A 144,179-nucleotide genomic window follows, 5' to 3' on the forward strand; every position below is an offset into this window, starting at 1 on the left:
ACTTGTAAAATACAGAAAAAATTAAAACGACAAGTAATTAATAAAAATCGATTTTTTAACACAAACCGATTAAAACTAAATAGATGATTTAAATATATTGATAGTTACTCTTGATCCTTATCAAGAACAAGCTGTCTATTTAAATTTGGTTGAAGTTTTTAAATTAACAAAACTTCTGCAGATAATAAATCATAGTAAGAATTTCACATTTTAATGATTTCAAAATAAAAATAAATGTTGTTACAACTAGTATAAAATGCACAATTTTTGATTTTTTTAAATACCACAATATTAGTTGCAGTCACATGTTTTTTAATTCTTACGAAAAATTGTATTTCAGTATGTATTGGTTGTTCAGATTACCTGGACACGTAAATTTGAAGACTAAGCAACTTTGATACAAACGACTTATTGTGCTCTTTAAGAAGAAATATTTCACTACATATATATTTACTGTATTATATGCAATACGTACTTTTAGTCCGATGTCTTGGAACATAGCTTTTACGTTATAGAAGAATTTCTTTGATAGGGAGTTTGTGAATTCTAAAAGCGCTTAAATTCTTAATACAAGTTGTAATGAAAAAATTCTTATGTCTTGCAATAAAATGGTATTCAAATACTTTTATAGGTCTGTCTATATTTGAAGCGTTCTGTATCCGTAAACTAATAATATTTTTATTTTATAACACTTTATTAGCTCAAAATGTTTAATAAAAATCGAGCACGCAAAAAACTTAAGGTCTTAAAAAAAATTATTTTAATTTCGCTACTTCCTAATGTTCTTGAACAGAACAAATGAAATAATACACACGATTTATTTACTGAAGGGAATAATGCATATATACAAAACTGATTTTATAATTTTTTACTCAAGTAATCATATAAAACTAAGAAATTTATTAGATATAACTAAAACATTAAAAAAAAAACTTAATATTGAGCTCTCGAATTAAACATAGGTAGTATTTAGTTCCAAACTAGCTTTGGATCCAAAGTAATAAAACTTTTTGGTTAACCTAATTAAATATCATTTCTAATTTTTAAATGTGAAAACAATATATTTTGTTACAATTTTTATGCTTCTATAATTCTTTTGTATAAAGATAAACTTTAAATTTGAACGAATGCTAATGTTAAAACTAAAAAAAAATAGTAGTGATAATATCAGATATTTATGATGAATAAAACTCATTTAGAAGATCATTCGTATTTTTTAGGAATATTTCGTTATTAAAAGTTGTATTAGATTAAGTTATTATAAATCTACTATTATAATTGTATCAGTTATTTAAAAAATAAAGTCTTATGTTGTTAAGGGTAGCCAAAACTTTTTATAAATTTCTTCCAGGTTTTCAAAAACGAGTTTTGCGGTCATTTTTAGTATAAAACTAAACATAAGTTCAAAAAGAATAACAGAGTACGGTAAAGTTACATTAAAGAAGCTTTTAATGAAAAAAAATTATAATGTAACTTTTCATCTTTAAAATAATTTTTTTGTATAAAATCGAAATTGCGTTACTTACCACGTCAAAGAACTTTTTTAAAACTATAAGTTTTTTCAACCCTGACACTTATAAGATAATAAAACTTTGAAAACTTTAGAGTTTTAAGATTCTTTAATAAATTTATATTTTTTGACTTTTATATGTACATAAATCAAGATATCGATAGTCGTTGATATAATAATTACATTTTAATGTGATTAATTTTGAAGTAATGTCTTACAAACACTAAAACAAAAGTTCTAAAATTTATTCAATATATAATTTAATTGCAAACATAAAAAAGAAAAGAAAATCAAATAATAAAGAAAATAAAACATCTGCAATAAGTATTCCAAAGAACAAATTTTATATATTTTGAACATTACCTATTTATTTCATTGACTGTTTATTTCAGCCGTTTTTAACCTTTTTTTCGAGTTTTAACCTTTTTGGAAAGTAATTACCAAATTTACAAAGCAGTTTTTAAATTTAAGGTACAAAAAACTATATTTTTTTAACTTTAAGCTTATTAAATACAAAAAATCGTAAAATTTAAAGAGTTTATTATATTCATAAAAAAAAAGTTAGATACTAAATTAAAAATCAAAAAGCATTAAAATAAACATTAAATTGCATAACTTGTATGAAGAAATTTTACCCCCTAGAACAGGAGTTCTTAACCTTTTTTTTATCTTTTCCCCTTTTTGGAAAGTTATTACTAAATGTAGTCTTCCAGGTTCCAGAACTTGGCGTTGGACTTCAGGGTGGTCGTCAACACGAGCAACATCATGATTCGCATCAGCCTCTCGTACAAGTGACCCGACGCCAGCGAAAAAAGTTTATGACGTCACATCTCGTCGTTTAGTCCATGAGACCTTTGTGTCCCTTCGTGTAGCCGTGTCCGCCGTCGAGAGCTAATTTCAACGAATCATAAATCCCTTAGTCCTCCTTATAACATTAAATAATTAAAATAATAAATACCATTTTAAAAGATTATTAAATTTCATTAGTAAATAAATAGTTTAACCACAACAACCAAAACTTAAGAACACTAAAACAATTTAAACAAGCATATTAGAAATCTAATATTTTGAATAGAAAATTCATTAAAAAACAAACTTTCTGGTGGGGCTTTTTGTAAGGCTTGTCAACCGAGAGCTCCTTGTTCCGCATTGCCAGTTTCTTGATGACGCAGGCGTCGATGTTCTGTGGGACCGAAACGATTTCTGCTGGACATTTCCTCTTGAGAAGCCTTGTCCGTCCACAAACCTCAAGTAGTACTGCCCTCTCTCAGCTTCAGGTGCCACGCGACTGAACCGCCATTAAGCTGGAAGTTGCCGAAGCTGGACATGACGATGGTTTCGCGCTCCACCTGTAATGAAATTAAATGTAGAGTGTCACAAAATTGGCCAACCAGAATGAGCTTGTAAGAGCAGTGAAAACATAACAAAACGATATTCTATTAGGATAATCTAGAACTGTTATTGCTAGAATTTTATGTTTACATGTAAGAGTTTTTATATAAACAATACTTAGTTATTTAAGAGTTCTTTCAATATTTACTCGTTTACATTAATTGCAGTTTTAAAGTGATTATCCCTTAAACTTAAAATGATATCAAGTTTTATTTATTACAATTTATTCATAAAAGTAACTTTTTAGATTAAGTATTTATAATAGTGTTTTGTGGCTCCTTTTTTATAATAGATACGTTGGTTATCTGCAGAAACGTATACAGTTTTGCAAATAAAAGCGCTTTTGTTTCAATTCTTTAGCTTAAAAAACCTGATTTTTAACCTTATAGTGTTTTTTATACTTAGTTTTGTCATCCTGCTAGATAATTTTGAAATATAAAGACTTTATAGCACTTGTAGTGTCTAAACATAGAACAAAAAACTAAACACATTTAAACCGTATACATATAACTCACCTCAGATTCTCCTTATCAAAAATCAATATATTGAAAAAAAAATTTTTTAAGCTTAAGATATTTAGCTGTGAAATAATATGGAGTTAAAAATCATGATCTTAAGTTGTTAAAATTCACTACAACAAAAAAACAATAAAATAGGTAGTGACAACTCGAGCAAGAGCAACTCAAGTAGGGGCAACTCGAGCAAGAGCAACTTAAGCAAGGACAATTCGAGCAGGATTAAGCCGAGCAAGAGCAACTCAAGCAAAGACAATTCGAGCAGGGTTAACTCGAGCAAGAGAAACTCAAGCAAGGACAACTTAAGCAGGAGCAACAAGGACAACTTGAACAGATACTTTGATTTTATGAGAAAATAGATATTTTGTTACACTGACAAATTGACTTAGTTGTAAAGTAAAAAAGTCTTAAACTTGTTTAAAATAAAAGTTTAAAGTTTGGGAATTTTTTAAACTCTCTGCAACTCCTAACAAAAATACCACGCGATGCTGCTGGTTTGTAACAACATAGACTGCTTTGTATACAGTTATTTATCATGCATCATAATTTCATTTATGTTTGAAGTCATAACCGCTTACTTTAATATAAAAAACAATAACACTAGAGGTAGTTGAATTGCCCTGTTACGTCATCATGCATCGTCTCTGTTGTTTTTGTATTTTACAGATTTCTAACATTTTCGAGCTAGCTACGTCCGTGCTGCGTTGTCTGATTTATACAAAGTAAACTAAAACAAGGCATTATTTAAGTAAGACTAGTAACAAACTAAACAATTTATTTTTACACACCTCGTTACTGCGGCGTAACTGGAGGCCTCCCTGTGGTGGTACTGTCCTTCTAAGAGGAGGTGTTCGAATTCGTACCCGGCAACTACTTTACCCTTCGCGTCTGAAAAATCCTGTGTGAAAATGATGGGGTTTGAAAAATTTTGTTTGTAGGTTGGAGATGTTTTTTTGATTTTTAAAAATATTTTCAGGCTTTTTAAATACTACTAAAATGAACAACAAGTTTTTGAAGCTACTTGCTTCGTTTTTTATTAGAAAACTTCAAAAGGTTCTATAAACATAAAACAATAACTTTATGTTGCTATTTTTATACTACTACTTTCATCAACTTACTTAACAAAATTTAATTCAAAAACATTTCAAACTTATCTAAGTAGTTAAAACAATGCTCTTAACTTCATTACTTCAAACAAAAGTTGACAAGCAACTTCTATAAAACTAAAAGACTAATTCACCTTACAAAAAACGAATATTATTAATAAATACCTGGTATTTTCGAGGTGGTATACGGGTTCAACTATTCAAACCCATTGAAGCGTCATGAGCGTGCATCTGTAAGGTCAACCGGCATTTCGATGGCAGACTGTTAAGTGTGGCGACGTTTCCACTTCTCGATCTGTCAATTTTGAACGAGGGTTCGTTTGATAGCACGTAACTTTAATAAACATTATAATTATTAAATGTTGGAACATAAGTGACCAGTAGTTATACAATAATATATACAAGAAACACAGTTTCTGTAAAACTAAATATACTTCGAGCGATTTTCATCAGTAGAGTACAAAGCTAACAAGTAATTAGATTTTACAGACTTATATAGTAATCAAGTAATCATAAAGTAATCAAGAGATTAATAATACAAAAGCAACTAGTAACAGTTAAAATCATTTAAGTTTACTTACGTTATAATTGATCTACAGTAAAACTAAACATAAACAAAATGAAAACAATCCTTATAAATTATTACGAAAATAAAGAAACAGTAAAGTCAAAATCTTTTTGCTTACAATAAACAGGTTTCCTTAACAAAATACAAATGGCTTCTAATTTAATCAAATCGAAAACATTACTACAAGTTTTAATAATTTTAAATCTATTCAGATTATAACTGTTTACACAAGTTGAATTATTAACCAAATATTTTTCAATAGATAAACGCTTAGATGCATTTGAAACATTGACCGGTATATTATATTTTTTATCTGAAAAGCGAAAATTCTCTTCACTCTTTTGTACATGCTCTTTTATTCTTTTCCTTAGATGTATTATTGTTAATCAAATTAGCTTGCTTTAAAACAGCAGCTGTATTAGTAGATTACCATACTTATATTTAAGTTTGATATTGTATCCTTACCACCTGGTCTTAATACTGAATTGAAGGTGAAGAAAATTCTAGGGTTTGCTGCATAATTATCTTATTAAGTGCCTGTTTTTCTTTTCTAACATTTCTGAGCTTTTATTAATGAATGGAACTTTTAAAGTAACTACACATTTTTCCGGTCCTATTGTCTTTATTCTATCCAAACTTTTCAAATGTAAATGAATTGTTTTCTTAACTAACTCTTGTGGGTAACCGTTTTATACTTAATATGCAGCAAACCCTAGAATTGTCTTCACCTCTAAACAATTATTAACATTTGTAATAAGCCATTTGTATTTTATTAAGGAAACCTGTTTTATGTAAGCAAAAAGATTTTGACTTTACTGTTTCTTTATTTTCGTAATACTTTATGAGGATTGTTTTCATTTTATTTATGTTTAGTTTTACTGTAGATCACTTATAATGTAAGTAAACTTTAATGATTTTAACTGTTACTAATTACTTTTGTATTATTAATCTCTTGATTACTTTATGATTACTTGGTTACTATATAAGTTTATAAAATCTTATTACTTGTTAGCTTACTGATGAGAGCTGCTCGAAATACATTTAGTTTTACTGAAATTGTGTGTCTTGTTTATCTTATTGTATAATTATATAATGTATTCAATAAAGTATTCAATAAGCATGAATACCGTGTTATCTATTTATATTTTTTTATAAAACATGGATAGCATGCTAATGTTCTTATTAAAGGCGTCGTCAGCTTAGTGAATATTGAGTCAAACCTACCTACTTCTAGTAAAATGGTTCAAAAAAATGTTCATGTTTAAAAAATAAATATGAGTATTCAATGTATTATATTAAATAAAACTGATTGATATAATGAACAAAAAAACAATTACCTGTAAAATCTGGAAACTTTTCTTTTCAGTTCTTGTAAATAAAGATGTTGGCGTCCAAAACTATTTTTTAGTAACCAGGGTGCTATCAGCTGAGCATTGTCGTCGCTGGCCAGGTCGACGACAGCTATTTTTTCAAACTGCGATGGTTTTTCCGACTCATGCACCAATGCTGAGTGCATTTTCCCGAGACCTGATTTTATCATAATTGTAGTTACTTATTGCTAAGGATTTTAGCTTTTTACTACCTAAATTTTTAAGTAGGCAGCTAATTTGCATTAAAAACACCAGTTTTAGATTTACTTGAACAAAAAAAGCTACTTTATTAAGATAAAGGTTTTATATTTTTTTTTAATAAAAATTATCATTTGAAAACATAATAATAATTTTAGCAACTATAAAAGATCACCATAAACTGTTAGTGCAAAAGAGATTTTAAAAATCATAAAACAGAACTTAACACACAATCTTAAAAATTATATATGATTAATAAGTAAGTAAAAGCTTACTAAAACTATTATAAAAAATAAGCAATCAAACGGACCGTTTAGGGGCTGCATTCTTTGGTGCTACTCAATAGAATGCTTGCTCAAATGAGTTGGCATCATCACCATTAAATTCCCGTTTTCAACCTTTTCTAAGTAATTTTCAATCTTCCCGCTCGACTTTAATGTGATGAACTCGACCAACTAGAAACCATCAATTTCCAGCTGTTTCGCGAAAGGCCCGTACACTTTTCCCTTGACAATTAAAGAAGACTGTCCTGCATGTTTGTATTGTTGCTTTTAAATAATTTTAAAAAACTGAGTTAAACTCAAGTTTTTTGTAATGGTTTTTTTAATTTTTTTTTCAATATTTAAATTTTTAATTAAAATACAACTACCTATACTATTACCTATTACGACGCATAATCTTACAATTTTACCATGTTTACTGTTTTACACAAATATGTTCAGTTATCTACATGAACTTTTGACAAGCGTAGATTGAAAAATTTTAACTTCACAAAAATTAAAATTGTAAAATGAATTTCTGTCTCCAATTTTTATTTAAAGTTAGTACCGAAAAGAAGTTATTTTTAATTGCTTTTTTATTTTGTAAATTTGTTATTAGTAAACAAAAAAGTAAAAATGGGAAGAAATATTTTACTAATGTAATCTAAGTATGGATGAAGAAAAACTAAGGTTGGTTTAAAAATAAATGCTTACAAAATGACAATTTTATTAACAAAAGAAAACAAAAAAATTACTTTCAGCCCGGGTACTTTTTTATACCAATTTTATTGCGAGGTCACATGATCCACCTCCGGATAATAAAGCTATGTCCAAGCATCCCTGTCGAACCGCGTTGCTACTCAGCAGCTCTTCCAAGAAACCTCCTCAAATACCTTCTTCGAGTCGGGCTCCCCATGCAGACTGGCGAACAGGCTCGGGGTGGTTCAGCACAACCGCTTTAACCACACTCTCCAAAAGGGAATTTATCTTCTCCGGGTTGTGAATAATAACCAACCAGGACTTATCTTTGCTGACCAGCTTTTTGGCCCTTCTGATTGATCACATCAAACCAGCCACATCATTACGCTTCGCTGCTTCCCACGGTTGGCCATTTTTTGGCGCTCAAACCGTTTTCAAGCAACACAGTCTGCTGGGCAAGGGTTGAGCGCGGAGAACTTACGGGGGTTTTGGTACAAGTCTGGATATTTGATGACAGCGGTGAGATCGAGAGTCTGGTGGTTTCCAAACAAAATCATCATTTTCAACCTGGATAATGAAATTTTTTTTATAAGAACAATAAAAATATTTATTTTTTCTAAAATAATTTTAGCAACTATAAAAAATACATTACTTTTAGCTGGTCTGTAAATTGTATTTAAGATAATCATACATTTTATATAATTTTTTTAGGCCAAAACTTTTTTTATACAATGCTAATATAATAACTTACAATAATAAAAATCATAGAAAAATTCATAAAATTTAGCACTTTTGCTGGGAATTAGTTGTAACCCTTACATCTTATGTACATTTTTAGTAAAAATTACTTGCAGCACTATTTGGTACAATTTTTCACCTTTTAATAACGAAAATGTTGTAAAATTAAATCAATTACTAAAAAAACAATGAAATTGTTTTTTTGTTAAACAGTATAGCAAAAATATTCTTAGTAAAATGTTAATTTCACAAATTTAACCTATTCTGGTTTATTAAATTTTTCATGGCTTAAGGAATTTTCTTTTCACAAGGGACCTGACCCAAATGGGGAAGTTTTGGCTTATATCTTGAAGCTTTTGTGCTAGTACTCTTTTTGAGCGGCCAATGTACAGCTGGCAGCTGCTTTGGTAGATCAAGTCTTGAAGTTGCCACACTTTTAAACAATTGGTATAAAAAATATTTAGTTTTAATATCACAGTTTACTGTTTATTGATCTTTTTTGATAAGAGAAGTTTAAAAACTTTTAGTAATTACATTTCAGCAAAAATTGTAAATGTACTTTCTTTTTAGACTACAAACAGAATGACAGACTTGAGCAGTAGCTTTGTCATAAAACCTTAATTGTTAAAACTTATAAAACAAAAAATATTTTATTCATAATAATTTTTTTACTTAAAAAATAGCACAAACTTGACTTTTTTAGTTAATTTTTGTATTAAAAACATGGGTAAACTTAGACCTAATTCCGTTCATTAGTTTTTTTAAGATAGTATAATTAATCTAAAAATTGGTGCAACTATAATTTTAATAATAAAAACAATGCAAGATTAAAAATTAAATCATTTATTTGTTTCATATATAACACTAACTTTCAATGGCTTCATTTCATCCATATTGTCAAGCTCTTCTCTGCATAAAGCTCAGACAAAACTTTGAAGTCAAATCCACTGACTACAACATCTTCTGAGCTTTATGCTGAATTTTCACTTCCTTCATCTTTCACTTTGGGATTATGTTCTGCTTTGTAATCAGTGCTTTTAATAGCTAACTCAACTCCATACCTAGACAAATTAACTTTTTTGTCTGACTTTTTTAATAAATAATGTTTTAACAAAATACTTTTTTAATAATGTCTGAGTACGTAGTAGAGACCTTGTGAAAATCTTTTGAGGTCATGTACTTGTACACTACAATTTTCTTATCTGAGTTACATAGTTCCGGGTAAATGTAGTCTTAAAAAAATACTTTAGAACTGGTAACAAACTACTCAAACATTATTAGTCTTATTATATACAGGGTTGCCACTCGTTTTTTCCAAATTTCTTCTAGGTTTTTATAAGTACACATTTTTGGGTCTATTTTTAGTTTAAAGTTAAGTTCAAGATAAGAAACTGTGTTAAATAGTATAATAACACTGAAAAGATACTGTAAAGCTACTTAAAATATTTTTAAAAGTTTTTAAAAAGTTTGAGGATAACAATTTTTTTTTATGATAGATTTTTTGAGTCAAATCAAAATTTTACTACTGAACATGTGAAAATTGTTTAAATTCCAGGTTTTTTAGTGATATTTGTTTAAATTCCAGAATTTTTTCGAAATTTTCAAAATTCCAGGCTTTTTCAGGTTAAGCCTCAAACTTGTTTATAGATACATAATAACTTTCTGAGTGTTTCTACTTATAAATTGTTTGTATATATTTTTTTTTTAAATCAGTTTTTTTATAAAAATCAGAAAATACTTAATTCAAGCATTTACAAGATTAAGTAAGTAAAAATAAATTAACTTAAAAATGACACCAGTTCAAAATGGTTAAATAGTTATAGGTAGTTTTAATAAAATTTTTAATTGTAAAAAAAATACTTAAGGGCATATGGGGGTCCACCTTGATTTTAACAAGTTGATTTTATTTTATAGATTTTTATCTGAGCTGTTAGACATTTTAAATGCTTAAAAAAAATTCATAGTAATAATTAAAATATAAGCGACAAAAGAGGTGATCTCAAAATATTCTGAATGGAAGGCACTAACTTCAAACTAAAAACCAAAAAAAATAATTTCATTAAAAATCTATCATCTCCTTCATTTTAAAGCCTTCTTATTCAAATTTTTACATAAAGAATATTATTAAATTTTAAAATGATAAGCAGAAGTTTTTTATATAAAAAAAAAATTTTTTTTAAACAACTTATTTTTTAATTTGAAATTTTTTTTTAGTAATATTTTTAAAATCGCAAAATTCAAAGTCTTTCAAGTTATAAAAGAAATGTTTGCTGAAAGATTGAGGTCTCTAGCTCAAAAAATGAAGGAGAAGATATATTTTTAGTTATTTTTAAATTTTATATAAAATTGACTGTCCTAACGTTTGTATAGGAAACTTTTAATAAAAATTACAATATCGCAAAAGTTGAGTAAGGTTTTTTCTATTCAACAAAAACTGCCTTGTAGTTTGCATATCAAGCTTTCATTTAAGATCCAATGTTATTTTAAGTGAAAAAAATGTTGGACCCACTATGCCCTTCTTAATAAACATAAAATAGTGAAACTTACTTTTTTTGTTTTATTTTATTTTAGACTTCCACAACTTTAATTACTCTTAAACTTTTATTTCAATTTTTTTATTACACTAGTGTTCTATAACTGTGCTCAGTAGTGAGAACAGAAATATTGCATATTGCTAGTAGAACTCATTATTAAATTTATTTTCTGTTATTTTAGAGAAAAATTCAACAAACTGTTTAACAACAGAGAAATTTTAATTAAATCAGGGGCTATTTTTATAGACAATTCTATAATTAATTATATAACAATTTATTTAAATTATTTATAATATAGACTTATATAAATTTTTAGAACTAAGTTGTTTATATTCGAACAACAAAAAGGTATAATATTGGAATTACTTAAACAAAGGCAAAGTAAAAAATTGACTAAACTATAAACAAAAATTGCAACAGTAAACAAGTTTTTAACTACTTTTTGCACCACAAACAGAAATTAACAATGGCAGCTTTAATGGTTGCTGTGCAGTGTAAGAATGCTTTTATCTTATCTCAAACATAAGATTACAATACAATTAGAAGAACATATTTTAAGCACAGAAAAAAAAAATTCTAAGAAACTGTTAAACAAATCGAACACAAATTTAATTATCAACTCAGTGATAAATTCTAAGTTAGAACATAATTTAGCGCTTCAATTTTAAAACATGATACCTAATATAACAACTAATGATAGCGTCAGCAAATCTTTGAGTTTCTTTAGGGATTTCATCTTAACTGTTTTGTTCATCTTTTTCCAAATCATTCCAAATTAGGTGCTCTTGAACTTTTTCAAGCTTGATCTTTAGTAAGCTCTGATTTTCAACAATCCATGAAGTGGAAGATTCTTCAGACTTTTTGACTTTGTGCTTAAGATTGCAATCAACAACTTTTACTTTTGGGAGGCATTCATCTTCATCGTTAAATTCTACTAACAAGTGATTTGTAGTAATCACGACAGCAACTTGCTCAGCTTTTTTAATGTATGGAGGTAACTTAATAGAAATGTGTACAAAATAATTATTCTCAGTCCAAAATAGTTTTCCTTTTTTTACAGCTGTCAGACTATTGAATGTAAAATCATCTGTGAACACTGGAAAGCTATTATAGAAAATAGGAAATTCAATATTTTTAGAATAATGAACTTTAACAAAACTAAAATTGTTTAGCGCTGAAAAATACAATATTTTATTTTTGCTACCTTGTTTAGCGCTAAACAAGCTACTAAACAAATCCAGAAGAGAGTATGACCCTACCAATTTTTCTTTCTCATCTTCTATTGGTTTAAGATTTGAAGATTTGTTTTCATCTCCTTCTGAACTCTATTTTAGATATTTTTTATCATTGTTTTTGGTCTTGGATTTGGAGATTTCTTTGCAGCTCCTTTTGAATTTAGATTTGGAGATTTCTTTGCAGCTCCTTTTGAATTTAGATTTGGAGACTTCTTTGCAGGTTCTGTTGAATTTGGATTTAGAGAATTGTTTGCAGCTCCTTTCTGATTCGTAGATTTTTGCTTCTGTGCTGCAAATACACTAGATGCTGCTATGTTGAATTTAAATAGCTTGTCCATTTTTTAACTGACAAACTAAATATTTAACTCTATTATAATATTTTTATAAACTTATTTAAAATATACTTATTTAAAACAGTTTTATAGTATTTTTTATAAATTTAGTTATTGATTTAATTAAATTTAAATTTTCAAACTTATCATTTCAATAAATTAGAATTGCATTTTCCTGAAAAATTTTATATATATATATATATATAAAATTTTTATTATATATATTTTACCTTTTTATTATATATATGTATATATATAAAATTTTTATTATATATATTTTACCTTTTTATTATATATATATATAATTAAATAAATAAATATATATATATATATATATATAATAAAAAGGTTTATTTAAAGATGCAAAACTCAAAGGACTCCAGTTTTGTGACTATTCACTCATCAGCTTCAAAACAAGTTTAAAATAAAGCACAAATCAAAATCACTAATGAAAGTAAAAAATTTTTTGCATAAATAGATTATGACGTAATTTTGATAGTTTCAATTACTAAAACTATTTCAAGTGCACAAGTTTTTATTTAATAACAAAAATAAGAGCAGCATATTTTTTTAAACTTAATTAATGTACAAAAATGTTCAACATTATTACTAGGTCACTGTATTTTTAAAAATTGTATACTCTTAATTTCTCTTAAACACGTCTAATAAACTTAATCTTTTTTTAGGATTATGTGACATAGTTCTACCTCACAAATGAAAAAAATTAAAAAAACTGTGTTTAAATGTATTATCAAATATTTAGCTCCAATTTTATTTGTCAAACACTATTGATTAAAACTTAAAAAAGATTAAACAAATAAATATATACATTAGGGTGCTTATATTTTTGCCACTTTTGATTTCCAAGGTAAAAAAAAATTGTATTTAAAAAACATCAATAAAACACTTTGTGCAAAACTTTAGATAATTTAATTAAATTTTCACCTGTGATAAATCAATTTAAAAAAAATAACCCCAATGCAAAACTTATAGGATCCAAAAAATGCAACCTTGGAGTTTTAAGTTAAAACTTTTTTTACATGTGGCTAATTATCACACAAATACATTGTGAACAACTTATAACAGTATAAAGATTTCTTGATTTCATGTTATTTTTATCATTTTTGTTAGCTTTCTTGAATTTCTAGTTTTTTTTTCAAAAAACATGAGTGTTACCATAAAACTTTAATAACAATTATTTAAATTTAATATCCAAATAAATATTAGTCTGACTTTTACAAAATTAAAGTCCAATGAACTTTAAAAAATAAACTTTTCACATGGATAAAGTCCGAGTTATTTTAAAGTTTAAACTGGTTTAACCTAGACTAGACTAGTTGTAGTGACAAGCTTTCCAGTGCTTATAAAAAAACCTACACACTAGATCAAGGTTTTCTAAAATGGGCTGTATGGCCTTCAGGGTGCATTTCAGAAATATAGGGAGCCATAAGCTGCAAAGTGGCCATGAGTCCATAATTTGAAAGTTACACTATATATTTTGGAGTTGTAATAAAAAGCAAAAAAAAGGTCTTGGACATATTTAACAAGCATGCTGTCAAATTTCTACTAGCATATAAAATTGCAGAGAGCACAAATTTGCACAAAGATACTTTTGCACAAGCAGACAACTTTGCACTGAGACAAACTTGCATGCGTTGATTTTTTTTTACTATTTCTGTTACCCCTAACCCTTATCCTTGGTCCGTATCATTTTTTTACTTTTTTTATTATTTTTTTTAATATCACCCTAACCATTACCCTCGGTTGGTAGCTGTCGGAAAGATTTTTAAAGATTATAAAAAGTTATTAAAAAAACACAAACAAAAAACGTTTTTTTTTTGTTTTTTTGTTATAAAACTTTACTCTTTTTAATTTTTTTAAATTTAGTTCCAACACAATTTTCTAAATACTCCATGGAACATTTCCTGAAAGTTTGAGGTATTTATCTCAAAAAAACCTAGGAGAAGATAGATTTTTAGTGATTTCTAGTTATTTGCTGTTTTAGTTTGCGCCTCTCATAAAGATCCTGTTGTAGGCTCCATCTCAAAAACTATTTTGAAAGTTTAAATAGTTCTTTAAAAAGCATCTTGTAGCTTAGTTAAAACTCAATAAAATATCAAATTGTAAAAAAGTGTAACTAATAGTAAATGTACTTACCTAATCATAGATTTTAAGTACACTTTAATAGAATCCTGTTTACTTATTAAATTTTTTCTTTGATAATTACAATATTTAATTAGTTAAGAGCATAAGGGCCTATAAAGCATTTTTTTTACATATTGATATTATTATTGATTTTATCTTAACTAACAGCTGCTTTTTACTTTATTACAATATAAATTACTTTTTGAGATATGAGGACAAAGGAGTCCAATAGAATTTTATAACAAACTTAATTTTATATATTACTGTACAAGAATATCTAAAATTCAAAGGTTTTCCACGCCTTATAATATTTTTTATTCCAAGTCTAAGTTTTTTGGTAGTCCTGATTAGGTTTAAAAAAATTCTGTATATTACTTATTGTATTATTCATTTAATTTAATTTTACTTTAGTCTATTGATTAGTTTCAGGTCATAAAATAAATATTATTGTACATTATTATCAATTAAGTAAATTTTATTATAAATAATAGTTTTTTTTAGTAGGTCAAGCAATTTGCAAAAGTAGGTAAAATCATGGACTATAGGACTTGAAAGTATTTTTACTTACGTCACTAACATAAACCTTCTTAAAAAATTTTTATTAGTATCAATAACATAAGCCTACTTAAATATTTAACAATCATAGAGTTATTGAATCACTGAGTCAACAGTGCAGCTATGTAATAGTTTGCCACATACTTAATGTAAACTAAACAGTTTTCTGAAGAATGAAGTGAAAGTATATTAAAACTTTTATGAAAAACACTAGACTGATATTTATATAAGTAAAATAAATTTTTCAATCAAACAAACTTCCAATTTTTTTTTTCATTTTAAAGATTTAATAATTCATAATGATTTATTTTTTAAACTAAAAAACAAGTATAAAGCAGTGTTTTAAACGGCCAAACAAACTGAATTTCTGGATGCAGCTGTATACATTTCATTTTATAGGTTGAAATCTTTAATTAAATTCTGCTTAAGTTGTATAAATTAGTTTTTCATAATTTTATTCTGATGCTTCAGTCATTCTGGAAGTGATCTTATTTTGATTAACAATTTGAAAAAGTGCTTTGTTTAATTTCCCCCAAAATAAAACACGAGCATAAAGTTAATTTTATAGACAAATTTATAAATTTTTCAAAAAACATAAAACTTTAATGTCAATTATTTTCCTTATCTTAAAAGCTATCTAAATTTTTTTTTTTTATCTTAGAGAACGCACCTTTGTCTTTAATTTAAGAAAAAAAAAATTTGGTTTAGGGTTTGAATTATTTCATGGGGTCCCTCCAAAAATAAAGGGTTTTTTTTCTTTTTTTCATTCAAATTGCATTATAACCAAAAATAAATTTTTTTTTTAAATATTTTTTTTTTGATTTCCCTTAGTTTGCATGTTATTTAAACTCTTAAATAGTTATTTTATAAATAATGTTAATATCTTTTACGATTTGGCCCCAAAACAAAATGATGTATATTACACTATAATTTGCCTTGGCCGTTTCCAAGATAAAAAATTGATAAAAGGATAAAAACAATTAATAAGAATGTGAATTACAACAAATTTAATTAAATTATTATAGTTTATTTAAATTTGTTGTAATTTACATTCTTATTAATCGTTTTTTTCCTTTTATCAATTTTTTATCTAGGAAACGGCCAAGGCAAATGATAGTGTAATATACATCATTTTGTTTTGGGGCCAAATCGTAAAAGATATTAACATTATTTATAAAATAACTATTTGAGAGTTTAAATAACATGCAAACTAAGGGAAATCAAAAAAAAAATATTTAAAAAAAAAATTATTTTTGGTTATAATGCAATTTGAATGAAAAAAAGAAAAAAAAAACCTTTATTTTTGGAGGGACCCCAAGAAATAATTCAAACCCTAAACCAATTTTTTTTTTTTTAAATCAAAGACAAAGGTGCGTTCTCTAAGATAAAAAAAAAATTTTAGATAGCTTTTAAGATAAGGAAAATAATTGACATTAAAGTTTTATGTTTTTTGAAAAATTTATAAATTTGTCTATAAAATTAACTTTATGCTCGTAAATAAAACACTAAATAGTTATAAAACAATTGTCAAAAAAGTCATATCTGATAGATCTTTCAGCTGCAAGTCTGAGGTGTTTCTGATTGACTAATATTGCACTTAATTAAATAGCTAAAATTTTTTGTTTGTGTCTTATATTTTTTGGTATGGTGGGTGAGTTGTAAGGGTATATAGCAAAGATTAAAAACTTTTGGCAAACTTGGTTAGGGATAGGGGCTTAAATTTCCCCAGCAAACGTTTATCGTTAAAAGGGATGGTAGACTGTAGAATTTGAGACTGATCTTTTCTTACCATTAAAAAAATATTGTTAACGTGATAGATTGAATAATGCTTAACGTAAATGTAAAATTACTTAACGTCATTTGCATAATGTTATTTTAAAAAACCTCAAACTGCAGCCAACTCCTGACAAAACTTTTTTTTTGCAATTTTTTAAAATTTCACAATAAAGTTTAAGCTTTTATTTTTTTGTTTGATTATGCCTTTTAAGAACTTACTTTTATTTATAAATTCAAAATGCTTTAAAAAAACCAAGCCACTAAAAAATATTTGAGGAAGTGCTAAAATAGTTCCAGAAATAAAAAGCTTTGGATGCCGAATTACTGTTTGTTTGTCTAAACTTAAATACCATCCAAGTAAATTTTTGACTATTATTAATAAAAATCTGACAAGTATCCTTTACTGAATTTTTGACAGTAAATTTTTAAAGGGCGATTGGTCTTTTAAAATATAAATTGTTTTACATAATAACTTTCAATTATTATTCTCGTGAAGTTGGAAGCTATCTCTATATTTTTTGAGAAACCAGAACTGTGTAAACAGAAGGAATTTGATTACAAAGTGTCTTTATTTAGTTAAATTGTCAATTTTTTATCCGTTAGTAGTATTTGAGTTTAATTGTTTATTACTTTACACCAGGGTTTCCCAAAGTGGGCGATATCGCCCCCCTGGGGGCGATTTTAGTATTTTGGGGGGCGATAATTAGTAAGGGGGCGAAAGGGTGGGCGATAACTAGTAAGGGGGCGAAAAGGGGGCGATTTTAAAATTTTTGGTTGTCATAAGATTTTTACTTTTTTTCTTGCTATTTTACTATTTGTAGCTTGCTATTATTTATTTGACCTTAAAAAACTTAAACAAAAAAGTTTATTTTATTTATGAAAAAAAAAGAAAAAAAATCTAGTGCTTATGACTTCTACTTTCAAGTAAATACTATATTTTCATTTATATATTTCCATATTTAACAATTACATATATCATAGACGATTGGAATCCCTCTCACTATTTTATAACCTTACATATATGTTATTTGGGGTTATAAATGGTTTGTAAAAATCTATGTTATTTATTACTATCTATCACTTCATGATATTTTCAGTTGCTTTTTGAAAAGTCACTAAGTTAGACTAAGAAATAAAACTATACAGGGTTGCTAATTTACCTAGAAACCTTGAAAAACCTAGAATTAGACAATTTAAGCAAAAATAACCTGGAAAAAATCTGGAATTTTTAACAATTTTAACATACTAAGTAGTAAAATTTAGATTTGACACAAAAAAGCTATCATATAGATAAAAGTATGGATCCCTTCGAGGCAAATACTTTTGAAGTAAACGATTTACAGGAAACCTTTTCAGACTTACAAACTGACCTTGAACTTTAAGTAAATTCTTCGAAACAACGATATGAAAGCTTTTGGAATCAACAAAAACTAAGGCAAAAGTATCCAATTATTTTAGAGGAATTTAGATTGTTGTTTATAGCTTTTCATTCTAGCTATGTTGTTGAGAAAGCTTTTAGTTCAGTTATCAACATCTTAAGCAAAAGGTCTAATCTAGATATTTATAAAGGAGGTGACTTAAGGCTCTATTTTACTAATTAAGAATCAGATTAGAAAAACTTGCAAGCAGTCATATTCCTCATCCTCCACATTATATTAGACTTCAGTAGCAGACGTTATTTTATGAAAGTTTTTTAATTTTATTTGATCTTTTGAAGTATTTCTTATTTTACCTGGTTTTTATTGTATTTAAGTAGTTTTTTTATAATAACAACTTTATTAAGCTATTAATTCTACAACAGGTTTGCATAATGCCTAATAAATATTATTTACGGTAGATTTCCTCTTGAGTTCGCACTTTTTACCCAAAAAAAAATGCAAATTTATTTTTATTAAATTTAATTAAAGTAAAGTCTATTACTAACTAAATATTTATAAAACAAAATATATATAAAATATAATAGCTTATATACATCTTTTTTTTTATGAAAGTTTGTTTTATGTTTTAGTGGATTTCATGTTTATTCATAACATCATTGCATATAACATATTGAAATTTGTAATTTTTAAAAAAAAAAATATGGTAATTATTTTTTTAGTTTGCACTTTTTGATTTTTTTCAAAGTGCGAACTCAAGCGGAAGTCTACTATATTTATTAAATGGTTTATGTTTTAAAGAATTTCATAATTTTATTTTGACCTGGTTAATTTTGTAGTTGATATTCGTTGTTTTACATTACACTAAAAGTTTTTATAGCATAGTGATTAATTTATTTGTTTGAAAGACCTTTATTTGACAGGTTTTTGTTATTACTAGTTTAATATGTATACAACTTATATCACTATAAAACTATTATCTGATTGTAATATTTTGACAACCATTAAAGTTTTTATTTCTAAAAATATTTTTTTTGGTTTTAAAAGAGTATAAATTTGAGGTTTCTATTTGAAATGACTTCTACTTTTTCATTTAAAAGTTTCTTAAACACAATTTTATTTTCTAACTTGATTTATTATTGTTCAAAAGTTTATTATAATATAAGGAGTTTTAAACTATTTATACAACTGTTTTTTGTTTTATCTTAATTCAATATATATTAGCAATTAGAATATACTTAGTTTATTTTAATACTTCAACACTAGCTTTTAGTTTTTCACTATTTTCCTCTGTTAAATTATTGTAGGCTAATAGCTAGAAAAAAAAAACTTTTTAAACAGAATTAAATAAGCCATCAAAAAGACTGCTACAATTACAAAACAAAATTTAAACCTAGTTAAAAGTTTTTTTCAATTGATTACTTTCTGTTCACAGAATTAACTGTAAAACATTGGATTTTTTTTGAATTTAAATAAAGAAAAAAAATTGTTAGAATTAAGGTTTAGTTCCCTAAAGATTATTCCAAGTCAAATGCTATTTCATCGTATTCTACTACGAAACAAATAGTTTAAAAAGTTAAAAATTAATTTTTTAACTTTACAACTAACTTGCTTACAATATATCTTAGCATTGAAATTAGTAAATTTACTGCATTAACTGAAACTGTTGATGAAACCACTTTTCATGTGAGATAATCAACCAGTCGGTCAAACTTCCTTTAACTAGATCAGAAATAATGTTTTAATATTTATGTCATTTAGTGTAAAATAAACTGTTAATTCTTTTATAGTTTATTAATCTCTGGTATAGATATTTAACAAAAGCCTATTTATAAAGTAATTTAAGTATTTTGTGCGGCTTAAATAAGTTACTTAGTATTAACTTCTAAATGTCCGAAATTTGTTATATGAGATATTATTAAAATGTCAGGTTTAAGTTAAGATTTCAGGTGGGTAACGTACGGCTCAGATCCAGTCGCAGATCCAGTCGAATTTAGACTCGCTAAGTAAATTGAAAACTACCTGTGCAAAATAAATAAAATTTAGTTTTTTGATATACGCTTTCATTTCGTTTTCAGTTCACAAAAGTATTTCCTAGATCAAAATAATACTAAATCATTTTATAAAAATTTTGCTTGAGTTTTTTAATTTTCTTATTTGTAATTTTTCTAAATCATGCAGCCCGCAATTACATTTTCTAAAGAGTTGAAAATAGAAAATATTTTTTAGTAAATATGAATTGCTGACTACAAAAGTTGTCCACCACTGACCTTAAAGTTTCAAAACAGATCATATCTAAACAGGATTGATTACAGATTACTCAAGGCTTTTTAATAATTAAGTATTTTAATACACTTTACTGGGCTTCTAAGAAAATAACTGTAAATTATTTTCTCAAGCCCTGTAAACTACTTTGAACAACAAGTACGTGCATAAGAAGTACAAGACTAAATTTTGAACACAACTTTTTTTAGCAATTAGAATATTTTTTGTACTCAAAAGAGAAACTACTTTGTAAAATCGTGGGGGCGATTTTTTTTTCAAGTTACTGAAAAGGGGGCGATTTAGTAAATGAGTTTGGGAAACCTTGCTTTACACTGATTATTTATTGTGCTTATTACTTTGTTAGTTTTAACTTTTTGTGTTTTTGTTTAAAAACTTTTCATAATTTTAAATTTGTTTTACTGTAAGTTCTGACGAAAAGTAGTGTAATACGTATAAACTATCACAGAAAAAAACTTGAGAAAGTGCTTTATTTATTTGTTTTGCATTAAATATGAATTAGCTAATAATGTTTGAAACTTTCAATTAGTTTTAAACTATTTCATCTTTGTACTATCATTAAATAATAAGATTTTAAAACCAAGTCTCATTTAAACTATAAATATTATTTATGCTAAAACTTTTTAGTTTAACATACTAAAGTTTATTTATACAAAAATCATAATTGTTGTAGCTAAATTATAAGAAAAAAAGTTATTGTTTAAGTTTTAAAAATTTTAAGGCAATCACATATTTACGAAATAATATATATGGATATTTGTTTATTAAAGTCTATCAGCTAAAGTTTACAAATTTTGGTTAAATCTCGTCACAATATAGTTTTTAAAAATTTTAGAAGCTAAAAAATTGGTTCTAAATTATTTTTCACCAATGTTTTAATAGTATTTTATTAAAATTTTAGAATAAAACATAACTATACAATAACATAGCTGTACAGTACACCGCATAGAAGTTTACAGTGAAAAGATCAATTTATTGAGTGTTTATAAACGTAGTTTATTGTACTCTTTTTATTCAATGACAAACTACAATAAAGGTAGTGTTTAAATAAAAGCTAAGAACTTAATATTATTGTTAGCATTTTTTTTACAATATAGTAAATATAAATTATAAAACTTTTAAAACCAAAAGCTAAATAAGTACTACTATAAAAAAATTAATGAAAAATATTTTATTGAGAATGTTTACTGTTTGACTAAACTTGTTTATGCAAGAAAAAACAATGTTCTTACAACTGGAATCTTGTACTATTGTATATTTTATATAGTTGAACTTTTTAAAATCTAAAAAAAAATATTTTTAGCTACTTTTATTTATTAAAATTAGAAGTTGACAAAAATGTAAGTCTTAACCTTTTATTATTTTTGTTAGCTTTTTTTTTTGTTTTTGTAAGTTTTTTTTTGTTGTGTTTGCTTTATTTGTTATCATAGTTTATTGAACAACAAAAAAAACGCTTAAAATATTTGGTCCTAGGACCTGGTGCACCAAAAACCTTTTGGTTATCGATACCACGGATACTGTTTAACGTCTTGTCCAGGTCATTTTTACTTTGACGTTCATTATTCTGTTATTAACAATTTAAGACCACAATACTCAAAGTTTTACAACTGGTAAAACTTAGACAGTTCTGTTATCAACACCCCTGGTTTAGAAAAATTCAGTTGAGCGATACGCATATAGTCACAAAAAACTATGCTCCACGGAAGAGTTGCCATAATTGTCATAGATATGAACTTTTATTAATGTGTAAACTTTTGATTTATTTAACTTAAAACGTCATGTTAGAGAGTTTAAACGGCACATTTTTCTTAAAATGTTTGGCAACTATGCTGTTGATTATAGTTTACATTGTTGCATTATACAAACAATATTATTTTAATCATAAAAACAATCTAAAGAACTTCAAAATTAATTAAGCATTCAAAGTTGCACTTTAGGAACAACCAAGTTTTAGAAATTTAGTTTTAGACTATAGAGAACATTTTTGAATGAACAACCAAAAATAAGCATTAATAAAGCTAAAACACCATACAGTGGTTTATAGAGGGGTAAAATAATAAAGTACATTTTTGTAAATGATGCATTTTTCATATATAAGAGTTTTTCTATTGTATGTAAATTTGTACTTTTATTACTTTTTATAAGTTAAAATATTGATTTGTTTAAAGTAGTATTTAAGTTTACTAAAGTATTAAGTGAAATATTTATTTAGTATAGTAAAAAAAAATGTTAGTGTGGATAAGTTAAGTTTATTTTTTATATTTTTTGTACTCTAAATAGTTTTTCCTATGTATTTAAATTTTATGTTTTATTTTTTTTTCACAACCGTTTACTACATTAATAATGTCAAAAAAATAATGAAAGCTTGGTGAGTAAATTAAATAGTTAGGTTAGTATTTCATTAGACTGTTTATTTCTGAGCTATATAGTTTTTCTGTGAAAGGGTCAAAATCAAAAATGCACGAGGATACTAAATTGCACAAGGGGACTAAATTGTACGAGGGCACAAAGATGCTCGAAGATACTTTTGCACGAGGAGAAAAAATTCCACGAAGACAATTTAGCACTAAGGGTCAATTTTGCACTAAATAAAAAAATAAAATATATTCATGAAAAAATAAAAAACTAAAAGATAAATTAATAAATAACCACTAAGAAAAAAATACTGAGTAAGGATTAGGGAAATTAGTGATGTAAAATAAAAAATATTAAAACTATATTAATTTAAAAAAAATATAAATCTAATAAAAAAATTAAAAAATTATCAAAAAATTTTACCCAAGCAAAAATGTCTCCGTGCAGAATTGTCTGCTTGTGCAAAATTTTCCCTCGTGAAATAGTGTCTTTGTGGAATTTTATCCACGTGGAATTAAGTCCCCTCCTGCAATTTTGTAAGCTCGTGCAAATCTGACAGCTAGCCAGTTTTTCTAAATACAATACAATAAAATAAATATCAGATTTTTTTTTATTAAGAATATTTCATCGATCTATGCAATTCAATTTTGAATTAACCAATTAAAACATAAAAATATTTATATAAAACTTGTATTTTATGTAATTATTTCTAGGATTAATAAAAAGTAGTTAAACAAGAAAAATTATCAGTTTAAATATAAATTATAATTTTGACATTGCTTAAGTGCTAAAAGTAAAGAAAGAATATAATTTACGGTTTTTTTAACAAATTTTGATATATTTGGCAAACCTGTATGAACTATTTGAAGAATTGAGCTTTTTATTATTATTTTTTTAAATTAATTTATGAACATTCTTTATTTATATATAAATATAAAGAATGTTCATAAGTCAATATATGAAATTAATTCAAATACATATGAAACTTTTCCAAGGCAAATAAATTGATTTCTGAACAACTAAATTACTCAAAATAACACTATTAGTTTATTTTGTACAATACAGTTTAAGTAAAGCAAAGCTTGCCCTACTGTAAGTGTTCTTATTAAAATATCTGTTTTTGAGTCACTTTTCTTAAAACAAAATCTTAATTTAAACTACTTAAAACTTTTACAATGTTTACTAAACGAAAAATGGCACTTAGTGCATTTAATGAAAATCTTAATATAAAACCTGTTTGCTTGTTAAAATGTGAAATTAATGAAAGGAATTGTATTTAATAAAACAACTTTTGTAAAAAAAAAATAATACTTATATCTAAAAATAATTGATGTTTTTTATTTATTTATCTAGCTTTTTTCAGAGTAGTAAAAAAACCTGGAATCCTGTAAAAACCTGTAGTTTGACAATATAGGCTAAAAAAACCTAAAAACCTGTAATTTAATAAATTTAGAAAAAAACCTAGAATTTTGTACAGAATTTATTAAAAATCCTTCAAAAAAATGGAATTTTAAACAACTTTTACATGTTAAGTAGTAAAGTTTCGATTTGACACAAAAATTTAACAAGTGTGAATTTAGCTTGGTAACATTTTCAAGAATTTTTAAAAATGTCCAAACTTTAGACACAATTATTTTCCTTATCTTGATAGCTAAATAAAAACTTTTTTTTTATTTTAGAGAACGGTTCTTTGTCTAAAACAAAATTCATTGGATTGACTTTAAGTGTGGAGCCCCTTAAAAAATAAAAAGGGTTTTGTTATAATTTTTTACTAAGCTCGAATTCGTTAAAAAAAAAATTTAACATTTATATTTATTTGTGAATAAATTTTATACAAGAGTTTTTTTTCCAACTGTTAATATTTTGCACTATTTTGTTATCTTTCGCACGAAGGTTGTGGTTGGTCTGATGGACCAGGTTGGCTACGGCGCGAAGAGTGTGGGTCAACACCCCTTTTGTTGATTCCTCTGTCAATGTTACGCTGGCTACAGCGAGTTTCGGGGTTGTTGACCTTGTCTAAAGTATGATGTATGTTCTCTTTAGAGAACATACTATCCTTTTTGGTGGGCTTGGCTCTATTACTCATTATGCTATACCCACTATATACTATATAATAGTTAGGTATGGCCCACTAGTTATTTAATTAAATTTAGATATTTTAGATATTTAGATATTTTAGATATTTAGATATTTTAGATATTTAGATTAATCAAATTTGGTTTGTAAATTTCAGAGATTATTAAGAGCACCAAAAAGCAGCTTGCTTCTTAACTAATTATCCACAACAAAGCTTATTTATTCAATTTTATATAACCAATTTACAGATAATTTCAATATAATGATCTATTAACACCAAAGTTTAGTTATTTAAATTTATGCAAAATCAAAAGTACAATTAACTACAATTTTATTTTATCAACAGCAGAGTTTATTCAAATTTATGCAAACCACAGTAAAATTAACTTCAATTTAACTAATTTAGAAATTTCAATTTAAGAGACAGAACTAGAAAATAATAGATTAATGACAAACTCACAATTTAGCACCAAGAAGTTCAGCTTGAGCTTTTTCAAATCTAAATAATTTAAAACTAAAGGCGGCAAAGTTAACAAATTAATAAAAAACCCCTAATTAGAGAAAACTCTTTTGCTAAATTTAATTTTTAGCCAGAGGCGTTACATTTTCCCCTCTTATTAAACATTTTTAGAATTTTAACTTAGGTTTTTTTAGATAAACATTAGTTTTAAGGTGTTAAACGTTTGTTAAACTGAAAAAAACTTTAAATATAGTCAAGGTTAAAACCATTATACACTAGAGCACTCAACTTAGAGATATATAAGCATGCAACATAAGTTTATAACTTTCTTTTTGTAATTTACATGTAATAATCAGACATAATATTTTAAGAGATACTTATGATCATCAACTTTATGTGCTAAAAGGTACTTGCATATAACAACATTTTTGAGCTAATTCAAAATCTGGATTTAAACACTCTACTAGCTGTTTTTAAAGTAAAATTAAAACTATAATTATTTAAATGTAGTAAATGCTTAAGACACTTTTTAAGTGTGGTAAAAATGCTTTTTTTAACAAAATAAAAAATAAATTCTAAAGAAATTGTAAAGAAAAGACTCTTTTTGAATATAAATTTACAAATTCCTAATTACAATCATGAGTCAAAAGTTTGTTTAAAAGTCAATGTTTACCGTTCATGATGATGGTTCCTTACTCTTACACTGGAGGTTGAGGCTCGGCCTCTTCTTACTCGCCTTCTCCTCCTCTTCTCTGGTTGCTCCAGCCGCGGCCGCTCTTCTTGTAGTGGTTCTCCCGGAACTCTGGCGGGAAGTTTGGCTCCGCTGGCGACCTGGCGTTGTTCACCATCGTCATCAACGCCAACGGATTCGAGGGTCTGCTTGACATCATCAGCAGACGGGTTGGCATTGCCCCCCATGGCATCCGAAGGTGTGCTGCCATGTATGCATTTCCAGACGAATCGACATCGTCACTACAATTCTGCTGTACGTAGTGGCAGCTTGTTCGTATTAGAATGGTTCATTCTGAGGTCTCTGGGGTGTGGCAGTTCGACTTACCCCACCAAACTAGATGAGTGAAAGTTATTGAGCCATGATTTTTACAATTTGCTTGGCAAGCTTTCCCAGTGCTAAACAGGAGACAACCAAAACTCAATGCAATATAGAAAATTTTAGATTTTTATATAAAATATCACACAGTACCTATTTTAGCTAAGATAATTACAAAAAAAATACATGTCTATAAGATACCAATTTTTAATGGTTGTACAAAAAAATATAAAATCAAAAACCCCATCAATTTTCAAATTAGAAAATTAAAAAGTTAAGTCATTTAACAATAATATAAAAAATGCAAGCAGCTTCTAGGTGTTGTACAAAATAATCAGTGAAAATCAAATGTTGCTTATTTGAATAAGCTCTTAAGTAGTATTCATCTAAAAAGTACCAAATATTTTTCTATGCTTGTACAAAAAAACACCAGGTCTCCTGGCTTTGACCATGGCAGGCTTGTAATTATCCAATATTATCTCGAGCTCGTAGTTGTGTTTTGGCTTTGCGTGGTAGGTTGGCTTCCTGGTAATTTCAGGGAAGTCCATTAATAGTCTTTTGCATTTTTCTTCTAACGGAGTCGTATTCTTACCACCCAGATTGATGTGGTTGACTGAAGCGACTATAGGGGTGGGCAACTCAGCAGGTGCGAACAGTCTAGCTGATTCGTTTGACCCCATCTTGCATAGTTGAGAGGTAGATGGCAGGATCGCTAGTTCGTTCTTTCTTAACAGGTCCATGCCAATAATGCCAAAGTGGCGTGATTCTTGAATAACCCAGAACGAGTGGTTGATGGGTTCTAAATTCCCCAATTGAAGTTCGACATCCGCGCTACCAATAGGGTGTGTTGTTTTGTTACCAAACCCTTGGATGGTTCTACTTTGTTTAGGAAAATATTTGTCTATACCGTTAGTCAATTCCTTCGGCAGGATTGAAATTTCGGATCCGCTGTCAACCAAAAAGATAACATTTGTGTTTGAATCCGCTAAAAATAGGAGGCCCTGAGGGAGGTTCTTCGGTTTGGGTGCAGGGAATTTATTCAGTTGAAATGTCCATTTTTCTACACTTTTATCTTTGTTGTGATTGGTAGTGTCGAGAGATTTTTGTTGTGGTTCTGGCTGCGGTTGCGCTGACCGTTGGGACTGCCCGTTGTGGTGCTGGCTAAGGTAGCTCGGATCGTTGGCTCTCGTCGTGGGGGTGCTGGCTTCGGTGGCGCTGACCGCTGGCCCTGGTGATGCTGGCTGTGTTTGCGCAGACCGTTGGGACTGCCCATTGTGGTGCTGGCTAAGGTAGCTCGGATCGTTGGCGCTTGTCGTGGAGGTGCTGGCTTCGGCGGCGCTGACCGTTGACGCTGGCCCTGGTGATGCTGGCTGTGTTTGCGCTGACCGTTGGGACTGCCCGTTGTGGTGCTGGCTAAGGTAGCTCGGATCGTTGGCGCTTGTCGTGGAGGTGCTGGCTAAGGTGGCGCTGACCGTTGACGCTGGCCCTGGTGATGCTGGCTGTCTTTGCGCTGACCGTTGGGACTGCCCGTTGTGGTGCTGGCTAAGGTAGCTCGGATCGTTGGCGCTTGTCGTGGAGGTGCTGGCTTCGGCGGCGCTGACCGTTGACGCTGGCCCTGGTGATGCTGGCTGTGTTTGCGCAGACCGTTGGGACTGACCATTGTGGTGCTGGCTAAGGTAGCTCGGATCGTTGGCGCTTGTCGTGGAGGTGCTGGCTAAGGTGGCGCTGACCGTTGACGCTGGCCCTGGTGATGCTGGCTGTGTTTGCTCAGAACTTTGGTTCTCATCGGGTGTTTCTGCTGCACTACGTGAGGCTGTTTGCTTTATATGAAAAGTCATCTTTGGTTTGTTTGAAGGTGTGGACACTTCATTTCCTGGATGACTTATAGTGCAGTTTGAGGCATTTCTGGTTGATCTCGGTTGAGATGGGGGTTGCTGTCGAGGGGCGGTTTTATTTACAAACTGGACAGCTTGGGTGTGAGATAGTGTAGCCCCAATCACTCTCCCTCTCACTGCGGAGAGTTTGGGAGCTCGTTTTTTGCATGAGGCGGAGATATCACCTGGCTCCTTGGTAGGTCTTGAGCCTTTGAGGTGTGTGAAACCTGGTGGGGAACCTGGATTTGAGGATCCATGTATGTATTCTGTCTAACCTGAGTTGAGATGTCGTGATTTGTCCTTGTGGATGGATTTAGACTTCTCAATTCATGTAATTCTTCTTGTAATTTTCGAAATTCCTCTAGAAGTTTAGCCCGTCGAATTTGTTCCTTCAAATCTTTGATCCCCTGTACTAACTCCTCGGCACCCAGTTCTTGAGGTGGCACTTGAATAGGGGGTCTCCTGTTGTTTTGGAGGGAATAGTTCATGTTTAAGTGGTTAGGTTGGAGTTGTTGTTGGAGTGTCAAGGGTGAGGTTCTTGCTGGAGGAATGGAGCTGTTGCTAGGTGGTCCTGTCACCCTTGGTGGAGGCCCATAGTTGCTAGGTGTAGAATTTTGTTGGGGTGGGTAGCTTTGTCTTGGCAGACCACTTGGATTAGGCTGGTCTCTAGGTTGTTGATAACTGCCCATTGCTGCCTGGGGTTCTTCCTCCTTTTGGTTATTTCCTGACTGACCACCCCCTATGTTCATGTCAATCTCGGCACTGATTTCTAAACTCTGTGTATCAATTAAAGCGTGTTCACTCACGTCGTGGTCACCATATCTTTCGCACGAAGGTTGTGGTTGGTCTGATGGACCAGGTTGGCTACGGCGCGAAGAGTGTGGGTCAACACCCCTTTTGTTGATTCCTCTGTCAATGTTACGCTGGCTACAGCGAGTTTCGGGGTTGTTGACCTTGTCTAAAGTATGATGTATGTTCTCTTTAGAGAACATACTATCCTTTTTGGTGGGCTTGGCTCTATTACTCATTATGCTATACCCACTATATACTATATAATAGTTAGGTATGGCCCACTAGTTATTTAATTAAATTTAGATATTTTAGATATTTAGATATTTTAGATATTTAGATATTTTAGATATTTAGATTAATCAAATTTGGTTTGTAAATTTCAGAGATTATTAAGAGCACCAAAAAGCAGCTTGCTTCTTAACTAATTATCCACAACAAAGCTTATTTATTCAATTTTATATAACCAATTTACAGATAATTTCAATATAATGATCTATTAACACCAAAGTTTAGTTATTTAAATTTATGCAAAATCAAAAGTACAATTAACTACAATTTTATTTTATCAACAGCAGAGTTTATTCAAATTTATGCAAACCACAGTAAAATTAACTTCAATTTAACTAATTTAGAAATTTCAATTTAAGAGACAGAACTAGAAAATAATAGATTAATGACAAACTCACAATTTAGCACCAAGAAGTTCAGCTTGAGCTTTTTCAAATCTAAATAATTTAAAACTAAAGGCGGCAAAGTTAACAAATTAATAAAAAACCCCTAATTAGAGAAAACTCTTTTGCTAAATTTAATTTTTAGCCAGAGGCGTTACATTGTAAATAAAACGAAATATTAACAATTTGAAAAAAAATTCTGCATGGTATTTATTCACACATATATATAAAAATTAAATATTTTTTTTTTATTTGAGCTAAATAAAAATTAATAACAAAACTCATATTTTGTACTATTTGGCCTTATTGCGGAATTAAGAATTCTAGAATTAGGCCAAATAGTACAAAATATTAACAGTTGAAAAAAAAAATCTTGTATAGCATTTATTCACAATTAAATATAAATAATGAAAAACATAAAAATTTTGGTTTTTTCTTTATTTTTGAAATTAAATTCGAGCTTAGTAAAGATTGAAAACAAAACTCTTTTTTTTCTAAGGGGCCCCTCACTAAAAGTCAAAACCCAATCAAAGGATCTTATTTTTTTTAATTCATAGACCATAACCGTTCTCTAGAATTAAAAAAAAAGTTTTTATTTAGTATTAAGATAAGGAAAATAATTGAGATTAAAGCTTGGACATTTTTAAAAAATTCTTGAAAATCGTTACCAAGCTAACTTCACACTCGTAAAAATTTATCGTATAGATCAGGGTTTTCCAACCATGGATGCAAGATTACTTTTCATTATTGTTTGAAAAATAAGGAGATGTTTTCTAACTTGAGCGACTGTAAGCCTTAAGTTATTTTACTAAAAAAAACATAACTTTAGATTTTTAATGCTAACAAGCAATTCAAATCTCATAAAAAATTTAAAGATTTAAAAATTTTTATTAATATTTATTAATATATATCAATATTTTTGAAATTTAATGAGCTCAAAACTTACTTGCTTGACCTTCATAAAACGTTTATCATTGCAGAGGAGAGGGTGAGTTCTGATGTTCTATACCTAAGAAAATATAAAAATAAATAAAACTTGATTGAACAAGGTTTGTTGTACTTTTTACATTCCATATATTTAGTTTTTGTTAGTATAGTACATTATCAAGAAAAATTGATTTACAAGTGCTCATCGATCTATTTTAAATCATTAAAAAAATCATTGCATGTACTGCAAGGTGTGCGTGAACAAATTAAAATATTTCATGGGTGCGGGGCATCAAAAAGGTTGGGAACCACTGGTATAGATGATTTTTTTTTTAATAAAAACAAGTTTAAAGTAGCTTTATAGTACTTTTTCAATGTTGTTATACTAATAAACCCAGTTTTTTATCTTAAACTTAGTTTTAAACTAGAAATAGATTTTAAAAACTGTAAATTAAAAAACCTGGAAAAAATTCAGAAAACCTGGAGAAAGTTTTCCAAAACATTTGGCAACGCGTATTTTTTGATTAAAATTTTTGTTAACTGGTACACACAAAGAATGATAAAAAGAGCGTTTATAATTATTGTAAAATAAAGTAAAAATCTGCAATTAATATTCACACATTCATTAGATATTTGCAATTGAGTTAGAATTGCAAACTGCCAGGTTTATCCTTGTACTGTATTTTTTGAACTTATAATTGTATTTAGGTATTCAAAACACATACTTTTTAAATTAGATTCAAGTTATAAATTCAACAATAAATAAGTTACTTATATCCCTAACTTATTAAAAACATATATTTTTTATTTAGATGAAAAACGATAGATTTTTAAAAAAGCTTTTAACGAATTTCTTTTAGATTGTTAATTGTATATATATCGTCATTGAACGATAAAAAATCGCTCAGAAAAATTGGTCTGAACTCTAAAGACCAGGTATACGAAAAAACCTTTCGGTTATATATATGTACACCACATACTTTAACAATTTCATACAAGCTAAAAAATTATTTTTTAATCTGAAATTTCATATCTTAAGAAATAAAACAATCAATAAAATGAAAAAGCAAAAGTAACGAAAATTAACTTAATTGTGTGTTTATGTAAGAAAGTTTTCTTCATAATGTACTCAAAAAACTTGTCTATTAAGATAAAAATGAAAATACAGTCTAAGCTTAAAACTCAAAAGAATAAACATAGAAGTAAATAACATTACTAAACTTAAAAAAATAACTAAAACTTAATTTATAAAACAGTAAAAACAATACTAATAACATAAATGAAAATATTTGATAAATAGGTCACAACATTTTAAATAAAGTACAATTGTAAAAAGCTGAAATACTTTTACGTTGAACTTTTATCAGTATTTCATGCGAAAAGCTTGACCTTTTTTTTCAATTGATTGAAATACTTAAGGAAGTAAATATTTATAAAAAAAATTGCAAAGTATTAATGATTTTATAAAAAAGTTAATTTGACAATTAACTCAATTTGACTTGTACTAATAATGATAAAGAAAACAAGTAGTGTAACACTTATACACTATGCATTTAAATAGAAAAAAAAAGAAATTAACAAGTTTAAATTAAACAACTAGTAAATAGAATAGTGAAGAAGGTAATTAACATTTAAATCAGTTTTTGAAATAAAGCTATTTCAAACACTTATTTAAAAATAATACTTTTTAATAAAAAATTAGAACATAAAAATTTAGTTCTTTATACAAATTAAGTGCTTTACCTGATCCAGAAAGTGGATCTAAACTATACAGGTATATATTTCTATATAGATCTTGGAAAGTTATTTAGATCAGCCAGCTAGATCAGAAGTTTTATACTGGTATAACACTAAACAAAGGTTAAAAGTATTTTTTTGTTTGTAGAAAATGCTAAACTTAATTATTACTAAAGTTAATGGATTACTAAAAGCAAACTCCGAAAGAAAAGACTTCAAACCTGGCCGATTAGTTAAAAACACATTTAAAAGGTTTATAACACATGCAGCAAATAATGCCAGTTCACTAATTTGGAGAAACATAACCGATGTATACAATAGATATAACTTTGATGAAACTTTGACCCAGTACAGCTTTAAACAAGGCAAACTCGGAAACTGCGGCATGATTGCCTCAACGGCCTCACTGCTCTTCAATGATAAATTGTACTACAAAGTAGTGCCGCAAGGGCAGCGTTTTAAAACTTTTTTGAACTACTATATATATGGTGGTCCATCAACGTTTAAATTTAATCTTTACAAGTTCGGAAAACCTTACCAAGTTGTAGTTAATGAAAAGCTTCCCTTTTATAAAAACAACTTGTTTTACTGTCGCAGTTTAAACAGCTCTTTTGTTGGGCCTTTGTTAGAAAAAGCTCTTGTTGCACTAAATTTTGGAGGAAATTATGACTTAGCATCCGACATTGAAAGCGAACAAATTTTTTCAAGTCTAACAAATAACTTTTTTGAAGTGTTTAGCTATAATTGTTCAAAAAAATACTTGAGTCAAGTAATAAGCCACGGTTTAGAAACAAACTCATTAATGACAGTAACTTTTAAAAATGACATAACATACCAAGATTTTGACCTGAAAAAAGAACATGCTTACAGTATTATTGATATCGAAAAAAACAAAGTATGGATTTATAATCCTCACGGAAGAACTTTAGTGATGCCTAAAAAAGTATTCTATGAACAATTACTCAGCGTGTGCATATCTTATTTTGAGAACAATATATATGATATTCCAGAAATAAAAACTAGAAAAGAGTTTGCTGAAACTTGGCCTAAATACAAAGAAAATAGCATTCGATACATTTATTATGATTTAATAATAGAAGAAGACTCAACAGATTTGCTGTTAAACCTACTTGAAATGAAAAGTGAGATTGAGACCTCAAAAAGATCTATTTTGATCGTACCAGTAAATAATGAAAGCGAAAATGCAAATGAAAACATTTTGTGTTCTTGTATACCAGTTGAAGAAGATTTCGCGAGCGAAATTTCTTTGAGGGGAAGCTTGAAGAAGGGAAAATACAGAATAGTAATTTCGGGACATGTGTATTCTTATACAAGCTACTTGGAAATTTTCGGCGATGAAATTCTTTTACGGGTTGCCGCTTCGAAAAAGTGCAGCGTGAAGAGACCTGTTGAAAGCGAAAATGAAGAGCTCGAAAACGCACTGGAATTTTATTTTGATGAATTTTTTAATAATTAGTTATATACAGGGGCGTCGCGTGAAGAGGAGCACATGTTTCACCATTAAAGTATAAAAAAGCTTATTATAAAATTGTAAAACTTAAAAAAAAATTTTTATATAAAATTAAATTTGTTTACAAATGTATTTTTGTAACTGCATTATTTTTAACTTACTTAGTTAAAGTTTAAAGTTATAAAATTAAGGGATTAAAAAAAAAATCTTTAAATTTTCTGAACCTCTTAACAAAAATACCATGCGTCGCCATTTGTTATATAACTAGTATAGTCGGCCTAAAGTGATAGAAAAATAAATAAGTTTTTATAGACATGATAAACTGGTATTTAACCTTAATTATTACCTATCAAAATAAAATTTAGTTATATACAATTAAAAGTTGCCTAAATTCATCTAAAACCTGAAAGTTATTCTAAGATTTTATTTTTCATTTATAAATAGCTGGATTCCATATTTAGAGTTTCTAATAGAACTTTGTTTTTAAAAATTAACTTTTACATTTTAATATTACTAACTTCAACACCTACAGATTTAGAAGCTTTATACAAAAGCAAAGGTTAATATTAAAGATAAACTTTTTATAATGGAATTACTTTAAAAGCTGTTTAACTTTAAAGAATTAACTAGAAACAGTTTTAATTTAGTTAAGAGATACTTCTAGCAAAAAATTTCTTTAGTAAACAAGTTTTAGTTCTGGTTCCAACTTTTTTTCAAATTAAACTAGTAAATTTTGAATAATAATTACAAGACTTGCTGTTAATTTTTTTTGGATAAGTAAGTTATTTAGCTTTTTTTTTTGTTAAACTTTATATTTTAAAAGACATTTTTTAAACTGGTTTGTATGGTATTTATCGATCTTATATTTAAAAACTGAGTTTTAAATCAAAAGCTCGATCTATTTTAAAAACATTAAGATCTTAAAAATCAAATATATATTTAAACTCTTTTCGAAACACACAGTGATTAGTAATTACTAGGTTTTGTTATTTTTTTACCACTGTAGACTAAGTTAAAGCACTAAATCCAGAGTTAGCAAACTACAGTCTGCAAGCCAATTTTGGCCTACAAGTTAAAACATTTTGGTGAGAAACCCTCTACTTAGCTAAAAGAAGCAAGTAAAACCTTATGTGTACTACAGGTTATAAAACATTACTTTTTTAACTTCTTAGTTAGTTTTTTTGATTTTTTCTATTAACTATACAAACGGTTTTAGTATTATTTCTGTTTATTGAACGACAAAAAAAGCGCTCAATTTATTTGGTCGTTAAACCTGGTGCACGAAAAACCTTTCGGTGATCTAGTCGTACACCTTTTAGATACCTTTTAACGTTTTGTCCAGGATATTTCTTTCTAAATAAAATAAGCACCAATTCAATCAACTTTATAAATGATCTAAAAAGAATTTTTTTCTTTTGGTGTTGTTTGCAAAAAACTTTTTTCAGTCAATTTGGTTCATTTCTGTCAAAAGGCTTCAAAAACATGCAGTAAAGTCTAAATCATAAACTACAATTTAATCCTCTAAAACGTAGGAAGTCTAAATTATTTTGTCTCCAAGATTGCATAAAGTCTATTTAAATAAGAGTAAAGGGTTAATTTTTTTTTAGAACATGCATTATTAAAAAAAAAAAACTGCCTTATTTTTCAACTTATAGTATGTTATATAATGCTAACTGTCAAATTTGCATGAGCGTACAAAATTGCACGAGTGTCAAAGTTGCACGAAAACACTTTTGCACGAGGGGATAAAATTGCACGATGACACTTTTGCACGAGCAGACAATTTCACACGAAAAACATTTTTGCACGGGTAAAACTTTTTTAATTTTATTTTTTTATCTTTTTATTTTTACTATCTCTGTTACTCCTTACCCTCGGTCAGTAATTTTTTTCTTTATTTTTTTACTAATTATTTTTTACTTGTTTTTTTTTGTTTTTATTTTAATAGTTTTCTGTATTTTCACTCTCGTGCAAAAAAGTAACTCGTTGAAAATTGACCCTGGTGCAAAATCGTCCTCGTGCAATTTTGTTCCTTTGTGTAATTTTGTTCCCTTGTGAAAATTTAACTTCGTGCAATTTTTTGCTCATGCAATTTAGTCCTCTCGTGAAATTTATTAACCTCGTGAAATTTAGTCTTTGTGCAATTTAAACCCGTTCCCGTTATAAAAATGTATATAAATATTGAGACAAACTAAAAATTTAAAACATGCTGACGATAGTTTATAAAACAAGTGGGAACAATTCAATTTACACGAAGACACTTTTTCCGAAGGGTCAAATATGCACGAAGAGACACTTTTACACGAAGACACTTTTGCACTAAAGTAAAAAAAAAAGAAAAAAAGAAAAAAAGTCTTAAAAAAAATAAGATTAAAAAAAAGTTACCGACCGAGGGTAAAGGTTAGAAGTAACAGTAATGAAAAAAACCTAATGAAAATTATTTAAAAAGAAAAATAAAAAAACTAACAAAATTATAAAATTAATTATGAAAAATCGAAAAAAAATAAGAAAAAAATTACCGAACGAGGGTAAAGCTTAGGGATTATAGTTATAGCAAAAAAAAAATTATAAAATATTTTAGTAAAAAAAAACTAAAATTTTTTAATCCGTGCAAAAGTGCCTTCGTGCAAATCTGTCCCTTGTGAATATTAGACTTCTACCCGAATAAGTATATGTTTGGAAAAACTTAGTACTCAGTAGGCCAAAGCGATTTAATTTTACTTTATTACAAAAACTATTCAATTTATTTCGACAAGATACTTGTTCAGAGTCGGCAAACTAGGACCGGATCAGGCCGCGGGCAATATGTTGCCCGCTTTTAAACTATAACATTATTTAAAGCTAAATATAAGTTATTATTAGTTTTAAGCATAACATTTTTATTTTGGAATCCTTTATAATTCATATTTTTTAACTTCTTAAAAAAGAGTACTTTGTAGAATTCTTCCTTCTGCATAGATAAACATTTTAGGTTCAGTAAACTACATTATTTGTTAGTCTACCTGTAACTTTCACAAATAACATTTAGTTAATCAAAATCAAACATATTTTTTCTCTTTTTTTACTTTTGATGTTTTAGATGCATTGTAACTTTCCCTTTTAATTTCGGTTCTGGTCTTAAATTTTGCTTTCTCTTTTTTAAAAGCTTGTTAAAGCTGGCTGAATGTTAGCAGGCACAATTGTGACAACGAAGTCTGAAGGTTAGCTTTCGTAATATTAATCGATAAAAAAATCTTGAAATGACCAATAAAGTGGAAAACGTCATTGACTAAATCTAAATGGAATCTGTTTTTTTTTCTGCACTATTGGTATTTTATGTTTGTATCCAAGTTTCATCAATATGGTTCCCGCTCAAGTTACACATTTTTTCCGGCTTCGATAGAAGTTTAAGCTAAACTTAAGATTTATGTTCTATAAAGTTACAATTTTCATATTGAAATATCATATATAAATTTGTTAACACATTAAAATATTTTAAATTGTATTTCAACAGTTTATTCTTTTCTGTTATCTAAAACTTATTTAGATTTTATGACTTGTTTTTAAATTTTTAAATAAAACATAAAACTATAGGTAGTTTTGTACAGCTTATATTTTACATAAGAAAATAAAACTTTGAATAACTTGCAATATAAAAAAATATATAAAAAAGCTTAACATGTAAGTGAATTTCAAAAAAAAAAGTACCTGCATGCGTTATTAGTATATTGAATTAAGACTCAATTAAAAAATTGAAAAAAATATTTAAGTTGTGCGTTTGCTCAAAATACGCCATTTAATACTACTACGTATATATTTTTTGATTTTGATTATTTTAAACCCTTGGCGGTCTAATGACTCTTATCAAAGTAGCCCGAGCTCGATTCTCAGTATGATTATACTTTAAATTTCATTAACGAAAACCAATTTGTTCTGAAACAAAACTTTACGAAGATGTTTATGTTATTTTAGTAATACATGTACTTGACAACAAAATGACGACGAGTTTGGTTACAGTTGTCATAACCTTTGACCAATCAGCAAGCTTTCCTATAAAACCAACTATTAGACCTTCAACGATAAATTTTAAAAAATTCACAAGGGCTTTTTAGTTACCACTCAGAAAGAGAGATTCCCCTCCACTGTTGGTAACAGTGAAACAATCATTACAACATTCAGCCAGCTGAATTTTTTTTCCTGCTCAATAAACCACTCCACAATTCATCATCGTGAGAGGTTAACCGTCATTGTTGAATAACGTTCTTGAGACACACACTTTAGAAACGATCTCTGAAAGTTAACTTGTTTTCAAAATGTTTTTTACCCATTTTATTTTTTTTAAGTTACAGTTTGCAGGTGGTAAGTTCTTTGCGAACCCGCAAGAGAGCTCTATCGATATGCCACCACAAAAAGGAAACAGATATGAGAGAATAACGTATTGTCACAGTTGAATAATATTACATTTCTTTTACAAAAAATAATGTGTGGCTTAAGTTTTAACTTATAATAACGTTATTGTTAGTAATAATTGTATTACTAACAACTTTAGATTTTATATTAACTTTCTTTTTCATTAAATAATATTTAATTGTTTTATATAGTTATCACTGGATCCGGTCGTATCTTACTTTTAAAAAGAATCATGTTCAGTTTAATTTGAAAGAGCTTGAGTCTTTTTATGCAACTTTTTATAAGTAAAGAGAAAATTACTAAGAAAAATTTGCTCGTAGTCAGCACCATATAGTAAAAAGTCTTCCGCGGGCCTGACAATATTCAATATAAATTCAAAAAAAAACTTTGGGGAACTGTGTTATAGTTAAATACAGAGAAACATACGTTAGTTCAATAAACTAAATACTTTGTACATTGTTGTTATTTTAAAAGTTCGTGTGTAAACTATCGAACTATTTATCAAAAAATAATATCAAAGTTAAAGTTTTTAGTGCTAAATAAGTTTTGCCATTTTTTAAAGATAATTCAAGTAATGTATAAGTAAATAAATTTCACATAAGTAAATCAAACCAAGTTTTGACAATAAAGTTTAATTTTTTACGCAGCTACCCATTATATAACTGCACTCTGTAGTTATATTAGCTAGGAACAGATAAGTTTATTAATGTAAAGGTATAAAATTAGAAAACTAAAGATTTTTTGATGCTTTCTTAAAATGGTATACTATCAAAACCCACCCGATTTTTTTTTATTTGTTGATTAATTTATTATATATACTTTTTGAATTTTTTAAATTTTATTTATTTTTAACTATCACTGTTACCCCTAACCCTCGAACGGTAAGCGATTCTCGAACTTGACTGGTTGGATTTTGAATGCAGGTTGATTTTGATCGCGGGTGGATTTTGAACGTGTCCCCTTAAAATATCTGATTAGTACTTTATAAAATATGATCAAAATCTATAAAATGTTATTTGTTTAATGTTTTTATTTTTTAAACTGGATACAGCATTTTTTAAACTAACTTTTTTTAATGAAAAAACTTTATATCTATAAACACTGGTTTTAGTTACTTTGTATGATGATTAAATTTAACACTTGATGATTTACTTCCTGTATTTTTCGTCTTATAAATAAGAGTTTTCAAGAGTTTTTCTTTATTGAACAATCTTTATTATTCCTGCAATTGCAAAGATTGCAGCTATGGTTATTTATTAATTCGTTGTTGATTTTTTGCATCTTAAAATAAAAACCTTACATTTGGTATACAACTGTAGAATGATTTAACGCACGTCAAGTTATACCGATGGTGTGGGAACTCTTAAAAATAATCTATTTAAAACGGAATCATAAGTAATAAATGTTTTATAATTTTAGGGTGTTGGAATATTTTGTAAAAATAATGCATTTTGATAAGCTTTCCCACAATAAAATTATTTATTTGAGAGAATAATGCGTTTTTTAATGCATATATAAACAGTTTCGGCAGAGCATTCGGCGGTTATTGGTGTGCTTTAAGTTAAGATGCATTTCAAACATGTTAAACTCAAGATTCTTTCTCGATTAAGTTAAAAGATACTTATTATAATTGTATTATCATTTGTGTTTAAATGTAGTTCTAGTATAGAGTGATGTAATTGTATCTTTATGTTGTTTAGTTTATGTAAATAAAATATAAGTGTTGTTTTGATTGTTGTACTAATCTACTTTACTAATCCCTATTACACTAATAACAACTGTGTAACGGGATAATGAAAATACTATGTTATACAGTATTAATTTATACTAGCATCTTATGAAATTTTAACTTTTTAGTTAATGTAGAACTCATTTAACTTAATTTTATTTTCATAAATTATAAATAAAGGTAAAAATTTAGTTTGTTGTAAACTTTATAACTTATATCATACATTTTAAATGACTACTGATCCATCCAAATTTTGAGTTACTGCATACCTAAATCATAAAAAAAATCTTCTTTATTTTCCACAGTTTATTATCAGTTTTTGTGCGGAACTTTTATACATCAATTTTTACATGTTTTAAATAAAATACTGAAAACGTTCACAACCGAGAATTGATTACTGAATTACTTGACGTATTTAAAATTGTTTATTTAATTTTTTTATCATAAAAATTTCAAGTGAGCTACAAAAAAAAAACACCTAGTGCTTACTTCTATCATCAAAAAACCAACTAGTCATTTTTTCATTATCTTCTATTGATAGATTTGACGGGAAAGATTCAACATTTTATATTAAGCTTTTAAATAAATATATATAAATTTAAAAATAAATTTGTGATAAAAATATACTATTGATCAGTTTTTATTATACCTTTTATTAAGAACATTTTGACAATTATTTTGATCAAAAACACGTCTTTCAGCTTTTATATGAGTTAAATAAGTATGAAAATGTGCAGCTTCATACTATTGTACTAATATTACCTCAGCAAAATTAACTATTTTGTACAAATAATTCTTCTTTGCGTAGCTTTTATACTTTAAGTTACATAATCTGTTGAAATAATCATATCTAAATGATTAAATGTGTAGGTTTTTTGTGAAGAAGAATAAAACTTCTAAAACAACGCCTACCTTTAAAAGTTTTAGTGTTTTTGAAAACTGATACTAGAAAACATTTTTTTTGACTATGCTTGTTTGCATTTCATAACAAATGTAGTTTTTATTAATGTAGTTATATATAATGTTTACGCTCTTAAACTCAAAATAACATTACTAATATTATTTACTTAATCTAAAACGTTATTTTGAGTTAAGGTAGGAGCTAATATAAGCAAGCATTTTATTTTTAAGATACACCATATGAAACCATAATTTCAAACTCTGCTTTGTTTTTAGCTGTCGTGAGAAAGAACAAACTTAAACAGTTTGTTGATGAAATCTATTTTAATTAAAAAACAGCGTACATAAGTCAATTTTAATTACAAGCTTAAAAATAATCTTTTCTCACAAAGTTATATTTTTTTTGTATTTTTGAGGTAAACTCTGAATTACCTTGCCAAAAAATGTAAAATAAAAAGGTTAAGAACCACTTAAGGTTACGAAACTGTTGTGATATATTTGCTTATCAATGTTTATAAAAAAAAGGTTAAAATAACTGCTTAAACTACTTTTGAACAATTAGACTTTTCAGTTTATTATTATGCTATAGCTTTTTATTTTTATCAACAAAAGCTTACTATGTGATCCACTTCATGCTGCTACTACTTGTGTGTTCTATATAATACTAATCACACATAAGGGGACATGTGAATTCAAATTGTTAAAAAAGACCTTAAAATCTCAAATGGTCAATTGAAATTTAAAAAAATTCCAAAACTCTATGTTAATTTATAATTTTAGAGTCTAAATAAATTAGACTCTAAAAATTATAATCTAAAATTTAGACGGTTGAAAAAATATATATACCTAATAAAAGAGCTCATTCGTAACAACCTGAAATGTCATAATTTGAATCTTTGTGAATCCCGTTATTAATATTATTTTATCGGCTCAAAACATTTAATAAAAATCGAGCATGCAAAAAATATTTAAGGCATCAAAACCATTTATCTCAATTTCAAGTGTTCCTAATGTTCTTGAACAAAACAAATGTAAAAAAACACAGGAGTTATTTTTTCTTTAAGAAAAAAACATATACACAATCAATTTTCTACTGTTTAGCTTAAAAAATCATATAGATTAACAAAATTTTCAGGCAATTTAAAAAACACAACATTAAGCTCTTGAATTAAACATATTTGTCCTTGAGTTCCAAAATAGCAAAGATCCAAAAAAAAACTTTTTGATTAACCTTAAAAAATTCAAAAGTTAGTAGGAATCTTTTATAAAACATTAGTTATAATCAATCATGTGATATATAGTATAATTTTTTATTTATTTCATGTAAAAAATGATAATACTTCATTTAAATTCGGAAAAAATATATGTTTCTATAATTTATTTGTATGAAGACGTAATTTTTAAGAATATTTAACTTATAAAAGTTGTATCAAATTTGGTTTCAATAAATTTACTATTATAATTGTATCAACTATTTAAAAAATAAACTCTTATATATTTTTTAAGGTTGCCTAAAAATTTTGTAAACTTCTTACTAGTTTTCTGAATATCTTCCAGATTAAAAAAAAAACAAGTTTTTAAGTCCATTTTTAGTATAAAACTTAACTTAAGTTAAAAAAACTGTCGTAAATAGTATAACAACATTTAAAAGATACTATAAAGTTACTTAATGTCCTTATTAATGAAAATAAAGTAATGACGCAAAGTTTATTTTTATCTTTATGATAAATTTTTCGTCTCTAATCAAAGTTTTCTTACTTTACATGTAAGTTAAAAGTATTTTTTAATTACAGGTTTTTTAGCAACTTCTGTTCGAAATTCAAAGTTTTTCCAGGATTACAAGTTTTTTGGCAACCCTGATTTTTAAAAAATAAAAAAACTTTGAAAACATAAGAGTTTTAAGTTTCCTACTTAAACTTATAATTTTAGACTTTTGTGTGTATATAATTTAAGATGTCGATAGTTGATATAATAATTATGTTTTAATGTAATTAATTTCGAAGTAATGTCTTTCAAACATTTAAACAAAAGCTCTAAAATTTATTCAATATATATTTTAATTGCAAACATAAAAAAACTGTATAAAAATCCAGTTTATTTGACTAAGAGTATAGCATCAAATTAGTACTATAAATAAATCTAGTTAGAAAGGCTTTTCTTCAGATAATCTCATAACTTGGTTAGATCCTGTGAAAATTATTAGTTTTCGTTAAAATGATACTTGAAATCTGCGTAAATGAAAAAACAATGTGATGTAATAATCTTATTTATATTAACATTACAAAGCTAACAATATTTAATTGCTAAAAATTAGTACAAATTACGGATTTAAAAAATATTTTCTTTAAGTTTTAACACTAGTTCAAATAAAGTAAAGTTATTAACCATATATAAAAACAACTAAAATACACAACTAAAAAAACATTAATGTTTTCTATTAATACATAGCTTCTTGAGTTGTTTTTAACACCAATAGAAGCTATTATGTACTTCATGTAATTAAATATAAAGCAATAAGTACTACACTTTAATTCTTGATAAAACACTTATGAACAAACAAACATGGAAAAGTATTACTTATTAAAAATATTTAAACAATTAAGTATAAAGTAGGCATTTTCTGCTTCACTACGATCAAAACTTGTTTAATAAAATGATATAAAATTAACAATTAAAAACAATTTAAAATCTTACATTAAGACGCATTGATCTGAGATGATTGATTTGAAACTGAAGATCGAAGCAGCTCTCGTAAGAAGAAAATGATTGCTTTGCTATCCGCATCCACAACTCATCTTCTATTTGTACCTGTTTATTAAAATATTAGTTTAGAATTACAAACATATCATGTACAAATTTATTTAAGTCTTAGATAAAATATAAAAGTTATTAAAATTTATAAATAACTTTAAAAATTATTCAGCAGTTTAACAAAAAGTTTAGTTATAAAATGTAAAAAAATTTTGTAAAATATTTTTTAGTTACATGAACAATACTTGTAAAAAAGATCATTAACCTTTTTGCAATTTTCAGCTTCTTTTTGAAGACAGGTTGTTTTATTATTGATCTCCTCACCTAAACTGTGTAATCTCGTTGTAAAATTCTTGAATTCATCTAAAACTACCTGAATTGTATATTTTTTAATTGTTAGTTTTATACAAAAAAAAACATTTTGCTAACTAAAAAATACACTTATTTAATGAGGTTTTATTAAGCATCATGCATACATCACTAAAAAGAACCAGATTTTTAAATAAGCTAGATATAATTGTTTATTATCTTGTTTTACTATAACACAACCTTGTTAGTATTGTTTAAATTTTTCTTTTTCCTTTTCTTCCTTTGCATAACAGTTTTTATGGATTTAACTTTGTCTTTCAAACTTTCAATGATTAGAACGCAACTGCTGAAGACTTCAGACACAAGTGCTAACCTGGTAAACATGCATACTAAGTAAGGACTACTGATTAGATTAAAAGCACATTTGTAAATGTTTTTTAGGTAAAGCTTAAATTCTCTTGTTTTTGCACAAGTTTTTTTCAAAATAAAACAGTTTAACAGGCTGTAGTTTGTGCGTACTTATGGTATAGAACTTACAAAAATCTTATAAACAAAATATAACAAACCTTTCGACAACTTGGCAGTTTACTTTTTGCAAAACAGCGGGTAGCGCAGATACGAGCGAATATTTTTCTTCCGCATCTTTCATTGACTCTACCAAGCTCCATTCGTGAGATTCCATATATTCTGTTTGAAAATATTATAACTTATAATTATGCTATAAAACGTTTCAATAAAAACAGCAATATTCGTTGACGAAAATAACCTTTTAAACTGGTGCAAATTTTGTCGGCGATTTCTTTCAAGTTGATAACGAGTTGCGATTTTTCGGCTTCTTCTACTGAAACTTCAACGTCTTCCAATTGTAGAGTCATAATCAAATCGACATAACTAAAAATAAATAGGAAAGTTAAGTAACAGATTAGTAACAAGTGTAGTTTTTTAAATATATCTAGTTCATTAAAATAAAAATTTAGCCAATAAAAAATAAACCAACCTAGCAGCATGTAAAATGTTTTTCAAATAGGATATTTCCTGACTCGATTTCGCTCTACTGGCGAACGGTGCTGCGAAATTTTTCCAATGATGCTCATTTTCTTCAAACAACGTGAAGTTTTTTAGTTTTTCTAAGAGCTCATCAACTTGCGCTTAATTTTTATTTTACTTTAGTAAAAGGCTGACCTCAATATAAAACAACACATTTATAGCTTTCATATATTATTCAGAAAATCTTTTAATGAAACATAAAAACTTATAAGAAGTTTAAATCGTTTTTTTGCTAACGTGTTTAAAGTCACGTAGTTTTTGTAAGAATCATTAACATTTTGAGCAAAGCATGTTTCTAAAACAACAACATTTCAAAAATTTTTATTATATAATGGAAACTAAAACATCAACTTGTTTATGCTATAGTAAAATAAGATTACTACATGTTAGTATTGGCTTAAAAAACTTATATAAACAAAAACTTGTTTAGAGTTCATTTAAATGAAGACGATTACAACTAGTAAAGCTTAAAAATTTTAGAAAAGCTTTGACACAACTAGTTTAAATTAATCTAGAAGGTTGCTTTTAGAATGTGAAACAATAAGTATTGCAAAAATTAGATTTAATGTCAATTCATTCAAATAATGAAGTATTAAAGTGTCAGAAAAAAATTATTACATAAACTCTATAACCAATTACAGTAAACTAGCAGAAATATTTAGCAAGTTCTTTTTAAGTATAAATACATTAAAAATTAATCTAAATAATTTAGGGAGTGTTTTATTATATACTTTTTTTATTTGAGTTTAAAAGTAAGAAAATGTTTGATTTATGATAAAGGTAAAAAAGTATTAAGTAAGGTAACTGTTAAATAAATATTTTTTATAAAAAATATATACAATTTTTACAAAACTATTGTCAAGTACAATTTTAAATGGAAAATAGACAATAAATAAGTTTAATTAACAAGGAAGTATATGTGACCAAAACACCTTTTGATTTAAGATATTTTCTAAAAAAAAAACACTCCCTAAAACATTCATTTAAAATAAGTACTTTGCAAGTATACTTAAAAATATTTTTTCAAATTTGTAGAACTATAAAATAGTTTTTTTTCAATATACAGTAAAAAATAAATTACTAAAGCTTGCTAGCTACTCTAGTATTAACAGTAACAAAATCCTTGGTAAAAATTATTTGAATTATAAACTGGCATAGTTATAAACTCTTATTTAAATTCTTTTAATATTTGAACTTAATTTTTTTACATATATCAAATAAGTATTTACTTTTAATTCATGCAACATAAACTGCTTTTTCGGGGCTTAAGAGACTTTTTCTGGCACAAAAACAAAGAAAAAAAAGACAAACTTGAGTCGTAGTCGGACTTTCTCACTGCAGCGAACAGCTCCAATTGCAACTTTCTAAACTCGAGCCAACTGAGCTGCGATTTGAAGTTTTCCTTCTGCGCGTCCGCATGAACTCGATTGCCAGCCGAGTTCAAGTCGACGAGGACCTTGTAGTCCCTGTTGTCTTCGATGGAGCCAAAGTTCAAAGATTTCGTATCGAGTTCCACTGCATCGAGTCTGTCGCTGTTTAGATAGCAAATATATGTTGGCTGATGGTAAACATATATATAAAAAAATATTAATAAATAAGATAAGTTTTATCGAGCACAAAAAAACTAAAGCAGGAAAATAGAAATATATGAATTTTTTAAACTTTGCTTAACTTACCTTTAAAATGTAATATTTAAATATGTTTTTTTTTTGAAAAGTAGTTTGAAAACTATATGTTTGATCGATATCTTATTTACTACCAAAAAAAAAGTTAAAAATAACCGAACTCACTAATAAATGCATTCTATAACTTTGCCTTCGATTTTAGTGAACCAATTCTGATAAGAGTTGTCCATACAGTTTCGATACTCCAAAAAATCAATAACCTGAAAAAAAAGTATGAATAAGTTTGTGTTTTTCTAGTAAACTGCGATTTATCTAATGTTTAAACTTTAAACAAGTAAAAAATCAATTTTATCAAGTTAGTTTTAATCTGAAGGAAAAAAAAACTAACGCTTTTAAGTAATTTAAATTGATTGAAAAGAAGTTTTTGAATTAGATTCGTGAAAAAAACCAAATCCCTTGCCGAAAAACCTCGCTAACTTAAAACTTTATAAAAACTTTAAACAAATGTTTTTATTAAACTGTATTTTTACAAATAAATGTTTTGTTCTTGAGAAAAATTTAACAAATTGTAGTTTTATAAAAAAAATAAAATTTATAAATTCTATCCAACTATTATGATATTAAGCGGTTCTCAATTTGTTTTTGTGTATTAATACTTTAAATGAAAAATATAATTTTAAAAAACTAATCAGGATTGGATATTCTAAAAAAGCTAAAAAAATTATGGTTTAATCAATAATACTTTGTAAAAGTAGGTACACAGATTTCTTTTATAAAACATAGAATACTTATCATGAATTATAAGCATTAACTTGTTTAATAGGTACTTCTTAAAATTTATTAAACTTGAAATAAAAATTAAGTTGTATTTAGTCAAAACTTTCCTTTTTACTTAAATCAAGATAAGCAGTTAAAAAAATATTGTTCTGACAAATAAAATACAAAATTCTAAAAGTACTAAAAAAATTTATTTAGTTTAAATAATAATATATTACGAAAAATTGTGAACTAAAATTTATTACAGCAACGTTTAAATTAATTTAGTTACATTCAATAAAAAAACTTTGAAAACACCAAAGAATATGAACATATCACATGCATCAATTTAAAAGTTCATCAAATTATAACCTAATTTAAATGTAAGGTTACACTTTTAATTAGAGCGTGCAAGAAGAACTTTAAAAATATCCAGAGAAGAACGAATGTATGAATTTACTTAACTTAATGTGCATATTTGTCTAAGTACAATTTTTACTGTAATTTCTATATCTCTATATAACAGAGAATATTGTTTTGCATTAGTTTTGACAGCTTAAAATTTAATTGATTTACTATTCTAATTCGAGCTTTAAAATTTCAACATTGTAGTAATTTTTACAAATAAAACAATTTTTTTGTGAAATTAAACGTATAACTAATTTTAGTTTTTCATCAGAAATATACCATAAACTAGCACATTTAAATTTAGCTGATATTTTAGGAGTTTTCTTTTATTGTAAATATGAAAATATAAAGAAAACACAACATATATTTACGTTATAAACACACGTCACGACGATATTCCACAAATAAAAGAAAAATTTCGAAAGCAGGAACAAACATAGTTTATTTGTTTTTTAGTTAAATTTTAATCAAGCACTTTTGTTTTTTATTTGCCAAGCTTATGCAAGTTGTTATGTTGAATAACTTCGCCCACTGAAATTTGCGTGACTACTTTCGTGCAGCAGAAAACAGTGTGGAAAAGTAATTGCGATTTTTTAATTTTTAACGAAGCGTTTGCAGAAGGACTGAAATTTTAAACCATAAATGTAATCAATATTTCTGTGCTTAATTTCTATTTATAATCAAACATGAGTATTAAGCTGAAAAAACTGCAACATATTGTGAAATTAAAATTATTTTTGATTATTTTCAGATGTATTATATATTATTATCTTATTTAGGTAAAAAATCATAAGAATTTTTTTTATATGTTTTCAGTACTTTACAACAATAATACACCTAATTAAAACCTAAATGCAACATATAAACATTCAATAAATAATTCGTTTACAATAACTGTAAAGGATTTTAGAGTAAAATAACAGTTGTATTGCTTATTGAATTGCACCTTTTGTAAACTTATTAAAATTGAATAATCTAATTTAAACTGTATCAAAATTTTCAAACTTCTTTTAAATTTGATGTGAGAAAAATATTTTATTTATTTTATGTTTTATTTTACAACTTAAAAACTTATGTATTTCATTAGTATATACTAAAAGGTATAATGTATTTTTTAGAATTATTACTTAATTTTATACTACTTTCAGAAAACAGCTTTAACAAAAGAGCAAACATTACAATTTTATGAACCTTAAAAAAAACTAATTTAAGAACTTGACTTTAGTCTGATCAAGCACTTAAGCTATCAAGTGCTTAAACTTCATTTTTAGAAAATAGGTTTGATGTGCATAATAAAAAACTGCACTTCAATTTTCAATGTTTTCATAAAGCAACTACGGGTGCGCTGAGACAAAAGTTTAATCATTTTAAATGCTACTTGAAGTGATTTATATAGCAATTAAATAAGAAATTAGTCAGCAAGTAATGAACAACAATCCAAAAAAGCTACTAAACATTATTTTTGTAGTATGAAAAAAAAGTAAACAAATAGCTAGATTTTTCATATAAAACGGTAATTGAATTTTGAGTTAAACAATGAATAAAAGGAGTTAAATTATTAATAGGAGAAACAAACCATTCTGAAGTTGCCAGATCGATAGCAAGTGATTAAACTTTCAGTGATGTCTTTACGCTGTATCTTGTAGTACCTCTGCTGAATCTTGCAAAGCTCCCCACCCGTCTTGAAGCTTCCCTGTGAAGTCATTATCTCGGTCAAAAGATACCTGTTGAGATTTTATTTTGTGAGAAAAAATATTTATGATTGAAACTTTTTTTTTTAATTCAATTTGACTAATTTATTTTTTTCTAGTCACAAAATGCTTGTACATAAAGTTCAGAAAATTAAAACTAAGAAAATAATGAAAAATCTGACATTCAAAACATCAAAGCGTACCCGAGCGTGTCGTGCTGCACGTACTTGATGTCCAAACTTTCGTAGAGCTGGGTGCACGGCGTGAACGCGTTCAGCTTGCTGTAGATTCTCATCAGCAGAAGCTTGCTGCAGCTGTCAGCGGTGCAGTGGGTGATGCACGTCTCCAGCAGGTAAACGCAATGCCACAGCAGCTCACTGTCACCTAAAGGATCATAAGTGGGTTTTCGATTAATTCATTTGACCATAACACAGTGGTGTTAACGGCGCGCACAGAAATAGCTTAACTTTGTGCTGAATACTGTATAAGGTAAAAGAAATTATATATAAATGACGTTTGTTGACTTTTTATAGTACAAAGAGCTATTATATCACAAATTACTAGTTCTTAACACGTTGACTACGCATTAAGCCACTCAAAACTTAAAATTAAAGCTGTGTTTAGTAAAAATTTAAATTTTTAAAGTTTAGTGTGTACAGAACTTGTTTATAGTAATTAAGTTTGTCTAGTTTATGAAAAGATTAAAGACCACTGGCCTAGTTAACTTTGTATTGAAATCTTTAATTTAAACCTACATACATTTTAAGACTGTTATTATTTATAAACTTTATTTTGAGTAAAAGAAATATTGCCAAAATCTATTAATACAACAAACACCAACCTTTTTTGAACATTGAAAAAATAAAACTTTTAATAACTAAAATTTTATTAATTTTATGAAAAAAAAAATTAAAAAACTACAACTTGAGTAAAAACACTTAATTTTAAAGTTAAACGTAAAATTTATTGACTTACTTGTATTATGATATACGTCAAGTAAGTACATTACAGCAATTGTGTTATAATAATCCGTGAAAATCATTTCCGATTTCGATTCTTTACCTGTATTGATTTAATCACTTTAAAAAAAATTATATACATTTAAAACCAAGTATTTTTTACTTGTATAACCATAACAGCTATTTCAATAAATGTCATATAACTTGGCTATATAAATAAATTAGACGAAGTTCTTTTTTTTGATGTTGGTCATTATAAGTTTGTTTCAACAATTTATACTATTAATATTTAATTTAAGTTTATAAAAAGTTTGGTTTGAGGAAAAATTCTTCCTGAAAACCGTTGAAAAATATCATAAGAGCTTTTATAGGCGTTTTTAAACACATTTAAAAACTAAACTATTCTTTAAGTTAATTAAATAAACTTGCACAAAAATTTTAGGATAAGATATATTTGCTATAGTAACATTTCTTTTATAATTTTAGTTTGCTCAATTCAGAAAAATCAACAGTTAAAAAATTGTGTAAAATATAATAAGTAGTCTAAAGTAGTCGGTAGCTAAGATGATAAAACTTAAAGAAATATTGTAAACACCAAGTTATCTCTCTCTATAGCCAGAAAGTGCTGGCTATAAAATGATAAAATTTAGTATTAATTAAACTAAATTTTATTAAGTTTTTATTACTCATGAAATATCAAAACAAAAACTTAAGATAAATATTAAGGCTTAAAATTTTTAACACCAAGTTTTTTTTTACTTTAAAATTTATTTATGCAAAAAAAGCACCATTAGTTAGCAAGACTGAAGTAACAAATTAATAGTTTTAGATTTGGGATTTTTAAGATCTTAAAGACTAGAAAACCTTTTATTTTGTGTGCCTTTTAAAAAATAAATCTAGTTGATTTTTAATATATTTAAGTTTAGATGACTCCTTTTATTCCAAATAATAAAACGCATGGTTTCTCTTCAAAAAAATACTAAACATGTTGAATTCAGTTTGTTAAAAAATATATGTAAAAAAAAATCTATAAGTATTTTATATTTATATTAAAAGTAATATTTTGTAAAACTTAATATTCAAAGAAATAGGTGCAGCCTTACAAAGATGTTGTACACATTATGCACTTATATTTAGTTTACTTAATACAAAAAACAAGTCAGCTGACTTGATTTGCGTAAACTACTCGCTTACTTTTATAGAGAACATGTGTTATATAAAGTAATTTTTATTAGTTGTACAGATGTTTTACATAAAACAAGCTAGCTTTAGTGTTAGTAGTTTCTATTACTATGTTATTTAGAATATATATAAAATATATTACTTATAATTTTTTTTGTTAAATTGTTATGTACTTTTTTAGAGTTGAGTTAGATAAACTAAATAGTTTTTAACATTGAAGGCAAACTATAAATAAAATTGAAGTATTTATTTTTATATTAATAGATACCTCTGTGCATTTTGTATAAATCAAAGTACTGTTTTGCTTTAAGTAATTTTTCATTATTTGGCAGTTCATCATATATTCCAAGGTACCTTTAAATAAAATATTTATATATTTAAATCAAATACAATTAATCATAGCTTAAACTCTAATAAAATTTAGTGAACTTTTAAGACTTATGCTAGGTGATGAAAAATTTGTACTGAAAAAATTATCAATGTTCATAATTATGAATTAAATTTATTTTATAAAGTATTAATAGTTTATTTAATTGTTTAAAAAATAACAAAAAACTATAATTTTTGATAGTATAAATATATAAATGAATAGTATATTAACATTATATCCTTATAAACATACTTTTATAACAAAACGAGGATTAAAGATTAAGTATATTATTTAAAATACTTTAAATTGTTTACATAAATATATATATAGAAAAACATTTTTTTTAAGTCTAAAATTAAAATTATAGTGTGAGTAAATAAAATTTTGTTAAATAAAATATAATTTGAAATTTGAGAACTCGAAATACAAAACTTTATGTTATAATCAAAAACCTTTCAAATTTTAATATGTTTATTTCCCTAGCACAATCGTAGTTCTGTTTTTCTTCATCAAACTTGTTCTGGCGAATTTCATTCAAACGCGCAATAAAACTCTGTCAATGTTTTCATGTTATAACATTTAATAAAAAACAGTACGTTTATAGCTAAAAATGAAATGTTGTAAGAAAAAAGGATAATGTATGTTTATACATAAAACGTATAAGTTATAACATGTAGCATTTTAAAACTGTGAGAGATTTATTATGCAGATAATGAAAACAGTTTTTATTGCTATTATTTTCATACTATTAAATATTTTTCAATATAACTTAAATTTGAATAAAATTTTAGACATTTTTTTTTATTCAATTTATAAATATCCTCTTTAAAATGCGTGAGAAAGATACTAGTTAAAAAAGAGAGTTAAAAAGAAAGGGAAAAGCGAGAGATATAAGTAAACAAATTTGTTTTGCTAGTTTCCTATAGGAAACGCCTCTAACAAGTGCAGCACTTTGTGTTTTTTTTTTGTTTTTTAACGAATTTATTTTGTTTTAGTCTACAAGAACGTGAGAATTTTACCATTATATCTTTTTATAAAACATACATAAGCTATAAAATTAATTGAACCACGGAGAGCATAGTGTTATGTATTAAAAGTATTAATTTTGTTTGAATTGTTTGTAAAAATACCTGGCATGTTTCTTTGTCATTGTTCAGGAAAGACAAATAGATTTTCAAGTCATCAAAGCAGCAGGGTTTGTGTAGGTAGAAAGAACAGTAATCAGTCAAAAGTTCAATCGGTTGCTTTAATCCGGCTTCGTATGCTGGAACAAATTAAATCTAGTCTCACACTTAATTTGTTTCAATCAGTAGAAAATAAAACTTCAGAGATATAAAAGAATAATTTGTGTTTATTTTAAGCTTATATTTTGTTAAAATATTTTTATTAAACTAAGTATTATTAGCTTTGTAATACCTTTATTAAAATATGTATGTTTTTTTGTGATTCAAAGTGTATTTAAATTCGTGATTAAAAATTAGAAGGTAATTTCTAAACGTGTTTTTAAATCATAAATTGCTTATGATTTACTAGAATTTTGAGGTTATCAACCTCAAAATGCTTAAAACAGTCGTAATACGCACGTAAAAATAAATATTTGCAAAAGAGTAAGGGAGAACATTGTATTTTGAGTGTCCACTTTAATATTTGCAGTTTTCGTTGTTTTGAGTGGTTTTAATTGAGCAGTATGACAAACGAAAACCTCAAAAACAAATAAGCTTTTGTTTGCAAGTTCACCTTTGTTATTAATTTATTTGTCGCAAACGCTCACGTTGCTAAATTTACTATAAAAAGAGGTGTTGCCACTGTAATCAAATAAACAAAAGACAATGAAGTCATAAGACACAATCACGAGAAAATACTTTTAGTTCTTAAAAAGAGAAATTACAATCTAACGCGTATCTAGTTTAAGGCAGGCACATAAAAACAAAAACTTCATCACGCACGAGCAGTTTAAAGTTATTCGGTGAAAATTTTGCGTTATAAAACAACCAAGCAGACCTGTTTCGAGCGAGTGACAAGCGAGATGTGAAAATCGTTTTGTCAGCTCCAACGGAAGCAAGTAGGGGGCTCTCTTGCCCGGGCCTGATTCTTCTTGCACCTTTTCGATCAGCATCACCGCTTCGTTGAATGACGTGTGCGCTTTCCTGATTTGATTGTATTTATTAAAATTGGGTGAAAAAAAAACTTTAAAAATGTTTAGTAAAATAAACTGCTCTAAAATTTTCATTAGTAATTAAGTACCATCTTATTGCAAGACAAACAATTTTTTTCATTATAAACTTTATAATGAAAAAAATTGTTTGTCTTGTAATAAGATGGTACTTAATTACATTTAAAGATCTAACTATATATTTCTTAAGTAATTGTTTTTATGTTGCGTCAGACTATAAGTACAAACACAATGTACTGTTTAAAATGTTACAAAAACAAAATTGGCAACGTTTCATATAAAAAAAAAATTTTTCATTTTAAATTTGATAACTTATTGATTAAAAAGTGGAAATAATTTTTATAACTTACACGGTATTTCCGTTGCTTTCTACTTCTATTGGCTCATGTTTTTCTGGCTCATCGTTTGCTGATTTTAAAATTCCTTCAAATGATTCTAAATAGATCAGTACATAGTTCCATGAATCTGCTACACTGCAAGAAAAATTAAGTTTATTTAAAAATACAAGTAAAAAGCACAATTTGACGGTTTGCGGTTAAATCATATTTTTAATAACTACGAAATTTGGCTTGTGTTTGTCTTTTTCTTTTGTAATTTATTAACCTTAAATACTTTATTCAAAAAAGTCTATTTAGAACAACAATATAAATTACAAGTTGTTAAGTTGATTGTTGCTTTTGTACAAATTAAAATACAAAAACTTAAAATGTAAAGTTTAAAAATCAGTAAAAGCGTTGAATATTTTTTTTAAATTAAAGATTACTCATATTGTGGTTGATAAATTATCAATATATTTAACAAATATAAAACGAACTAAAACATCATTCACTACGTAAAATGACGAGCATGACATGCTTTACAGATAATTTTATAAGCTTGGTAGAACAATTTTATTTGTAAAACAACACTGCAACAAAATGACTAAGAGTGTAAGAGACCAAATGAGAACTTTAGACTCGCAAATTCACTATTCTGCTATCTTCAAAGTACCTGAAGACACAGAACTACTCATAGAGGAGTATCCAGAAAGAAAAATTACAATTTCTGTAAGTTAACAAACTATTTTGTTGTAATCTTTATAAATAATCAGAGTACAATGTTTAGGATAGACTTATTGAGATTTTTTTTTTGGTAGTTTTTTTTAGAAGTAACATTTAAATAAATAAACTCGATCAGATAATTTGAAATGTACAAAAGTATTTGAAATCTAAAAATCTCAGTTAAGAATTTTTTTAATACCACAAGAATAAAAAAGTCAGTATGCTTGGTCTCGAATACAGTGAGATTTCAACAGAATGACAAAATTTATTAGTTAACTTTCCAAGCTAAACAGCAGCACCTCAAGGGATCTCACTGTGCATTGTAACGCTAACATGACACTAAGAAATAATTTTGTTAGAAAACGTGAAGAACCAGTAAGGCCGGTTCAGATGTGTTATGCGATGCTGGCCCGAGTAACAGGTGCCGCAACACGCTGGTAATTTCACATACAGTATATTTGCTTGTTTATTTGTACCATTTGTCTTGTGTAAGCTGTGTTAACAAACTAAAACAGTATTTAAACGAACAACCAGTTCTTCAACAATGTGCTTATTTTTGTGTCTTAAAATGACGTCATAACCTTTGTAGTTGACGCTTTTAATTTAGCAATCACGTGTCCACTAAAAGAGTATTGAAATAATTAATTCATCAGCAATTTAGAAATAAACAAATTTTAACATATATACTACGGTTTTCAGAGAAATGAACTGAAGCAACTGAAACAATTGAAGTACGAAATTATGAGGTCAGAAAAAGTGGAGCTGGGAGGAAAGATGTTCAATTACTATGGGAACGATGGAAACGGCGTGCTACGCTTGACTGACGGTCACTCACATGTAAACATAATGAACACAATTAACAATTGTAAGTTATTAACTTCTTCATACTTTAAATACATACAACTGCTTAATCTATTTTGATACAGTAAGAAGGAAAGACTAGAACAAAGTACTGTGATTATAGAGTATATATACCTTAATTGAATTATTTAGTTTTAATTTATTATAAATTAAAAAATAATTTTAGACAAATATCAAAGGCTTAATAACTAAAATTTTGTTTGTACTTTTGTTATTTACAACATAATGTTTGAAATACAAATACTATTTATATATTTTTTAGTACAAACAATTAAGCTGTAATATTAAACTTTTTTATATTATAGACAGTTTGTTAAATAATAAAATTTAAAAAAAGAAAAGTTTTAACTTTATATATTAATTAAAGCATTAACTATTTGAATTTTTTAGAATAACTACTAGACATATGACTGTAGAACTATTTTACTTGCTTTATATTCATATACTGAGTTTTAGGTTAATTTACCATTTTGCTTTAAGTTCATAAACTATACTACTCAATACAAATGAAGTGAATTTGTTACATACACTTAATTATTGTCTAAAAAACAATTTAATCTTTAAGTTTACTGTTTTATAAACATTTTATTTATTTTATATGTTTTATACAAATGTTTTTATTTTTTGTTTTAGGGGTAGAATAATTTTTTTGAAGCTCAAATATTTATAATTCTTAAGCATTTAGTTTAAATTATCATAATAGGTAAAATTTTAATGAATACTTTTCTTGTAGCAACTAACATTAAAAGTTAAAAAGTATAAGTATTAAGTTTATATAAAGTCGACTATTTCAAACTGATGACAAAAAATGGCTAAGGTTCTCATAAGACTTTAAAATATTTGGTGTTTTGTGGTATGCACGAAAACCAACGTTATGTAAGATTATGCTCGGAGAATAGAGTTCATATTGTATATTTTTCAGATTTGCTGCTCGTCATTGGCAGACAAGGCTCCTCAAAAGAAGAATGCGACGAGGCAATGTCAGTTCTGAGGTCGTTCTTCATTCGATGCTAAATTGAATGTCACTCCACGTGTATTGTTTTTACTTTTTGAAAATTGTTGTTGAATGCTGAACGTTGAGCGTTGAATCGTACATGATTGCAATTTCATTGAACATTCTTCACTTACCAAGTTTTGTCAAATCGTAGCACAATCTATTCAAATCCAAACTGGTTTCAATAAATGAACTTCTTTTTTTTTTTGTTGTTGGAATGATTTAATTGACAAGGGCGATTTTTTGATGTTTCATTTTTTTAATTTTTTCATTGCAAAAATTTAAATTGTGTGTCTTTGATGGTTTAACTCTAAGCTTTTAAGATTTTAAATAATGAGTATCATTCAAATAAACTTTTTAAACTAACCACCGTCTTTTATATATATATATATAAATTTGATTTAAAAAGTATATACCTATAACTTATTTTAACATAATGGAATTTTTAATTTTCATAGATAGGACTTGTTTTTTGTACAATCTAATAACATCAATACAGTTTTGATACTTTCATCATGATAATATTAACTTCACAACTCATTAGCTTTTTCTAACCTATAAACTTTCATCAACCCTAGGTAACTTTCATGTTTTGCGAAGAACTTTTCTTTTGAAGTTAAAATTCCTTTTAAAGTTACGTAAAATTTACATAACGTTGATCTAATTCATTGGTTAAAAAGTTCTAGTGTTAGGTAACTAAGGTTGTTTTAAAAAATAAGATACTTTCCTTTTTAAGAGTCATAATTACATGCTATAACATTTTTTTACTAAAACACATAGGGTTATAATATTAAAATAAATTTAATAAAAACTAGAATTAAAAAAAAAAACTTAAAAACTTCTTAATGAAACTGTACGGTTTTTCATACTACAAATTACGTAAACAATAAACCAACTATAGATCTAAAATTAGTAATTTTGTATTATTTTTTAAGACTATTGGTTTTTCTTAGTCCATATGAATTTTGAAAACAGTTTTTGGGAATTTCAAATATACCTTAATAAAACTATTTTGTTCATAAATTATCGTTGTAGTGAGCAAATATAACATCAACTTTATTTAATCAAACTTAATTACTTGTCAAGTAGCAACTTCTGGCTAGCAATATTTACTTCTGCGTATTTCTTTAGCTTCAGCTGGTACTCCAACTTTTTAGGAGTAAAACCTACCAACTCCGACTTTATAACACGCTCTGTAATATTATTTCAAAAAAATAATTGAAACATAAAACTATTAATCAATTTATGCATCATTTGACGTATTGCAAACATACAATAACACACAATTATACAGTAAAACTACATCATCAAATAGATATTACACAGGTTTAACAGCTTGATTTTAAAATAAAAATTAATTAAGTATATAGATGTTGAACAAATTACAAACTTTAATATATTAAAGCATAATCTACCAAACTGTACAGAATTTTTCATATGTAAATATAGTTATAAATTTCTTTAATTTTAAAATTATTTGATGTTTTTTTAACAATGTTTGAAAAAACTAGTTTTGTTTGTCCTTGTCACAGCTTGTAACATAAATAATTAATGATATAAATCTTCAACTGGCTTAAAATGAAAATGTTTTTATTTTTAAAATTAAGTTGCTTTTTTAAACTGATATAAAATTCTTATAAATATTTTTTTTAAACACATTTTTCAAATAGAAATGACCAATATTAAGGAAAATGTTATTAATCACTTTGCTTTTACTTATTCCTATAAAATACTAATATTTAAATGATTAACCCTTTAGCTCAAATATTACATTACAACTATTAATCCCAAACTAATAATTTTTGTTAACTTAATTATTTATTTCTAATAACTATTTTACATCTTAATTGAAACTTTTAGTACAGGGTTTTCTAAAGTCATTTTCATAATCGCCCCTTTAGCGAAAATATAAATAAAATCGCCTTCCTCCCCTATTGGTTAATCACCCAGTTATTTTTGCACAGCCTTAATATGTTTTTGTTTGATCTCGGCCACTCTAGGAAACCCTGATTTAAATTTTACTTCAGGGTAAGTTATTGGAAAGCAAGCTAAAACTAGTAGATATTCTACGCCTTCAATTTTTTTTAAATTTCCTCCCTTTAGCGCATAATTGCCCCCGATTTACTAAAGTTTTCCAAATAGAGGTGATATCACCCCTTTTGGGAAACCCTGGTCTATACAAATTGTTTTAAAATAGGATTCTTTTTTACAGAAAATGATGAGTAAACCTTTTAGAAATGAATTTAAGTATTATCGATACATGAATGTACCAAAAAGTTTTATAGAAACTATGAAGACTGTAGTCAAATAACAATTTTAAACAGTTTAAGAACATGTTGAAATCAATAAAATACAACAAAAAAAAAAGGTTACTAAAAAAACATACTTTTAGTGCTAAAAAATACATACACAGGGATCAGCAAACAGCGGCCCGCAGAATAATTTTTAGTTAAAAGCATATTTTTTAAAAGCTATTAAAATGAAGCTTTGTGGTAAAAACTTACAATTAGACTCTACAATCTAATAACTATTCCTAAATACCGCTCTACAATTGCTTATTTTAATATTTTTGGTTTAAATTATTGTTTTTATAATGATTACTACAAAAATTTTAGTTCAACTGCGGCCCGCGAGCAACTTTTTATAGGAAAATTAGCCAGCAACTTATAAAAGGCTGCTAACTCATGTGCTTATCTAAACACTTTATTTCTAATTCAATAAATTGCAAGTGATAATTATATGAGTACAGCAACTTTAATTACAAATGCAACACAACCTTTACTTACTCCCAATAAAACATATTTTTATTAACAAACTTAATCTATTTCCTATTCAACTGATAATTAAAAAGTTCACTCATATGATTGAACATTACAATATTGTATTCATTATAAATAAGTTAATTTTATAAAAAACTCACGTGCTAGATCGCTATCTAAAACTTCTATTGCCTTGTCAATTTTTCCCATTTTTTCGAGAATGAGCAGCCATAATTCCACCTCTAAATTTTATTAAAAGAAACGTTTAAAGTGTTTTTTCGTTTGTTATTGAAAAAATATATACTCTATTTTATCAAATATTCTAATTTATAGGTTTCCTTTAAATTTGAACTGTATGGATATCAATTAAGCGCAAAATAAACCAGGACTTCTACAGATTTAATAATAAACAAGTGTTCGGAATATGTGTTTTAGTTTGTTAATAATACAATCATGGCATTAACAAATGTATTATAGTATTTATACTTCAGTGAACCTTTGAAGAAAATGCATTTAGTGTTTTATTTATTTATAGTTTGTACCGCAAAGTAAAAATATATCGATCTCTACATACGTTTTACTCATTACTACCACCTGGCGGTAAAAAAAAATACTTGTTATTTTAATTTAAATTTTATTTCAAATAAAAAAAAGTAAATTGTTTTTATTTACTTACTAAACTCTTAAATAATGTAATAGTTAAAAATACAGGATATTAGTACTATTTATAAAAACTACCATTGGCTGTAATCAAACACAACTAAAAAAAAGAAAAATATTTTATCTAAGCAAATACAAAAGTAAATACCTGCTGAAGATTCACAGTTGTTTTCTTTCATGTATTTTTCTAACATTTTTTCTGCGAGAGGTAAGTGCATTTTTAGAGCCAATTGTTCATTCCCACAAAAATGAGCCTAGGAAAAAACTAAAATATATTATTCTAAAATTCTAAATTTGTTGATAAGTTTAATTATAATGTTTATTGTTAAAAACCATTTTTGTATGATAGTAGGTGTGAGAACTTAAATATACTTCAAATAACACACTGACATTTAAAATAAAGTATTAAAAACTAATGAAAATCAGTATACTTAAATGTAAACTGTTTTTATTTAATAGTAATCAGAAGTATAAATAACTTACTACTTAAGTTTTGTATATAAATATATATTTTGTAAATCATAGTCAAACAAAAATTTCAGAAATTTATATATATTAGTTTATAAAAAGTTATTTATCAACATTACATAAATTAACAAAATTCCTTAATTTATTTAGCATTAGAAAACAATAAAATACTTAAATTAATGCACTTATTTCATTATAATAATAATAAATTATACAGTATCCTTCTTTTATTACACTTACATATGTTTATGTGTCTTAAACGAGTCAACACACTTCAAATGAGTTCTTGCTTCGCTAGGATCTTTTGTTAACAAACGCTTAAATTTATATTTGAATATTTGCTTATTTCATTATATCAATATAACCTGCAAAACAGAAGCCATACACCCCCAAAAGTGGTAGGGCGAGTTTTTGAATTTTCGGTAAAGCTGCAAAGCGGTAGTCTTCATCTTTTGAAAGTTGCTGCATCTCACGTATGACATGAACAAATGGGTGAGAATTTCCTCGCTTGGGTTTTTGTCGATTTCAACCGCTTGCTCGTACAACGGGCATATTTCGTCAGCTTTGAATTGAACAAGATTTTTAAAACAAGCTTAAAATCTACATGCTCTTAATTTATCAGTATTGTGTAATTAATTGGGTAGATTACAAAGCTTACAGGTGGTTCTAGTACTTTTTTAACAACATGCAGTTAATAACTAGTTTTTGGTATAAGGTTTAGGTTAAAAAAAGAAAAAAAAAACTAAAATGGACATAACATGGACAAATTATAATTTAAAGATGTTCGTTAAATTATTAAAAACATTTAAATTGTAATGAAAATGGCATTATTTGACACCCACATAATACGTTTTTTTAACTAAAACTCAATTTAATACTATTTTAAAATGGAACTTATAAGTTCGCGCTTGTTAGTTTAACAAAATATCTTTATTATTTCGTGAAACTTATAAATTCAATTAGTATTAAGTAAAATAATAATAATAATAAAAAGTTACACAGTTTTTAAAAATCAACCTGCTGCATTACATTAGTATCTGAATAAATATTATAAAATAAATTCTCTTGATTTATTGAAACATAAGTTTAAAAATTTAAATTTATAAACTAATATGGTAATTATGTTATGATATGTATAAACAAATTTATAAAAAGTTAATGGATAGTTTTTCAATGGTAAAGCGCAGAATGCTTAGAGGCAACAGAATTGATGAAGATGCTTAATTTTTAAGTAAAAAAGTAACTTTATTTTAACTACTTACATAAGTTTTAACTCCTACACAGCTAATCAATACATTAAAAAATTTACAAAAAAAGCACAAAGGTTAGCTTTTACTTATGATACATCTATGCCACTATAACAGCTACATATTCTATTTTTTATTTATACAGTTTAAATGACTTACACTTAAATTTTTTTTTATACAAAACCCCAATAAACAATAAAATAATCGAAGCATAGCATTATAGAAAAATAAGCTTATATATAACAAAAACAATAGTTTTTATGACACTTTTAAATTTAACACTAACTAAAATAAAACATTAAACAATATTACTGACTTTTACAACTTTCCTTAAAGTAGGTGCTTAGTGCTTGCAGAGAGTTGTCATCATGAGGCTTTAGCTTGATAACTTGCTGGGCGTACGAGTAAGCTTCATTTACCTTCCCTCCGCGATGAAGTCCAATGACTTTTAATGCCTAAAAATTCAAATATTTGTTTAATCATGGTTTAACATTAGTAAAAACTTTATAACACAGAGTAAAACTTTAAACGATTTAAGTACTTTACAAAGTAATTAATCATTTTATACAAGAAAAAGTTATTTTTTGTCTTTTTGAAAATTCTTTACGTTTGATGTACATAAAAGTCATAAGACAATTTTGTGAAAAACTCAGAAATTTGTAGTTAGGAAAAAACATCAAACATGTAAAACAACAAATAGCAACACTATAAAAGTAATTTCCTTTTATACCAGAGTAGTCACTTTTTCTCTTATAAATCAGCTTGAACTTAAAAGAAAAACATTGAAAACTTTTATTTCTTATAACTAAGGTTAAAATTAGGATTATTTCACAATGACTGAGAATAAATACTAAAAAAAATAGTATTCCATATTGCAGGGATTCAACTATATGTTTTGTATATTATATTTTAAGCCATGAAAATTATTCATAAAATAAGATAATAAATGAAGACAACGTTCGAAAATATTTCTGTTAAAGCTTAGTCATATTAAATCACTTATAAATGTTTAAAAAATTCAAACATAATTCAATTTTTTTATACTACTCTTTATTATTAACTTTAGCTAAATTGTTAATTTATAAATACTATAAATAAAATTGTTTACCTTTGCAGCCATCAAATCATGTTTCTTGATTACTTTTTCTGCTTCAGACACAGCTTTTTTGTTATTCCCAAAATCAAGGCAATCTAAAAAGAGTTTTATTTAAAAATTACAACATATATTGGAACGAAAAACAGTATATTAAAATATTAATAAAATTAGAAAACGAACAGTCAAATGCAACATGCTAACAAGTTTATATTTCAAACTATACTATCAAGACTATAAAAAAACCAGTACTTAAAATATTACTTATTATTAATGTTTGCTTATAAAAGCTCTAGTCATGTACAAAGTTTGTTGAAATATAATAATTTAAATTTTTAAAAGGTATTCATTTTTTAAGATTAAGTTTCTCTATGCTTTAAATTACACAGTCTGATAAAGTTTAAATAAGAAGTTTGAATGTTTTATAAAAATTTAATCAAACTGTGCTACAATAAATACATAAAGCATAACTATAAAATTAAATTGAGCTGCGTAAATGTTGTGGTTTATAAACCATTATTGTTTTCAGAATATTTATAAATGAACTTTAAAACTTAAATATCTAATTTAAGGTTTTATACTATACACGTGCTAATTTACTATTTTATTTGTGAGCCGTTTCTGTGAGAAAAAAATGACTTTGTCAAAAAATTAATAACTAGTAAATTGCATTCTAACAATATTATTTACATATAAGAAAAATTTATATAAACTGCAAGCCAGACAGTAAAACCTAAAATTCTACTTTTAATTTAATTTTAATTACTTTTACAAACTTAAATTTTTTGACCAGATATAAACAAAACATAAAATGATAACTTAGGTTTATTTGTATACACAATTTCAATCTTTTTAAGATTACTTTTAACAATTTTGCCACTAATTATCAGAGCAAAAAAGGCACCCTGAGTCACATAAAGCTAGCATGAAATAGCTTAAAAGTTTATATGAAAATAGAAAAAAAAACAAACAACTTATATAAGGCAAAAACTAAAAAAACTACTAATTAAGCTTAGATACCTAAAAATTTAAATCACAAGTATTTTTTCTTTAAATAAGCTTAAAAAAATAGTCTGAGTTATTAAAAATATATATAAACCAGCTTGAGTTTTGCATAGAAAATCAAACTAGCCTTTATACTATACGTTGAAACCCAGTTTTATAAGTTTTTGAATATATTATTAAAGTAATCTAACTTTTTTCAAAGTATACTCATCGAAATAAAATGAAGAGAATATCTTGAAATTAACTGACTCACAAAGTTTTATAAAGTTAAAGGTTTTTAAATAACGTCATTAAGTACATTTCAACAAGTCTGAAACTTTATTAAACCTTTAAGATTAAGAAGTACATTGCCTAAAAACTAAAGAACAAAAAGATAACTTTTATGAAAAAACTGTACTATTAGTTTAAGTTTTAATTAATTTCTAACATGCTTAAATTTGATAAACTACAAAATGAGACTTAGTTTTATATAACAAACCATAAATAGGCTTCAGTCTTTTCTCATTAATTACTCCACTATCAGAAACCATCACTATATTGAAGTAAATACTAAAATATTTAAATACTGTATCTGCAATATTTTAAGTTTAGATAATAATAAAATAAAAAAGCCTATGTATGTAGTAAAAAAAATGGTTTCTTTTTTTCTATATAATATAATATTAATTTAAATACTTAAAACTATTTTTTATACAAAATAATGATAAAAAACTATTGGAATGAAATAAAACATTTGTGATATGAAAAAATCAATATAAGTAAATTTAAATATCATAGAAATTAAGATAAATAAAATGTTGTATATTTTCAAATTAGTTCAAGAGTACAAAAGTTCTTAACTTACACCCAAGGAGAAAAATTACAAATCTATAATTATTATTATTAATCTATAATAGTTTAAATCTTGCCACTCTTTGAGTCAAACAAAACTTTCCAGAGTGACCTTAAACTTACTTAAGTCACACTGAGTTTTTTAATTTCAAAATTAGTAAAAATCAAGTTCTTCAACAAAATTGATTATAAAACGACAAAAAATAATTATTACAACTAAATCTCATTCAAAATTTAAAAAAACTGGCCTGAAATTTTCAGAAATCTTATAACTAACCTGAGTTTAAAAATAACTATTCTGAGTCAGCTAAAGTTATAAAAAAAAACAAAATCCCTAAGTTATCCTAAGTGTGTGGCAAGCTTGCATGAAAAAACAAAACAATGATACTTAGAATGCAGTTTGGACAGAATATGTTGTGGAAGGCTGCAGAACTTTATATTGAATTTTTCAAGTTTATTAAAGATAGGGGTAGGGAGTACAGCACATTTTTTTAGTAATATTGTAAAAATATTACAAGACCATTTGGTTTGGATGTGTTTTTGCTTCATTAAGAAGAACCTAACAAAAAGAAATTGCAAAAGAAAAAGTATGCCACCAACAAACTAATTTTAAGCCCAAAAATCACTTATTTTTGGATTTTTTGACTTAATCATCAGTAATAAAATCACTTATACATGTCCTTGACTTATAATTTATATCTTAAATGAAAGCTTATACTTATTGACATATATCTAAATACATATTAACTGCTTTTGATGTATTATGACGTCATAATCACCCTAAGTATGCAAATTTTGTCTGTAAAATGGGGCTTTTTTGAAAGTTTAAAAGCATAGCTTGTTAGTGATTAAAAAGAAGTTTTTTTGTAAAACAAAACTTTTTAAGTATACTTACTTAGCTATAAAAAATTAGGTGATGTGGTATGTATATTAGCGGGATATTTGAGATCAAAGTTCATTTAGCTTTAAGTGTTTAAAAAACTTTTAAATAATTATTTAATTAGCATTACAACAAATTGACAAAATGTTAAAAAGTTATGATTTATTATAGGCAAGATAATGTTGTATGGCATTGAACAATAAGTTAATGATTGCAAAATAAAGACTTTTGAAAGGAATAAAGAACATTGCAAAATAAAACAAACATTGTACTGAATCATTTAGTATTAACACAAAACATTATTGCAAAATAACTGATACTTTTAAAAATTTTAGTAGAAAACGGCTGTCACATAATTAATAAAATCTAATGGACTATCTGTTTAAAATAATTAGGTTAACATAATACTCTTAAACATTTAAAAATATTATCATTTAAGTTTTTGTAAAAGATATCTGTTCTACTAAAAAATCTATTTGGATATGGTATCTCAGTAAAAATTAATAGATCTTTCATTAGAAAAATTCCATTCCCTTTCAATTTTACAATCAAGAATAGAATTTATAAGCAAGTTCAGCAAATCACGTTTAGGTGGGTGTTTTTATTTTAAACTATTTCAATCTCCAACTCTCATGAGGCGGTCAATTTTGTCTAAACATGAAAAGAAATTGATTAAGTTGTAAAATTTCCGAATGAGATAGAGCAAAGGTAGGTAGCTGAAAAAAAAGTTTTAAAGCTTAAAGAGATAAAAGAAAAAATCAAAAAGGGGAAGAAAAGGAATCAATAGATGCAGGAACATCTCAAACTGTGGAAGAGCTGTATACTATTTTAAATTCCCATCCTGATCAAAATGAAGTTACTTTTTGTACTGAGTTAATTTACTTTAGAGAGTCAAACAAATCTAAAGAGTTATTCAATCCAGAACTTTTCAAAGTTAATGGTAATACCCACAAGGAAAGACTCCTAGATTCATATGCTCTTCCTTCAGAAGATGATGAATGCTCTCAGTCTCTGTGTTCATTACCAACAAACACTGATGCATCATTAATTGTATGGGCTTCTTCCCCCATAAACAGAAAGAAAAAAAAAGAAAATACTTTGGTAGGGCATTATTATGCCACATTAATTAGTGAAAGATCATCAGGCACATGGTATGTTGCTACTTGTGAAGGTAAAAAAGATGATGGGACTTACAAGATAGACCACCTCATGAGAGTTGGAAATGGAAATATTTTAAAATGAAAACACCCACCTAAACGTGATTTGCTGAACTTGCATATAAATTCTATTCTTGATTGTAAAATTGAAAGGGAATGTAATTTTTCTAATGAAAGATCTATTAATTTTTACTGAGAAACCATATCCAAATAGATTTTTTAGTATAACAGATATCTTTTACAAAAAGTTAAATTATAGTATTTTTAAATGTTTAGAAGTATTATGTTTACCTAATTATTTAAAACAGATAGTCCATTAGATTTTATCAATCATGTGACAGCCGTTTTCTACTAAAATTTTTAAAAGTATCAGTCATTTTGCAATAATGTTAAGTGTTAATACTAAATGATTCAGTACAATGTTTGTTTTATTTTGCAATGCTCTTTATTCCTTTCAAAAGTCTTTATTTTGCAATCATTAACTTAATGTTCAATGCCATACAACATTATTATTTTTAAAGCTAAGTAAGTATACCTAAAAAGTTTTGTTTTACAAAAAAACTTCTTTTTAATTACTAACAAGCTATGCTTTTAAATTTTCAAAAAAACACCATTTAACAGACAAAATTTGCATACTTAGGGTGATTATGACGTCATAATACATCAATAGCTATTAATGGCATAAGGTGGTCCGACATGTTTTTTATACTAAAAATAACATTGGATGTTATATGAAAACTTGAAGTAAAAACTACAAGCCAGTTTTTATAGTACTAAAAAACCTTATTAAACTTTTGTGATATTGTAATTTTTATAAAAAGTTTCCAATACAAACGTATAGACCGCAAATTTTTAGGGGTCAATTTTCTTGGAAATTTAAAAAATCACTAAAAACCTATCTTCTCATTCATTTTTTGAGCTAGAGACCTTAAATTTTTAGGAAAGGTTCATTTTATAGTTTAAGAGACTTTGAATGTTGGAATTTTATAAAATATTAAAAAATAAAAATTTTAGATAAAAAATAATTGTTAGTTTTTTTTTTTTTTTTAATTTTATTTTTCAAAATAAAAAAAAATCCCACATTCAATCTTTTTAAAATCTAATAATACACTTTCTGTGAAAACTTGAAGAAGATTGCTAAAATATGAAGGAGGAGATAGATTTTTAGTTTGCGCCTTCTATTAGGAACCTATTGAGGTCACCAACTTTGATTGCTCATATCTCAAAAAATTTTTTGAATTTTTTCAAGCAGTTAAAAATGTCTAATAGCTCAAATAAAACTTTATAAAATATAAAAATCAACTTATAAAAATCAAGGTGGACCCCCCCCCCCCCATATGCCCTTAATATGTCTTTAAATCTATGTCAATAAGTATAAGCCTCCATTTTAGATATAAATTATAAGTCAAGGACATGTATAAATGATTTTATTACTGTTTAAGTCAAAATATCCAAAACAAAGTGATTTTCAGGGTCAAAATTAGATTTTTGGGCGGCATACTTTTTCTTTTGCAATTTTTTTTTAGATTTTTCTTAATCAAGCAAAAACACATCCAAATCATATGGATTCATAAGTCCAGGAAACATCACCCAAGTACTGCCTATCCTTATTAAAGAATATGAAGTCAGTAAGTTTTAAATAAAGTAGTTACTAATAAATATAGTTCAAACCATATCTAAAACAGAACCTTTGAAAAAATTATATCACTAATTTTAAATTTTATCAACTGTAACAGTTAAGGTGGCATCCTTTTAAATTATATACCCTAGTTTGATTTTTATGATCATGTGAGTTAAAACTTTTCTTGTTGCCCTCTCTACAAGAGCAACCCTGAGAAATGCAATAAAAAGGTCAATAATAAAACAAAAGAGAGAAGTAGTGAAATTGCTATAACTAACATATTTTCCTTTTGTTTATTTAAAAACATGAGTATAAACATTTACTGAGGAGCATAACCTACTATAATAAGATCTACAGATAAAGTACAAAAAAAGCAAAATCATTCAGTATTTTCTTACACTTGTAATATGTAAACTACTCAGTTACAATAATTATTCATCACACTAATAAATACTAGATACATGTATAAAATATAAACAAATAAATCACACTTATAAAAGTAGTTTTTTTTTTTTTTAAATTAAGAAAAAAATTTAACATCTACTTTAGTAATTAAAAAATTACTTAATAAATCTAACTTAAATAAAAACAAATTTTACAGTAATCTTCCTTTATTGTACCAATATATGTTTCTGTGTGTTAACGAATCAACACACTTCAACTGGGTTCTATAGAAAATAATTACTGTAATGAAAGAATAGAAGCATAGAATAAAATGGGTGTATACATGTTTTTCATTAAAATAAAATAATTTCTACAGATAATAGTTAATAATAGGTAAAATACTTCATATTAAATCCGACTGTTATAAAACTATATAGTATTTGTAATTATTAAGTCTAAAACAAGTAAAGTAAACTAAAATACACAACAAAACAACAAATCATAATATAATCAAAACACTCACGTTAAATGGAAAGAATAACTGGTTCAAATTTACTGTTGTTAATGAATGAACGAAATACATTCATTACATCTAATAATTAAGTCACAATATAAATGAGGTTATTTCGACTGTTTAATTTGTATTGCAAATTTTGTTTTTATGTTTGTAATCTATTTTGAACAAAAATAAAACATCAACCATTAGTTAGTAAATCAATAAAACTTAACAACGGCAAAGACAATAAAAGTCACAGAAACTAGATGTAACATGTATATTATATATCAATGCTTGTAAAGATTTAACCAAAGTTATATACAATTAGGAAGCAGATTTAGTTCAAATGTAAAAATAAAAATTGAAAAAAATTAAAATTTAAGAAATCAAAACACAAAAAAAAACCAAACTTGTTATTGAGCTTATAAAGTACTGACCAATAATTAAGTTGCAGCTACATACATAAGTTCACAATGACTTATATTACATATATACTGTGTTAAATAATTATAAAAATATAAAAAAATAATTGATTGATAAAGTAGCAGTTGGGTGTTCAAATTAAATATCCCATACAGATATTTTAAATGTTTAATAAGTAAACTGTGTTATATATGAAAGTTAATATGTAAAACAAAAAAGTGGCCATATGCTAAGTATAAACCTGCAGTAAAAAACCTACTAGCTCTCTTGGACTTAGTATGTAAAAAAAGCATGGTTTATCTGTGATTTAAATACAGGCTTCCAATTAAACTTGGAACTTAAGACATTAAGGTGTGAAGAATTATAGGAGGGTAAAGCAAACGATTAAACCTATATTTTGAACAGTTAAATCTAACTTAAAAATATAAATAATCAAAATAAGTTTCAACTATACATGTTCAAATACTTTGTTACTTTAAAATAAACTTAACAATTATTTAATAAAGTTAAAAAAGATTAATAAATAAAAATAATAATCATCAGGGTTCGTGCGCGAAATTCCTTTTCATTTAGCCTGACAGAGACCAATTTAGCCTGACATTTTTTCAAAGTAGAAAAAATCACCTTCAGAAGGCATTTTGGGTATCGGGGGGTCTCAATTAGCAAATTAACACAATAAAAGTATTCCCAAAACTACTTTTAAAGAAAATAAAAATATAAATGAATTATTTTTCAACATCTATCAATCGCTTACCCAGCAACTTGAATATTTTTAACTGGTCATTGTAATTTCTGCTTTAATGAATTATACCTTTATTAAATTTTGGGGCTTAGTTACATCCAGCTATTATCACCCATATACAGGGTTCGTGTCAATTAGTACTTGAATTCGTCAATTAAAAGTTACATGACTGGACCAGAAGCTTTTATTAAAACAGAAATGTGAATAAGTCTGTAAAAGAGAAACAAAATGTAATTAAACACATCTCTCAAAAACTTTATGTTATCATTAAAGCATCTTAATTTTTAAAATAACTAATTAAGCTAATCATGATATTACATATGTTATTTCAAAGAATCCTTTTAAACGAATACATAAAGATAAGTATTAAACACATGATCTGGACTCTTAAAACTTATCTAATCATTAACAACATAATTTTGAAAACAATAAGTTTATCATATACCTGATTTTAAAATACATGCTTTTATCACTTAATTTGAACTTTTTAAATAAAAAAACTAAATTTTAAAATAAGCTCTATTTTGCTAAGTAAAATTATCTAAGCCTTATAATAAACTGAAACATTTAAAAAGAGTAAAATAAAAGTTACTATCAACTCATTAACTTGCAAAATATGATTCTACTACTTATGAAACTTATATCTTTAAGCTAAGTTTTAGTCTTGTAAATATCTCTAATAACTTTGAATGAACAAAAAAAAAAAAAGATGAACAAACTGCTAAGAGTATTAATCTAATAAGTATTTGGTATAAAGCCTTTATATTAGAAATTAAAACAGTTTAACCAACTACGCTCTGAAAAACAAAGCTCATGTAAACAAATTCAGACACACAGCTAAGTTGTTGAACTAAACTGTAATGTTTAAACTGTACTTTTTTATGAATTTTTATAATTATGACGCATATAATCTACTAAAAACAAAATAATGAAGATTCTTAAAATTATTTTATAGATTCAACAAAAGGTTTTAAGCACTTATTTTTACAAATACTGACTGATTTTGTCTTTAATAACTAAATCTTTATTTAGAAATAAATTCACATCTCAATTTATTCTTAATTAAAAAAATTTCATGCATTTGAACTGACAAAAATTAAGATTCTCAAATTTTTAAACATAAAAACTGATTTAGCCTGACGTTTTTCGACTTTTTTCAAAAAAACTGATTTAGCCTGATTTAGCCTGACTTAGCCTGACGCGCACGAACCCTGAATCATACTAAATTACAAAACTCACATGACAAAAAATATAAGGAAAAATTAAGTTAAGTTAGTAAATGAAAACTGCATGTTAACAAAAGTTAAAGAGACAGACTTACAACTATAACTATTAGCAAACGATGTCATTACAAGTATGTTTAAATAACTCACAACTGTAATTTAATATTTTATATAATACCCATAATTATATCACAACAGACAATAGAAGCTTTAAAAAACAGTAACAATGATAGCATAATAACTATTTAATTAAACTATGATTATCAGTATTAGCTACTAGCAAAAGAAGTTTAAAAGTATTTCACCTGCTAGCTTTACCTTAGCAGAACATTATATTTTTACAGGGAAAGGTACTGATAAATTTTCACAAAATATGCATCACTTGGCAATTGCTTAATTTTTCAAAAAGTTTCACATTTAAGGTACTATTAACTTTTTGATCTACTTCTTTTTCGTCTTTTTACAGTATAGTTTAAAAAATCAAAGACTGCTTAAAAAAAGTTCAAAACTATTAATAACAATAGTATCTATTTGTATTAGTGATCTACTGGGTGCATAAATTAAGGATCCAGCTGGATACGGATCTGTTTTTAAACTAAGTTCCGGCCGAATCCGTACTTTTTTTTCTGACTACGATCCGGCCAAAACCTAAAAAATTTAAGTTTTTTTTTAATGTAAATAGAATAAAAGCTTACACATAATAGTTGAACTTTATATGACTAAAAATATAATTCAAAAGTTTCAACAACAATAATAACATATTTTCAAAGTTTGAACAATTTTTTTTTGTGCTAGTAAATAAATATATAGGTAAAATTTAAAAACTTTTTTTTGAAACGAACAAAAAAATTAACGTCTTTTAAGAAGAAAAGCTACATACATTGGATTTCTTTTTTTTATTTGATATTATAACTAGCTACATTTACAATAAATTTTGATTGTGTTATTTGTAGCTGTAAGATGAAATTGAATAAAGCGTCGACTATAGTGACTGCTTAAAATAAAAAACAACACACAAATAAAGTAAAAAAGTTCGAAGTTTAACTGAATGTTCAACTTTTACTGGTACAAAAACGAAAAAAAGACTTGTTTTTGCACATTGTTTACAGTTATAAACAAAGTACAACTCAAAAACATAGACTCATAAATAAATAAATAGTATTAATAAAAGTAAAGTCTTCAATTAGAAAAGAAACAAAGTTGTAAAAAAAATATGTCCAACTTAGCATAAAGCTTTAAACATAAAAAACAACAAAAAAAAAGAATTTTAACATAAACTTTAGTTTAAAGTAGAAAACGATCTACAATATCAAAACACATTAATACATTGAGTTCTTAAGCTTAAAAATATATTCTTGTTTTTAAGTTGTGGTGGAGAAATTAAATATTTTTGCCGGTCTAAAGATGTTGGTGGTGCAGAAAAATATCCCTAAGATAAAATTCTAAATGTTTTAATTTTAAAACTGTATAATTAAATTATATTTTATGATTTGTTATAACTAGGAAGGCGAAAAAAAGCTGTAAATATTTTTACATTAGAATGTTGTTAAAAAAAAACAATAAACTGGTGTAAAAGTGGAAGGAGACAGCACGATTAAAGTAGCTTTAGTGATCACTCGGATCCGGATCTTTTTTTTTTCAAAAGATTCTATTTTTAAGTTAGAATCCGACTAGATCGATATCCAAACCTTTAATTCTATTTCTATCAATTGCTAATCATTTGTTGATTAAAAGTAAAACAAAAACTTAAATTTTATACATTTTTTGAACTATTTTTTATGATTTTTTTTGTGTAGTGTGTAAATGCTTTATAAAAATAAGAAAATATAGTATGCAAGTGTTTAAACTATTGATTTGTATTCTATTTTTATTTAGACTTATTTTTTAAATAAAACTACTAAACTAAAGTATAAAAGCAAAGTAGTATAAATAATTTCAAGTAAAATAATTTTAAAAAGAATTAAATGATTTTCAATGTAGTTAAGATACTAGTTTTACAAGTAACTTCTAAATAAGCGGTTGCAAAACGTTTAAATTGTTTTATCTACTAGTGGTTATGAGCGCAATACTATTAAAAGGTTTAAAAACAGAATAACTAAACTTAAAAAGTTTTATTAGTATAAATGGTTTTAGTGTACTTTTATATTAGTATTATTTCTATTAGTAATTTTAATATCTAAACTAAGGTTGTCAACTCAAGTTTACTTTTTTTTAATAACAAAATAATCTAAACCATAAGTTATTCAAAATAACTCTTAATCAAATAAAATATGTTTAAATAAACAAGCAACCAAAAAAAATTATTTGCATAAAATAAAGTTTTACGAAAATATGCATTTCTAGTCTGTAAATGCAAATACGTTATATTTAAAGATGACGAGTTCAAAAAGTATTTTCAATAAACAAATTAGCTTTATTAAGATTACAAATAAAAAAATTCGAAAAAAAAAAGTGAATGATTTTTGAAAAGAATACAAATTTTTATCCAAAACACTTTTGTTTTTTAAACGTTAGGACTCAAAAAGTAGGATAAGTTTTAAATTTTTGGACAAACATTAAAATGTTTATGGTATGTTTTTTTGTGATCATTTAAATGTATTTATTGAACAACTTTGACCACTTTTAATTGAACCTAATAATTGTAAACTTAGTTTACAAAAGACATTGTTATCTTACAACTTATCTTTATAAATTATTATTTTCATAACAGTCCTGTTAGCCAGATACTTTCTTCTTTGTAGTGTACTTAAGGAGTTTTTCAGTTATTTAAAACAATAATTTTTTAACATTCAAAAGAAAGATACAATTATGACACTAAAACAAGTCTATACTACTTTTTTAAGTTGGCTAAGTTTTTGTTTAAAATTATTCTGTACCTTTAGGTATAAGTTAAATGCAAAAATTTTATTTTAGCCATTAAGTCTTTATGTGTTTCAAATTAAATAGCCCTGGAAAATTGCTGTAAAGAACTTATATAAAAGGGGATTTTATTGATATTGATAAGAATAGACTCTCCCCTAAACAGAGGTGTTCTACACATGCTGAGTTGGAATAAATATGATTGAGTATATACAATGCACTTTTAGTTACATAAAATTGTAACTCAGATTTTTTTTATTCATTTATTTGTTATTGAATTTAACATTTTAAAGGTAGTAAAAAAAATAAACGAATCAGCAGAAAATGATGTTCAGATTTCAAAACGTTTATTTTGATAATAAACTAATGATTTTTTAAGTTTTTTGTAACAAGTTTGTAACTTGCTTAGGCTTAGTTGAAGCTTGATAAAAGGGCTATATAGTTTGCACATTTTTAAGCCTTATAGTACATTTAATCTGTACAGTTTGAATTACAGTTTCAACATTTAATCTAAACAAGACAGGTGTTATTAAAAAAAAAGTTAAGTATTGATGTCAAATCTATTACAAAATTAGCTGTGTGATCTGATGGCAAACTGGTCCTAATAAGTGCATTAAAGACTATTGAATGTTGCAATATCAAAAGTGGTCAACACATATACAAAAAACAAAACATATAGTTTGTTTTTGATGAAACTGTCAGGGTTCATACTCTAGTAGGCTTAAGCTGGCTAAGCTAAAGCAGTTTTTTTTTGATGGCAATTTGTCAAAATTAAGGAATGTCAGTAAAAAGTATAGAAATATTTCATGGCACACCAAAGTCCAGGCTTAGGCTCAATAGACTTTCACAAGTATTTTGTTTGATTGAACCCTGAACTTTTTAAAAAAATTTCAAGTTTCAATTGTTTATAAGTTTTGTTTTTTGTTTTTACTGATTTTTTAATTTAAAATTGATATATTTTTTTATATAATATTTCACTCATAGCTAACATTAAGTTTTAATCATGCCATTTGGGGCTTCAGACCACAAGCTTTCAGTAGGACTGAGACCCAAGTTGTGTTTTTATCGAAAATTGTAAACCAGTTGCAACCAAGAAGCTTGCAGTCGTCTATATAATACCATTTATTATGTTTTACTATGAAGCTCACTCAAACAGCTTCAAACTGCAACTAAAAAAAGTTTAAAAATTGTGTAACATTAGTTTTTGGTGTCAATATCAGGCTAGTTTTTTATTTATAGTATAGAAACCTTATTATGTGGTAAACTAAAAGTATATTATCTAACAGCAAAGTTAAAACATTAAAAAAATATACCACATTTAAATGCCTCAAAGTAAGTTATAGCAGGGTTGCCACTCACTCAGGGAACTCAGGGCAACTCAGAGAATTTTCAAGTTGAAAATCTCAGAGAAACTCAGGGAATTTTGATTCTTTTATTTTAACTCAGAGAAACTCAGGGCAGTTTTGTTTTTTTCTAAAAATTTCAGGGAAATTTTAACATTTTTTAAAAAATATCAGGGAAAATTTTTTCTAGGTTTAGAATGAGATTTAGTTAATCCAGTTTCAATATTTTGTTCAAAAAGGTTTATTTTTATTTATTTTTAAGTTCATTTTAGAAATTTTTTAGCTTTGCGACTAGTCCTTCAATATTCTTAGAATTAACATTGTAATATTAAATAAATAATAAAAATTTTAAGTATTTGAAAAAACTCAGGGAAACTCAGGGAAGTTTAAGGTTACTCAGGGAAGTTTCTGGTCACTCAGGGAAGATTTTTTGACTCAAAGAGTGGCAACCATGTTATAGTCAAAATAGAATTCAAATTTTTTAATTTTTTTTTGAGAGTAATACATTTTTTTTAAAAAGTGGCAGCTATAAAAAATAACTTAAATTGAAAGCTTTTTATAGTTTTAACAAAGACTTAAACTAAAAAAAACACCTAAATTAACTTTACATAATTAATTTAAGTTGTGAAAAATGTTTTAAAGTATATTGTTTTTTTTAAATAAAAAATTAGTATTCAAAGTTAAATTAATAAAAACCAAACCCAACTTACCAAAATAAATATATGTTTCAAACTTAACTTAAAAAAGTTAATCAAAAATTGATGAATAAAAAAAAGTTTTATTACAGTTTTTTTAATTCTTTAAATACAAAGATGATGAAGTTTATGCTATTGTTTAGCCGTCAAGGCAAAGTTAGGTTGCAAAAATGGTTCAATGCTATAGGAGACAAGGAGAGAAAAAAGATCACCAGAGAGCTTGTCAATGTTGTACTTGCACGGAGACCAAAAATGTCTAACTTTTTGGATTGGCGTAATTTAAAAGTTAGCCATTCTAAAAGTTTAAAGATCTTAATTTTAATTGTTAAAAATTAAATTCAAGTATATGTTAAATAAAAATTTTAACAATATTCTACGTACACAGTTTGTGGAGACCAATTTAAAGTGAATATTGATCAATTTGAAAATTTGAAAAATATAGTTAAGTTATTGTTGACTTTTAAAATAGAACTATAAGAATTAACATAGTTAGTGTGTTGATACAAATTTAACTATTTATAATCAACTCTAAAATTTACACTTATTTAAATTCATGCATGACATTTTAGTTTAGTGGTCTTCAACGTGTGTGTGCACCTGTGAACACTAGCGTGTAAAGAATTTATTTTTCTGTGCATAATATAACATTAGTAACTGAAAAAGAGGTTCTTAAATGGCTAGTTTTGCCAAATTCTCTTAAAAAAGCTAATTTGCTAATTATAACATAGATAAATAGTTCTTAAGCATTACTTATATACTAAGATGCTCAAAATCAAAAATAACATTTGTTAGTAAACTTATATTTCTTATAGTCCAGTGTGAACAAAATTTATTTTCAAGTGATTCATTGTGCATGGCTTTAAAAAAGGTTAAATAAATCTGTTTTAGTTTATGCTAATAAAAATTTTTAAAACTGCTTATTATGATCAAGATGTTATTACAAATTAATCTAGTTTTTTATAGGAGTTTGTCATTAAGTTAATGATAACTAAATACAAATAATAAATAACGATTGTTCAAAAAATATTTGCTAATATTAATTGCTAATATTAAAGATCTTAACAAAACAAGTTCAATAGAACATACAATATTAAATACATTTTGAACAGAACTTGCTTTATTCAACTGTGTTAAACTATTTTCACTCTGAAACGAGTATCAGTTGCATAAAATAAGTACTATGTAAATTAATGTTTCCATTAAATAGAAATTATAAAACTTCTTTTTAAAATTAAAATTTTAACTACCAAGTGTAGTAGTACTTGAATATAAAACAACTTTAATTAAGAAAAATACTACTCCTTCAGACTTACTTTCCCAAGTTTCAAAATAATAAAAATGATATAATTAAGACTATTTAAAAAATTATTGGATAGTATAGATTAAGGGTATAGGGGGGGGTCCCACATTTTTTTTACAAAAATTAACTTTAGCTTTTATATGAAAGCTTTAAGTACAAACTACAAGCCAGTTTTTATGGAATTCAAAAATATCATTTAACTTTTGAGATATTTAGTTTTTTGTAAAAACTTTCCAATATAAACGTATGGACAGCAAATTTTTTGGGGTCAATTTTATCGGAAATTTTAAAATTCACCAAAAATCTATCTCCTCCTTCATTTTTCAAGCAATCTTCTTCAAATTTTCAGGAAACATTCCTTATAATAAAAGGAAAAAACGTTACTTTAGAATTTAAATAACTTAAAAGAATAAAAATTTTATCTCAAAAATTAAAAAAAAAAGTGTTTTTTTTTCAAAAAAAAAATGTTTACTAAATTTTTTTTAAATTCCAAAGTAACGTTTTTTTGTTATTGTATAAAGATTAGACTGTGAAAGTTTTAAGAAGATTGCTTGAAAAATGTAGGAGGAGATAGATTTTGAATGAAATTGTCTTTTTTTTGCTGTTTTAGTTTTCCCTACCTATAGGGAACCTATTATGCGGCCCGACTTTGACTAGTCATATCTCAAAAAATGATTTGAATTTTTTAAAACAATAAAAAGCATCTTGAAGCTTAGAAAAAACTCTTTAAAATAAGATCAACTTCTAAAAAACATGGTTTACCCCCCCCCCTATGGCCTTAACTCAAGTTTATTTGAATAATTAGAAATATTTAATTAAACAATGATCATGTCTCTGTTCTCTTAAGGTAGGGGTCAGTAGGCATTTAGTGGTTGTGGGCTAAAATTTGAAAATAAAAACATCTACAAGAGCAGTTGTTATTTTGGTTACAAGGTGAGCTTTTCTACTCTTCATCAGAAAACCTTGAATATGTAGTGTGAGTTTCAAAAGTTTTAAAAGAATTTCACCTTTATTGGGCTATAGTTTTCTGGGGTAGCTGTCTAAATTTCACGAGCGTACTAAATTGCACAATGGGAAAAAATTGCACGAGTGCACAAAATTGAACACAGATACTATTGCTCGAGGGGATAAAATTGCACAAAGATAAAATTGCACTAAGATACTTTTGGACAAAGATACTTTTGCACGAGTTAAGAGAATTTTGCACCTGTTAAGTTTTTTTTATTTCTACCTTCTATTTTTTTTTTATTAAATTTATTAATTTTTCTTTTTATCACTGTTACCCCTAACCCTTACCCTTTGTCGGTAAATTATTTTTTTTTTAAATAAATTTTTCTTTAATTTCTATTTCCTTAAATTTTTTTTTAATTTTTTTTTAAAATTTATTATTATTATTTTTATTTTTTTACTATCACTGTTACCCCTAACGCTTACCCTCAGTCTGTAGCGTTTTTTTCTTTAATCAATTTAAAAAAAAAAAAAAAATAATTTTTATTAGCTATTTTTTTGTTATTATTATCACTGTTACCCCTAACCCTTACCATCTGTCAGTAACTTTTTTCTTTTTTTTTTATTAAATTACTTTTTAGTTTTTTATTCTTTTTTTATTATTATTATTTTTTTACTCTATTTTTTTACTTTTGTGCAAAATTGACCCTGGGTGCAAATACGTCTTTGTTCAATTTTGGGCACTCGTTCAACTTTGTCTTTGTTCAATTTAGACCCGTTCCTATTTTTTGACCCCTGATTTAAGGCCGCCATAAGGGTGGACTTGTTTTTTAGAATTAATACTTATTTTCAAGAGTTTTATTTAAGCTACCATAGGGTTGCTACACACATAGTGCACTCAGGCTACTCAATATAACTTTAGGTAGTTTGATTTTTCTTTTGAAAAACACAAGTTAGTTTGGTTGTTTTTTTTTTTGAATTTGAGGTTAGTTTTAATGGGTTTAATATTGTTTCAATTTTTTACTTTTGGTTTTTAAACTTAATAAGTAGTATTTTTTCAGTTTTTGTATAAACTCAGACTGGATTGATGTAACTCCAAAACATTTTTTGGTTGATGAACTTAGGTATTCTACAGACGTTAACTAGCTTATTTTTATAAAAAATCACTAAATAGAAATTAACTTTAAACTATCAATTTCCTGATGTTTAACTTTTGCATCTGTCACTCAGGTTAACTTTTTGGATATAAGAATGGTCTCAGGATAACTTTTATTTTTATGAATCTCAGATTAGTTTTCTTAGCTTTAATCATTTTGTTTTTAGTAAAATATGTTTTCTAACAACATATATATTTTTTGTGTTAATAACTATTATATAAGTATAAGGTTTAACTTAGTACCACTCTTTAAAACAAAAAGTCAGTCTGAGTGACAAATGCAAAAGCTAAATATCAGGAAATTTATCTCTCAAAATTAAATGCTATTTTAGTAATATGTTTATCAAAGTGAACTTAGTTAATGTCAAAGTATGTTAAATATATAAGATTAATAAAAAAAAATGTAAAAGTTTTACTTGAATCTATATTTTAGTTTATAATAGCATAGTGCATGAAATTGTTACACAGTCATTAATTTATAAAAATACTATACTTATAAAAATTTTTAAAACATTAAACTAGGGGTGGTCAACTTTTCTATTTAATGGGCTAAACCAGATTTACTAAAAAAGTCTTTTGTTGTCTAGACTTGTCTAGAAAAGTCTTTGCGGGCTGAATAGTTTTAAAAATTTTAGTATAGTAATTTCAAAAAGCCTTCCAAGGTAAATTAGTTATGAAATAATTGTTTATTATTACATACAACTCTACTATATACTAAAAATAAAACCAAGAAAATATTAATTTTATTAGTTATTATTTAATAAAGTGCGTTTGATTTGCACGAGTTGTTTTCAAGTTAAACGATTCTTTGCAGGCTAAAAGCTTTTGTTGAGCGGATAGATTCATCCCAGCGGCCATGCCTTGCCTACTTATGTCAAAATACATAATTCTAAAAATATTTATTATTTTCTTTTTAATAACAGATAGTGTACAAGAGGTATGCATCTTTGTTTTTCTGCTGTGCAATTGAGGAGTCTGACAATGAGCTGATAACATTAGAAGTAATTCACAGATATGTGGAAATTCTTGACAAGTATTTTGGAAGCGTTTGTGAGCTAGACATTATCTTCAACTTCGAAAAAGCTTACTTTATTTTGGACGAGTTTTTGATTGCAGGTACTTTCAACCTTGTTTTTGTACTAATTGGTTGTTATAGAAGTCGAAGTTGTTTCATAAGAAAATAGTTTTACATTATGATGGGCAAACTATGCTTATTGCTGCTTTTTTTAATTAGACAAATTATATTCAATCAATTTATAATCAAATAGAAAATTGAATACATTTATTAATTTTTTAATTTAAGTCTGATAAAATAAAAGTATTTTCCTAAATATTATAAAAGTTTCATTGTTTTGGTGACGTACAGCTTTGCAGACTACAATAAAGTTATAGAAATACTAAAAATTTACCTTAAAATGATACAAAATAAACAAAAGACACTTAAAACAAATTAGTACAAAAATAAACAAAATTAAACACATATTATTTTTACTATACAAAGATATAATGTTAAGTTTTTAATTAAAACAAGTTTTATCAATGTTTAAACGTTTCTTTTGATTGGTAGTTAAATTTACTTAAAAGTGTTTAAAATTTTATCTTGTTATTTAAAGTGAACTATTTATGTTATTACTTATATAACCTTCTGATACTATTAAATACCTATTAAAACTTAATTAAGGTTAAGTTTATTATAAATTAATAAAGTAATGAATTTTAAAATAAAGTTTTAAAATTATATTTTTTAATTTAGTGTTTTTAAAGAGTTTGTGAACATTTTCTACTAAAAAAGCTTAAAATTATTAGCTGGATTAAAATTGTGGCTTAATTTATAGAATGTATGTTTGTGTTATATATTTAAATACCTAATAGAAAAAAAACATTAATTAAACTGTTTAATTAAAACTGAATTAGAGCTTATACAATATTCTGCTTGTTAACACTTATGATTTGAAGGACGTAATATTATAATGTAACTACTAATTACGTTGTTACAGAAATTCATCATACAAACTATTTAAATTTAAATTATTGAAAAAAAGTTTTAAATATAAAAGACAAAGGTAGAGCTTGTTAAGGGTAAGTAATGATGTTGTAATTAAGAAAATTTTTTGAAAATTGATGTTGTAATTCGTGTTCAGTTAGTCTTAAATTAAAAAAATCTAAAAATCTAAAATTTTATGTTTAACTTTATGTTGTAAAAGAGCGTAAAAGTATAGTTTTATAGGTTATAATACTGTTAATAATAAGTCAAGTACAATCATGAAAATAATATGAGTTTTTAGGAGAAATTCAAGAAACATCGAAAGGTAAAGTATTAAGAGCTGTAGAGAATTCAGACGCTTTACAGGAAGAAAATCAAGAGGCTGAAGCAACAAGAAGCATATTGGAAGAATTTGGTTTGACATAATTATTTGATTACATGCTGAATAAAGTTTGTTTTAAATTCCCACTAATATAAAAAACAGTTATCTTTCTTTTAATCTTATGGCGTAAAGTTTTTCATTTCTTATTTTATCTAGCTTCTTATGTAATTTAAGGTTGTCAATATTTTGTGTGCAATTAGTTTTGTATTAATTGTACGTTTTTGCACTAAAATCTTATTGTAATCAATAGACCAATGACTTTCTTGATCTCATATAGTTTATATTTTACTTGTTTAAAAAATATACATTGCTAATTTACTTATAATAAACTGGTAAAAGCCTATATTTGTTTTTATTAAGCCAATTAATCCTTTCTTTTGTTTTTTGCTTTTTTTATAAATTAAAATTTTATGCTTAAAAATGTTTGACAGTTTTATTTTTGACAGTTCGAGAATGTATCTTTAAATGCAAATTTAAACTGCAATAATTGAAAAAAAGAGTTAATTGTTGTTAAGTACAAAGTAATAAAATACTCATTACTAGTGTTATTAGTGGTGAGTAAACTCATAAAAATTTTATTTGGAAATTTATTGGATTTGCAAAATAGTTATTTTAGGTTATTATATCTTTTTATAATCTTAGTATCAGTTACAACAAGTTTAAAATAAAAATAAGAGATTTGCATGATTAAAATATCCTTCAAACATCTAATGGGCTCAATAAGTTATATTCTTCAAATGTTGAAATTAATATAAGCAGGGTTGCCTAGAAATCCTAGAAAAACCTGAAATTTGTGAAGTTTAAAAAAAAACCTGTAATTTTGAACAAAACTCACTAAAAAATCTGAAAAAACCTGGAGTATTTAAAAATTTTTACATGTTAAGTAACATAATTTCAATTTGACACAAAAATATGTTAAATATATATGAAGTTTTTATTAAATGTTTTTTGATCAAAAAACATATTTAAAAGAGGTTTACAATATCTTTTTAATGTTGCTTTCTTTGTAATCTAAAGTTTTCAAAGTAGTTAAAATCACAACTTGATTTTTTTTTAACTTACTATTACGTTATAGCTAATATTAAATTTATTCTAAATATATACTGTGTTCTAACTTTGCAATTTAATGAAGTTTTTTATAAAAACAAGGATTGTCAAACTGGGACCCGCTAGCCAGATCTAGCCTGCAACGTGTTTTTAGCTTAATTCAACTTGTGAAACTAGTTAAAATAAACTTTTCAAATAACATTTTTTTTTCAAATCTGCTTTTAGTTTGGTTATCAATACACACATTACAGTAATGCTTTTTATATTGCAATTCTGCTTTTTGTTGGTTTTTATATTTTTTCAGTTTTAAACTATGAATCATAAATTACACAGGCTTGCAACAGCTTTAAAAAAAATTCACCCGCGTAGGACTTTTATGTTATATGTGGTTTTTTATTTATAGTAGGCTTCCAACCACTGTTATAGACCATTGAGTTAAATATTCGAAGGTTTACTGGTTTAGGTGTACAGAAAACTCCATTTAACTTCAAAATAGCTTGTAGTATATAAACCAGGGGCGTTTTTTACTGGTTAAGGGTTTTATTATGCGACCTCTGAAAAAACTGGAATAAAAGTAATAAAAAGGCAATTTAATATAGATTTCTTTTAAACTAGTTTACTAAACATTCAAGTCCATCTGCTAGCTTTTTGCTATAAGTAAAGTTTTTTTTTTGAAAAAATGACATAGTTTTAAAAGTTGTTGTAAAAAAAAGTAAAAATTCTATAAAAGTTGTATTATTATGTCCGGAGTACATTCTAAAAAGGAAAGTTAGCCAATCTTTAAATTATAGAACAGGATTACTTATTAAGGTTTTGCATTCTGTTTTACTGGTGTTTTAAAACTGTTTTATGTATCTTGGACTAAAGTATAATATTAGAAGCTATTATAGAAAATACTTTGGCATGAACAAAAAAAAAACTGTGTTACCTCACTGAAAAAATTCTAAACACGTCCCTGATACAAACTACTTTTTTTTTCTTCTGTAACTTTAATTTTATAAAAAGTTTTGACACCTTTTTTACTGTCATTTATTGTACAACGTTTATTGAAAAAAAAAATATTTTGTATAGTTTTATAAAGAACTAAAATAGTGATCTACCGAATCTATGAAATTAGTATCCGACCGACTCCGGTTACAGATTTTATTTTGAAATTATGATCTTATGTTTTTGTTTTCATTTTAACAATACGTGACTCCAGACTGTATAAATTAATTGCTAAAAAAACTATTTTTAAACATAAGTATTAAAGCTGTCAATAGCTAACTAGGTAGTAGTAACTCAACTAAACAAGCAACTATGAAGATTTGTTATATTTTTTTTACTAACGATGTACGGTACAAATCATACTTTAAAAAGTTTTTATTGATAATAAATTAATCGAATAGCATTTGTTGTTTAGTTTTCGGTAAAATATATTATTGTTTAGTTTGTTCTTGATACATTAATTTTCATTTCAATAAACTTATAAACCTTTTTTTCTACTAAAACATTATCTTTCCCATTAACAACCCAGTTGAAGTGTGTTGATTTGTTAACACACAGAAACATATGTTGGTAGAATAAAGGAAGATTACTGTATAATTTGTTTTTATAAATATATAATAGTAATGTTAAAAAATGTTTACCTTTATGAAAAAAACAACTAACACATTTATAACGTAGTTTTTATAGCCTAAATTTATGATGTTTTGGTTAGATCAGGGATCTGCAAACTACCCCTGCAGGCCAAATGCTGCCCTAAAAGAAAAACATTTGGCCTCCGAAGTACTTTTTAGCTAAAAACACACTAAAAAAAATAAATAAAAATGAGGTAAAAACTTTCAATTAGGTTTTTACTTTCTTTATTACTCGTTATATATTAGTGCTTATTCTGTCACAATTCTAATTTGAAATAGTAATTTTTCTTGATTTATTCAACTACATCAAAACAAAAGAAAAATAATTTTTTCTATGCATTGCAGACAGTAAGAAAGTTTTTTTCAAGAAAATTGGTCCGCAATTTAAAAAACTTGGATTACATACTTTAATTGTAAAACTTATATAACTAATTTTTATTATTAGTTTCAACCAGTATTTATTTCGGCCATAATCAACAAAGTTTAGATGTTTCACGCCACTAACATTGAATAATGAACTTTACCACACGACCAACAACAACAGCATCCGAGACAACATACAACTGGTTTCGTCCTTTAGGATCTAGGATGCCTTATTTATTAGGCAGGAATAGTCGCGAGAAAAAGATGTTGAGATCTAACCAAGCGGTAAACAGTAGCTATCCACAAACGTTCACTCCAGAACTTTGTACTTATCCTAACCACTTAGTTAGAATTCAACAGCGGTTAATCGCAACTTTGCATGCCTACAGAGTCCTAATAAGGACGAAACCAGTCGTATGTTGTTTCAGATGCTATTGATGTAGGTCGTGTAATAAAGTTTATTAACACTAGATTCATAATTAATGTTAACACATAATTCATAAAAGAGAGTTGTTAAAATAACTCTAAAATTGTTTATTATACTTATGCAATGTATTTTTGTTAAAACAACGTTGATAAGAAAACATTAGTTGCCGAATAATTTTAATTTGATATTTTATAGATTACTTAGCTTTTACTAAATATTAGACAAACTTTAAATATTGATGCTAAATACAAACATTTTTATTACATATTAACTTGTGTAAATAGGAACTCTTATTATATTATCAGAAAAAAATTTGTTAAAAATAAAATAAAGTCCTAGGGTAGTAATATTTGGTAACATATGAAAATATAATGTTGTAAAAAATAGTAGTGTTTATGCTAATAATATTATTGACTATTTATATATTTATTGTAGTTTTGTTTTAAAAAAAATAAAGGATTATTATTTTTTATCTGGTTTTGATATATTTTATATATTTTTAAAGCTACTTCCATAATAAAAGTATTAATCAACTACTTTTTCCGGGTCTTAAGATTATTTAAACAACTTAAAATCTTATAATAAATCTTGAAGATAAAGCTTATACCTTAAAATGTCAACAATATTAACACCTTAAAAGAGGTCAAAGTTCACGTGAACTCAAAATTTCTTCACTTTTGAATGAATTTAGATCATTTTGTTATACGATTTTTATGTATTACAATAATTAAGTAATAAAAAGTTATACAAAATGTGTAAAACATAAGACACTTTTGTTACAAAGATCTTATTCGAAATTATTGTATTTCAATTATTATTTATACTACTAAGATATCAAATTATGTTTAAAATAAAGTATAGTTATAGTTTTAATCTTGAATACATCATAAAAATTTGAGTTTCTATCAATTATTAAAAAAAAATAATGAAAAGCTAGACCTACTAAGTGATACAAATACTATTTTTTAATATTGTATTATAAGTATGACATAATTGAATATCCTAATATGCTTTTATATTTTATAGCAGTCTTATAGCTGTATTTTTAGTTTTTAAGTTGTTACTTATTAGATGACAGCTAAAACTTGTTACTTATGAAACTATGCTTAGTTTTAATTTTTATACACAGTATGTCTTATTACTTTTTATATCATGTACGTTTTTTAAACTTTGCAATCAAAATAAACTACTACTCTGCATTTAAAGGTTATGTTTAATGAAAGTTTTGTCCATAAGCAAAACAATAAGAACATCAATTATATTTGCGTCTTGTGTTTTACATTATTTAAAATTAATCTGATAAATTCCAGACACAAGTACTACGAAACTAAGTTATTTAAAAAAGCTTCTTAGTTATTAAAAGTAGTTTGAAATATAGAAATAATTAATATATTTTCAGAATTTTATAGTTAATGTTTTTTAATTCTTTGTTAATCTACTTCTTTAGAAAATTTCCACTTTAACTGCTTTCAAATTCAATTTTTGTCTCATTAGTAGTTTTTATTTTTAAAAATATTGATACATTTTTATGAGCAACCTTTGCCATTTTTGGCGAATATTGACTGAATATGTTTTAACGAAAATACTTTCATATGAACTTGCCGTGTTTTATAAACAAATTAATTTAAGTTTAATAAAAGTACAAAATACTTGAAAATTTTTTTCTAAGCCTCCCCAGCATATATAAGAATTTAGATTACCAGTATTTTTAGAGTAAGTTTATTTTTAAATAATCTATCTAACTTCCCCTTTTATAGAATTTAGTAGATAATAGCTAAATATAGAGCTTAAAGTCTTTCTTTAGAATTTTAGTACTTTTGTTTGAATTTTAGAAATTATTCTAGTGATACGTAGAAAGCGTCTTTAAAGTATTAACTGCATTGTTTGGGATTTAAACTATTGCGTATATCAAAAATTTAAGAAGTAAGCTAAAAAATATTTGAATGTAAGTAATTCTAAAAATACATACATAATTTTAAGTTATCCCTTTAATTAAAGTGTTATTATGAAAACTTAAAACACAGTCATTCTAAAGCCTTTTTTGTTATACATGCAACTAAAACATTTGCTTTGTGTACCTCGGTATTCAGTTTATTTGTGATAGAAGAAATATAAAAATTAATTTTGAAACTAAAGATATAATCAAAAAATGGTTAATGTTGAGTACATAAACTCTTTTTGAATTCTTACAATTATATTTAACTTTTTCTACAGTTAAAAAAAATAGGAATGCTAAAACTGTTTTAGATAGTAAACATTTAGTTTTTTCAGTCAAAATAAAATACGGAGTTTTAACGCTTGCAGATTAAATACATAAAAAAATTTAATAGTTAGGTATTGATAACTAAATAATATTTGCCCTTTTTGTTAAAACAGGCTTTTTAACTATATATAAAATTACTATAATGCGAAAAAATCAAAAAGCGATTATTTAAAACTAATTATCAAACCATAGAAAAATTTTAGAAACTTAAACATTATAATTGTTAAAACAAGTATTTGGATCAATTTTTTTATGAAATAGCGTTGAAATAACTGTGAAACTTTAAATGACAACTTTTCATGAGTCAGAGTTTGAAATAAACACAATTACTTAAGGAATAAAATGCATTCTTACTATGTAATAAAAATGTTAATGGGAATTGTATTAATAAGTTGCTCTTACACAGTCAATGTATTAATTTGTGTAAGTCAACACGGGTGTGTAGAGAAATCAAAGCTCAAGTTACTCGATAAAGTTAACAAAGAAATAATTTACTTTCTAACCTTTTGCTATTTTAAGCATTTAGTCGGACTTTAGATGATTAATTTGCTGTGAAAAGGAAGCGTCGCTCACTTAACTTTCCTCAACAACAAGCAGCCTTTTTAACGCAACAGAAATAAATCTAAACTTTTCATTCGTTTTATTAACTTAAATCAAAAAACTCAATGTGCAAAAAGTAACTAAAAGCAAAATGTTTATTTATTTTTCACTATCAACAAAATTATACATCATAGCAGCTCTAACGAGAGGCGCCACAAAAGTTAAAACGGAATTTTGTGCTGAGAAGGCACCTGTTCAATACACAAGGTAAAATTTCAACGACAAGAATGTACAAAATTCATAATTTGAAATGTAAAAAGGTGATTAAAACTCCATTTGCCAAAGTATAAAGTTCGAATTTCGCCTACAAACTCATAATCCGGTTTTGAAACAAAAAGCGTTGAGTTTATATGAAAGCAAGTAAGAAGAGTTGTAGTTTTGAAAGCAGAAATAAAAGGTTTGCAATAAAAACGAAAACACTACAAATACAAAAAAAAAACTTGATGATTTTAACTAAGACGCCTTCACATTTTCGATTATTAAACTTTTCCGTACTTCTTCGAATATGCACATCATATTGTCTAATCCCATTAAGTAGCCGTCTTCCCTGTTAAAGTAAAAACATACACCACTGAATAACCTAACACATTTAAAGTTTTAAAAAGTAATTTCTTATATTTAAAAAACATTGAAAAACATTTTACAAAATATTGTCCTTAAATTAATGAATTAATTTTTTAATGATAACAGTTTGAAAAACAAGTTTGTTTTAGATAAAAAGCTAAACTCAGAAATTTTTTTTTAATATTCCAAGCCTAAAAAAGTCATCAAAAGTGCGACTATCATACTATTAACGTTATAAAAAAGAACTTAAAACAGTAACTTAAATAATTCAAGTTTATAGCTAAAGTTTAACAAGTTTAAGTTTAAAGTGAAATGAGTAATGTACCTGTTACCCTCCACCCATGTTTTATAATGATCATTTGTGTTGTCTTGTGGCAGTTTGTGTGTTTTACCGAAATCAATCATCCAAATATTCGCTGTGATTTCTTCTTTGTTTTGATTGTGAACGAACAATAATGAGCTACCTATTACCTGAAGCGAACAACGAAATTATTTGTTATTCAATCACAAAATTATACTTTCAACTTTTAAACTAAACATAAGTTTTATGATGTTTAAAAAATTTCATAACATGAGATTAAAATGTAAACTAAAAAGATAAATAAAAAGAGAAATTAAAGGTGTTTTTGTTTTTTATTTTTACACTGTTTTGTAATAAAATAAAAGCCGATAAAGTAGATCAACCATTTCGTAGTTTATAAAATTCTTTAAATAAAAAGGATCCTAAAAATAACATTTTTACGCTTATTAATTTAAATGTTGATAAAAAACTTATGAGGTTTTCCGATAAAAATAAAGATAAAATAAATAATTAGATACAGGAAAAAAAAATTCAACTTAGGTATATCTATACAGTTTAAATTCAAAACTATGCAGTTTATTTACAAATTATTTTAATAGCTATATTTCTTAAAATACATTAAAAAAAACTCAGTGGATATTTTAAAAGTTTTAAAACTAACAAAATATAATAAATTAATACTAACTAATGCAATACTTATTTACTTATATTATTAATTTTCTAACAGAAACTTGTAAAGAAAAGTGGTGAATAAGCAAAAAAACAACAATATAAGCTAACTATCTCATTATTAAAAAGCAAGTATTTAAAAGTTTTTGTTGCTTTCGAAAAGAACAAATAAAAACTATGTTATCAATAGTGCTATTGTATTTCGATATGGTAAACTAGATCAAAGAACTATAATTAAGCTTAAAATAAACTTTGTTAAAAAATCTCCAACAAAAATATTTTATTTAAGTTTAAAACTGTTGTACTTTGATCAAAAAACTAATGATCATGATTTAAATCGTATGTTAACAATTATATTAAAAAGAAGTTTAATATTCTATAATTTAAATTCTTTATGTGTCTAGTTTAAAATAACTTTGAAAATCATAAAAATAAATATACAGTACACATAAGTAAAGCTAAAATAGCACAATTCGTAACGATACTATAAAATAAACAAACTATACAATTACCACAAATAAAAATCATAAGGTTTTATTTAGCAAATATTGTATATAACTATTAAAATATTACCTCGTGACGAGCAAAAGTGGTGGATTTTTGAAGTTTTTCTTTTATTTCTTGTAATCTATCTAAATATTTTTCCTGTTTTTAAGTAAAATTAAATGATACATTAAAGTAAAATTATTCGTTTAATGAAAATACTAATTTACACTCATAATTTCTGCCATAAAAGACCTTTTAAGTTGTAAAAGATTTTTGAAAACCTTCTAAAAAATTAAAAGATTTAAAATATACTTACTATTACTTTAAGATTTTTTTCAATAAAATAATTGAAAGCATCTATGACTTGCGTTCTACTTTTTGTTAATTTGTAGTCTTTACTTGGTTCTTTATTTCCTTTCTGTTCGAGTTATTTTAATAAGTCCTGCATCATTACAAAATAAAGTAAGTATAATGAAATGTTTAAGATTTATTATTTTGTAATAGTAAAACTAATTTTTAATAAAAACATGTGCAATTAATTCAAAAAATACTAAAACTTAACCGAATCTGATCAACTTAATTGAAACTCAAATACAAAAAGAAAAGACTTAATGTTTAAAAACTTCGATTAAAATGAGAAAATAGTTCAAATTAGTGTAATGGTCTTATGCACGTGAAAATAGGGAAATTTTTAGAACTACTAGCAAGCAATAAGTGATTAACATTTCATAAGTTTCAAATGTTGCGAAAATTATTAATGAAAACTGTTGCAAAATTTACTTCCACTGCTCAAAAGTAGTACGCACTTAAACTTTGAATTACGTTCATAAAATTAGGATGATGTAATATCTTTACTTTTAAAGGTTATTAAAATATAATAAGTAAATAAAAATCATGCACAAATTTCTGTGTTTTTCAATTAAAGAGCAGCTTAAAAACATGTGATTCTTTGCGCATTATTTTAAACTATTTAGAGCTAATTATGTGCAACATAACTTAATAAATTGATAGGAACAATGAAACTTGATTGCTATACAAACGTGACGAAATAGTTTAATGTACGTCATGCATAAGCAAGACAATAAAACTACTAATTTTTGTTTTTAATTCTTATCACTTTAAAGCATAGATGTTTTGAAAACAAAATTATGGGCTTACAAGTAATTTTATAAGTTAATTTTAACACTTTAAGAACTAGTAAAAAAAAATCGTATCAAAATTTATACACAAAAAAAAAACGAGTAGATTACATATAGTAAAAACATGACAAAAGCATATTAACCAATTTTTTACAATAACTGTAATAAAAAATGCAGTACTTTATTAAGATTAGAAATTTGAAAACTATGTTAGAGCTATCAATAATATTACTTTTTTTTAAATATTGAGCTGGAATAATTCTTACTTAGTAAAGTAAACATACAAAAAAGAGACAAAGTAGACAAAGTAAAAAAGAGACACAGATCTTACTTAAAAAAAATGTCACCTAAACATTAAAACAAAGTTCAAGCAATTTTTGTTTTCATTTTTAACAACAACAAAAAGTTTTTACTTCTTTTTTAACCAACTAAACAAAACATTCAAACAGTAAGTTCTCAAACGCAAGCGCACCAACCTTGATGCCCTCAATTCGGAATCCGAGGTTGGAGGTGCTGCTGACCAGTTCCCGCCACTGCATGTACCTCGGCTTGGTCACCGCCTTCTGCTGGTGTTCCGCTTCAGTGGGCGCGTCCGGCGATATTTCCACCATCTTCTTGTACATGTCCTAACATTGGATTAGTTTAAGTTTTAAATCTTTTATTGCTTGATAGTATAAGTTTAGTTGATTTTCTTTCACGGTAGTCGTGATGCTTGAATTTCTATGAAGGGCAATTTAAACTATTATTAGATTGATTGATAAATTTTTAGTAAAAAAATGTTGGAAATAAACTTGATTTATCTTTTTATTTGAGCTAAAACTGCACATAATATTTATATAAACTATGTTTTTTAAAATTTAAGACACATTAAGCTATAAACTAACAAAATTTTATTTGTTTACAAACAATGTAGAATGCAACATTTTGAGAAAACTTAATAAAAGGTTGAAAACTCATATGACACAAGGCTTCATAAATTTAAAGAAGTTATTTTGGCAAAGTGACACTTGAGTGTTTTTTGAAGAATGCTTCACTTCTGCGAAAGGTCGTCAGAAAATGAAAACAACAAAAAGATTACCGAGATAAAAGAAAACAACGCTCTGATAGAAGTTTAACTTTAGAATGTTTTATACAACATTTTTTACTAATTTGTAGTCAGATAAAAAAATAAATAATAACTAAAAAATAAAACTCTATTTACGTATGTTAAAAAAATGTTTCGTCTTTGAAATAAAAACAAATACATTAGTTAGTTACATCTGAGTTTTAAGGTAAAAAATAATAAAGTATCAGTGTATTGAAATGTTTTTTTGCTTTTTACATACGTGCATTATGACTTTTTTGGTGATTTTATTAAAATAAATGTAGCAGCAAAATTTAAATAAACGTAATAATAGTTTCCTTTATAATGAACACAAGATTAGTTAATTAAAAAAAAACGCTATTCTTTTATAATACATATACGATAAAAGCTATCAAATGTTATATAAATCTTTGTAAAATTAAATGCTTTTTACAGGGGATTTCTGAACAAACTGCTTTATTTCAAAACAGTTTGTAAATTTTTAGAACAGCAGGTGCGTGTAATCCCAAGACGTAAGTCGGTTAGTTGTTATATAAAACAATTACTTTTTTACTCGACTAACTTGTATGAAACAGCTTATTTAAAACATTTATTTTAACTTAACCAGATGTTTTTCGTTTAAAAAAAGCACTAGAACACTGCGGATTTTACATTAAACTTCATTCAATCAAAATATTTTAAATCTAAAAATACAAAAACAAAATATTTTAAAACTATAACTCTGCAATATTTTTAAAAACATTAAAAGGGTTTTAGGTTAATTAAAATATACGCACGTGGTTAAAAGCGTGTAAAGCTAAAAACAAAAACTAAATATAGGTATATCTTGCAAAATCAAGTAGTAATTGTGAAAAAGAAATGCACAATATATGATGTGAGCCTTACATATGAACTTTATCAAGACAAGATATTTGTACAAAGCTTATACACACAATACTTTTTTTTTGTATTTAAATATTTAAATTTGACAGTTTAGTCTTGCGAAGAAATGTAGCTGAAGAAAACAAAACAGACAAAACCCATGTTATGTAGTTTGAAAGCATATACATGTATTTTTGTTTTGTGCTTTTCAAAAACAAATTGACTTATTTGCATTGATCAACATAATTCAAATGTAAACAACAAAAACGTTTTAATGCATTCCTCACGACTTTTTATCTGTATTCAAAACTGCGGGGCTGGCAAACAAAATGTTTTTATCATAAAGCTTTTATTTATGAAGATAAAAAAAAAACTAACTGGTCTTAGCTTTGGGTTAATTTTTGCTTTTGCAAGCTCTTCTTCGAGGTACGTCCTGTAAAAATAGATAAGCTAACTATTCTTACGTATATCATAGCTTGATATCAATGTTCTTAATGTAATTTAGTGCGTATACTACATGCATGAAATAAACAATTGAGAAAAACTTACCTTAATTGATGCGATGATATATTTAGCCCAAAAACGTTTTACAACCGTCTCAATCAGCAGTACAAGCTTATTTAACGTTACAAACATGATAGTATCAAGGTAAATTCACACTTACAGACAAAGCACATAAATAAAAATAAAAAACATGGTTAAAACCTACAGTTCAGTTTCAAATTTTTAATTGAAAGATTACACTAAAGCTCGATGTTAGTACATTGATAAAGTTTATTAAACATACTTAAGTTATAACAATTAATAGTAAACCTATTAGGCCAACGTTAAGTATTTTGATTTTGTTGTTAAGCGTAAATTAGACTTAAACCCAACGTAATCAATAAACGTATAAATGTTAGTTAGTTCTAAATAGATAATAATACAAATGCTGACATTCAAAACTTAATACGCTCTAGTAATCACCAAGTGGCAACTTATGGGCGTAGGTGACAACTAAAAGTTTATACTATTCAGTTACAACACTATTTTTATATACTTTATACCTAGAAGCTCCATGAAAAAATTAATAGCTGAGTGTACTAATACAGCAGTGAGAAATATAAATAGATTGCTTATACAATTATACAGCTTATTATCTCTTTGAAATATTCATATGAAAGTAATGTAAAATTCAACGCTTTAGATACGAAAAGGATAAGAGCGTACTTTTATTTAAGAAATTTTAATTATTAAAATTGCTTAGTGAAAATGTTTAAAATTTAAATCTATGAAGTAAAATAATATATGAAGCATTTAAAATGAAATCATTTAATACTTCAAGCAAAATTAGTACTTATAAGTAGCTTTGTCCTTATACCAACATACAATAACTAGTTAAAGTTATTACAACATAGTTAGAACTACAATAAAAACGTTAAATCAATAAAAAAGAAACACAATATTTTGTTTAAAAATACTAAACAAAAACCAGTTTAAAGATATAATAAAACCAACCTCACGCCCATCTTGCAGTCCATGATGCTCGGTTTGTCGAAGTTGAGCAGCAGGTCCTGCATCTTGGTGTACTTCTCCCCCTTGCTGGTCACCACCCCCTCGAAGGTGGGCGCGAGGCCGTTCAGAAGCGTGTCGTCGGTGACAGTCTGCAGGAAGTTGGCCTCGCACTCCACGTACTTCTTCAGTATGCACCCCTCCTCGCCGGCTTGGAAGTTGCCTGGTGTTTTACTATACATAAAAAATGTAAAAAGATAATATGTAGAATATTAGTGTTTGGATTTTTCAGTGATTTTTCATCAAATGAAAGAAAATTACTTGACTTTTAACATCTCTAAGACAGCATTTTGAAATTAAAGCTGTCCAGATATGTTTTAAATGATAATGTTTTAATACTGGAAATAAACAGACTTGTTTTTTTTTACGATATGAAACAATACAAAAAATACTGAACGCGGAAAAACAACGACTCGAAAATAACAATAAATCCATTGGATTGACAAGCATGACATTGATTTAAAAGTTCGATAAAAATGTAATAAGTTTTTAGCTGAACTTTTTCAGTAAACAAAACTTTTTTTTCACTTTACTACTTTCATTGTAAAATATAAGTTAAACAAAACTTAGTTGAAAATTAAGTATTAAAAAACAATCTTTATTTATAACAACAAAAATCAAATGCTTCAAAAACTGTAGATTTTATAATAGTTTTTCTTACTATTAGTAAGTAGTTCTTAACATTATTTCAAAAACAGTAGTTGATAACTTCAAATATTTTTTTTTACTTTACTAAAAACGAGCTAGGTTTTAATTATTATGTGAATAAGTTACCTGATATCTATAAATAAATATTAATCCTTTAAGCTTCATGATATCATTTGTAAAAAGTTAAGTACATGTTATTCTCCTTTTGTATACATAACAATTAGTATCGCATAACTTTTGTACACACATTAATATTACAATAAATCTGCTGTTTTAATTTACTTTGCACATTAATCAACATGAAAAAACGAGGTTTAAAAACGTCATAGATGAGAAATAACACAACTAGATTAGAACAATGGAAAATCAAATTACCAGTATGTCCTGCCAATTGAACCCAAGGGTAGTTTTTTTTAAACGACTGCATGAACGGAGACCAGATCACCATTCTCCGCAATTTAGTCCAACTTGAAGCTCTCTGTTGAGTTTTCAAGTAATGATTACTTTTTATACACATTTAGAAGATTAAAAATTTGGTTAAATGTTTGTGTGTTTCAGTTTAATACTTAAAAAAAAGGGTTAGTACCAGGGGCGTCGCGTGGGGTGTTGCACTGCCGCAACTGCACCACCTTGAAATTTTGTAAGAGAAAAAAAAGTATCTATAACGTTTTCGTTATTTTTTTGAACGAAATCTCTTTTAAAACTTCAGTTTTGAAAACGACCATTTTGCCCACTTCACTGCCGCAAACTCTTAGCTGACTGCCGCAAATGAACTCAAAAAAGCAAAATTTCTTCAAGAATTACCGCAAAATCAATATCTTGCGGTAAGTAAGCTAAGTTGAAAATTCCCTAAAACAGGACTGCTTAAGTATCATCTACAAGCTATTGTAAACATAAAATAAAAACAAAACTAAGCTACTGCAAAGGATTAAACTTGAGTTTATGTACCCACATGATTTTTTGAATTTAACAGATCACTTCTATTAAAAGATTTGTCATAAATTGCATATTTTGAAAAAAAGATAAAAACTCTAAATCACCAAAGTCTTAAAAATTTGATTTTTTATTTTAATCTGCATACATAAACTTAACTATAACTGATTATTGTTATCATAAAGTTAATAAAATAAATGATAAAATTAAAGTTCTGAAAAAAAGAATTAAGAAGTTTATTATAAACTTCTAGTTCACTCTTACAGAAAAATATTTTAGGTTTATATTAAATAAAAAATAGTATTATTTAAACAATCACATATTTAAATAAAGTAAATAGCCTTAACTTAGAAACTTTGATTACTTAAAGTAGTTTAACATTGAAGGAAAATTTAGTCTACCTTTACTTTATATAACTTTTGGTTTAATTTTTTCATAAACAAAGCAAAAAATTTAGATAAAATTGTTGAAACATGGTTGCCTTGCCTCATAATCAGGATAACTTAGAAATGTTAAAAACTCAAGATGACCCAAGATAAATTAAAACAGACCAAATTAGAAAAATATTCAGGCTGACTAAAGCAGTTTTAATTTTTACTCTGAAAATAACAAGCTTATTTAAAATTAAAAAATAAGTGTTTTACTCCTATGGCCACATGAAAACTAACTAACCAAATTTTTACTTCTATAATGGTTACATATTTATAAGTTATCTTTAAAATTCATGAAAAGTTCAACAGCCTCACAACTAAACTTAAAAAAGTTGAGCTCCTGACAAAAATACTGTCATCAAAATAAAAAACAAATTAAAATTATGTAAAGAAAAGATACCCTTAAAAAACTATTGAATTTTAAAACTCCAACAAAAAACATTAAAATTAGAAAAAAAGTTTATAAACATTTTAATGTTTGTAAAAAAAATGTGCAAATTAGTGAGGGGTAAGGGGGGAGGGTGTATAGGCACTTTTTTACATGTGGTTCTTATTTTAACTTTTTCAGAAAGCTAATAGTTACTCTTTAATAAACTTGAAATTTCCAATTAAACTTTTAGTTACAACCAGTCAAAGCCAGAGAGTACAATGATTTATTATACAAGGAGCAAACCAAAACAGCAAAAAATACAATTTTACTGAAAACCTACATTCTCCATCATTTTTAAAACAATTTTTAATTAAACTTTTTCATCCTATATTTTATAAAATTTTATACTTTTGTTGAAGAGAAGTTTTAAATTTTTAAGTATCAATATATATTTTTATATATACAAAAAAAAAAACTTTTGTTATAACTTTTTTTTTGGTATTTTAAATATCTAATTTAGCAATTTTTTTTTGTTTTATAAAAGAAACATCTAAAGATTTTGAGGCCAACTTATAGAAAAAAGATATGATTTTAGTGATTTGATTTATTTGTTGTTTGAGTTTATGTTATAAAAATAAGGATTCATATGTACCTCTGACTGTGAATTACCATATCTCAAAAATTTTTATGAATTTTTAATATTGATAAAAGATGACTTGTAGCTAAATTAAAACTGTATAAAATAATTTCAGAAAATAATTCTAAAGTAGATGTTAAGGGCATAAAGGGGAGGAGGGGGGGGGTTTAACATTTTTTTAAACACTGTTTTAGTTTGTGCCTCCCATTATGAACCTTTTGTTGCCTTTGACTTTGACCGGCTATATCTTAAAACATGTACTGAATTTTTAAAATCTGTAAAAAGCATCTTGTAGCTTAGTAAAAACTACATAAAATAAGATCAAATTGTGAAAAAAGTGTTTTATCTCCCCTATGCCCTTAAAAGCAAAGCTTATCTTCAGGTGTAGCAAAAGTTCAGTTGTTTTCAAACTTGACAGTAAAAATATATTTTTATTAGAATAAATGATTTTTTTTTAAATTCTGCACCACCTAAAAAAAATACCACGCGACGCCACTGGTTAGTACTAGAAATGGCATCAGAAAATAAAATCTAATATCAAAAACTAATAAACGTCAAGTAACTTTAAAACTATAATAAGGTAAAAAGAAAAATAAAACCCTATTTAAAAACTACACGAATTTAATATACAACGTTTTAAAGATAAAATAAAATTATTCCTATATCACTATACTTAAGTAATTTGAATAACCAAAATAACTTATTTAATACTGATTTCTGTAAAGTAAAAGTTAACTTAAAAAAAAACTACTATAATATAAAAAATTACTTTATAACTAAACACCTTAACTTTTAAAATGATTACATAAGAAATTTTCATATTTAGTATTTAAAGAAAAATACAGTACTAGTATTTAAAATACAATACTTTTGAAACATTTTTAAACTAGGCACAGGAAATTACAAAATTGTATTGTTTTTAAAAAAGATTCAATTTTTTAATATCGAAAAGAAAAGTTTTTATAAGCCATATATAATAATACTAGTCTATTTTGAAATTTTCTAATCTATATAGTTAAAACATATTTATAACAACATACTACATACTTTTAAAATACTGCATTAGAAAAACCAAAAAGAACTATTATTAAACACACAAATAGGTTAATAAGTCTAATCATTTTGCATAATTTTATACTAAAGCTATTAACTTCCAAACTATATCAAAACTCTACAATTTAATACATGAAAGCACTTTCATAGAGTAATGTGTTTCAAGCATCTTTTAAATAAAAAAAATTATTTTAAGGTTTTACGAAAATGCAGTTATGCATTTCTCTTAAAATATTTTTACAGAAATTAAGTTTAAAATTCCAAATAACTGACTTTATTTATATAAATAAACTTATAAATAACTTATCTAAACAATTTAACTTCAAGATAAAAAAAAGATAGCAATTGATAACTGTCAAAAACTATAACAAGTCCAATATTTTTAATGCAAACAGACTAAATTTAGCTGTATCTACCATGGTAATTTTGTTTATCACTTTATTTACTTTAAATTAGATATATTTCCATACAATTTCAAAATAAAATTTTGCAATCGTGAAATTTAAAATGTACTTTGTTTACATTTCCGATAAAGATAACTAGACTGACACTTACTGATAATAATTCATATTTAAAAGTTTTAAAACTAAAAAAACTAAAAAGGTTTTTTTAACTTTATGTAAGCGTAGAAAAAAGAAGTTATTTAGTAGTTTTAAGTTAATAAACTAGTTTTGTTTTTTTACAAATACAAAACAAACTTACTAAGATAAAGTTTTTCAAAGACATTATTGACCACTTGGCGAATGTAACAAAATGATTACTAACTACCAATATAAAAATCATTGTTTAGCACTTTATTTCTAGAAACAAACAAAAGTTAACACATACTTGCTGAAACTTATACTTAAAGCAATACGCAACTTCTTTACTCAAAAAACCTAAAACAATTAGTCGAATAGTAATCAACAAATATAAACAACAAATTTCATGTCAAATAATTTTATCATTACTACTATAAGTTTCACGCTTCACAAATCACTTAATCTTCAAAATATGCAGCCTGGAAGCAGCAACTCGCTTGAAAGCATAACTTGAATGATCTCGGGCAAGCGTGAAAATCAACTGAAACAATAAAGCTTGAGCAGAAAAAAAAAGTTTGTTTTTATTCACACAATGCCAACAGACTGCACTCTTTTAAAATCAATAGAGAAACATGAAAACTGATTGAATAAACTCTTTTGCAACGGCAACTTTTCTAAACTACTCCCAAATGTAAGTGTGTGTTGGAATTTCAACAAAATTAATCAATTTTGATGTGCTTGCCTGTTTAGAATGCAAGGATAGCAAACAAAAGCCAGCAAACAGTCAGTTTATTAGAGATTTTGATTTTTTTAAATACTGTACTTTGCGCAAGTGGTGATTGAAAAACTTAACTTAAACTTTCATTATCAAAAACATATGAACAAATTCTGATATGTTATAAATTCAAAGTAAGCTTTATTAAACTTTACTAAATGCTTGCAAGACAAATCTAAATAGCAATAAATAAAAATAGTTTTAAAATTTTAGTTTCGAAACAATTTATACCATAGAAAATACTTATTTTAAGTAATACGATAAAAATTCAAATTAGCGAACTAAAACTTTCAACAAACAACACAATAAATCAATCACCAGTATTTTATTTTAAGCACTAAAATATTTTGCATCGCGGTGCTGTCTATAAAAGTTTCACACAAAATTTTCTAACGCCTTGAGCCATTTGTGTACACAAACCTTTGCCGTGAGAAAACAAAAACAGAAGCCCAAATGGAGTTGAAGTTTATTATTTAATTCGACTGTTCTAAAATAAACACAGCTCTCATTGAATTCTCTGTAGCTTGATCGAAATATAATATATAGAAAAAAGCGTTGTTATTTCTTTTGTTGGGCAATTAAAATTTAGAGATAAGTACGAGACTACAAAGTTTTTTCTATTCATAAACAAAAACTTAAAAAAAAAGTTTAGTATGAATTTTTTTACATTGTTGCATTACTAATTTAAAACAACTGAGCTTGATTCAGATAGCTTTTTAAGTTTTATATTTAGTATCACATAAATACAAATTAAAAAAAACGTTTTGATTGAAATATATGTACTTAATAAAACTTTGCTTCATATAACCTTATTACAAAAAGCAAAACAAGATCTACACTCAACACAACAGCTTTAAAAAATGGCTAAACTACTTTCTCTATTTTTAATGTTTTAAACTTATCATAAATCAATAAACTTAAAAACACTACAACATTAACAAAATACACAAAAAAAAATTACTGGACAACTGTCATAACAAAAAAACCGCTGAAAGGTGACAAAACAACATGTATTGTTAACCATTGTTTATTAAAAGTTCATTCATACATACAGAGAAGGTCGATTTAAAGAAACTGCCAAACCTACTTTAAATCACAACATTTTATTCGATATAAATCCTCTTTGAAATTTCTTAAAAATTAATTATTTTAATTCCGTAGTTTTATCCAAGTTTTAAGCTTTCAGTAAAACACATCTCTGTTGTTGTTCTTTTTAGGTTGTTGTTCTGAAGCAAATCTAATATATAACTTTTAAAACAAATTTACAAAAAATAAAATAATATTTTAAATAAATGTAGCACATTGAGATTTTAATATATTTCACTTCTCACATATAGTTAACAAAAATCAAAACAAAAGCATTTTTCTAGATAACAATAAACATATGCTTTTTAAATATTGTATCGTACTTAGATATCACTATTTTAAAGTCAAAATTCAACATTTTATGTAGCCTACAAACATATTAAAATGTTATACTTGTGGTCTAAAGGAAAAAAAGTTTGCTCATTCAAGTAAACTAATAAGATCTCTCTGTGCAGAGGTTTTATGAAGTTATTTATAGTTTGTGACAACTTAATAACTGAGATTATTTTAATCAATATTAGAAAATAAAAATAAACTACTTAAAAAAAAAAACTTTTTTTAATTAAAAATACTTTTAAATAATAACTATTTTTTTATGTAATGATTATGTCTGCACTTATTTTTTGTATTAAAGCGTTGATTAAATTTATGAAGTATATAAGGGAAGCTCTTTTATTAATTATCAGTAGATTTGTTTAATAAATAATACCAACTTTCTCAATTTTAATATTTGTTTGTGTATGCCTAAATAGAAATGTGCTGAAAATAACAAAACTACCTCAATTAAACTTCCAGCAACTATGATTTGTTTTGATCTAACTAATTATAACTTTTTAGAAAGATAAATTTAGCCATATTTGAATAAACTTAGTAAATAAATACTAAATATTCTGTAAATACTTCTAGGGTGAACTTTTAAGAGATTATTGCTTTTTGTCAATGTCTTCTAAAGTTAGAGTATGTGTGCTGTTCAAAAAAGGTTAGTTTTTTATGTAAAACTAAAATAAATTTTAAGCATAAAGTTCAATTAAATCAGGGTTTCCCAAATTTTTTTTCAAAAGGCCCCCTTTAAAGAAATTAAAAAGGCCTCCTCCAACAATATTTCTCATAAAACTGCCTAAGACCTTTTTTTTTTGCTCTTCATGATCAACTCCAGTATATCTAGTGTAAATTTCAAATTATGAACTCATAGCTAATTTACTGCTAATGCCCCCTCCTCCCCCCCCTTGCTGCTCATGGCCCCATAAATTTCTGTAATGGCACCTAAGAGGGCCACTTGGCCCAGTTTGGGAAACCCTGGTTTAAATGCTAACATATATATTGTTTAAAAAAAAGTTCCAGCACGCAATTTAAAACTTTTAATAGTATAGCTGTTAAGAAAAGGCATAAACTAAAAATAATAATTATGTATTAATTTCTTGATGTATTTTTTTGATCATCAGCTTTGAAATTTTTATTTGCGGTTTTGCAGCTTTTTCATAATAAAATACATTGTTTGCAGATAAGTAATAAGTAGCAATGTAACTGAAAACAGCTTATTTACACAAGCTTTTGTTCCATTAACATAAGACTGTGGTGCAGAAAATTTGGAAAAATAGTAAGCAAAAAAAAAAACAGTATACAGTATGAAAATACTGTATTACTACTTTGTGATCTACATTACAATACTATATTTCAAAGTTGTATAGTTCTTATTCAGGCACAGAAATTGACTGTTGGAAACTTATAATACTAAAAACAAACAGAGTATCAACACTAAATAAATCTTTACTTATGTACTATTATTTTTATTTTTATTTATTACTATTTTATAGCAAAAAATATTAAAGCTAATTGTTCTTTGATAAGATTATCTATATTTTATTTATAAATTTTAATTTTGAGGTAATTCATGACTAATAAATAACTCTTACTGGTAGTCAAAACTTTTTGAATTAGAACGAAAACTTAATCTATTAAATTCTAAACTACACGAAATTAAACGTAGACATTAATTTAAATCAATATAATTACAAATATGTTTATGAAGTTTGATAAGTAGTGTAAAAAATATACCTCCATTTCAAATATCAAAAAATTACAACACAATTCATTGTAAACACAAAAAATTCAACTAAGTAAAAAATGTTGAATAATTATTAAACTGTAAAAAAGTTTTAAAAAAAGTAAGTAAAATAAAAGCTGTAATACGAAAATCATTGAATACTTAATGATATCAATTTAATTAAAAGATGTATATTTGACAACTTAGTTAAGTAAAACATGTTTAAATTCAGTAGATTTCTATTACTCAACTTTTATAATATCACAAAATTTAATATTGTTTATGACAAATTCAGTTTCATTAAAAAAATAATCTGGCCTCAGCTTTGAAATATAAAAACTCACTTAAAGATTTTCAAGCCTAAAACAGCTTATTAAAAATAGATCAAACTTGTTTGAGCCGGTTTAAATGTTTCTAAAATTTCAAAGTACTAGATTTTTCTAGGCTAGCCTGAGCGAAAATCAATCCTGTATTTTTACTCTTACTGGTAAAATTCAAATAACAGTCTAAATCATTTATGTTATCACATACAACAATAAAGATATTTTTGGTAAGAGTAAATTAATATAAAACTGACCAAAACACATACTTTTATACAACTGCAGTTTTAATGTTCTAAATCAAAAATTAAACTCTAATTAAGTTGCTATAAACCTGTGGCACTTTAGAAGGCGACTGTTTTTTTCCTGCTGGTGATTTTAGATCATCTGAAAGTGTTAAATCATCTTCTGACTCAATTGATAAAGAAGACCTAAAATTAACACAACTCTTTCATTTTTTACTTTTTATAAACCAGTGAAACATTTCTTTATAGATATATAAAAAAACTAACAACGTAACTAGCCCAAAAGTATATAAAAATAATCAAAATATAGTATTAAAAAATATCAATACTCCAATTTTTTTAAAACACAAAAAAAAAACTTTAAACACTAACAATAGTAAGTTTGCATAATGATAAGCAAACAAAAGATTGTGTTGATTTTGTAACATTTTAAACAAAAGCCGATTGTTTGGAGAAAACAAAAAAGAAAAAAGTTCTTTTTTTGTTCGTTGTTGAAATTCTAATCAAGCTTTTTAAAGATGTTGAAAAATAAAAGTGTAAGCAATCTGTGAAGAAACAGTTTCAAAGGATCTAAAGTAACTTTTAATATAGCACTAAAAGTATGAAGTAAAATATTTAAACTAGATATATCAAATGAAAATCAAACAGTTTCGATTTGAAACAAAACTAAAACAAGCACAGGACTTTAAAATAAGCAAAATGTGATTGAAAAACAGGCGTTTATGAAATAAAGTCTTTATTGACCAACTCTATTGTTATGCGTTCTATTCATGACTAAATATGCTTGTCAAATAATATCTTTTTTACAATATGATAAAGGTAAATAAAGCATAGAATGTATAAATATACATATATGGTATTTTTGTAAAAATTGCTGGCTTAGATTACTGTTTTAGAAACTTGAGTAAATATATAGTTTCATCGAAACTTTAGATTGAACACTTTAAAGATAAAAATTAACCAAACTTCAACAAAGTATAATTATAATAACAAAATCTTACAAAAATAGGTGTAATTATTAAAACAAAAAAGTATTCGATATTGAAATTAAACTTGAAAAAAAAAACTGAAGTAAGACATACACAATTTAGTAGTTAGATTTCTTGCAATATAACTGTTATATTTAAAAAGTTTCGACAACAATTCATGGTATTGAGTAAACTTTACAAATTTGCAAATAATGATAACATTTACTTTTAGTCAAAATTTGGTTTTGAATGGAAAAAACTCATTAATTTAAAATAAAAACAGCTAAATAATAAACGGTACCAACAATTTTTTTATATAGTTATTTGGACCATAACTAATTTTTCATCTGCATTTTTGTAAAAACATGTTAGCTTTGTTCATAAAACACAAACTTATTTATGTACTTTTGATAACAAAAATTAAATGTCTTTTGTCAAGATTTTCAAAAAATTATAACTTTATGAAAAAACTTATAAAACATACCTGAGTGAATATTTTGAGGTCGATGAAAGTTTTCTAAAAAACGCTTGCCTATCCAGCTTAGTACTTCCCTTAAAAGGTGAAACTCTGTTCGCATCACATTTGGAATCATCCGGTTCGGCAGGAGATGAACAACAGGAAGACTTGGAACTCGTGTTTTCAGATGGGTTCAACAGCATATACTTCTTAGGTAGTGGAGGCTTTGTCTTAGGACTTGCTTCGGAAAGCTTGTTGAAACGCTCATCGGAAGAAGCTTCTTTGCTGCTAGTCTCATAAGCAGAACTCTCTTCAGGAGTGATTGCAAGGTTAGACTCCATTGAAGAGCCGTAAGCACTGTCGCAACTTCTTCTGTGAACAGATAAAGTTGAAAGGCCTTCGTTTTCTTTTGTGTCTGCAGCTGCAGCTGAATTGTTTTCGTTTGGTGTTGCGCTTATTACAAGCTTAGGTAGATCTGAGTAAACATTTGATGTTATGATTTCTTCATCAAATTTTGTTATTTGCAACTCATCAATATTCAGGTTTTTATTATCTTTTTGTAAGGTACTACTCATGGTATATTTTGAAACTATTTTTATGCATTAAAATTTTAAATAGAAAGTTCTCTGAAATACAGTTAAATTTATACTATATTACATATTGTTTTTTTTTCATACTGATTGATTAAATTCTCTCAAAACAATTAAGCTATGATTAATTGCACAACAAACACAAATTTAAATAAATCATTAACATATATTAACATATTAAATTTGAAATTCCCTTAATTTTTAAAACACATACAATAAAAATAATTTGAGAGCTTTAAAGTTATACTACTAAAACACATTTATTTATTGAAAACCAGTTTTATTTAAAATGTGTTATTCCTTTTTAAAAATTAATATAAAAATAAAAAATATTATAATTAATATATAAACTCCATTTATATTTAAAAAATCAAAAACTTGTATAGCCATTACACTACTAACACTACTTTATTGTTAAAAACAACATTAACTCATTTAAACTAAAAGTTAAGTTATTATTTTTTATTTAGTAGTATTTAAAAAAAAGGTAAAAAATAATTTATCTTTTTAAAGATATTATATATCTAAAAAGCTAGTAAAAATTAATATTTGGTAATAATATTTCATAAAAGATATGATAAAGTACTATAACCATGTCAAACAAGAGAAGAATAATTTAAACATTAAATTATTTATCATTAAACATTCATCAACGTTTTATCAATATTTTTTTTATAAACTGTTCTAAAAAAATTAACTTAAATCAAAACACTTTGTATGCAATTTTAAACATCATAATTAGTGTTAATCATTAAAATAAATAATTATAAAATATTTAATAACAATAAAATAATAAATTATAATAGATTCTCATAAATATTTTTTATTTAAGCACTGACAAGGTCTTTAACCAAAACTGAGTTTGCATAATAAAGTTATGAAAGAATAAAATATAAAATAAATGTTATGAAATAAATAAGTATACAAACTTTTGCATAACTTAAAAGTATTTTAATGTCCGCAACTATTATGTATGAAACCTAGATGAATTAACTTTGTAACTTTACATGATAAATCACTGTTACTTTAAATTTGCCTAAAGTTAAAACTGTATATTTATTAATTTTGTGTTTCACCTTTTTAAAAGGTTTAACAATTAATCTGTGAACTATTTTTACACAGCTTATAAAACAAACCTGATAAAACACAAACAATTAAAAGAACTAAACAATAAACTGTAATAATGTAAAACAAAGTTCTTACTTCAATATTGAAAATACCTTTTTCGTCAAGTAATATTACAATAGCAAGAGTATTTAGTAGAACAGATACAAAAGTATTAAAACCAAAAATTAATGCATACTTCTGACTGTTTAAAACTGAAGCTAGTCTAAACTGGCCAAATGTTGAAATAAAACTATACACAGAAATAAATAAAGCATAACATGTGTAACATACTAAAATACTTGCTGTTGATGTCATTAAGTATAAAAACATAGTCATCAACAAGAAGCTAAGAAAAACACAAAAATACTCAAAAACAGGTTTTATCCAGTTAGATGGTATTAGGCTAACAATAAATGTACTGAAAGCCCCTAAAACAGTAGCAACACTTTCAACAAAGCCATTGTATATACTTTCTTTATTGAAAGTTTGCCATAAATTTTGAACATACCCTACTACAAGTAGCCAACCACACATAGTAAAAATAGTTATGAAAGACCATCTTAAAATCAAAAAGTTCTTATAAGACTCAACAAAAAAATTTAAATTTTTTGGAATTTTTTCAAAAATAATACCGCAAGGTGATCTTTTTGTAGAATTGTCTGTCTTTGCATCTTCATCAACTTCTAGTGTAATAAAAGGTTTAACATCAGGTGTTTCAATTTTTTTATTCAAATGTTCATTTAACAAAACTTTTTTTATAGGCATAGGCAAAAAAAAACTTAATAAAAGTGCTAAACTTGTAGAAGCTAATGTAGCCACATGTAAATACAATACAACATCAACGCCTAGAAATAAAACCAAAACTTGTCCAACAACTGATCCAATAAACTGACCAATCAAACAAGTTGATCTTACATAAGATGTTACTTTTTGAAAATATTCTTTATCAAGAACATTGTAAGGGTAAGAATAAAAACCAACTTCACAGGCTGTAGCTAATGCATACACTACTTGCATTAACTTCATAAGTTCAATTCCCTTTCCAAACACTAAAGTTACATAACAAATGACATAACTTGCACTGTAAGCAACTACAACTGGCTTATACCTTGTAAGGTCAGTAATTATAAACAAAGGAACGAGCAAAGCTAAATAACTGTAAGTCCATGTTGGATAAACAGTGTGTAAAAGCTGTGACTCTGACAAGTTCTGGTAAGGACCCATCAAGTAAATTGTCAGGTATGGTTCAGATGGACGTATTGAAATAAACATTGTAAAAGTGCAAAATAAAATTAAAAAATTTCTCCATGCTGAATTACTACTAATAGGTAGCATGCTGTAAGAAACAACTTTGTTTTATATTTATACAAAAATAAAATTCAAAGAAAATTTCATTAATTTAAATATATAACTTAAGCCAAGCAACATAATTTAATGTTTTATTTTATTTTTTTACATAAAATAAAGATAATTCCTAAATTGAAAAACTCGTTACCACATTTTAAAGCTTTAATAATTAGTTAGTAATACAAAAAAAGTTTGTCAGTTAAAAAAAAAAAATTACCATTACATTATCTTTTTTTTTTATATAAAGCAAAATATAATCAACATTAATTTTTAGATAACACAGAATCTTATCAAATAATCTAAAAGTTTTCCGTTAATCAACCAAATAACTTATTATATAATGAATTTTTGCATAATAATTACAACATAAATTTAAAATGAACTTCTATATCTGGTACCATTTAATAAAAAAATTAATATAAAATAAAAGATATATAGTTATACTTTACTAAAAAGTAAATAAGAATAAGTCTGTTTTTAAAATGATTGCACATTCTACATTTACATAATAAAACATTACTTTGCAAAAGTGATAAAATTCTAAAAATGTAAAATATTAAATTTTTCTTAATGTTTACATATAGTTTACAATTAAAAACATTATCAATTTTATTTTACGGTTTTTAAAATAATAATAATTCCATCCAATCTTTATTCAGAATGTGTTAGCTACAATAACTTTTTATTGTAAATTTTAATCATTTAATCTACCTTTTTTGTTTCATCAAAAACGTAAACTTCAGTAACCAAATAAAAACAAACATTTATAAAAAAAAAAAAAAGTATAACAAATGTTAACCATTAAGTAATAAAATATTTAATCATTCTTATCTCAATCAAGTTCTATCAAAAATCAGCTTGAGTTTTTGAAAAACATAACTAAATAAACTGATTTTTTTTTAAATAAACTATTTGAAAAAGCTTTAAACAGTCTAAATTAGCTGAGTGTGTTGCAACAATGCTTAACAAAAACTTTAAAAGTCATTTTTTTGAAAACTCTTTGTTTTATATTTACATTTTACTTAGTATTTAATCTTATTTGCATTTTTTTAACATAAATAATTAAAACAAAAATTAAGAACTATTTCATAGCATTTGCTTTATATATAAGGATAAATTTTTTGTAGATTTTTCAAAAACAAATTTTAAAAACAAAGAACAATTTATATCAAAAAGGTGATTTATTATAGTACCATTCCAAAAACAATTAATGTTACTGAGATCAAATCAAAACTTACTTGTTTTTCACTGCTTTTATAAACCACAACAAAAATATTTTACAATTTTACTAAACAAATCTAAACACCTGGTTATGTAAAAAAAAACTTTTTAATAACCAACAAAAAATTACAAAATATTTTACAACTAACTAAACATAAAGGACAATAAATGGTATCATTTTTTTTTTAATGATAAAAAATATCAGTGGTTCTACTCTTTGCAATGACAAACATTTTCTTGGATATACAATACTTATTTATAGGAAAATATAATAATTGAAAAATCAAAAACAAGTAACAGTGTTTTATACAAAAATCCTACAATCGATTTTCATCTCATTAATAAATTCAATATTATTAATTGATAACCGTACTTGTTTTGTGTTTTTTTAAATCTATTCATTTTAGGTATTTTAGTTATATATCTAGTAGTTGCATTGTAACCACCCAAATAATAACAATAAAGTCGTCCGTACCTAAAGCAATACTAAAATTAGTGTTATTGTTTAAGAAATGTTTATGAGGGGACTAAATTCTAGCTAAAACTTATTTGATATTAGGTTGAAAGATTTAAATATCTACAAACTGAAATCCATAAAAATTCATTTAAGCTAACAAAAAATGCGTAAAATTTTAAATTAAAAAAAAATCGCTATAAAATATTCTTAAAAAAACTTCTGAGCAACGTTTAGAATAGTTTTCATTTACTAAATACTATTTTCAAGTTAAATAAAAGTTTTCTTCATTAAATTTTATTAAGCTAAGTATAGCTTTAGTTGTTTAAATAATAGCATTCCTTTATATCTAGCTAAAACTAAAAAAATAGTAAACTAAAAGTAAAGTTAACTAATTAATTTACAAATTTACTTACTTCTAAGTTAGAAGTTCTAACTGTAAAATTTTATTTTACTAACTTAAAAAAAATCTAAATTAATAATGAGCTAGTTTACTTTAAAAATTTATAACATAACTTTTGTAAAATTATAAAAAATTAATTAAAACTTTTTAATGTTCAAAAAAAAAGGAGCTCAACAGAATAATAAAACAATTTAAGAGAATGTTCATAAAAAAAAAAATGAAAAATAAAATTGTTTTAAATGTAATAAATCTAGAAACATTTGCTTATAGTTAGAGATTTATTAAGATTAGTATTTTTTTTTGAAGTGTAATCAAAGTTTTAAAATTTGATGTAGATAAAAGACAAACAACTATAAACAAATTTATATTCATACCACCATTTAATTTTTCTAAGATATAAAAGTATTACAGCGATGAATAATATAATTATTAACAAAAAATAACGCCATTCTTATTTATCAATTAGACCTAAATAAATTGGAAAACCACTTTTAAAGTATTTTCAATAAAAATAAATGTGTTACAGTTTTAAAAAGGACAAATTATTTGTTTTTTCTTATACTTAATTAATAATTAATATGTAACTATTACATTTTTTTTAAGTTTAAGCGGCAAAAAAAAATTTTATGAAATGTAAAATTAAACTTTCATCTAAGTTTACATAATAGATAACGAAACGACATTAATAATAAATTTTAATCCTTTTTTATAAATTAATTTTTATCATTTTAAATAAACATAAAAAATTAAAAAAAATAAAAAACAAATGAAGTCATTTAAAATTAAGATTTATCAAACTTAGCGGCTAAGTCACCCCTTTTTAAAGTCTAAAGTTAAAAAATTCCCGATACTATTCATCAATTGTACTTTTAGCTAAAAGTTCTAAACACGACTAAGACTAAGTACGTTTTTTACAATTATAACACAATTCAATTTTTTTTAAGTTGTTCTAAAATACTTATGAAATTTAGGTGCAAATTAACTTAAGATTGTTTGTTAACTTATAAAAAAACTAAAAACTATATTGTAAAGATATTATTGTGACAAGACTTGATCTAAACTTTGTAAACTTCAATTAGCTGATATACTTTCATAAACAAACACCTATCTTTATTTGTTATTAAGTAAATAAATGCTTTAAGTTTTTATTCATATACTTAATGAGTTTTTCTGTTATATTTGAACCAGACTTACTAAAAAGCAGTGTTTTCCTCGCAATAGGATTTTAATTATTGTTTGAATTGATTTAAATCCTCCTACTGTTTTTTTTTATAACACTTATTTATTTATTTTACAATTATTTAAAATATTTTAGATTAAAAAAAATTAATAGCTCTATAAGACTTTGCAATCAAATTTTTAGTTAAACATACTTGTCAGATTTCTTTGAGAAATTCACCACAGTTTTACTCGAGCATGATATTTTAAGATAAGACAAACAAACGGTTAATCGGCGCTAAAAACTTATTTCTGGAACTTCTTTAGACCTTCTCAAAAATTATAATCTACTGGCCTTAATCTTAAAGCTTATTTAGTTTTAAATATAAAAGTACGCTGTTAAAAAATACAAATGTACAAAAAAGAATTTGAGAGAAACTTAGCTTTTATTGTGAAACTTAAAAAAAAGTGGAACAACAACTTATCAGTCAAGTGTAAGCTGCAGTTGTAAGGTTTTTGATAATTTTTAGATTTATAGGAATATTTAAATGAGGTTCAAGTAAAAATACAGACATCACTGGTATAGTCACAGCAGTATAATAGTAACTAACATCTAAACCTCTATCAGTCTATCCCTTACCAGTTTTATACAAAATTTATAGCCTTTACCAATATACCTAACTAACCCACCTTACCAAAAAAAAAAACATTAGCTTATCAGAAGTGCCTTAGATTTGCAGCTGAAAGATCTAATGTTCTTGATTATATTGTAATAGTTATTAAGTGTTTTATTTTGGGGAAATTGAACAACATACTTGTTTAAATTGTTATTCAAGATCACTTCCATTAAAACTAATGCATCAAATAAAAATTATGAAATACTAGATAAAACAACTTAAACATAGATTTGAATTAAACAAGAAATTTTGCAAAACTTCAAGCGTTCCAGAAACAAATTTTGTTTGGTCTTTTAAAACTCAGCTTATTTTTTTAATTTGTTTTTGAAAAACAACTTATTATGTCAAGTATGAGTGACATCACTTGATTATGCATGAAAAAATATTAAAGTAAAAACTTAATTTATAAATTTTTGTATCATACATAATATTATAAAAAAACAATACTACAGTACTTGACACCCACACAAACTTAATATACATCAAAAAATACTGTAAGAGATTAGTTTTTTTGTTTTTATTGACTGTTTTGTTACAAAATGAAGCAAACATTTTTTAGTTATGTCTTAATTGTTTGATAAAAAACTACAATTATTAGTTAAATATTATATCCTTCAAGTAAAACGTTATATAATTTTGTTTTTTCTAGGTTCAATACTTGTATGTATTTATACCTATGTTTAAGTATAAAATAATATAATTGAAGTTCTAACTTCTTATCTTAAATAAAGTTTTAAAAGTGTTAAAAAAAAGCCCTTATTTTAGATTTAGACAGTAATTAATTAAAAAACTTTAATGCAACATATTGAAAAACAGTTTTAATTTTTAGTAATGCTAACTACCTTAAAGCTATTCAAGGACCAAAAGAAAAAAAAATCTTGAAGAATAATGGAAAAAAGTATATAAGGGAAAGGGTAAATCATTTTATTTTTGCTAGGTGACCTCATTGTGTAGAGTTTTAATTATGCTAAAATTTGGTTTTTAGGCAAACAATTTTTTGAGAAATGGCTGGTTAAAGTCAAAAACTACAATAATTTTTTTTTCAGAGAAGAAAACTGAAATAGTAAAAAACAAACACTTTAAACTATGTCCTCCTACATTTTTTCTTATAAATACTAAAAAAGTTTAAGAAATGTTTCTTAAAAATTTTAAGTATCCATCTCAAAAAAATTTAAGAAAAAGTATATTTTAAGTGATATTTATTTGATCACTAATTTAGTTTTCTCCTCTAAATAAGGAACCTATGTACTCTTCAAAGTTAGCCAGTTATATCTCAAAACTTAAAAAACAGCTTGTAGCTTAGTTAAAACTCTACAAAATAAGATCAAAATGCAGAAAAATTGATTTTATATGCTATTAATATGTTTTTAGTTATGTTAATAGTTAATAGTTATGTGTTTTTATGTAAGACATGTCAAAGTAAAATTGCTAATCTGCACAACGTACAGTTAGAGATAATTGAATAATTGTATGCTTGTATTCAAATAAAGTTTTCGTGTTTTTAGCTAGATTAAATAATACAATGTGTAACTACAAGTTATATTCAAAACTTACTTTTCAGACTCCCACTAACTAATTATGAAATAATATGTTCAAGTAAATTTTTTTGAACAAAAAACTCAAAAGTCTTCCTTTTAACTCTAATACTTTCATTTCCTTATAATAGTTAGTTAATGACAAATAATATTCTCTTTAAAATATTGGCTAGCTAAATTATTATTTTTTTTAGAGTCTGAAAACTTTTTGACAGAATAAGTTGAGTATATTATTTTGTTTTACTTAGGTCTATTTTTGGTGCAATATAGTTGTTTTACTTAAATTATTTTTTCTTAAGTTTAAGGCTTTTTAAAATTTCACAATGTTTAACTGAAATTACTAAGTACATTTTAAAACTATCTTTAATACTTAAATAATAAAATTTATGTCACTGTAAAAACTAAGTTAATGACATATGTCGGTGTACTAAAAGAAGAATACTGTATAATTTGTTATTATTATATATTCCAGTTAACTTGTTTTGCTTGGATCTTTTGTTAACAAAAGCTTAAGTTTATATTTTAAGTAGTTAAAATTTAAGTCATAATTCTTTCTCAGAATCTTCAAAAAAAAGTTTGATATAACAGATTTGATAATAAAACTTTTTTTTTAGTTACTTCATTTATTGCATTTATAGTTTTTATCAAATAGATATATTTGTTATTTATTTTTAACTGGTTCCTATGATTAAGCAATTAACGATAAAGCTTTTTTTAAGCCTGTAGAAATTAAATTACATCCCAGAAAATATTGTAGCTACATTGTCAAGTCCTAGTAACAAATTTAATAAAAACAAAGTTATGCATGTAGATTGTAAAAGAACAAAAACGGATTTTGTATTTTGTTATATGTACAAACATACAATTATTTTTAAATGCATTTGACTTATTTGTTTTTGCGAATCGCTTAACCAATTAAAAAAAATATTTATGAAAAAAATTACTTGGTGGATAATATTGTACATTAATATTAATTATGTGATATAAAAGCAAAGCAATTTAATTAATAAGCTAAATATTAAATAAAGGAAAAATACAAGAAGTGAAGTATACAATTTTTTTTTAATCTCATAGGGTTACCAAAAAACCTGGAATAAACTGAAAATTGACAATTTAAGTACAAAAAACCTTATACAACACCAAGTTTTATATAAAAGGGATCATTAGTTATAAAAGCTCAAATTCATATAGAACTAGTAGGTTTAAACATTAGTATCAGTCATTTTAAACATGGTATAAGTTTTACTACTTTTTATGTGATTTCATTTAATTTAATAATAACAATAAAAAATAAAATAAGTACTAAGAATTTTACATATATTAAGTTATAAATTTAAAGTTACTTTATAAATAATTTCATAAATCAGCATTAACTAATAAAATATTATTATAATCGAGAAAAATGTTTAAAAAGCAAACTGAATTCTAATAATAAAACTTAAAATCTATGAATAAGGAAGTACAATAATATTAATAAGTAAACTGCTTTTAAAAGTAAATAAAAATATTAATCAGTGGTAATCTATAAGAGTAGCCTGAGTTAAAATATAAAATAAGAAACATGACAGTTCAACTTTATATCAGGGTTGCTACTTTACCTGGAAACCTTGAAAAACCTGGAATTTTAACAATTTTCACATGTTCAGTAGTAAAATTTTGATTTGAACAAAAAAATCTATCATATAAATAAAAAAAAATTGTCATCATCAAACAATTTTTTTTATTAAAATACATATGTTTAGTAGCTTTACAGTATCTTTTCAATGTTTCTATACTGTTTAACACAATTTTTATCTTAAAGTTAACTTTAAACTAAAAATAGACACATAAGTGTGTACTTTAAAAAACCTGGAAGAATGTTGGAAAACCTGGAAAAAAATTTGAAAAAACGAGTGGTAACCCTTTTATAAGTTAAAATAAATAAATTAATTTTTATTATGTTGTCTGTAAAAAGAAAAAAAAGTAAAACTTAAAAAATTAAAAAATAAACTAAAGCTTTGTATTTGTTATGTTAAACCTTTAGTTTGAATAACATACAGCAAAGTATTTAATGGTTAGACTTAAAAAATTGCATTTAGTGAGTAAAGCACAAGAAAGCTTGGGCTACATTTTAGTCTTGGCTTAAATCAGGCCAGTTTGAGCTAGTTTAAGCTTAAAAGACTTTGACTTATGCTAGTAAAAAGTTTATGTTTCAAAGTGCATTGGATTTTAGTTTTGTCAACCTCAGAATACTGTTTATTTAAATTTTTTAAATTCAAATAATTGTAATAAAAAAATTAAATTGAAGTACTTTCATATAGTAATTGACATGTTTTTGTATTAAAGCTCAACAAAATTTAGATCTTTTGCTATAAATGTGAAAAGGTTGTAAATTCTATACTAAAAAGATTATCCAAAAAAGTTTTCTTTCCTTTTAAAACAGTATAAAGCATTCAAGTAGTAACTGTATTGTAAGTTTAATTTTCTATAAAACCTTGGGTATATGTTTAAAAAGTAAACTTAGAATATTGCTAAAAAGTTTTAATTTAAGTATTTCAAATCTCCTAAAAAACAGAATTTTTTAGCAGTCTGTCTCTGACAAATAAATTAACAATGGATAACCGAGTTACAAGTATGGCTGCAAACATGACTGGACAATCACCTAATAATCAGATAGCTCAGTTCAGAGAGTTCATGCAGATGTTCAATGTCATCAGTGAGCAGTGTTTCATGGACTGCATTAAGAACTTTACCTCCAAGCAAGTGTCTAAAGAAGAATACGATTGTTCCATTTCATGCCTAACCAAACATCTCCAGAGCACTCAGAGAATCTCAGGTCGCTTCCAGGAAGAATTTATTGAGCAGCAAAAACTGTGATTATTTGTTAGTTTTTAGCAAGCACTAAAAAGTTAGCTTCACTCTTTGGTAGCTTTTATCATGTTGTGGTACATATACTTCTTATTGATTTATTTTTAGGAAATTTTGTTAAATTTGCAGTTTAGTATTTTATTTAACTTGAAGAGGTCACAATTTTTTGTCACCGAAACATGGTTAGGAATAAAATATTTAACTTGCACATCTTTATTTATGGATATTTTGTTTACAAAATTATATCTTATTTATTTATTTCATCAGAAATTAAAAATTATTTAATAATTACTTGATCTTTTTAAAAATTTTATTGATGACGTTTCAAAGTATTAGTTAACTATCTTTTTATTTTCATCAAAAGACGGAAACTATCGTGTTTTTTAACAGATTTAAATTTATCAGATATTTTCTTAATATAAGTATCACATAAAATTAAAGTATATGACAATGGATTTTTTTACTTAAGTTTTTTAAACTTTATTTTACTTCCCAATGAAAAGTAAAATTGAATTGTTATAGTTAAATATTGTTATTGACGTAGGCTTAGAAATGTAAAATACACTATAATAAAATAAATCTTTGTTTTTTGCTATATATGATAAAATTAGCAAGCGTTTATTAAAATATTAAAGCCAGTTATATACAGTAACTACAAAGATTATTTCATAAAATAAGTTAATATGTTCTGATCAAATTTATATTTAACAATCTTTACGTTACAGTTTCTTCAGTGCATTAAAATATATATATTGTGAAATCCATATCACTTTCTATTATAAATTTTTAAATAAATTTATTTTGTTTTATAAATTAAAAGTTTATTAGAAATTTGTAAATTAGTTTTCTCTACTTTAAAAATGCTAAAACTTGATAAATACAAATAAAGCAACCTTTTTAAAATGTGAACAAGTTTCTAAAACCACCAAACCTGTAAAAGCCTGGAATTTTAAAGAAATTTTACATGGTAAGTTGTAAAATTTCGATATAACACTTAAAGTCTATCATATAATAAAATTTTTGAAAAAAACCTTAAAGTAGCTTTACAACATCTTTTTAATATTGTTATACTCAGGGCTGCCACAAGGTCAGGAAAATCAAGAAAAGTCAGGAAAAACTAAAAAAAAAATAACAAAAGTCAGGATAAAATGGAAGGTTTGAATAAATGTAAGGAAACTTGACAAAATTTGAAAAAACATCTGATTTTGTCAGTTCAAATTTACAGAATTCCTTATTTTCCAAAGCCTTCAAATGGTAAAAAAATTAATTAGAAATCCTTTAGTCAGACTAAAACTTCAAAATTTGCCTAGACTTGGATTCCTTACTTAATTTTTTTCTTACTTAATTCCTTACTTAATAACCTTACTTAATTTCCAATGCCTTCATCTGGTAAAATTTAATAAAGTATTCTTTATAAAACTGCAAATGTAAACAACTGTTGTTTTAGTCTGAATAAAAATAAAATTGAAAGCTTTATATAGTTTTAACTGTTTGATTATGTACTTTTGAATAAGTTTAAATTAAGAGTTTGATTTAAAAAAGTCTAGAAAATTTTAGTAAAAAGTCCGAAAGTTTTTCTCAACTTAATCTGTGGCAACTATGTATACTACTTAAAATAGTATTTTACCTTAAACTTAATTTTAAACTAAAAATAAACCCAAAAAGTATACTTTAAAAACCTGCAGGAAATTTTGAAAACCTAAAGAAAACTTGCCACAAACCAATAGCAACCCCGAAAACTACTATCGAAAGGGAATATATAAAGTAAATAACACGTCAAAATTTAAATGATTTTTGACCTGGTGAAAGAATAATTAGAATATTTTTATTGAGATATGCAGTGTATATCTTTATGTTTACTAAAACACTATCTCAGCTTTACAAACAGTTTTTCTACCAATTCATATATTTGAAAACTGCTTTAGTATTCCCAAAGCGTTATAAAAATGTTAAACTTTGCTATCTAAACATTGCAGAATAAATTTTATATCAAAGTATCTGAAGAAGTTAAATGTTAAGTCATCACATGATCTGGAAATATTTTCAAACAGTAAACTTTCAGATCAAAAGTACTGAAATAATTTAACTAGCTGTTTTCCTTAAGAGACAAACATCTTAGTTAGAAAAAGAGAACGACTTGTAGTTTACTTAAGAATAATTAATCTAATATAGATATTAGATCATAATATATGTTTGAACTGCTAAAGTTGAGTTGCAATAAAATTATACGATAAGTATTTAGCTCCAATTTTTACCGAACGTAGTTTGATTTAATCGCCAAATGACATCGAAGGTTTATTATCTGAATTTCTGATTTTTTTTTTCGATTAACAAAATGTTCTTTGTTACACTTGCCAGCAGAAAAACAAGTTATGTAGTTTACAGAACCTAAAATGTTTACATATGCAGAAAGAAGAGTTCTACAAAGTATTTTTTTTATAAGAACCAACAAACTTTAATTATTAAGAGTAAAAAAAATATTTATGTGTGAAACTACTAATAATTTGCATTTAGTTTTAAATTTAGTTTAGAATATAGCAACAGATCAGACACGTAGGAGTAAACAATTTAAGTGGAGCTCGGTCCGCGAAAAGTAAAACTGTGAATCACGAGCGTGAAAATCTGGTCCGCTAAATCAAAATTTTAAAGCTACACTCGGTATTCTGGGATTTGCAATGGAGAACAAAAAAAAATTAGGTAAAATTCACGGGAGATTAGTAACTTGCATTAAATATAATAAATAAGGTCACATAAATTTAGTACAGGAGTCGGCAGGCATTTGTGGTCGCGTGCTAATTTTTAAAGAAAAAAAAAACTGCGGACCGTAGTCTTAGTTTTTACTCTTTAAACACAATACCCGAAAAACATAGTGTAAGTTTCGATTTAAGTTTTCAGTGAAATTTACCATTAGTATATTTAAGTGTAAGTTTCTAATTTTTTTGCAGGGTAAATTTGCTAGTTTGCGGACCGCGGGTTTTACCTTTCATTCTCTAAGTCCTATCTTCTGTGTTAGCTGGTTTAGCTAAATAGCATGTCGTGGAACAAAAAGGTTCAATTAGGGGCCAAATTTGAATTGCAGTCTACTGTTTGCCAACCTTGGATTTAGTGTTTAAATTTAGTTTACAGTGCTTAAAAATAAAGTTTGAAAAGATTTAACCACATATACAATTTCTAGTCCCAAATATTGATTATTGGCTATGATTTCTATAAAATTTTAGTTTTACCATTGTTCGTTTACTTAAAATAAAGTTTAAACTTATGTAAGATTTTTTAACTTAATTTTAAAACAAGCCATTCTTTGAGATAAAGTACAATTTTTAAAAACATTATTTTAAAACAGATGATAAATAGACAAGCCAGTTTTTAAGGAAAGATAAGTTTTAAGTACTTTAGTTCAAGATTTGCCAACATAATTTTAACAAAAGCTCCAACCAGAAATAAAGTTTGTGTTACTGAACATTGATGTTTTTTTGAGGTTATCTGAACTAAACGTAATCCAACTTACTTCAAGCTATTTAAAATGTGGTTTAAAGTTAAACAAAATTTAATGAATTTTTTTTATATTAAGTCTTCAAAACTTATCATTTGCTCTAATAGAAAAAGATTCTAAATTAGTAAATATTGAAGTAAGTCATAGTATATGGTTAAGGTTATTAAGTTAAGGTTGTTCGTAGAAACAAAGTTCTATTTTAAACTCTATACATGTAATAATAGTTATTAATAAACGATAAAAAAATATTTAGAAAACTTTCAGGTTTTCGGATTAAGGCAACTTCTAGTTATATATCGTAAAATTCTATTTTTTCGTGTAACAACTTGAGTTAAATGCAGGCCTATCATGTCTATAAAAATTTATTTTTCCATAACTTTTAAGTGAACTATCCTAGTTATTTAATCAGTTGCGGCGCGTGGTATTTTTGTTAGGGGAGTGGGAAATTTAAAAGCTTTAAAAAAGTTCTCTAAATTAATAGTTTTTGTAACTGATTAAGTAAGATAAAAATAATCTAATTACAAAAAAATCGTTTGTAGACAAAAGTTTATATAAATATTAATAGTTTAGAATAGCTTTTAAATATTATGATAAGACTTTTAGTATGCTCCACGCGACGCCTATGTATATAACTAATCATAATTAAGGTTAAATACCAATCTATCATGTCGATAAAAATTTATTTATTTAAAAAAAATTTAAGCCGACTAACCTAGTTTTATAAGCAATGGCAACGCGCGGTATTTTTGTAAAGAGATGCGGAAAATTTAAAAGTTTTTATTTTAATTTCTTTAGTTTTTTTTTTTTAAACACTAACTAAGTAAGATAAAATAATGCAATTACAAAAAAACGTTTGGAAACAAAATTAAATTAAGATAATAATATTTTTTTAAGTTTTAGAATTTTATAAAAAGCTTTTTAATATTTTTAGGTGGAGCATATGCTTAACTCTAGGCAACGTCCATATATACAACTAATCATAAAAAACTCACCAAAATAAGATTCCAGTGCGTTTTCGAGTTCTCCATTTTCACTTTCAACAGGTCTTTTCAAATTGCACTTTTTCGAAGCGGCAAACCGTAAAAGAATTTCATCGCCACTGGTTTCTAAACATCATGTATAAAGATACACATGTCCTGAAGTTACTACTCTGTATTTTCCTTCCTCCAAGCTTCCCCTCAAAGACGTCCCGACCAAGTAAGCTTTTTTACTGGAAGAGCACAACATGTTTTCGTTTGCATTATTGTTTTCGCTATCATCATTACCGATACGATCAAAATTCACCTGCATGAGTTCTCATTGTTTGTTTCAAGTAAGTTTATCGAAAAGTATGTGGATTCTTGTTCTATTATTAAGTCATGATAAAAGTATGAAAAACTGTTTTCTTTGTATTTCGGCCAAGTTTCAGCAAACTATTTAGTTGTTTTTCTGTAATATCTAGTATATTGTTCTCAAAATAAGATATGTGTTCGTTAAGTAATAGTTAATAGAATGCTTTTTTCGACATCACTATAGTTCTTCGGGATTATAAATACGTACTTTGTTTTTATTTTGATATCAAGTAAATAGCAAGAATGATTCTTTTCCAGTTTAAAATCTTAGTATGTAGCATCATTTTAAAGAATACTGTCGTAGACTTAAAATGATACTGACGCAGTCATGAGAAAAAACAAGTGATAGGGCAAGACAAGGGAGTTTTTTCAAGAAACAAAACAAATCAGCAGTTTTCTTATTAAAGAAGAAATAAATTGCCAGTCTAACAAGTTAGTTATAGTCAATAGCATCCTAGAAACCCCTTTGGAAGGTGTTTTAAGAAACAAAATCAACAATTCTTATACCAAAGAAGAAATTAAATATCAGTCCATTAGGTAAACAATAAGCAATGACATTCTAAAAACTTCTTTAGCAGGTATTTTAAGCATCAAAATCAGAAACTCTCACACCAAAGAAGGGTTTAACTTCCAGTCCAACAAAGCAATAATGGGCAGGAACAGCCTAAGTCTAAACAAAACTGTTATAGATGCAAAAAGTTCTCAAGAAAATATAACAAAAAAGAAGTAATGTATTCCAACAGCAGCAAAGCAGCAAGTAGAATTTTACTCAGACTTCCCATAGGTCAAATCAGTTGTCAAACAAGCAAAAACAAATTTTAATAAAAACAAAAACATCTACGAGCATACTCAAAAAGAATAATACAAGTCACAATATGATTACTGTTGGTAAAAACATTGTCAGTCCCCTAAAAATGTCTCCTGATGCTTTAACTTTCAAGTCAAACAAGTTTTGTTTCACTCAAACTCCCTCAGCTGCGTTTACAATTAATTTCAATTTCCAACAAAGCAATTTGCCGTCTCCTGGTTTTAACTCTAAAACTTTGGATTCTTCTCCACAAGTTGTGTATTTGTAATGCAACTTAATTAAATTTCAGCCAAATGGGCATTTCTTGCCTGACATGAAGTTCTCAAACATATCACAAGTTCCTATCAGAAAAAGTAGTCAAGTTAGCCAAATGACATCCAATATCTTCAACTCCATGTTTCAATTGGTAAGTCTTCTGTCAAGAGTCAATCCACAGTTTTAAACACAATATCTAATACTTTTTTGCTCAAAGTATTTTTCATATTGCAGGAAAATAAAGTTCAGGAAATACTTATTAGTAAAACGTTTTGTGATTATGTTTAGCGCACGTCTCGTTGCAAGAAAAGCTTTATCATCTACGTGTAACAAAGTGCTCAAGCCAGTACACCCCGACACTGGAATATCTAGCAACGCCAGAAGCATTATTATCTCTTTTATTGCCGCTGAAGCTTCACGTTTGGCTCACTACAAAGAGCGTTTAACCATCAGCAGTTGCAAATTTAAACTGCTGTTTGTCTGTCACTGCCGGTTAGTTGGCTAAAACCGCCGTCTCTGAACGTACAAAAGCAGTCACCAAGCACACTAGCAGAGTGAAGCTAAAATGATGGTTCACCACTGGTTAGTACATCATAAAACGTGTCAGTGAAGGGAATTGATAGCATTGAAGCGTAAAGGACGTGCCTTGGGATTAAGAGACCGAGATGGTCCTTGGAGAGAGAGATATCCAGTGGAAGCAGCAGCTAACGCTAAAAAAAGAAAAAGAATTCTTAAAATTAAGGATTTTTAATTATCGTTGTGATAACTTTTTGTATTAAAAAATTTTTGTTGAGTAGTAAATATTAGAATTGTACCTTTAAGTTTATTGTTTAGTAAAAGAAATATAAAAACCCTTCCGAAGATCTTGAGTCAGAGGATTTGAGGAAGGGAAATGTACAAAACTTCCTTTGTTATTTTTGACTGTGATTTACTACCACACTTAGCCAGAGAGTACTTATGTTTTCTTATGATTCTTTTGTGTTATTAGTTGTTGCAAAATTAGTTAGTGTATATTTTGTATTGTTTTGTTGAATAAACACATTTGAGCACAGTTATTACTAGAATCATATATTTGGCAGTAAATAACTAATAATAATTCTGATTTATATACACCAATTGTAATATAATAATTTTGTAATGATTGTACTTTTAGATTTAAACGCTCAAAACGTGTGGCTTAAAAAAAAAGGAGAAAAACTTTTATTTCTAGAGGTAACAACCCAAACCAGGTTGGGTCTGTTGCTTTGTTGGTTTGTTTTACTTTGCCTCGCAGCTTGTTATTTAAGAATTTTTTTCATTGTAAATTACGTTTAAATCTTTAACCTGAAATTACAGTTTTACTTTATAGTAATTATTCACTGTTTTATTATTTTTTAAGAGCAGAATAATAACTGATCAGCTAACAATTGTATTATTAGTAAATGTATTAATTATTGTAATAAAATAACAATTTTAGTAACAATATACAGCCGCGGTAGAATTAGTTTAGCAAAAAATTGATATCTATATAAAGTGTTTATTTAACGACATAGAAGTCTCAAAATATTTGGTCATAAGACCTGGTGCATGAAAAAACATTTCGGTTATTGAGTCGCACACCACTTAGATACCTTTTAACGTCTTGGATACCTAACTTGTACAGAAACACTTAAACATATTCTCGAATCTAGATTATATCTGTGATAAATGGTGTTTAAATATCTATAGGTTTTAAATAATAGTGGTGGAAAAAACAAAAGTTTAAAACAAATTTATAAAATACAGTAGCTTCAAATAGTAACTATAAATAACTACGAGCTAAGCCTAAGGTTATTGATAAAGACTAAAAAATAGTTTAAGCTTGATAAATTTACGTTAATTTTACTAACTAATTTTAAGAGGCTAAAATAAAACCTTTTAGTAAAACGTTTTTTAAATGACTAGTTGTTTTACAGTCGAAAAATAGATTAATACTGTATACAAATAATAAAAAACTGTCAATAAAACTTAACATATAGAGATAAATATTTGAACAAGTTCTTCAAGCTTTATCTAAGGTAAAAATTTAATTTACAGCTAATATTAGTTAAGAACAGAAATTATATTATCAACCTTAAAATTTTAAAAAGTAGTATTTAAACCACTGAACACATAAATCGAAGAATAGTTTGAATAAACTTTTTTGAAAAATTAGATTCAAGTTTATAAAATAGATTAATTTTTATTTTTGTTACTTCGTTGGTGTAACCTTATTCAAAACTACCTATAATAAGTGCTAAAAAATAAACTTTAAAATGTCAAAAGAAGAAAAGTTAGATAATGATAAATGAAATTTGTATTAACCTTATGTATAAATATTATCAAGTTTTGTCTGTAGTTAACGTTATAATAAAAATACCGTTTACTAAAAAAATAAATATTACTGATTATTCCAAAAAGTACAGTTTGTAGTCCTATACAGATTAAATAAAAAAAAACAACTTATATTAACAATTTGATGCAGTGAAAAATAAATTGAAAATACTTACATAATCAAATAATAATTGGTAAAAATAATCAAAGTCAACGTTTTAGCGCATTAAGCAGCAAACATATTTTGAATTCTAAGTCTAATATTCGGGAACGGGTCTAAATTGCGCGAAGACAAAAGTGCGCGAGGTTACTAAATTGCACGCGGGGACTAAATTGCACGAGAACAAAATTGCACGAGTGTACAAAATTGCACGACGATACTTTTGCACGAAGACTAATTTGCACGCGGGCACAAAATTGCACGAGGGGACAAAATTGCACGAAGACTATTTTGCACGGAAGGTCGATTTTGCACGAGTTACAATTTTGCACGGAAGGTCAATTTTGCACGACAGACAGTTTTGCACGGAGGGTCAATTTTGCACAAAAAATATCAACTTAAAATAACTAAATAAAAAATATGATAAAACCTTTATGTTTTATAAAAAAATAATAATAAGCATGTGCTAGTGTAGTTCATTCTAATTTAACCAGGTTTGAATTAATTTTATTTAATTTTTTTTTAAATATGTATAACCTTTTTTTAATTGAAACTAAATTAATGTGTTTAAAAACTATAATAAATCAAAATTTTATTTTAATAAAAATAAAACTAGAATTTTATCCTACTTAAAAAAATACTTTTTTTAAAATAGACATGTTTTGATGTAAACATAAATTATATTATAATTATACTAAATTTAAATATGAAATAAAACAAGTTAAAAAAAAATAAAATTTTACATGGGTAGGTGTTAAAATTGCGCGAGTGTACAAAATTGCACGAGGGGACAAAATTGCACGAAGATACTTTTGTACAGAAAAAAAGAGCATGCGAAATAGTGAAACAATTAAATAAATTTAGAAAAGAGAAAATCCGTCTTTTGAAATTTTTATTGTGCATTGTACAAAAAGTTCTGTTACGGCTTTGTACTTCCATAAATTATACTTAAAATTGTACTTTTTTGTTTTATATAAAAGTTTTAAACCTAATTTATATATCATTATTTTATATTTTTCTAAACTTTATCTTAGTTGCATCAGTATTTGCACGCGTTCTAGTCTAATTAGCTCTTAAATTTCTCCTGCTCTGTATTTTCTCTTTATCTAACCAAGACTTGCGAAAAAGCACTGTCAGAAGCAATTTTATTTTTAAATTTTTAGAAGAAAAAGAAAATATAAGCTTTTGACTTAAATGAAACAAACAAAATAATACAACAGCTACAATTAGTTAATTTCTATTTTTAACAAAAAAAAAAAAAGTTTAAACAAAACTCTTTTTTTGGTAATTATATTTTTATAACGGTTAGAATGTAATTTTATAATCTAGTTTTTATTTTTATTCATATAAATTTTTTTGATAGATTTTTGTTTATTATTTAAATTGTTCATTTTGACTTTTATATTTATTATTATTTCATTTAAATTTGTTTAGTTATTTATTTCATTTAATTTGACTTTTTATATTAATTTTATTAACTTTTGTTTTTGACTTTTATTTAATGTATTTATTATTTAATTTTTGTAAATCTTAAATATTTTTTGATTTTTTAAAACTTATTTATTATTAAGTTAGTTGACTTTTTATATTCTAACTTTTTTTATTATTTAAAAAAATCTAATTAACATATAATTTTTTTTACATGAAAATATTTTTTTTACTTCTAAGTACTATATATATTTTTTATTTACTTAAATTTTTCACTATTTTATTTTTTACTTTATATTTTTTTCTTAATTTTTCGTTATTTAGTTATTAAATTTTATTTAATATAATTTTTTATTTTTTTGAAATATATGTAATTTTGTTTCGTATTTTTTATTATTAAGTTATAAAATTTTTAATTCTGTTTTTTTTTATTTTTATTTTTTTCGTTATTTAGTTATTAAATTTAATAATTCAGATTTTTTTATTTTTTTGAATTATATATAATTTTGTTTTGTATTTTTTATTATTAAGTTATAACTTTTTTAATTCTGATTTTTTTTTTCGTTACTTAGTTATTAAATATTATAATTCAGATTTTTATTTTTTTGAATATTATATAGTTTTGTTTTGTATTTTTTATTATTAAGTTATAAATTTTTTAATTCTGATTTTTTTATTTTTTAAACATTATAAAAAAAATTCGTGCAAAAGAGTCTTCTCGTGCAATTTTGTCCCCTCGTGCAAAAATGTCTACGCGCAATTTTGACCCGTCCCTGGGAAAGAAACAAAACCCGTGCAAAATTGACCCTCCGTGCTAAGTTGTCACTCGTGCGAAAATGACCCTTCGTGCAAAAGTGTCTGCGTGCAAAATTGTCTGCTCGTGCAAAAATATACCCTCGTGCAAAAGTGTCTTCGTGCAAAAGTGAGCCTTCGTGCAATTTTGTCTGCGTGCAATTTTATCTTCGTGCAATTTTGTGCTCTAGTGCAAATTAGTCTTCGTGCAAAAGTATCTTCGTGTAATTTTGTGTTTTCGTGCAATTTTGTCCCCTCGTGCAATTTTGTACGCTCGCGCAATTTAGACACCTACCCCTAATATTCATACATGCGGCCTTTATAGTCTAGATTTTTTTATGGTTGATGTATGTTGGCCTGAACTGAGTTGAGTATTAGCCGAAATAAAACTTCATTCAACAGCTACCTGCGCAATAAAAGTGAATTTTAATTACTAATTTGACAATTTCTAGTTATTAACTTAGATTAATCTTTCCAAATATGTCGTATTTGAATAACTAGTCCGCAATTTATGCCTATTGAAACTTTTTGCTAGTAGATAGCTTTATAATTTTTTTTTATAATTGTAAAAACTTTCTACCAAAATTTGTTCTCAAATGAATCACTAAATGGGGCATTATACCAAGTGATGATTTATTTTTCATCTATGTTTTCTTATTCGTTTTAGTTTTTTGTTTAGAGTTTTAATTTATAGTTTTAAGTAATTAAATTTGATTACTTAATTTGAAGAATCACTATGAATTATTAAGCTGTTGTAGCATTAATGTTATTAAAGTATTTTTAAATGTTAAAAAAGCCTATATTGACGATGCAATCGAGTAGTTGAAATCACATAGTCAGTTTTAAATTAAATATAAGAATCAAGATAAAAAAACCGAAAAATAAGAATCATGCTAAGACGTGTAGAGCTTTGCTTTAATAAAACTTATTTTTACTTCTAACTACTTGAAACAAGCAAAAATTATATTTAAACTATAATTTTTTCAATTTTTATTAACTATTTATGAAAAAACTTTATTAACTATGTTACTTTAAGTAAACTTGTAATAGCTAATTCAAAAGTAGTGAGTAGTTTTAATTGGTTTACGTCGACTATCTTTTTCAATTATAATCAAGTTAGTTGATGATTTAGTTTTACAAACAGGATCTCATAGTTTATAATTTAATACAAAAGCATAAATAACTTTCAAATTAAGACTAGTTTCAGTTGTATCCACGTAGTGCACTGCATACTGCACATCAGTGAAACTTCTTTTTCATCTAATGTTTACTAGTTGCTATGCCGCTTGGATGTTTATACTTGTTTATACTGTTTAAATAAATACTTCCTTTAATTACTCTTCTTCTTTTTTTCAGTGGTAGTACAAGCTCTAGAAAACCAACCTAAAACCGCCACTATCAGCCGCGCCGCTTTAGGCTTTATTAAGTTGGGTAGCACAGACTTAGATTTTAGTTGTTTTGTAAAAGAGCAATAAGTAACTTTTTATAAAAGTTTTATGACACAAATTAAGTGCTTACTGTTTTGATATAGAATTTTTTATCGTAATATTAAGGTAGTTGAGTATTACATGGTTGCCAGTATTTAAAGAAAAAAAAGCTTAAGTGACATCAAACTAACGAAACCACCTTGAGTTTATGATAAAAGTACTGATTATTTTTTTATAAGATTGATTACTCAGCAAAATCATTTAACACCTAAAAAAACAAGCTAAAAAACTAACGTTGAAGACATTAAAAGGACCTGAAACTGTGGGAAAAAAAAGCTAACCTGAGTTTTGCAAAATAAAGCCTGTCTTTCACACTAAAGTTTGCACTGCAAAATACACTCATGTTATTTATATCCCACATAAGTTGCAAAGCAAAATATGTCAAGCTTTGAAATAACCAAAGCAAAAATAGAGAGTATAATTAATGATGTAAACTATCTTTAGTTTTTTTTTTGAAAATTGGGGAAAGGTAAAAAAAGTATAAAAACTGTAAATTAATATTTAAATTCTAGACATTGTGTAAAATAAGCCTTTTTTACTTGTTTTACGTATTTACACAATAAAAAAGTAGTATATTTCTTCATAACATCTTATTTAGAAACTCGAACTACTTTTGGTTTGAATAGTTATTTTTTCAGTTATTCTAAGATGCTACTCTTAGCTGTTATCGCCATAACTAGTTTAATAATCTACTCTGATATAACACACTTTTACTTCAAAATATATGCCTGATTTAAGTTCCTTATTACAATTGATAAATAATAAAAACCGCTTAAGAACACTTTAAAATTTTTACTTCTTTTATTTTATTGAAATTGCATCTCTTTAAAGCTCAAATGCAAGCCTGTATTTAAAAATGTATATTTATTTACTGCAAACTTTATAGTAAGTTGCAATGATTATACTATAAAGTTATGAATATTGTATAAAGATGAATATACTATAAAAGTTAGTAATCTTGAAATATACTTTTTATAGTTGTTTTATTAATTTTTTTTTTAATTGCGGACTATGAAGTTAATAAAAATAGCCTCGGTTCATTAAAATGCATTACAAACTGTGGTAGTTACAAAAGCTGTTACACAAATACCAATCCTTTAATAAGTGTCGTGGATACAGCTTTATACTTAAAACCAGCCCATTTTATTAAGTACAACACGAGAACTGAAAAAGTTCTATACTTTAAACTATTTTACTTAAACAATGTTTAAATAGAATATTGTTATTTTTGTACCATTTTCGTTTAATTACGTTTTCTAGCAACAACTACTTATATGTAATTATATATTATTAAAGATATTTTGTCTAAACTATAAACACCAGCCTTATCTGAAAACTGGTAGTAGTAGTATACAGGGTCATAATCAAAAACAAAATACCAGACTAAGAAAATAGAGTTTTAGTTATTAGTTCAGTCATTGAATTTATATCAGCAAACCTAAAGGTGTTTAAACTAATTTAACATGAAGTTTTATTGTAACTAAAAACAATAAATGAGTAAAAACTTATCTACTCAAGCTTTATAAATATTGTACAAAAATATATCTTCTAACTTAATAAAGCTTGAACTTATTAAAAATTTTTCTACAAGCATTATTAGTATACTTAAAAATTATAAACAAGTCTGCTAATGCATGTAATTAATAACAAAATAAGTTTATTAAAAAAATTAAATAAAAGTTTATATACTCAGATTTTTTAGCAGTTTTAAATTAATAATCATTAAATATGGGATGTTTACTTTAATACTTATGATGTAGTTATCATGACTAAAAAGACCTAAATTGATTTACTGTCTGTCACATAAGAAATCAGCTATTGTGAATAAAAATTTTTTTATAATGAAAAGTAAGTTGACAGAAAACCCAATTATACAATTATAGCTGTCTACTACTAAATAAACAGGTCAGCATTCAAAAAGCTGTCGAAATTTACAACATTTTTTACTTTTTTAAGTCTTATGACATTTACGAATATATTTAAACTTTTTATAATTTATTGCAACACAGTTTATTGTTTCAATTTATTATCAGCAATTAAGTAGTACATTGGCACTCGAAAATTAAACTTGCAAAAATCTACGGATGATTTTAGTTTTTGTTTAAAAAATGCAATAGTGAAGGTAGTTTGTTTAAGCGTCGCAACTTCCGTTCATTCCTGAGTTCATGCCGCTGCTTTGGCGGTAGGAGCGGAAGAACTTCTGCCACACCTGGTAGTCGTAACGGTAGAGGGACGAAAGACCAGTCAAGTCTGTGGTAATGCGAACAATTTCAGAATATAAAACTAAATGTTTGGGTTAGATAAAGAGTAACGTGTTATTTTTACAGTTTTTCCTTGTTTTAAATAACTTTTAAGTATAACTGGAATGTTAGTATCTATAAAAAGAACAAACCTGTGTATTCGTGGTCGGCGCAATAGCACATGGGGCAGTTTTGGACGGCAATGTTGAAGCATGTCAGTTGTCTGCGGTTCTTGCACATACCGTCAAATTGTGACCTCTCCATGCATGGCGGCAAGTCTTCCATAGAAACTCCGCTCATCATAGTGTTTTCACTGAAGTAATATAGTATTTTAAACTATTTTTTCTTTCTACTTTTTAAGTCGGCTATATCAAAAGTCATTTTGTCGAATACTCGTGAAAATGTTAATGTTGAAAGTTTATTGATTTTTATGCAAAGTACAGTAGCAATTTTCTTACAGGTAGTTGTTGTATTCGCCGATCCATGATCCGAGGAAATCCTTCTTCCACTTAACGTAGTCGCACAACCAAGCCTTCTTCATTCCGCATCTAGTTTGTGACTTGTAGAACTTGTCGCATGAAATTTCGTCCATATCGACATTTCCACCGTTTCCACCGTTTCCAGCTACATTTTTTGTTTTTGAAAATAAATTAAGACTGTTTTTAAAAGCTATTTAAATAATAAACAAAAATAACTTTTTTCAGATAAAAAACACTAACAATAGCAATTAAAGCAAATTGGTAAACTAACCGTCACATCCTGGAAGTCTTGGGTTTTCGTAGAAGTATTTTCCGACGTACTCCATTCCCATCTTGACATATGGAACGAACATGTCGTATTCGTCAGGCATGACCAGGTAGAGCCAGCCTTCGATCTTCGAATCGTCGCAGTTTGCAACGTAAGCCTTGGTCACCTTTTCGAAATATCTATCGTAGGCTCTGTTAAAAAAATAAACGGTAACTTCTTTGCTGGAAACGTTTTATTTAAAAAAAAAATAGTTGAAAGTTTAATTGAAAATACGAAAGATATCTAAATTTTATACATGTTCAAAACACTAAAAAAATAACTTTTACCTAAAAGAAGAAAACTTGGATTTTTGAAATGAAGAAATTAAAATAGACAACAATCATATTTTTACCAAACTGTCAACAACTCACGAGCACAAGTCGCCCTCGGTGAAAAGCTCGACGACCATCTGCTGCCAGGCACTCGCGATGGTGGTGTAGTAGCTCACGCTGCACGGCATGTTCTGCTGGATGTCCACCAAGGTGATGTTCATGGACGCGAACCACATCATGGCGTCGCTCGTGTTGAAGTTGTCGAACCACGACTGGACCATGGCGGGCAGGTCGCGCATCTGCGGGCAGAAGGCGAAGTTGACCGACTCGGCGATCTGCATGGCGGTCTGCTCGTCGACGAGGTAGAGAGCCACCATGCGTTCCATGACCTCCTCGATGGAGCTGATGTTGTAAGTGAGCTCTTGCACCAACTGTTTAATTTAATTTGTTTTTTTATGTGAATTTATAAGCTTTAAATGCTACACAAAGGCTAACGTCTTAAGTCAATAATTATAAAAAATTTCTTTATCAGTTTTTACGTTTGTATACTTTTTGTGTTCCAAATTGTTTTTGATAAAAATGGACTCGTTAACTTCAAAAAAGAAACTTTATTATTTTAAAAACGATAAAAATTTTGAGCTTGTTAATACTGTTATAAAATCTAACTGGGTAGAAAGATCTGGTTCCGGGAATTTGATCGAGCACGGTCGGGCATCTTCCGGACAAGCAAGTAGAGTAAGTTCTGCTCAGGCACTGGAAGAGCTCGGTTCTCCTGCTTCCGCACATCTCTTGGTTCTGGTACGGGAAGCTGCTGTAAAATTTTTCGTAACACTCGTTGAACTTGTACATGGTTTCTTTGAGAGTGCATCCAGGCATTAGTTGAACGTCTGATTATTAGATAGTATGTTTTAGTTCAAATACTTTGATATACTGATCAAAAAACTTAGAAAAAAAGTTTACAGCATATTTTAATAAAAAAGCTGTAAAATCAAAAGTGCATAATATTTTGTTAACAAACCATCTGAGGTGAAGAGTGAGCATCCCTGAGCAGGGGTGGCCTCAAGTTCAGCGCAATAGTTTCCATAGCAATCAGACACATTGCAGTTGGTGACCATGGCATCTGGTGAGCGGAATGACTGGTATTGTTGGACGGCGCTGCAGTTGTAAGTTCTTTCGGGGCGCGTACAAGCTCCTCCGTTGATTTTAACTGTGTTTTGTTTTAGAAAAAATTAAAAAACGTTAAGTTTGCTATAATTCAAGTATATAAGACCTTTTAAAACATTGTTTTGGTACAAAAAAGCAACTTTCTGAAAAAACCCGAAGCTATTATAATGCAAGGTTATATAATAAAACTTCAAGCTTTGTTAACCTATGCAAACATGAATTACTTAATGAGTAATAGGAAAAAAACAAATTGAAAAAAGTGATACGCCATTTAGATACTGCATTTTTTTCACTAAGTTAAGCACAAAAGTTTATATTATATTGCTATCTTAAATTTAAAATTAAACTAAACTTAAAGCTAAGGTAACAAGTTTCTTAAACTTACTTTCCTGTGGGTTTCCTTCTTCATCCATTGACATTACTGTGTATTGGTATTCAGTACAAAGGTTGTCGATGCTGGGGCAAAGCGAGTTGACGGTGTTGTCCCAAAGCATGTCTCCGTTTACCAAGACCCTGTCACCGGTGACACAAGCCACTGTTGAATCGGAAGCTGCAAGAAAATAGTACTTTTCATTCACGGTTCACTTAATACTAAGTAAATTTATAAAAGTTTAAATATTGTAACGACGAAATTGTGTACTTTTGTTTAAATATCTAGAGTATAAAAATAATACTAATATTATCGACAGACGAGAACTATCAAAAAGCAAGTTTTGTATTTCAGATTAATTTTTTTTTAAGTAACTAAAAAATATATCAAATGTATTATCTAATTAAAAAAACTAACTTCCAAATCTTGGTTTGTTTTACTGTATTAAATTCTGACGACATTTGTCTGTTTTTAAACAATGATATAGTTTTTGTTTGAAAAGATTTAAACATTTGGTTTAAATAAGAGTAGGTGGTTTTATTAAATGATTTAGTATTTTTATTTGTATTAAATGTACAGTAAAAAAATAAACAATCTTATTAAGATCATAACAGTTCAGCTATTTTAAAATAAAAATATTCAATACAAATTTTTTATGTAGTCATTATTGATTTTTTATGAACTTTATTGTAAATTTATTCTCATACACTTTACAGTGGGGGGTTATTGTTACTAAACATACACACCTTACACCCTTTATTAGAAGTAGATTAATGTTTGTTATAAACACACAAAAGTTCATTTGAATAGCTTATTGATGTCGAAACTCTTATCGTTTACCTTTTTTACATAACATTTTGGCTTTAAAATGTTTAGTTTTTCTTCTTTTGTTCGAATACTTATTGTTTGAATTGTTTATTTAACTCTACCCTGCATTATACTTTTCAATATTTATGTTTGAATGGTGTTGTGTTTTTAAGGTTATCCTAACAAAATCTTTTGCTTTACTGTGTTTTGAGTAAAGTTTAAACAAAGTTATAAGCCTGAAATAACCTAAAATAAAAAACAAATAAAAATTTAAAACGAGATTTTAAAAACATTTCACAAAAATTTCGTGTTTTTTTCTCTTTGACATTGTTTTTTTTTTTAAAGTTAATTTTTAGGAAAATAGACTCACAGATTCTGTTACATCCAGGAAGTTGGTATTGCCAGAAGTATTCACCCCAGATCTGCATGGCTCTGACGTAAGCTTGTCCTGCGCCTCTGTACTCTTCGGGGAGCACGTCATCGAACATGTTGTAGTTGAAAGAGAGGATGCTGCAGTCTCTGAGCACAGCCATCGATGTTTTTGACTTGTAGGTGTCAAAAGCTCTGTATATTGAAAGTTTGTTTGTTGTTTTGTAAAAAAAAATAACTGTAAGAATTTAATTTTCAATCTTACATGTATTAAAGTTACTCTAACTGATTTTATTTATACAAAAGTTAAATAAACAAATAAAGGTAAAATAATTCAAACAATTTTTATTGCTTAATGTTTTATAGGTTAAAAAAAAACTATCTTAAAAATAAGTCGACGATATTAATTAACTTTCATTTACTCACGTGCAAACTTGTTCATGGGTTGTTGCATTGTACCAGTGGTAGACTGCTTCAAACATGGCGTTGTTGATGTTTTCAAAGTAGCTCTCCCTGCATGGAATGGCGTTCAAGAAATCCATGAAGTTAAAGTCGACCATCATAGACACGTTGCCCCAGAATTGCTCAGTAAGTTCTCCCAGTTCAGGGACCCATGTAGGAACTTCACCTTTAGTAGGGCACATTTTTTCCATGGTCATGTTTCTGTAATAATCGGTTTCGTTGGCCATAATCCATCCGAAATTAATCATGTTTTTGTAGAAAGATTCGACATCAGTGACACCGAAAGCCCAATCACGTTTATACTGAAAAATGTTAACTCTAATCCGTTTGTTGATTTAGCTTGTTACATATACAAACGAAGGTTAAAGTTATCAAAAAGGTACGGTTGTTTATTATACTTACACCGAATTGTTCGCGTGCGCCGGGGATTTCATCAAAAACGGTTGGGCATCTTCCGGTGCTGCATTCGGATGCTACTTGAGCGTGGCACTTGAACATCATATCGACATCTGATCTGTTTGTTTGATGTTATAAGTTTGATATTGTTTGTTAGCTGTAGCAAATTTCAAATAGTGTTTGAGCTAATGAGAAATTTTGAGTAGTTTACAAAATAAAAAACTCACTCGCAAGCAGATCTATCAGCATAAGGAAAGCTGGCGTAGTAGTTTTGAGCACAATCGCCCATTTTTACAAAAATGTCGCGCATGGTGCATTGAGGGCTCACAAGGAGATCTGTTTGAATGAAAAAAATTGTGCTACTTTGAAGAAGTAAAATCTAATTAAAATTTAAAAGTAAATCAATTTAAAATTGTAAAAAGCAAGTACTGGAGAAAAAAAAACTATTTGTTAAAAAGTGGTTTACAAACAATTATTTTTGAGAAATATTGAATACACGTCAAAAGTTTTCAGTTGTAAAACTTTATTTGTCAGAGTTAATAAGTTTATCAAAGGTTTTAATAAAAACAGTTACACGACAAACCATCTTCGTTGCGATATCCGCATTCTTCGGGAGCTTCATCAACATAGAGTTCTGCATCAACTTTTTTGCAAGCACTTACAGTTCCATATCCTTTTTTGAAAACATAATCTTCAACATCAGAGCACTCATACTCTTCGCCAGCGGATACACAGTCACCATAATCCATTTCGACTGAATTAAATTAGTATGTTTTTTAGTTGTGTTTCTATAAAATCTACCGTGGACTATTATGGATTACTTTGTAGAAGCAATGTAAGTTTCAATAGAAACTAAGATACTTTAAAAATACTTAAACAAATTTTTTTTGTATTTTTTATGTTTATACTATAAACTTCGAGCAAAAACACTTTGTACACTTACCGGTTCGGTTTTGAGAGTCTGTGAGGTTGTACATGAAGTACACGCAAGATGCTTCGGTGTCATAACAAAGCGCGTTGACGATATTGTTGAATATGACGTCATCACCGAATTTTCCACGATCACCGATGGGACAACGTTTACCGTCGGTCTGGGCAACTATGGAAAAAATTTCATTGAATTTTTTTTCTTATTCATTTGTTTGCAATAACACTTATACAATTTTTTATAGGGAGTTTGATTCAAACAAAGTGAAACTTAAAGTACTTTGAAGTAACTGAAAATCTATTTATTAATTAAAAAAAATTAAAAACAACTTTATGTTAACTTGTATACTAACCTAGTGTTTGTGCAGTAGCACTTGCTACGATGAGCAGAGCGGCAACAATTAATTTCATTATATAGTTGGTTCTTCTTTTGATTTTAAGTTTTATAATAAATAAGATTCTAGACAATTTGAATATTTGTTAATTACTGTTTTGTTTTAGCATTATTCAAACCTTGTTATTTTTAACTCTAAATAACAGTTTCCTTTCAAAAAAAAAAAGTATCTTCTAGCTTAAACAACTTTAAACAGTCTAAATACATATAATTTTAAACTATAAGAAAAAATTAAAGTCTTGTTTCATTCATTTTCACAGTTACAGTTTCAATATATTCAAACCAAGTCGCCACATTCGACTGTTCACTTTTCAAACAATCTCAAGTGTTCTTAAATACAGTTAAGTCACGTGACCGTGTTGTTGGGGCGATGTGTGAGTTAAAACTTGCCCCGCACGTATGACATTGCTAAACTCGCACAATGCTTCTGTGTTGTTGTTATTTCGCTTTTTTCGCCCCACCCTTTGAAACGGCTCGAATTTTCGTGCAAGTTGACAATGAAAAGAACAAAGCGGAAAGGAGAATTAAGGGTGCGAGTGGCAAGGTGCGCAATGTGTGCTGTGCAATCGATCTTACGCCACAATTGAAAGCAATGGGATTTCGCGAAAAGTTTATTTTTTGTGTAAAAACGGCATCCGAGCCGTTTAAAATAGAGTATTACGACTAGTAAGATGACCTTGCACTTTGCAGGGTATAAACACTTTATAATGGACGTAGTGATTTATGTTATTGTGCCGTGTATTTGCTATCGCTTTATAAGCAAATTCAAGGTATTACTCACAATGTGTTTGCTTGCTTTTGTAAGTCATGTTTTGTTCACATGATTAAACAACAACTTTTGTTTTTTGAAAATTTATAATTACTTTTATACCAAACATTAATTCTCCTAACATGAAAAAAAATGTAATATTTGAAGTGTTTTATAAATGTTTTAATCAAATTGTGTTTAAATGTTTTATTTCTTAAGTAAAGCTTTAAAACGTGTACATAATACATTTAGTATAAACTTTTTTGATCAACTTTTTTATTTAATTTAAGATGCTTAAATGTTAGAGAAAAGTTAAGAAAATAACATGCAATCACAACTTTAGAAACGTTCAGTGACATCAATATGTTTTTTACAAAACGATTATTTTATAGAAAAAATTACCCAAGAAACTAGTTTTTTTATGAAAAGGGAAAGTATTTTTGCTCAAACTTTATCAAAAACTTCAAATTAAACAGTTGTTTGTGAAATTTGACTCCTTAAAAATAACTTAAAAGTAATCTTAATAGTTATTTTTATTTTTTCAATTATCTTCTGCTTATATTTACTTAACCTAAAATACTACATTTTTAAAACAACGATTTCCCATACAAATATTTATTTATTCTAGTTCATTTTGGTATTTGTTTGTTTAATACTAAGAGCTTCTAAATATAGTTGAAAGTTTTTGTATTTGTTCTATTGTATTTATAATTGACTAGCTAATGTCAAAATTACTTTGGTTGAGCTTGTAATGATTTTAGTTGTAGTTCTTATAATTATTTGTTTTTGTTAAACATTATGCACTTTTTTACGTTAAGTTTTTGTTTGTTTATAACTCATTATTTTTATTTTTAATTGAAAATAAGTTTATTTCTATATATAATTTCGCTTTATAAACTACTTATTTACGTGTTTTTCTCTTTTATCAAACTAACTTTTTATGTGTCTTCCCTTAAGTGACTCTATATTTTATGCCTTGGTCCAACGCTGCACATAAACCATAATATTTGTAAATGTTATGCAACAAGTTTATCTTCATTCATCTGATTTAAAACTATCTAATCAATTTGGCTATATTTACAGGGAATTAGTTATGTCAAGTTATCGTCATTTTGTTAGTAACATAAAATGGATTAGTAAAATTTTTTAGTGATAAAACTTACTGAGCTCTTAATTTAGTAACTAGTGTTCTATTAATTTTTACCTTTTTATATTTTTAGTCTAAAAGAAGACTTTTTGAATTAATTACTTTAATTATTTTTATTACCAGCCGCCTGTGAAAACTAATTGTAAGCAAATAGGTCGTTTACTTATAAAAGTGGCTGACTCCTCATAAATAAGCACTTTTTATTCATAAGTTTGTCTAATATTAGTATTTTAGATGTTGGTTAGTTTTTTATTATTTTGTTAAACATTTACAATAATTTTATTAGTAATAAAAGTTTAGTTAAAAAAAAAAGGACGTTTATACTTTTTCATTTTACTTTAATTCCTGATGTAGATTCTTATAATAGTTTCACTTTAATTTTATGGTGTTTATTTTATTTCTAAAGTTTGCTTAAATTTTTGTATTTTTGTAACGACATTGCAGCCGTTATAAGCGTCTCAACAGAAACTGTTGATGATTGAGTGTCTGCAAAAACAAACTCATAGACATTGTTAAATCATATTGGGTCTTATAAAAACAAACGATTTTGAAAGTTACGCAAACAAAATTAGCAACTTATATTCTTTACTTTTATTTGAAGGTTATATAAATGAGGTGTGATATTTCTAACCACAAGCTTTTAGTGTTCTATTCAAAACAAATGTTATTACATTTGGTGTAATATTAAAAAATAACTTTTATAGTACTGTCTGTTTGTTCGGTATTTGTTTTTCAGTCAAACTAAAAAAGATTTAATTTTTTATGCTATACATTTTTTAATCGTTACATCGGTTTTGTTAATTTTTTAAGAAGTAATTAAACAATTGTAATCTATTTTTTTATAATTTTTTTTAAAGCTGAGGTCCTTGAGTCTTGTTTAAGTAACAGTCTATTTGTCAGCCGTTGTATTTTGAAGGTTTTTAAAAAGAGAAAAATTATAACAAAAATAAGTATACATTGTATAAAAATAACAGTGAATTAGAGATCATGTCGTTAAAGTTAATTTGTAGATGAAAACAGTTTAGGATGATCAGTTCAAAGTGTTTTACTTAAAACACTAATTGCCTACTGAAGAAGATTTTGAAAGTACTTTAGGCAATATAACGAATACTAATAAATTTGTAGATTTTTTTGTTAAATAAAAAAAACTTTTTTATTTAAAACGATTTTGATAAAGACAAAAAAATTACGAAGAACAACACACAACCAAGGGAAGATTTGAGATACTTAAAACTTAAATATTCTTACTTAAAACACAAGTTGCAAGCCGTAAATTTTGCTTTACCAGTTGAATCCAGCAGTGGTCATGATGAAATTTCCAGCCTCTATTTTGTAACAAAATTCTAAAAAAATCTATTAGTTAAAATTAACTCGTTATGGATGTGCCGATTAAAAGTAAAATTAATCAAAACTAAAAAACTGTAAAGCTTAATTAACTTAGATATTTCCTTTCTAAAGTCAGTTGGAATGCTCTAAAAATATAAAGGGTACTAAAAAAGCACTGATAATAGATAAAAATTAGTATGTATATGTTTTAAAATAGTCTTATATAAGCCATTTGAGTACTAAGTTTTTCTGATGCACTATAAAATTGATTTATAATTTTTACCTATAAACTTAGATTTTTTTAAAGTTAAAACTGCAACAAAAGTTAGTGTTTTTTTTTTAATTAAATTTAACAATTTTAAATTCATCAAAAATGAAGTGTTTGGAACTGTAGTAAAAAGTTAAGACACTACAATTTTACTTAAAATGTATAAAAATAAACGCTTCGCATTATCAAAAATATAAAATTGTCGAACTTTTGTATTGATTATCTATGTTTGACTGTAATAAGAAAACTAAAAAATTTATTAAATTCACAAATCCTGGACAAAGGTATCCATGGTTGTACGACTTGATAACCAAAAAGTTCTTCGTGCACCAGATCTTGAATTAAATATTTTGAGCAATCTTTTTTTTGTCGTTCAATAAACAATATATATAATAAACTAATGATTTAGTGCATAAAATTTGTTTTATGAATATTTTTAAGAAATATTTTATTTAACACTATAGAAAGTAAAGATGGTAAAATTGGAATTATGTAACTTTTTTAAAATCTATCAATTTATAGTATTTGAACACGAAATGTTTTATTTTTTGTATTTTTTTCATTGCCATTCTTATACATAAAAACCTCAGTACTAATGAGAATTTTAGTAATTGTACTCATTATATTGCTTATTATACAGTAAAAAATACAAAAGCAAACTGCAGTTTAGTTTTTTTTGTATTTTTGGTTATTATAAAAAAAAAGAAGTTTATTCCATAATCTTTTAAAATGACTTCGCGGTTTTTGCGTACAAAATATGTTTAAAACAAAAAATAAAAGTGAAGAAAGCAAAAGCTCCAACTTTAAATTGTAGATAATAAAAATTAGTGTCTTTGTATATGTTTGTGTGATTTCTCTTTTAAAACCAATTATCTTAGTTAAAAAAAATTTCAAATTTATCAAAGGTTTAGACTTTAGAGTAATAGTTTTATGATATTTAAACTTCTTTAACTGTCCTCCTTGTATGTCAACCAATGTTTAAGATTTTTATTTCGTCTATACCATTTACTATATATACAAAAGTGTACTTCAAATACCAACAAATCTTTTATTTTAAACTTATTATTATTGCTTGAGGTACTTTTACACCCTTCGTCAAAAAGCAAGTTAAATTATAACTCAATAACTGATTTTTTCACGCAAAAAGGTAAAACAGGAAAGTTTTTTTAAGCAAGACGTTTCAAACCTTCTACCGCCTGTGTTTTTTTTTTTAGCACAATCAATATTTGCATCAGTTCTTTTTAGCTTTTTAATGTTTGTAATTCTCTTACACTTATAATCAGTAAGAGAATCATTAAGATTTTACGACATTACACATATGACACCAACACGTAGAAAAATCATAACATATGAATGTTCATTGAATTTAGTTCTTATCCTAAAAAACAACAATTTTTTTATATGACTCTAAGTTTCTTTTAATTAAAAGCTTACATATGATTAATATTTTGTTTTCTATTTGTAAAAGCGAGCTTAGTTTTGACTTTTATAACGAGTTATTTATATGGTTGGCTGAAAGCAACACCTTAGCCAGGAAATATAGCGTTTCTATTTTAAAATTTTATGTTTATCTTAGTTGTTATTGCCTTGGCTAAATTTTATATTTGACTTATTAAATTTAAAACATTGCTGTTTTTTATGAGTACAAAATACAAACTTAAAAACACTGTATTAGTATTAATGGAATGAAAATCATATAATAACACAAAAAGAGTTTAATCAATAAATTTTTAAACTTACTAATCATTTGATGTTTTTCTATGCAAGTTTAAAAGCACAGATTTATGAAGAGCTGCAATATTAAATCTATTGCAGTTTTTTTTAATGCAATACGAAATAGGAAAGACTTGTTTAGTTGAATAAACTTGGTATCTAAAAACCTCTTCTTTTATATTTAAAAAAAAACTGCTTTGTTTGAAACTATTGTTATTAAATATATGTAACTACTCCCATTTTGAATAAAGAAAATGGTTGACGTTTCTTGCACTGTTACATTATCTTATATTATGTTATACCAAACCACAAATAATGACTAAGCATTATTGTTAAATCGCCAACATTAGTTAGTAAAGAAGCATGTAATTTAAAAACAAGTATTTACTTCAATGTTTTACATAAACCTAAATAGTTTTTATTGTTATTTATAACTAAAGTTCGATTAAGTTTTTGTCGCTGTTATGTAATTAAAAAACTACAAGAACATAAATAACGTTTTCATTAAAAAAACTGAAAGATATAGGGTTCAATGAATAAAAAAAACAATAAATTTATAAAAAAGATAAGAAAATTTATTTTTAGTTTAAAGCAATATGATACAGTTACTAGCGTAAAAATTATAATCAAATAATGTTTAATGTAAATTTGTTCTGTCAAATCATTCGTATAAAGCTAAAAAGACAAAAATCAAGCTTAGAAACTTTACAGTTAAAACTTTTGATGATTGTATTATTGTTGTCTTTATCAAAATAGTTTAAACTTTTGTAATAAAATTAAAAGTTGTTTAACAGTCTGAATTAAAATTTTATAGTATGTAAGTAATTCTGAACTGCTTTTATTATGAAAACTGTATTTAGTTCTTAATTTTAGAATTTTTAAAAGTATTACTAAACGTGTATTTTAAAAGCTTGTAAAAACATTTTACAGTTTGTGGTCATTTTTTAAAATTTAAAATAAAATTAAACAACAAATTATTTTTTTAAGTAAATGCATTCAGTAACTTTAAAAAGAATCATTAAAAACATGAAGAAGAATTATTGCAAATCAAAATCGAACTTCAA

General features: G+C 26.2%; 5 protein-coding genes, 1 non-coding gene and 2 pseudogenes across 6 annotated transcripts; 3 read left to right on the forward strand and 5 right to left on the reverse strand.

Moving 5' to 3' along the window:
• Nucleotides 1-38,096: 38,096 nt before the first annotated feature.
• LOC145849314 (small nucleolar RNA U3) lies at nucleotides 38,097-38,286 on the reverse strand. The gene has a single exon (XR_014372358.1). It is a non-coding gene; the product is annotated as a small nucleolar RNA U3 (small nucleolar RNA).
• A 4,803-nt stretch (nucleotides 38,287-43,089) lies between these two features.
• Nucleotides 43,090-64,986, reverse strand: LOC145831734 (N-alpha-acetyltransferase 25, NatB auxiliary subunit-like). The gene is made up of 24 exons (XM_082939056.1): nucleotides 64,898-64,986; nucleotides 63,430-63,512; nucleotides 62,638-62,776; nucleotides 61,440-61,636; nucleotides 60,755-60,860; nucleotides 60,108-60,188; nucleotides 58,266-58,380; nucleotides 54,643-54,765; nucleotides 54,121-54,266; nucleotides 53,250-53,383; nucleotides 52,572-52,672; nucleotides 52,018-52,103; nucleotides 50,584-50,670; nucleotides 49,812-49,992; nucleotides 49,494-49,641; nucleotides 46,919-47,013; nucleotides 46,440-46,660; nucleotides 45,079-45,229; nucleotides 44,848-44,972; nucleotides 44,648-44,768; nucleotides 44,322-44,454; nucleotides 44,038-44,145; nucleotides 43,716-43,829; nucleotides 43,090-43,208 (listed from the first exon to the last, which is right to left on the reverse strand). Exons 1-24 carry the CDS (start codon nucleotides 64,947-64,949, stop codon nucleotides 43,191-43,193), a joined length of 2,865 nt encoding a protein of 954 aa, XP_082795182.1. The 5' UTR covers nucleotides 64,950-64,986; the 3' UTR covers nucleotides 43,090-43,190.
• LOC145835329 (uncharacterized) lies at nucleotides 55,159-57,553 on the forward strand. Its single transcript, XM_082942895.1, has 3 exons — nucleotides 55,159-55,338; nucleotides 56,032-56,197; nucleotides 57,116-57,553. Exons 1-3 carry the CDS (start codon nucleotides 55,210-55,212, stop codon nucleotides 57,205-57,207), a joined length of 387 nt encoding a protein of 128 aa, XP_082799021.1. The 5' UTR covers nucleotides 55,159-55,209; the 3' UTR covers nucleotides 57,208-57,553.
• Nucleotides 64,987-77,170: 12,184 nt separating the features above from the next.
• Nucleotides 77,171-83,170, forward strand: LOC145849276 (AP-1 complex subunit sigma-2-like). The gene is made up of 3 exons (XM_082954431.1): nucleotides 77,171-77,358; nucleotides 81,401-81,593; nucleotides 82,763-83,170. The coding sequence occupies exons 1-3, from the start codon at nucleotides 77,191-77,193 to the stop codon at nucleotides 82,885-82,887; spliced, it is 486 nt and encodes a 161-aa protein (XP_082810557.1). The 5' UTR covers nucleotides 77,171-77,190; the 3' UTR covers nucleotides 82,888-83,170.
• Nucleotides 83,171-89,185: 6,015 nt separating this feature from the next.
• Nucleotides 89,186-106,924, reverse strand: LOC145829970 (inositol-trisphosphate 3-kinase A-like). The gene is made up of 10 exons (XM_082937864.1): nucleotides 106,333-106,924; nucleotides 104,970-105,066; nucleotides 96,841-96,943; nucleotides 95,764-95,980; nucleotides 94,645-94,699; nucleotides 92,798-92,947; nucleotides 91,499-91,600; nucleotides 91,270-91,341; nucleotides 90,052-90,197; nucleotides 89,186-89,709 (listed from the first exon to the last, which is right to left on the reverse strand). The coding sequence occupies exons 1-10, from the start codon at nucleotides 106,878-106,880 to the stop codon at nucleotides 89,616-89,618; spliced, it is 1,584 nt and encodes a 527-aa protein (XP_082793990.1). The 5' UTR covers nucleotides 106,881-106,924; the 3' UTR covers nucleotides 89,186-89,615.
• A 1,413-nt stretch (nucleotides 106,925-108,337) lies between these two features.
• Nucleotides 108,338-109,274, reverse strand: LOC145836988 (thiamine transporter 2 pseudogene; annotated as a pseudogene).
• Nucleotides 109,275-117,358: 8,084 nt separating this feature from the next.
• LOC145847592 (mitochondrial import inner membrane translocase subunit Tim9 pseudogene) lies at nucleotides 117,359-118,068 on the forward strand (annotated as a pseudogene).
• Nucleotides 118,069-131,732: 13,664 nt separating this feature from the next.
• On the reverse strand, nucleotides 131,733-137,975 carry LOC145831593 (uncharacterized). The gene is made up of 15 exons (XM_082938902.1): nucleotides 137,873-137,975; nucleotides 137,536-137,691; nucleotides 137,176-137,346; nucleotides 136,820-136,928; nucleotides 136,599-136,710; nucleotides 136,161-136,498; nucleotides 135,736-135,929; nucleotides 134,574-134,738; nucleotides 134,043-134,231; nucleotides 133,691-133,911; nucleotides 133,124-133,455; nucleotides 132,717-132,904; nucleotides 132,425-132,590; nucleotides 132,119-132,279; nucleotides 131,733-131,976 (listed from the first exon to the last, which is right to left on the reverse strand). Exons 1-15 carry the CDS (start codon nucleotides 137,928-137,930, stop codon nucleotides 131,858-131,860), a joined length of 2,679 nt encoding a protein of 892 aa, XP_082795028.1. The 5' UTR covers nucleotides 137,931-137,975; the 3' UTR covers nucleotides 131,733-131,857.
• Between the last annotated feature and the right edge of the window lie 6,204 nt (nucleotides 137,976-144,179).

Source organism: Thalia democratica, chromosome 1, assembly GCF_965202585.1.
Source record: "Thalia democratica chromosome 1, ktThaDemo2.hap1.1, whole genome shotgun sequence".
Lineage (NCBI taxonomy): Eukaryota > Metazoa > Chordata > Thaliacea > Salpida > Salpidae > Thalia > Thalia democratica.

What these genes read in the sequence shown, in the direction of transcription:
- LOC145835329 (XM_082942895.1), top strand. Translation starts at nt 55,210, where the DNA reads ATGACTAAGAGTGTAAGAGACCAAATGAGAACTTTAGACTCGCAAATT. An exon ending in AAAGAAAAATTACAATTTCT is followed by an intron (nt 55,339 to 56,031) that starts GTAAGTTAACAA and finishes TACGGTTTTCAG; the next exon opens with AGAAATGAACTGAAGCAACT. An exon ending in AATGAACACAATTAACAATT is followed by an intron (nt 56,198 to 57,115) that starts GTAAGTTATTAA and finishes TATATTTTTCAG; the next exon opens with ATTTGCTGCTCGTCATTGGC.
- LOC145831734 (XM_082939056.1), bottom strand. Translation starts at nt 64,949, where the DNA reads ATGGTTTCTGATAGTGGAGTAATTAATGAGAAAAGACTGAAGCCTATT. An exon ending in TTTATACAAAATGCACAGAG is followed by an intron (nt 50,671 to 52,017) that starts GTATCTATTAAT and finishes AAATCAATACAG; the next exon opens with GTAAAGAATCGAAATCGGAA. An exon ending in AAAGTCCGACTACGACTCAA is followed by an intron (nt 45,230 to 46,439) that starts GTTTGTCTTTTT and finishes ATAAAAATTAAG; the next exon opens with CGCAAGTTGATGAGCTCTTA.
- LOC145849276 (XM_082954431.1), top strand. Translation starts at nt 77,191, where the DNA reads ATGATGAAGTTTATGCTATTGTTTAGCCGTCAAGGCAAAGTTAGGTTG. An exon ending in TGGATTGGCGTAATTTAAAA is followed by an intron (nt 77,359 to 81,400) that starts GTTAGCCATTCT and finishes TTTTAATAACAG; the next exon opens with ATAGTGTACAAGAGGTATGC. An exon ending in GGACGAGTTTTTGATTGCAG is followed by an intron (nt 81,594 to 82,762) that starts GTACTTTCAACC and finishes ATGAGTTTTTAG; the next exon opens with GAGAAATTCAAGAAACATCG.
- LOC145829970 (XM_082937864.1), bottom strand. Translation starts at nt 106,880, where the DNA reads ATGAGTAGTACCTTACAAAAAGATAATAAAAACCTGAATATTGATGAG. An exon ending in TCAATTGGCAGGACATACTG is followed by an intron (nt 95,981 to 96,840) that starts GTAATTTGATTT and finishes GTAAAACACCAG; the next exon opens with GCAACTTCCAAGCCGGCGAG. An exon ending in CCACTTTTGCTCGTCACGAG is followed by an intron (nt 90,198 to 91,269) that starts GTAATATTTTAA and finishes TGTTCGCTTCAG; the next exon opens with GTAATAGGTAGCTCATTATT.
- LOC145831593 (XM_082938902.1), bottom strand. Translation starts at nt 137,930, where the DNA reads ATGAAATTAATTGTTGCCGCTCTGCTCATCGTAGCAAGTGCTACTGCA. An exon ending in GCGCACGCGAACAATTCGGT is followed by an intron (nt 136,499 to 136,598) that starts GTAAGTATAATA and finishes AACATTTTTCAG; the next exon opens with TATAAACGTGATTGGGCTTT. An exon ending in GAACCAGATCTTTCTACCCA is followed by an intron (nt 133,456 to 133,690) that starts GTTAGATTTTAT and finishes TAAATTAAACAG; the next exon opens with TTGGTGCAAGAGCTCACTTA.